Source organism: Rhinolophus hipposideros, assembly GCF_964194185.1.
Source record: "Rhinolophus hipposideros genome assembly, chromosome: X".
NCBI classification, from domain to species: Eukaryota; Metazoa; Chordata; class Mammalia; order Chiroptera; family Rhinolophidae; genus Rhinolophus; species Rhinolophus hipposideros.
The window spans coordinates 90,616,856-90,761,034 of record NC_138046.1 but is presented as its reverse complement, the minus strand read 5'-3'; the positions used below and the strand labels follow the sequence as shown (position 1 = coordinate 90,761,034).

The following is a 144,179-nucleotide window of genomic DNA, read 5'->3' as shown; positions in this document are numbered from 1 at the left end:
AAAAGACGCATTCGAGCTGATGGTCCGGCTAGGTCTTATTTTCGGGGAAACACTATAGCTCCAGGCAGATCAATGTTTAATCCTCTCTGGTACGTTTGGTCAGTCCTGTCCTGAGGCCAAGGCTTGCAAGAGATGCAAAAATAAAGATGTGGTACCTCTTCTGAAGGAGCTTCCCTTCTACTCAGAGAAGACAAATTATAAACAACTAATTATAATGTACATGAGACTTGTGAATGCGAAGTTGGTCTTACTGTTATGATAACTCAGGGAAAAAAATGACCTAATTTAAGTCCATCCTTAAAGATGAATATATTACAGTGAGCTAAAAAATGATAAGGATTGGAAGTAGATTGAATGTTACGAGGTATAAAAACAATAATGGGAAATGGAATGACTCATTCATTAAAGGGTAAGTAGTCCAATGTGGCTGGAACACAAACTATGCAAATTATACTTATAAGTCTAAGTGGTGGGAAGCTGGCAGAGCATTTTGAATGACTTTAAGGAATTTGATATTTATTCTGAGATCACTGAAGACATTAGAAGTTTTTGAGCAGGCAACCAACTTGGATATGTGTTTCAGAGACAGTGATTGGAGAGGATGGAGATAGGATGCTGTTGCACTGGTCTTAAGTAAGAGTTGTTATCTTAAGGCCTAGACCAGAAACTGGCAGTGGGAATATTAAAGAAGGAGAGGAATTCAAAAATATTTATAGAAGGTAAAATTCACAAGACGACTCCTTAAATGGCAGGAGTGAGAGGCTGAAGAATGCTCACAAGTTTTCTAGCTTAGATCATGAGGTTCAATGTTGTTGCCCGTTGATAGTAAGTGAAAACATGGTGAGCTCTGAGATTTTGATTGACATAACTGTTCAAAGAAGACATGAAGTCATGAGAATTTTCTGTCATTGAATAAATTCAAGGATATGCCAAAGCCATGGACATTAATGAACCATTCCAAACCTTGAAATGCTCTAATTCTGACATTAGCTTTTATTTGAAATGATTGCATCCATCGGCCATTTTAATGTACAACCTGGCTAAAGTCATTGGGAGATCAGATAGATTCTAATTAGGTGTGTTATACCTCAGGAAAACGAATGTATAAGCTTTCCAGTATTTGAAAATGACTCCTATCCTTCAGTGTTACTCCTTATCCTACCTGAACTTTAGCCACTCATCAGTCTTTCTGTATAATATACAGGTATTATTTTTAAAACTATGCTATACTCATGAGTACACATTTTGTTTGTACTCATACTCATTAACATGAGGGTTATAGCTGTACACTTTCTCACTGTCACTTACCTGTCAATTTCCTCATCTGTAAAATAATCAGAGTATATTCATTCAACAAGTATTTTGAGGTTTGACTAAGTACTGTGATATGCCCTGGAGGTGCAAAGATGAGTAAAACATAATCTTCATCTTTGAGGAACTGAGTCTGTAGGGGAAGACAAATATCTATACAGTGTCCTGTTAGTACTGTCATAGAGAAGTAAAAGGAAATTAATAATCACTCTCATCTGATTATATACTAATGTTTTGGATTTAAAACAAAAATAGGCTGACTTTATCAGACTTTTAAATTAGGTTTTTGCCAGTGATTATAATGAGTATGTCATTCACTTAGGTCACTCCCCTAAATATTCATTACCACCCACGTCTTTGTGTTTGGTGCAAAATAAACCTGGTCTATTAAAGATTCTCAAACACAGCTATGCTTGTCTTGGTGCCTACTCTTAACCAGAGATAATTGTCCACAATTCCATGTCAAGTAGAATTATGTAATTATACTAAAACAGTACAATAAATAAATACCACTGTTGCTTTTTCTCTTGTATAAAATAGGTGGAGGTTTTTGATCTGCTTTTTGTCACTAATGAGAGCATCTCTCGAAAGACCTATATAGTGCATTGCCAAGATTGTGCACGAAAAACAAGCAGAAACCTGGAAAATTTTGTGGTGCTAGAACAGTACAAGATGGAGGACCTGATGCAAGTTTATGACCAATTTACATTAGTAAGTGAAATCAACATGTGAGTACATAGTTAGTTGGCTAGGAAAGCAGCACTGTTTGTTCTGTCACCTGATAAGTAGGAGGTAATGAAATATTTAAATGTTCCTTTGACTCATTAGGTATTGCATAAGGAAACATTCGTATCATTCCCCCCCTTCTACTTCCAAGTATTTATTCCTATGAAGTTGGCATATTTCATTTTCACTTTTCTTCCTGGGTGAAACCAGCCTAAAATAATGTCATAATAATTACGTTTTAATGTTCTTGTGCTTTTTGAACACTATCATATTCTTTATGTCATTTGATCTCAGTTGATAAAGTGTTTGTATACAACAGGTTATTAGTATCCACAAAATAAATCAGTAAGTGTGCTTTTAAAGATACTTCTACTTTTAGAGCTAATTGTATTTATTTAAAATTTTGTTCTTGCCAGAAGTATTAACTTCATGGGAATATTTGATGGAGCTTAACTTCCTAATATGTTATATACAACCTTATGCAATTCAAGTATACTTATAAATTGCACATTGCACACAGTGTTTTAATTTTAAACAGCAGATGCTTAGGGGAAAGCGTTTTACTCTAGCACATCACTAGTTTTATGAATAGAAGCACAGACATAATTTATGAATTGTTGATTTCCTCCACTATGTTTATCTTACATATGTTGTCAGAAACTGAATTTTTAAAATTTAGCTCCCAATATTTTCACTTGAATGGTCTTCATGATTCCTTGAAGAAGAAGAAAATTACTTGTAATATATTAAACAAAGTATCTTATCTATTTGAGATAGGTTTTGAAGCCAGTCACTAATGAAATTATAATTGATTTGTTATTTTCCACAATTGATTTGTTATTTTTTAAGCTAGTTTCAAGTGTACAAAACAATGTAATAGTTAGACATTTATACCCCTCACAAAGTGATAACCCCTCCCCCCAATCTACTACCTTTCTGACATCGTATATATCTGTTACAGTTCCACTGACTCTATTCCCTATGCTCCACATCCTGTGACCATATACATATATATATGTATATATATTAAATTATAGTTGACATTCAGTATTGTTCAGCTTCAGGTATACAGTGCAGTGGTCAGGCACCTACACTGTCCATGAAGTGGTCTCCCTAATGAGACAAGTGTCCATCAGATACCCTACAATATCTTTACAACATTATTGATTACATTCCCCAAAGTGTCTTTTGTATACCCGTGGCAATTTTGTGGTTACCAATTGTGTTTTCTAATCCCCTCACCTTCTCCCTCATGCCCACCCACAAGCCTTTTTTTAAAAGCAATCTAAAAAAATGGTCAACCTAATAACGTTCTTGACTTTTACAATTCTTGAGCTTTCGACTGCTTGATAAAGTACAGAAAAATGCTGGTGCATTGGGTGAGGTAATGGTCTCAAACTCTTAGGAAAATTGGACAGGTGTGAGGCAGTAAGAGAGATTGTACTTGGACATTATATAGCAGGCTGTTGACCTTTTCTTGAGAATTGTTATTTTCCCTATCTTCATAAGCAGACTGTCTTTAGCCTTGAGCTAGGGAACACTATTAACAATTTGTATACCAAAGTAACGTACCATACTTTTATTTTCAGGCTCCTCCATTACCATCCTCATCTTGATATTGTTCCGTGGACATTAAATGAGACCTTTTCTGCTATTCAGGAAGTAACCCAGTTCTGCACCACTGTTTTTTGTAGCTATCTCGTAAGGCTGCTGGCTGAAAACTGTGTCTATGCAACCTTTCAAGTGCGGAGTGTCAACCAACTGGACAGAGGAGAGCACTGCTCCTACTCCAGGACTCTCAAAGCTGATCAGCTGTGCTTCAGAAAAAAAAAATAATAATTTCCATGTTTTGTATATATCTGACAAAACTGGCAACATCATACAGACTACTGACTTGAAAACAACCTCTTTTATATTTCTCTATTTCTGGGCTGATGAATTGGTTTTCATCTATCTTTTTCCCCCTTCAGAGTTTTCCTTGGAAAAAAATACTAGCCTAGCTGGTTATTTCTTTGTAAGGTGTAGTTAGCAATTTTAAGGCTTTCTTTGGTCAACTTTTTTTTAATGTGAAAAGTTAGATAAGGAACTTTTTTACTGCTTTTATGTTTTTCTGTCTTGTTTTGAAACCATGACGGTTATTACACTTTTGGTTCCTAAATAAAATGTTTAAAAAATTAACAGCCAAGTCACAAAGATAATGGATTGCACATAGACTAAGGAATAAACTTCAGATTTGTGATTTTTGTTTCTAATCTTGATGTAAATTTACACTATTTATAAATACATATTTATTGCTTGAAAATATTTGTGAATGGAATGCTGTTATTTTTTCCAGATTTACCTGCCATTGAAATTTTAAGGAGTTCTGTAATTTCAAGCACTACTCCTATTACATTTTCTATGTGTAAATAAAACTGCTTAGCATTGTACAGAAACTTTTATTAAAATTGTTTAATGTTTAAAGAGTTTTCTATTGTTTGGGTTTTAAAAAGACTTTATGTACAGTGCCCAGTTTTTGTTCATTTTTCAAATCTGATTATATATATTTTATATATACTTATGTATGTATATATAATATATATAGAAATCTGGATATATGTATAAAGATTTAGAACTTAAATTTTTCTCGTTTTAAGTTTCACATCTATGGTAGATTTTTGAGGTGTTTACTGTAAAGTATTGCTTACAAAAAAAGTATGATTATTTTTAAAGAAATATATATGGTATGTATCTTCAAGACCTAAAATGTCAGACTGGTTTATTGTTAAGTTGCAATTACTGCAATGACAGACCAATAAACAATTGCTGCCAAATGTAGTATAATAGTAGAAAACAAATAGTGATTGAACTTAAGATTTTAAAGGGAATGTTATATGAGCTTGACAAATCATTTACATCACTTAGTAGTGTTTTATATGGCAAAAAGATTCAGATTAAGGACTATTTTAGAATACAAATAAATTAAGAGAGTTTTTTTTTTTTGATGTTAGGAAGGTTACTGAAATTTGAAATTTCATGCTTTCCTGCTTGCATGACATGATGTGGGAGGGGACTAGTCTATAAATACCCTATCACTAGTAAAATACAGAAAACTATATTAACATTAACAAGTCACTTCTAATTAATAGCGTTTGATTTTATAATAATGGTACCCTGTGTTTGGTACATATTCTCATTTTATTACGCTCTTCTAAGATTTTTCCAGGAAGCTTTAGTGAAGAAGCATATAGAGACTGCTATAAAGGAAGTTATATGTATGACTAAAGAATTTATAATCCTCTCTGGTGAATTGCTGTGATGATTGCGTTAATCAAGTACTTTTCCTGTAGTTTTGGAGTATGTTGTCCTCCTAGAAACAGTTTGAAGGCTTGAAAGCAAAAGCATGGAGATATTTTATTCAATTAGTTAATAATTTGGTAAATATTACTTCTAGCAGCAATCGTCTCTTATTTATAATTTCAGAAGGAAATAATTACAAATCTCTTAGTTATGGAGCAGGAGTGCTTGTCTAAGTGCTGCTTAGGATGTTTAACCATTAATATTTTTAAATGAACTCAAGACATTTTTGCAAATAAAAATTGCAAGCCAACTCTCCAGAAACAAAGATGATAACATAGAATGCTAAAGCTATGCTTAAATTTTTTTTAACCATTTCTAGTTTATCTTACTGACACAATGTCTTATTTTCTGTAGTTTTAAGATAATTTATTACCAAGATTAATATAAGTTGTGTGACATTTAGGAGTAATTTAGCAGTGTTTCATCAATACATATTTGGAAATTATATGTCTGGAATAATACTTGTTTAGCTTAGTTTTTTAATGGATAGAGAGGATAGGAGATAGAAATCAAACACCTGAACATTACTCTGAAGTATAACTAAATGAACAAAATCTTATGTAAACTTTTTCATCAATTTAACATCCTTTATAATTTACATTTTTCAGGTTTCAGAAGAAATAAAATAATTTTTTTTCTTTTTACTGCTTATGTAGGAAAATTTCATTAAAGCAAACACAATCCAGGCCCCTTAATAATGAAACAGGTTTCATCATAACATACACATTGTTTAGGGAAAAAAACTAATTACACAATGTGTAAAAACATATGTGTTGATCCAGAAAGTAAGAACTAAGTCACTTTTTTCTTACTGTCACCAGAAATCTTATACTATGAGTACAGTAGTTCAACTTGCTTACCTTATTTAAGTTAAAAATAAATGAAATTGGCTTCTACATTTTAAAATAAAATTTAAGTCACTTTTCGAAAGTAGTAAATTGACAGGCCTTTCAAAATCCTAGTAATTGGTGAACTGAAATTTAAGATCACATAATATGAATTTAACTTAGATGAAGTGTCTGCTTTTCAGGACCTAGTTATTAAATCTTTAAATTATCACCGTGTGTTTTCATTTAGTCAGTATATTTAGCTTCTAACCAAATCTGAATAAGATGTGATTCCTGCCCCCTACCCTTCATACACACATCTAATATGAGAGGTTCATGTAATACATCAGGCAAAACCTAGAAGAGGTAACAGTAAGAGTGAGTAGTACTGGGCTTGCGTTTCAGCAGGGTTTACATCAGTCAGCACACGTTCCAGAGCAGGAGGATTTGGGAACTTTGACCTAATGGTTTGGAGGAGTGTTAAAAGACAACTGAGAGGAGAGGTAGGAAGACCCTGATGTTGGAAAGCCTCCTGCCATGAGAGAGATTTACACTTTACCCTGTAGTTAATATGGAACCATGCAGGGGATTTAAGCAGCAGAACAGCACTGAATTTGCAGTAATCTTCCTGCCTACTTTAACACACTCAATCTCTCCTGTACATTGCTGCCAGAGGGTATTTCCAAAGCACAGAAATTGAAGGGAGAGATGACTTGGGCTTGAACTTTGGATTTTGTTAGGATGGAAATGGCACAAATTTAGAAGAAATAATGTAAACTCCCCAGAACCTATTAGATGTCTTCAGGTGGGTGGGGGTGCTTCTAACCAGAATAGGAAATACAGAAGGGTGGTTTTGGAAGCAGAAGGTAATGAATTCCTTGTAGGACATCTAAGTAGTTAGGAGAGGCCTGGACTGGAGCCATGTATTTGGCTGTCCATTGAGTTGGTGCTTAGAACCAGAGGAGATAAGATCATACAGGAACTGTGGTGAGATGAGGTAGACCAAATACCACTAAGGAATGTCAGCATAATAAGGAGAGGAAATCGCAAAGGAGAAGAAAGCTAAAACCAGCCAGCATTGTTAGACAAATTAGAGCTTTTGAAAAATAACCACACCATGCTGCAAAAATGAGTAATAAAGGGATTTCTTTGGGTTGGCGCAAGATGGTGACATTGCCAGGGCACCTTCAAGTGGAACAGCATGATTGCCATGGATGGGAAAAGGTATTGAATTTTGAGAGGGAGGGAGGAAGGGAGAGTGGTCTTTCAGGAACCCTGGGTATAAAATTATGTTGGTCTTTGGTGAATAACAAACATCACCACTTTCAAACATTTTGTGTCATTGTGGTATGCTTTATACACAGTAATAGTTCCGTGTATGTCCCTAAAAAGACCCATGTGGTGTTTCGTTTTTGCAAGGAAAAGATACTTTTTAGTTGAACGGAAATGAGGATGGTATTTTTCAGTGTAGCCCAAAGATACATACCACTTACTGAGTTCTTGTGTAAAGCACAGTGCTAAGTACATAACATTCCCTTCAGTCCTCACAGTGACCCTTTGGGTTAGGTACTGTTTTATCCTCATCTTAGGGATAAGCAAATTGAGGCAAAGAGAGATCACATAACTTGTCCGAGATTTGTGGTTATTAAAGTGTTGAAGCCGAGATTCTAAATGGTAATCCGACTTCAGAGCAATGCTATTCTACCTTCCCTCTGCAGAGAAATAGGAATTGTTGAGTGCTTTACTTTGTAGTCATGTTTGAGGAAAAAAAAAAGTCTCATTTTAAGTCTTTAACAAGAGAAAGATCTCTTTAAATATGAGAAGCTATAATCAGGCTGACCATAACTTTTATAGTCCAAACCAGAACCCCTTTGAAATTGAAAGGGGACACTATTAGTAATTGGTCAGGACAACAGCCATAAAAATGGGGCTCTCCTAGGCAAGCCTGGATGTATGGCATAGTGTTTAAGCTGGTCTTCAGAAGAAGCATTTTAGGAGTAGTATTTACTTCCAACATCATACCGCTATATTTTTGCACTCTTAGAATGAAAAGGAAGAATGGATTTAGGTTGTATTAGAACCCACAATTACGGTAGAAAGAGATGGTGAAATATCAGGGTGAAGATGGAAGCGATGAATTAGAAAGTGGAAATGATAGAGGAAAGGGAAATTCCTGTTAAGTCAGTGATGTCTGCTGAATTGTTCCTATCCTAAAATCAATGTCATTTCAAGAAACTGACAAGAAAATGAGTAAATAAAATATTCTTATTGTAAAGATTAATAATAAGCATTTTTCTAAACTCTTGGTTTGACTTCCATTTACCAATCTAGTTTAAGGTGGGAATTTGATTTAGCATATTCAAAATATGACTTACATGTACCACACTGAAAAAAATGTAGAATCACAGTTTTCTCAGGGTTTTAAAACCAGTGCCATGTAGTTTATTTCCAAGTGATTAAACATCTTAATATGAGCAACAGAAAGATAACTGATGAAGATAAGGACTGTCCTAAGGTATTTAAATTATAACCATGTAAGTGTAAGTGTAGAATCAGTTCAAGCAGATGAAAGGTATGATTAGCAAAGCAATACTGAGCCACGCCTACTTCCAAAATGCTCATACACATCTATTAAATTTAGTAGGGATAAAACAGGAGAAAGCAAACACTGATATTGTACACTTATATAGTTAATTGTAGCTAAGCATTAACTTTAGCTTTCCACTTTGTAGTAGAATAATACATTTGGCAGAGTGGAACTAGATGAAAATGTTATCTTCAGAAAACTTGATATATGTGATTTAAATGTCATCTTTCATTAAATGTATTCATATGCAAATATTGAGCTGTCTGCATATGGACAGGATTCTGTCTACAAAATGGAAATCAGTACCCAAATCTATGATCAAGATTTTCTGGGTTTAGGTACTGAAAACACTGGGGGGAAAGAGTAGCAGCAAATTCAAAAGTATATGAGGTACTGATATATCAAACATTTCAATAAAGAAAAACTAGAAGGTACCAAAGATTTAAAAATATAACTGCTGTATACAAAGCCTAGATAGTTTTAAAATATTCATCAGTCTACAAGTTATGCTGTCATAAATCATTCAAAATTAGATAGGGCTCATAGTCATGTCCCGTGACCAAATATTTATATATGTAATTATAGTTGGAATTCAATATTATTCGACATCACCTTCAGGAGTAGAGCGCAGTGATGAGCAATACACACAATCTATGCAGTGACCCCCTGCACCGTAAGTCCAGTACCCATCTGGCACCCTACGTAATGTATACAACACTTGATTATATATTCCATACTGTATTTCACATCCCCATGACTTTTGTAACTACCAATTTGTACTTTCTAACCCCTTCACCTTCTCCCCCATTCCCCACTTTCCCTCCCATCTAGCAACCATCAGTTTTTTCACTATAACTATCTATTTCGTTCGTTCAGTTATTCTGTTGTTTAGATTCACATACAGGTGAGATCATATGGTATTTGTCTTTCTCTAACTTATTTCACTTAGCATAATATCTTCTAGGCCCATCCATGTTGTTGCAAATTGTAAAATTTCATTCTTTTTAAGGGCAGAGTAATAACTCCATGGTATAAATGTATCACAATTTCTTTATCCAGTCATCTATTGAAGGGCATTTTGGTTGTTCCCACAGCTTGCCTATTGTGAACAGTGCTGCAATAAACATAGGGGTGCATATATTTTTTTCCAATTAGTGTTTTGGATTTCTTTGGATAAATACCCAGGAGTGGAATTGCTGGGTCATAAGGTAGCTCTATTATTATTTTTTCGAGGAACCTCCATACTGTTTTCCATAGCGGCTGCACCAATTTGCAATCCCACCAACAGTGCATGAGGCTTCCCTGTACTCCACATCCTCGCCAACACTTGTTTGTTGATTTATTGATGATAGCCACTCTGACAGGAATGAAGTGGTATCTCATTGTGGTTTTTATTTGCATTTCTCTGATGATGAGAGATGTTGAAATCTTTTCATATGTCTATTGGCCATCTGTATGTCCACTTTAGAGAAATGTCTCTTCATGTCCTCTACCCTTTTTTGATTGGATTATTTGTACTTTTGGTGTTGAGTTGTATGAGTTCTTTATAAATTTTGAATATGAACCCCTTATCAGAGGTATCATTGGCAAATATCTTCTCCCATTCAGTAAGATGTCTTTGTTTTCTTGATGGTTTCCTTTGCTGTGAAAAAACATTTTAGTTTGATGTAGTCCCATTTGTTTATTTTTTCTTTTGCTTCCCCTGCCCGAGGGGATATATCAGTAAAAATATTACCAAAGGTAATGTCTGTGAGTTCACTTCTTGTATTTTCTTCTAGGAGTTTTATGGTTTTGGGTCTTACATTTAAGTCTTTAATTCATTTTGAGTTTATTCTTGTATATGGCATAAGAAGGTAGTCCAGTTTCTTTTTCTTCTATGTATCTGTCCAGTTTTCCCAACACCATTTATTGAATAGACTGTCTTTACCCCAATGTAAATTCTTGCTTCCTTTGTCATAGATTAAATGACCATATAAGCATGAATTTATTTCTGAGCTGTATATTCTGTTCCATTGATCAATGTGTTTCCTTTTATGCCAATAGCATGCTATTTTGATTACTATATAACTTTGTAGTATAATTTGATATCAAGTGCATGATATCTCCTGCTTGGAGATATGGATATTTGGGGTCTTTTATGGTTCTGTTGCTATGGATATTTGGGGTTTTTTATGGTTCTATGAAAGTTTTAGGATTATTTATTCTAGTTCTGTGAAAAATTTCATTGGTATTTTGATAGGGATTGCATTGAATCTATATATTGTCTTGGGTAGTGTAGACATTTTATTTGTTAATTCTTCCTATCCATGAGGATGGTATATGCTTCCATTTATTTGTATCTTTAATTTTTCTCTTCAGTGTCTTATAATTTTCTGAGAACAGATCTTTTACCTCCTTGGTTAAATTTATTCCTAAGTATTATTTTTTTGATGCAATTGTAAATGAGATTGTTAATGTCTCTTTCAAATAGTTTGTTATTGGTGTATAAAAATGCAGCTGATTTCTGAATATTCATTTTTATATCCTGCTGCTTTAGTAAATTCATTCATCAGTTGTAATAGTTTCTTAGTGGAATCTTTGGGGTTCTCTCTATATAGTATGATGTCCTCTATAATGGACAGATAATGACAATTTTACTTCCTCTCCAATTTGGATGCCTTTTATTTCTTTCTCTTGTCTGATTGCTGTGGCTAGAACTTCCAGCACTATGTTGAATAGAAGTGGAGAAAGTGGGCAACCTTGTCTTGTTCCTGATCTTAGGGGAAATGGTTTTAGCTTTTCCCCATTGAGTATGATGTTAGATGTTGGTTTGTCATATATGGCCTTTATTATGTAAAGATATGATCCCTCTATTCCCACTTTCTTAAGGGTTTTTATCATAAATGGTTGCTGTATTTTATCAAATGCTTTTTCTGCATCTATTGATATGATCATGTGATTTTTATTTTTCATTTTGTTAATGTGGTGTATCACATTAATTGATTTGCGGATGTTGAACCACCCCTGCATACCAGGGATGAATCCCACTTGATCATGGTGTATGATCTTTTTAATGTATTGCTGAATTCTGTTCCCTAATATTTTGTTGAGAATTTTTGCATCTATGTTCATTAGAGATACCGGCCTGTAGTTTTCTTTTTTTGTGGTGTCTTTGTCTGCTTTTGGGATCAGGGTGATAGTGGCTTCGTAAAAAGTGTTTGGGAGTCTTCCTTCCTTCTGGATTTTTTGGAAGAGCTTGAGGAGAATAGGTGATAATTCTTTTTTGAACGTTTTGAAAAATTCACCTGTAAAGCCATCTGGTCCAGGGCTTTTGTTTGTTGGGAGATTATTGATTACTGATTCAATTTCCCTGGTGGTAATCAGACTGTTCAGGCTTTCTGTTTCTTCTTGAGTTAGCCTTGGGGGGTTGTGCGCCTCTAGAAAATTGTCCATTTCTTCCAGATTGTCAAATTTGTTGGCATATAGTTGCTCATAGTAATTTCTTAAAATTGTTTGTATTTCTGTGGTGTCTGTTGTCACTTCTCTTCTTTCATTTCTGATTTTATTAATTTGGGTCCTCTCTCTCCTTTTTTTAATGAGTCTGGCTAAAGGTTTGTCAATTTTGTTTATCTTTTCTAAGAACCAACTCTTGGATTCATTGATCTTTTGTATTGTTTTTCTGGTTACTATTTCATTTATTTCTGCTCTGATCCTTATTATCTCCTTCCTTGTGCTCCCTTTGGGCTTATTTTTCTGTTCTTTTTCCAAATCCCTTAAGTGTGAAGATAAACTGTCAATTAGTGATGTTTCTTGTTTCTTTAGGTAGGCCTGCAGTGCTATGAACTTCCCTCTTAGGACTGCTTTCGCAGCATCCCATAGATTTTGGGTCGTCGTGTTTTCATTTGTCTCGAGATATCTTTTGATTTCTTCTTTGATCTGCTGCTTGACCCATTCATTATTTAGTAACATGTTATTCAGCTTCCATGAATTGGTGTGTCTTCCTGGTTTTTTTTCCCCTGTAGTTCATTTCTAATTTCATAGCACTGTGGTCAGAGAAGACATTTGGTATGATTTCAATTGTCTTAAATTTATTAAGGCTTGTTTTGTGTCCTAACATATGATCTATCTTAGAAAATGTTCCATGTGCACTTGAGAAGAACGTGTATTCTGCAGCATTGGGGTGAAATGCTCTGAAAATATCAATTGAATCCAACCGCTCCAAAGTATCATTTAAGGCTGATGTTTCCATATTGATTTTCTGTCTGGAGGACCTGTCCCTTGTTGTCAGAGGTGTGTTGAAGTCCCTTACTATGATAGTGTTACTGTTGATCTCTGTCTTTATGTCCATCAGTACCTTTTGTATATATTTAGGTGTGCCTATGTTAGGTGCATAGATGTTTACTAGGGTTATGGCCTCTTGTCGGATTGATCCCTTTATTATATATAATGCCCATCTTTGTCTTTTAATACATTCTTCATTTTAAAGTCTATTTTGTCAGATATAAGTATTGCAACTCCACCTTTTTTCACGCTTCCATTTGCATGAAATATCTTACTCCAACCTTTCACTTTCAGCCTGTGTGTGTCTTTTGATCTGAGATGAGTCTCTTGTATACAGCGTATACAAGGGTCTTGCTTCCTTATCCACTCAGCCACCCTATGTCTCTTGATTGGAGCATTTAATCCGTTTACATTTAAAGTGATTATTGATAGGTACATAGTTATTGCCATTTTAAAATTTGTAGTAAATTGTTTTCATCTTTCTTCTATTTACAGAAGTCCTTTTAGTATTTCTTGCAATGCTGGCTTGGTTGTAATAAATTCTTTCAGTTTGTTCTTTTCTGGGAAGCTCTTTATCTCTCCATCAACTTTAAATGATAGCCTTGCTGGATAAAGCAATCTAGGTTGTAGGCCTTTGTGTTCCATCACTTTGAGGATCTCCTGCCACTCCCTCCTGGCCTTCAATGTTTCCGTAGAAAAGTCATTTGATAGTCTTATGGGAGTTCCCCTGTATGTAACCCTCTGTGTTTCTCTTGCTACTTTTAAGATTCTCTCTTTGTCTTTAAGCTTTGCCATTTTAACTATAATGTGTCTTGGTATGGGCCTGTTTGTGTTTATCCTAGTTGGAACTCTCTGCACTTCCTGGGCTTGTATGTTGGTGCCCTTCATCAGGTTAGGGAAGTTTTCAGACATTATTACCTCAAATATGATCTCAATCCCTTGCTTCCTTTCTTTGCCTTCTGGTATTCTTATGATGTGCATGTTGTTGCGCTTGATATTATCCCAGAGGTCTCTTAACCCATCTTCATTGTTTTTTATTCTTTTTTGTTTCTGTTGTTCAGTTTGTGTGATCTCTGCTAACTTGTCTTCTAAGTCGCTGATTCGATCTTCTGCTTCATCTAACCTGCTGGTCATTCCTTCAAGTGAGTTCTTAATTTCGGTAATTGTCTTCTTTAGTTCTAGCTGGTTGTTCGTTAAGATTTCTACATCCTTTTTTAGTTCTAACTGGTTGTTCTTTATGATTTCTATATCCTTCTTTATGTCTTCTCTAAGCTCCTTAAACATTCTTATCACCAGTGTTCTGAACTCTGTCTCTGACAGGTTGGTTACCTCTGCTTCATTTGGTTCCAGTTGTGGAGGTTTCTTCTGTTCTTTTATTTGGGACATGTTTCTTTGTCTCCCCATTCTGACTGACTCTCTGTGTTTGCTTTGATGTATTAGGAAGATCTCCTAGAGCTCTTAGTTCTTGCTGGGTTATCTTATGTCGTATGTGCCCTTTATATTTGACTTGGACTACTTCGTTCTTCTCCTCTGCATGTGCTCCACAGGTGGTCCGTGTGTTTAGTATATTGTCCTGTTCAAGAAGAACTTTAATTGCTTTTTGCTTGTGAGTAGGTGGGTTTAACTCCTAGGCTGACTAGTTGTGAGTCTTGGCTCTGCCCACCGCAGGGTGTTCTGCTGGGTGAGGGTTGGCCACTTAAATGAGGTTTGGCCTCTATGAGCTCTTGTGCCTTCAGAGAATTCCCTCTGGGTGTGTGACTTGTAGGTCAAACCCGGTAGTACTCTGGTTTGGTCTAGAGTTGGCTTCTGAATATGTTGAATCTTGTGCCTCTTAAGCTGGGCCCTGTTAGGGAAGTTTCAGCACAAATCAAATTACCAAGTACAACGAGAACAACAACAACAACAACAAAGAAAACAAATCAAGTACATTCACATGTAAAATACAACCGACAATCCCCACTCAACATAGGCAAAGATATCAAAGAAATAAAGACAGAACAAAGCAAATCAAAACAAGCAAAAAAAAAAAAAAAAAAACAAGCAAAGCAAAACAGGAAGCAGCACCCGTTTTGGCTTAAGCCCACCAAGTAATCTCCAGGTTGTCCTCCGCTGTGCCAAAGAGTTCCCTGCCTATTGCGCAGGCAACGCTGGTCACCTGGTGCCCAGAGTGAATTTGGGAGTGTAGATTTAAATGCGAGGGGCGGAGGGGTCTGGATGACAGTTTTCAGAGAGACCACGCAGTTTCTGTCCTTTCCTGCACAAATGCACGCTGAGAGTAGCTCCACCAGCCCTGTGCCCAGTACTCCTGAGTCTTAGGGCCCTCCTTCCGTGGGTGTGTTGGAGGGGGCAGGCGGGAGATTTCTAAGCTGCTGAAAGCCGGGAGCTGCGTCTGCCGCTTACTGCTGAGCTCAGGGAGTGCTTCCGCAGTTGCCCTAGCCCCGCCCCAGGCCACAGCCAGAAAGGGTCGGGGCTGGGGATGGAGGGATCTTCTCTCTCCCAGGCCAGCTGTGTCACACTCCTCCCGCAGGCCCAAAAAGGTTGTGGCTGGGGGTGTGGGAGTCTCCTCTCTCCTCCTCCAGCGAAAATTTCCTCCTCCCAGCCTATTCCGAAGTTCAGAGATGGCTGCCAATCTTCCCAGCGCCTGAGCACAGATGCCCCTATGTAATCTGACACTACTCCTCAGTTCAGGGGTCAGTTTAAGTCTCTGGAGGGCGGGGGGAGGATTCGAAAAGCGCGGTGAGGGGCCCAGGTGTGGCGTCTGATTTCTTTGTCTGCCCTAGGGCCCACGAGCTGCCCGCCCCGGCGGGAGTGATCAGCTGTGGGACGCAGGGAAAGAGCCCACCTCCTGGCCCCTGCGCTCTCCGCTGCACCCTGGGCTCCCGTGGGACTCTAGAGCCCCGGGTGCTGCCTGCCACTGCTGCTGTGGGCACGCTGCAGGGCCGTGGCTCTACCGTGGGGGGTGGGGAGAGCGCGGAGCGTTTCCTCTTGCCCTCCTCGCTCCTCCCCTGCTTGCCCAACTAGCGCACCGCAAAGCAAACCTTCCACGAGTCTCCGCTCCGTCCTGAGATTCGCGCAGCGGTCGCCGACCGGCCTGGGCTCTTCCACGAGTCTGCGCTCTGTCCTGGGTGCCACGGAGGCGGTGGGGGGGGAGCGTGCTTCCACTTCGCTGTCCTGCCTCCTCCCCTGCTCGCAATCAGCGCTCACCTTCAGGTAATTCCTCCACGAGTCTCCCCGCTGTTCTGCGTGATGAGCAAAGGACTCCTCGGTGTTCTATATCTCCCTGTGTCTTTAGAGCTGCGGTTTACCGCCGCTGCCGCAGCCGCCGCCAGCCTGATTCCACCAGGAGACCGCGCGTTTCCACTCCGCTCCTTTACTTCTTCCCCTGCTCGCCCAATTTGCGCACCTTCAAGTAATCCTTCCACGAGTCTCTTAGGAGTCTCTTAGCTGTTCTGCGTGATGAGTAAAGAGTTGTTTGGTGGGTTATATGTCCCGTTTCTAATAAGATCCGGAGGAGAACTCAGAAAATGTGCCCCGCTGCCGCCATTCCTATGACGTCACTCCTATTCCTATTTTATTAAGTGTTTTAATTATAAATGGATGTTGTATCTTTTCAAATGCTTTTTCTGCATCAATTGATATAATCATATGATTTTTCTCCTTTATTTTGTTTATGTGATGTATCACATTGATGGTTTTGCGAATGTTGAATCATCCTTGTGCCCCGGGAATGATCCCCAGTTGGTCGTGATGAATAATCTTTTTAATGCATTGTTGTATTTGATTTGCTAGAATTTTGTTTAGGATTTTTGCATCTGTATTCATCAGAGATATTGTTCTGTAGTTTTCTTTTTTTTGTGTTGTCCTTACCAGGTTTTGCTATCAGGGTAATGTTGGCCTCATAAAATGAGTTAGGGAGTACTGTCTCTTTTTCAATTTTTTTGGAACAGTTTCAGCAGGATTTGTATTAGATCCTGTTTGAAGGTTTGGTAGAATTCAGTAGTGAAGCCATTTGGTCCCAGACTTTTGCTTTTGGGAACGTTTTGGATGACTGATTCAATTTCGTTACTGGTGATTGGTCTGTTTAGATTTTATAGTTTCAGTGTTCAGCCTTGGAAGGCTATATGTTTCTGAGATCTTGTCTATTTCTTCTAGGTTATTGAATTTGGTGGCATATGGTCCTTCATAGTATTCTTGAATGATGCTTTGTATTTCTGTGGTGTCTGTGATAACTTCCCCTTTTTTATTTCTGATTTTGTTAATTAGTGTCTTCTCTCTCCTTAGTGAGTCTAGCCAAGGGTTTGTCAATTTTGTTAATCTTTTCAAAGAACCAGCTCTTTGTCACATTAATTTTTTCTATTGTCTTTTTGTTCTATTTCTTTTAGTTCTGTTCTGATTTTTGTTATTTCCTTTCTTCTGCTGACCTTGGGTTTCACTAGTTCTTTTTTTTCTAGTTCTTTAAGGTGTAACATGAGGTTATTAATTTGGGGTTTTTCTTGTTTCTTGAGATAGGTCTGTAATGATATAAATTTCCCTCTTAGAACTGCTTTTGCTGCATCCCCAAAATTTTGGTAGGATGTATTTTCATTGTCATTTGTTTCCATGTGTCTTTTGATCTCTCCTCTATTTTCTTCTTTGACCTAGTCTTTCTTTAAAAGTATATTGATTAGTCTCCATGTATTTCTGTTCTTTCCTGCTTTCTTTTCGCAGTTGATATCCAATTTCAAAGCCTTGTGATCAGAGAATATGCTTGGTATGATTTCAATCTTCTTAAATTTGCTGAGACTGATTTTATGTCCCAATATATGGTCTATCCTTGAGAATGTTCCATGTACACTCGAAAAGAATGTATAGTCTGATGTTTTAGGATGAAGAACTCTGTATATGTCAATTATGTCTATTTCATCTAATGTGTAATTTAAGGCTGCTATTTCGTTATTTATTTACTGTTTGGATGATGTATCGATGGCTGTCAATGATGTATTTAAGTCCCCTAGTATAATTGTGTTTTGGTCAGTTTCTCTCTTTAGTTCTGTTAGTAGTTGCTTGGTATATTTTGGTGCTCCCTGATTGGGGGCATAAATATTGATGACTGTTATGTCTTCTTGTTATATAGTCCCCTTTACCATTATGAAATGTCCATCATTGTCTCTTGTTACCTTTTTCATCCTGAAATCTTTTTCAACTGATATCATTATGGCTACACCTGATTTTCTCTGGGTACCATTTGCTTGGAGTGTCAATGTCCACCCTTTCACTTTGGGTCCATGCCTGTCCTTGTGGTTGTGATGTGTCTCTTGGAGAAAGCATATGGTTGGGTTTAGTTTTTTGATCCAGTCTGCTGCTCTCTGCTTTTTTATTGGTGAGTTCAGTCCATTTACATTTAGGGTGATTATTGATATGTGAGGATTTCCTGTCATTCTATCTTTAGTTTTCTGGTAAGGCTGTGTCTCTATTGTTTCTTTGCCTTTTTGTTGTTGTCTATTATTTCTGTGTGGTGGTATTCTATGATGTTTCCCTCTGTTTCTTCTTTTATTATAGTATATATTTCAGTTCTGGATGATTTTTGAGTGGTTACCCTTAAGTTTATGTAAAAGAAAGTTTGATATTTAGAGTATTCCATTTTCTTCAGCATGCTTACTTTCTCCATTCCCATATTCCTGTTCAGGCCTTTACTCTCCCCCTTTTTATGTTGCCCCAAATTGTCCCTGTTGATGGCGGTCGAATAGCCTCCTTTAGTATTTCTTGTAGTGCAGGGCGTGTATTAGAAAATTCCCTCAGCTTCTGTATGTCTGGAAATGTCTTTATTCCTCCTTCATATCTAAAGGATATCTTTGCTGGATATATTATTCTTGGCTCATAATTTCTCTCTTTCAGTAGTTTGAATATTTGGTTCCACTCCCTCCTGACTTGTTGAGTTTCTGCTGAAAAATCTGATTATAATCTAATGGGCTTTCCTTTGGAGGTTACCGTCTTCTTTTCCCTGGCTGCCTTGAGGATTCTTTCTTTCTTGTTGATTTTAGACAGCTCCAATACAATGTGCCTTGGAGAAGGTCTTTTGCGGTTGAGGTAATTAGGTGTTCTATTTGCTTTTATATTCGAGTATCCAGTACTGTCCACAAGTTTGGGAAGTTCTCATCGACAATTTGTTTGAATATATTCTCTGATCCCTTCTCTCTTTTTTCTGCTTCTGGTATGTCCATTATTCTTATATTGCTCTTTCTGATGGAGTCAGAAGTTCTTGTAGAGTTCTTTCATTTCTTTTAAGTCTCAAGTCTCTTTCTTCTTCCGTCTGTGTAATTTCCAGGTTTCTATCTTCGATATTACTGATTCTTTCCTCCATCTGGTCAACTCTACTACCTAAGCTGGTTGTTTCATTCTTAATTTCTTCTATTGAGTTCTTAATCTCCAGAAATTCCGTTTGGTTCCTTTTTAAAATTTCAATATCTTTTGTAAAATGCTCATGTTGTTCTTTGATTGTGTTTCTGAGTCCATTAAATTGCCTTTCTGTGTTTTCTTGCATCTCGTTGAGTTTTTTCAGAACTGCAATCTTGAATTCTCTGTCATTTAAGCCACATATTTCCATATCTTTAAGTTCCTTTTCTGGAGAGTTTTCACTTTCTTTCTGAGCTGTCTTGTTGCCTTGGTTATTCATGGCAATTACTGATTTATTTTTTCTCTTCCTAGACATCTACAGGAGTGGCTTCTGCAACAGGTTGATAGGAAGAGGTCTTTTTTTTGTTTTCCAATACTTGTTGGTAGAATGTTTTATTTTCGCTCTGACTGCAGTCTTTTTTTCTTTCTCTCACACAGTAGTGCTATGTTTTCTCTGCACTATTCCAGCTTCTCACACAATGGGGGGGTTCCCTGGGAAACCGGCTTCTCCTCTGTTAACAGTTCACCTGGGTCATAGTGCGCCACGTTCCTGTGGGGATGCAGAGAGCTTTCGAAGTTCCAAAGACCTTTCTGCACCAGATTCAGAGCCCATATGTTTCAGAAGTTCTGTTTACTCCTGCAAGGATCCGCCCAGATAGGTGGGACAGGGGCAGCGTGAGTTGTGAGAGGTGGCCCAGAGCAATGGCGGTGACCACCACCACAGCCAGTCCTGCTTTCATAGGTCCCTCCCATTTACCGGAACTAGTTGGGCTGCAAATCTGTGTCTGCGGTCCACAGTTCTCAGAATAGCGAATATTCTGTTCTTTTGATCTGATACTGCTACTGTTCTGCTTCTAGCACGGGGCAGGTGGGGGCAGGGCGAGCTCTAGGAGGGTAGGGAGAGGGTGGCTAGTCTCAGTGCCTAAGGCTTCCGTTCTCTGCTCGGCAGTGAGGGCTTAAACCACCGTTTTCAGCCTTCTTCCCTCAGTCTTTTCTCCAAGGTCTCTGCTGTGAGCGTTGGGTTCAACCGTGTTATATGCTGCCACCTCATCCCTGTTGGGTCATAAGCGTAGCCCTAGCAGTCCTAGTTCTTCCCTCTCCCTCATCTGCGGTAGTTTCGAGAAGCAGCGAGCTGGGAGCACTGAGCTAGGTCTGCATCCTGTGCCGGCGGGACTTCGTCTCCGCACTTCTACCTTCCCTCCTCCCCAGCTCGTGCGATTCTCCCACCTTTAGGTGAATTCAGTAGTGGGCCTTTTCGTATTGCCTGTCTGCTATGCGGGGAGTCCTTTGTGGAGTTATTGTTGTTCGATTAGTTGTAAATTCCAGGGGATATTTACAGAGGTTCATCTCATGCCGCTATTTTGATGATGTCTCCTCATTTTTTTTAATTAAAGTTTATTGGGGTGACAATTTTTAGTAAAGTTACATAGATTTCAGGTGTACAATTCTGTATTACATCATCTATAAATCACATTGTGTGCTCACCATCCAGAGTCATATCTCTTTCCATCACCATATATTGATCCCCCTTACCCTCATCTATTACATCTCACCCCCCTTACCCTTTGGTAATCACTAAACTATTGTCTGTGTCTATGAGTTTTTGTTTCTCATTTGTTTGTCTTGTTCTTTTGTTGTTTTTGGTTTATATACCACATATCCTTGAAATCATAGGGTTCTCTGCTTTTCCTGTCTGACTTATTTCACTTAAAAAGTGTTTGGGAGTCTTCCCTCCTTCTGGATTTTTTGGAAGAAATTGAGGACAATAGGTGATAATTCTTTTTTGAAAATTTTGAAACACTCACCTGTAAAACCATCTGGTCCAGGGGTTTTGTTTGTTGGGAGATTGTTGATTACTGATTCAATTTCCCTTATGGTAATCAGTCTATTTAGGTTTTCTGTTTCTTCTTGAATTAGCCTTAGAAGGTTGTACACCTCTAGAAAATTGTCCATTTCTTCCAGATTGTCAAATTTGTTGGCATATTGTTGCTCATAGTAATTTCTTAAAATTTTTTGTATTTCTGTGGTTTGTTTTGTCACTTTTCCTCTCTCATTTATGATTTTGTTAATTTGGGTCCTCTCTCTCCTTTTTCAAATGAGTCTGGCTAAAGGTTTGTCAATTTTCTTTATCTTCTCTAAGAACCAACTGTTAGATTCATTGATCCTTTGTATTGTTTTTCTGGTTTCTATTTCATTTATTTCTGCTCTGATCGTTATTATCTCCTTCCTTGTGCTCCCTTTGGGCTTATTTTGCTGTTCTTTTTCCAGATCCCTTAAGTGTGAAGATAAACTGTTGATTAGTGATGTTTCTTGTGTCTTTAAGTAGGCCTGCAATGGTATGAATTTCCCTCTTAGGACTGCTTTCGTGGCATTCCATAGATTTTTGGGTCGTCATGTTTTCATTTTCATTTGTCTCGAGATGTGTTTTGATTTCTTCCTTGATCTCCTGCTTGACCCATTCATTATTTAGTAATAAGTTATTCAGCCTCCATGAATTGGTGTGTCTTCCTGTTTTTTTTCCTGTAGTTCATTTCTAATTTCATAGCACTGTGATCAGAGGAGACAATTGGTATGATTTCAATTTTTTAAAATTTATCAAGACGTGTTTTGTGGCCTAACATATGATCTATCTTGGAAAATGTTCCATGTGCGCTTTAGAAAAATGTGTATTGTGCAGCATTGGCGTGAAATGCTCTGAAAATATCGATTAAATCCAAGTGGTCCAATGTATCATTTAAGGCTGTTGTTTCCATATTGATTTTCTGTCTGGAAGACCTGTCCCTTGTTGTCAGAGGTGTGTTGAAGTCCCCTACTATGATAGTGTTACTGTTGATCTCTGTCTTTATGTCAGTCAGTACCTGTTTTATATATTTAGGCGCTCCTATGTTAGGTGGATAGATGTTTACTAGGGTTATGTCCTCTTGTCGGATCGATCCCTTATTATTATATAATGCCCATCTTTATCTTTTAATATGTTTTTCATTTTAAAGTGTATTTTGTCAGATATAAATATTGCAACTCTAGTTTTTTTCTCATTTCCATTTGCATGAAATGTCTTACTCCAACTCTTCACTTTCAGCCTTTGTGTGTCTTTTGATGTGAGTTGAGTCTCTTGTATACAGCATATACAAGACTCTTGCTTTCTTATCCACTCAGCCACCTATGTCTCTTGATTAGAGCATTTAATCCGTTTACATTTAAAGTGATTATTGATAGGTACATAGTTATTGCCATATTTAAATTTGTAGTAGATTGTTTTCATCTTTCTTCTATTTACAGAAGTCCTTTTAGTATTTCTTGCAATGCTGGCTTGGTGGTTATAAATTCCTTTAGTTTATTCTTTTCTGGGAAGCTCTTTATCTCTCCATCAACTTTAAATGATAGCCTTGCTGGATAAAGCAATGTAGGTTGTAGGTCTTTGTTTTCCATCACTTTGAGTATCTCCTGCCATTCCCTCCTGGCCTTCAATGTTTCTGTAGAAAAGTCATTTGATAGTCTTATGGGAGTTCCGGTGTATGTAACCCTCTGTCTTTCTCTTGCTGCTTTTAGGATTCTCTCTTTGTCTTTAAGCTTTGCCATTTTACTATAATGTGTCTTGGGGTGGACCTGTTTGTGTTTATCCTGGTTGGAACTCTCTGCACTTCCTGGGCTTGTATGTTGGTTTCCTTCATCAGGTTAGGGAAGTTTTCGGACATTCTTACTTCAAATATGTTCTCAATCCCTTGCTTCCTCTCTTCACCTTCTGGTATTCCTATGATGCGCATGTTGTTGCCCTTGATGTTATCCCAGAGGTCTCTTAACCCATCTTCATTGTTTTTTATTCTTTTTTCTTTCGGTTGTTCTGTTTGTGTGATCTCTGCTAACTTGTCTTTAAATCGCTGATTTGATCCTTTGCTTCATTTAACCTGCTGGTAATTTTTTCAAGTGAGTTCTTAATTTCGGTAATTGTGTTCTTTAGTTCTAACTGGTTGTTCGTTATGATTTCTACATCCTTCTTTATGTCTTCTCCTAGCTCCTTAAACATTCTTATCACCAGTGTTCTGAACTCTGTCTCTGATAGGTTGGTTACCTCTGCTTCATTTGGTTCCAGTTTTGGAGGTTTCTTCTGTTCTTTTATTTGGGACATTTTTCTTTGTTTCCCCATTCTAGCTGACTCTCTGTGTTTGCTTTGATGTTTTAGATCCCCTAGATCCCCTAGAGTTGTTAGTTCTTGCTGGATTATCTTATGTATATGTGTCCTTTATATTTGACTTGTACTACTTCATTCTTCTCCGCTGCGTGTGCTCCAAAGGTGACTCTTGTGTTGTGTATATTGTCCTGTTAAAGAAGATCTTTAATTGCTTTTCACTTGTGAGTAGGTGGGGTTGACTCCTAGGCTGACTAGTTGTGAAACTTGGCTCTGCCCACCGCAGGGTGTTCTGCTGCGTTAGGGTTGACTGCTTAAATGTGGTTTGGCCTGTGTGGGCTCTTGTGCCTGTAGAGAATTCCCTCTGGATGTGTCACTTGTAGGTCAAACCCGGTAGTACTCTGATTTGGTCTGGAGTTGGCCTCTGTATATGTTGAATCTTGTGCCTGTTAATTGGGCCCTGGTAGGGCATTTTCAGAACAAAGCAAATCACTAAGCACAACAATAACAAGAACAAAGGAAAAAATCAAATACATTCGAATGAAAAACACCCAATAACCCCAGTCAACACAGGCAAAGATATGAAAAATATAAAGACAAAACAAAACAAAGCAAAATGAAAAACAGCGCCAGTCTTGGCTTAAGCCCACCAAGTAATCTCCAGGTTGTCTTCTGCTTTACCAGAGGTTTCCCTGCCTATTTTGCAGGTAGAACCGGTCACCTGGTGCCCAGGGTGACTTTGGGACTGTAGATTTAAATGCGTGGGGCTGGGGGGACTGGATGATAGTTTTTACAAAGTCAGTACAGTTTCTGCCCTTGCCTGCACATATGCACACTAAGAGTAGCACACCATCCCTGTGTCCAGTACTCCTGCGTCATAGGGCATTTCTTTCGTGTGTGTGTGTGTGTGTGTGTGTGTGTGTGTGTGTGTGTGTGTGTGAGGGGGCGGGCGGGAGATTTCTGAGCTGCTGAAAGCTGGGAGCTGCATCTGCCGCTTACTGCTGATCTCTGGGAGTGCCTCCGCAGTTGCAGTTGCCCCGCCCTAGGCAGGCCAGAAAAGATGGGGGCTGAGGATGGAGGAGTCTTCTCTCTCCCAGCCCAGCCACATCACACTCTTCCCGCAGGCCAGAAAAGGTGGTGGCTGGGGGTGGAGGAGTCTCTTCTCTCCTAGCCCATCCAAAATCACACTGTTCCCAGCCTCTTCCCTGGGTCAGAGCTGCCTGTCAGTCTTCCCAGAACCTGAGCACTATGGCCCCTCTGTAATCTGACACTACTCCTCAGTTCAGGGGCCAGTTTAAGTCTCTGGAAGGGTGGGGTTAAGATTGGAGGAGCAGGGGGAGGGGCCCAGGTATGAAGTCTGTGTTCTTTGTCTGCCCTAGGGCCCACCAAGTTGCCCCCCTGGCGGGAGCGATCAGCTGTGGGATGCAGAGAAAGAGCCCACCTCCAGGCTTTTGTATTCTCTGTTCTGCCCTGGGGACCCCTGTGTCTTTACAGCTGCGGTTTACCGCCGCTGCCGCAGCTGCCGCCGGCCGGATTCCACCACAAGACCGCGCGTTTCCACTCTGCACCCTTCCTTCTTCCCCTGCTCGCCCAATTTTCGCACCTTCAAGTAATCCTTCTACGAGTCTCTTAGGAGTCTCTTAGCTGTTCTGCGTGATGAGCAAAGAGTTGTTTGATGGGTTATATGTCCCATTTGTAATAAGATCCGGAGGAGAACTCAGAAAGTATGCCACGCTGCCGCCATTCCTATGACGTCACCCTCCCCTTTTTTATGTTGCCACAAATTGTCCCTGTTGATGGTGGTTGAATAGCCTCCTTTAGTATTTCTTGTAGTGCAGGTCGTGTACTAGAAAATTTCCTCAGCTTCTGTATGTCTGGAAAAGTCTTTATTCCGCCTTCATATCTAAAGGATATCTTTGCTGGATATATTATTCGTGGCTCATAATTTCTCTCTTTCAATAGTTTGAATATTTGGTTCCACTCCCTCCTGGCTTGTAGAGTTTCTGCTGAAAAATCTGATGATAACCTAATGGGCTTTCCTCTGTAGGTTACCATCTTCTTTTCCCTGGCTGCCTTGAGGATTCTTTCTTTGTTGTTGATTTTAGACAGCTTCAGTACAATGTGCCTTGGAGAAGTCCTGTTGGGACTGAGGTATTTAGGTGTTCTATTTGTTTCTTTGGTTTGAGGATCCAGTTCTTTCCACAAGTTTGGGAAGTTCTCATTGACAATTTGTTTGACTATATTCTTTGTTCCCTTCTCTCTTTCTTCTCCTTCTTGTATGCCCATTATTCTTATATTGTTCTTTCTGATGGAATCAGAAAGTTCTTGTAGAGTTCTTTCATTTGTTTTAAATCTCAAGACTCTTTCTTCTTCCATCGTGTCATTTCCAGGTTTCTATTTTTGATGTCACTGATTTTTCCTCCATCTGGTCAACTCTACTACCTAAGCTGTCTATTTCATTCTTCATTTCTTCTATTGAGTTCTTAATCTCCAGAAATTCTATTTGGTCCCTTTTTAAAATTTCAGTCTCTTTCGTAAAATGCTCATGTTGTTCTTTGACTGTGTTTCTGAGTTCATTAAATTGCCTTTCTGTGCTGTGTTTCATCTTGTTGAGTTTTTTCAGAACTGCAATCTTGAATTCTCTGTCATTTAAGTCATATATTTCCATATCTTTAAGTTCTTTTTCTGGAGAGTTTTCACTTTCTTTCTGAGCTGTCTTGTTGCCTTGGTTATTCATGGCAATTACCGATTTATTATTTCTCTTCCTAGACATCTACAGGAGTGGCTTCTGCAACAGGTTGATAGGAAAAGGTCTTTTTTTTGTTTTCCAGTACTTGTTGGTAAAATGTTTTATTTTCTCTCTGACTGCAGCCTTTTTCCCCTCTCACAGTGCTATGTATTTTCTGCACTATTTCAGCTTCTCACTCAATGGGGGGATTCCCTGGGAGACGGGCTTCTCCTCTGTTAATAGTTCACCTGGGTCACAGGGAACAGTGTCTGTGTGGGTATGTGGTGAGCTTTTGATGTTCCAAAGCTCTTCCTGCAACAGATTCAGAGCCCGTATGTTTCATTAGTTCTGTTTACTACTGCAGGGTTCTTCCCAGATAGGTAAGGCCAGGGACCGGGTGAGTTGTGAGAGGTGGCCTAGAGCAATGGCGGTGACCACCACCACAGCCAGTCCTGCTTCCACAGCTCCCTCTCCTTAGCCAGAACTAGTTGGGGTGTGAATGTGTGTCTGAGGTCCACAGTTCTCAGAACAGCAAATATTCTGTTCTTTTGATCTGACACTGCTATTGTTCTGCTTCTAGCACCGGGCAGGTGGGGCCGGGGCAAGCTCTGGGAGGGCAGGGAGGAGGCAGGTAGTCTCAGTGCCTAAGGCTTCCATTCTCTGCTCAGCAGTGAGGGCTGAAACCACCGTTTTCGGCCTTCTTCCCTCAGTCTTTTCTCCGAGGTCTCTGCCATGAGCGTTTTGTTCAGCTGTGATATATGCTGTCCCCTCAGCCCTGTGGGCCATAAGCGGAGCCCTAGCAGTCCGAGTTCTTCCCTCTGCCGCAGCTGCGGTAGCTCTGGGTTACAGCTAGCTCCGAGCACTGGGCTAGGTCTGCGTCCTGCGCCTGTGCAGCGGCTCTACCTCTGCACTTCTTCCTTCCCTCTTCCCCCACTCACGCTATTCACCCACCTTCAGGTCAGTTTAGTAGTGGGCCTCTTCGTCTTGCCTGTCTGCTGTGCAGGGAGTCGTTTGTGGAGTTGTCGTTGTTCCATTTGTTGTAAATTGCAGGGGAGATTTACAGAGGCTCACCTCACACCGCCATTTTGATGAAGTTGCCCTATTTTTTTTTTTTTTTTTTTTTTGCTTCTTCAGAATTTTACTTTATTTATTTTTTTTTTAATTAATTAATTTATTTATTAGTTTCAGGTGTACAAAACAAGGTAATACTTAGACGTTCATCATTTATATCCCTCATACTGTGAACCCCCCTCCCCCCATCCACTATCCCTCCGACCTCACACTGAACCATCACATTATATATATAAAATTATAGTTAGCATTCATTAATGTTTGGCTTCTGATGTACAATGCCATGATCAGGTATCCACAGTATCCCTGAGGTGGTCTCCCAAATAGGACGCATGTCCATCGGATACCCAACAAAATCTTTACAACATTATAGAATACCTTCCCCAAATTAATTTTCAAAAGAAAAACCCTGAGGCCATCTTGTGGTTACCAGCTGCTTCCAAATCCCTTCACCTTTCCCCTTATCCCCAACCCCCTCCCACACACCCATCTAACCACTCTCGGTTTTTTCTCTGCGTCCCCAAAACTGACTCTGATTAGTTCATTCACATAGTCTTTTCTTTAGATTCCATATATAAGTGAGATCATATGGTACTTGTCTTTCTCTTTCTGACTTATTTCACTTAACATAATGTTCTCTAGATCCATCCATGTTGCTGCAAATGATAAGATTTCTTTCTTCTTTATGGCTGCGTAATACTCCATTGTATAAATGTACCACAGCTTCTTAATCCAGTCATCTACCGATGGGCATTTTGGTTGTTTCCATATCTTGGCTATTGTGTAAAGTGCTGCAATAAACATAGGAGTGCATACAGATTTTTGAATTGGAGTTTTGGATTTCTCCGGGTAGATGCCTAGGAGTGGAATTACTGGATCATAGGGTAGTTCCATTTTCAGATTCCTGAGATACCTCCATACTGTTTTCCATAGTGGCTGCACTAATCTGCAGTCCCACCAACAGTGCACTAGCGTTCCCTTTTCTCCACATCCGCGCCAGCATTTGTTGTTTGTTGATTTATTGATAATAGCCATTTTGACTGGAGTGAGGTGGTATCTCATTGTGGTTTTTATTTGCATTTCTCTGATGGTTAGTGAGGTTGAGCATTTCTTCATATGTCTTCTTGCCTTCTGTATGTCCTTTTTAGAGAAATGTCTCCCCAAGTCCTCTGCCCATTTTTTAATTGGGTTGTTTGTTTTTTTGGAGTTGAGTTGAGTAAGTTTTTTATAGATTTGTGATATTAATCCCTTATCAGATATATCATTGGCAAATATCTTTTCCCATAGAGTAGGATCCCTTTTTGTTTTATTGATGGTTTCCTTTGCTGTGAAAAAACTTTTTAGTTTGATGTAATCCCACATGTTTATTTTTTCTCTTACTTCGCTCGCGCGAGGGGATATATCAGTGAAAATCTTACTCCGGGTAATGTCCATGAAGTTTCTTCCTATATTTTCTTCTAGATATTTTATGGTTTCAGATCTTACATTTAAGTCTTTAAGCCATTTTGAATTTGTTTTTGTATATGGTGTAAGGAGGTGGTCCAGCTTCATTTTCTTGCATGTGTCCGTCCAGGTTTCCCAACACCACTTATTGAACAGACTATCTTTACCCCATCGTACATTCTTGCTTCCATTGTCGTAGATTAGATGGGCATATAGGCCTGGATTTACGTCTGGACTCTCTATTCTGTTCCATTGATCTATGTATCTATTTTTATGCCAGTACCATGTTGTTTTGATTACTGTAGCCTTGTAGTATAGTTTGAAATCAGGTATCGTTATACCTCCCACTTTGTTCTTATTTCTCAAGATTGCTGAGGCTATCCGGGGTCTTTTATGGTCCCATATAAATTTTAGGATTATATGTTCTATTTCTGTGAAAAACGTCGTTGGTAGTTTGATAGGAATTGCGTTGAATATGTATATTGCCTTAGGCAGTATGGACATTTTAACTATATTAATTCTTCCTATCCATGAACATGGAATGTGTTTCCATCTATTTATGTCTTCTTTCATTTCTTTCTTCAGTGTTGTATAATTTTCTGAGTACAGATCCTTTACATCTTTGGTTAGATTTATTCCCAGATATTTTATAGTCTTTGGAGCAATTGTAAATGGAATTGTTTTTTTAATTTCTCCTTCTGCTATTTTATCATTGGTATATACAAATGCAACTGATTTCCGAATATTAATTTTATATCCTGCTACTTTACTAAATTCATCTATCAGTTCTAATAGTTTCTTGGTGGAGTCTTTAGGGTTCTCTATATATAGTATCATATCATCTGCATATAATGATAATTTTACTTCCTCCTTACCAATTTAGATGCCTTTTATTTCTTTCTCTTGTCTGATTGCTGTGGCTAGAACTTCCAGCACTATGTTGAATAGAAGTGGAGAAAGTGGGCAACCTTGTCTTGTTCCTGATCTTAGGGGGAATGGTTTTAGCTTTTCCCCATTGAGTATGATGTTAGCTGTGGGTTTGTCATATATGGCCTTTATTATGTTAAGATATGATCCCTCTATTCCCACTTTCTTAAGGGTTTTTATCATAAAATGTTGCTGTATTTTATCAAATGCTTTTTCTGCATCTATTGATATAATCATGTGATTTTTATTTTTCATTTTGTTAATGTGGTGTATCACATTAATTGATTTGCGGATGTTGAACCACCCCTGCATACCAGGGATGAATCCCACTTGATCATGGTGTATGATCTTTTTAATGTATTGCTGAATTCTGTTTGCTAATAATTTGTTGAGAATTTTTGCATCTATGTTCATTAGAGATATCGGCCTGTAGTTTTCTTTCTTTGTGGTGTCTTTGTCTGCTTTTGGGATCAGGGTGATAGTGGCTTCGTAAAAAGTGTTTGGGAGTCTTCCTTCCTTCTGGATTTTTTGGAAGAGCTTGAGGAGAATAGGTGATAATTCTTTTTTGAACGTTTTGAAAAATTCACCTGTAAAGCCATCTGGTCCAGGGCTTTTGTTTGTTGGGAGATTATTGATTACTGATTCAATTTCCCTGGTGGTAATCAGACTGTTCAGGCTTTCTGTTTCTTCTTGAGTTAGCTTTGGAAGGTTGTGCGCCTCTAGAAAATTGTCCATTTCTTCAAGGTTGTCAAATTTGTTGGCATATAGTTGCTCATAGTAATTTCTTACAATTTTTTGTATTTCTGTGGTGTCTGTTGTCACTTCTCCTCTTTCATTTCTGATTTTATTAATTTGGGTCCTCTCTCTCCTTTTTTTAATGAGTCTGGCTAAAGGTTTGTCAATTTTGTTTATCTTCTCTAAGAACCAACTCTTGGATTCATTGATCTTTTGTATTGTTTTTCTGGTTTCTATTTCATTTATTTCTGCTCTGATCCTTATTATCTCCTTCCTTGTGCTCCCTTTGGGTTTATTTTGCTGTTCTTTTTCCAGATCCCTTAAGTGTGAAGATAAACTGTCAATTAGTGATGTTTCTTGTTTCTTTAGGTAGGCCTGCAGTGCTATGAACTTCCCTCTTAGGACTGCTTTCGCAGCATCCCATAGATTTTGGGTCGTCGTGTTCTCATTCTCATTTGTCTCAAGATATCTTTTGATTTCTTCTTTGATCTGCTGCTTGACCCATTCATTATTTAGCAACATGTTATTCAGCCTCCATGAATTGGTGTATCTTCCTGGTTTTTTTCCCCTGTAGTTCATTTCTAATTTCATAGCACTGTGGTCAGAGAAGACAATTGGTATGATTTCAATTTTCTTAAATTTATCAAGGCTTGTCTTGTGTCCTAACATATGATCTATTTTAGAAAATGTTCCATGAGCACTTGAGAAGAACGTGTATTCTGCAGCATTGGGGTGAAATGCTCTGAAAATATCAATTAAATCCAACTGCTCCAAAGTATCATTTAAGGCTGTTGTTTCCATATTGATTTTCTGTCTGGAGGACCTGTCCCTTGTTGTCAGAGGTGTGTTGAAGTCCCCTACTATGATAGTGTTGCTGTTGATCTCTGTCTTTATGTCCATCAGTACCTGTTTTATATATTTAGGTGCTCCTATGTTAGGTGCATAGATGTTTACTAGGGTTATGTCCTCTTGTCGGATAGATCCCTTTATTATTATATAGTGCCCATCTTTGTCTTTTAATATTTTTTTCATTTTAAAGTCTATTTTGTCAGATATGAGTATTGCAACTCCAGCTTTTTTTTTGCTTCCATTTGCATGAAATATGTTACTCCAACCCTTCACTTTCAGCCTGTGTGTGTCTTTTGATCTGAAATGAGTCTCTTGTATACAGCATATACAAGGGTCTTGTTTCCTTATCCACTCAGCCACCCTATGTCTCTTGATTGGAGCGTTTAATCCATTTACATTTAAAGTGATTATTGATAGGTACATAGTTATTGCCATTTTTAGATTTGTAGTAAATTGTTTTCATCTTTCTTCTATTTACAGAAGTCCTTTTAGTATTTCTTGCAATGCTGGCTTGGTTGTCATAAATTCTTTCAGTTTGTTCTTTTCTGGGAAGCTCTTTATCTCTCCATCAACTTTAAATGATAGCCTTGCTGGATAAAGCAATCTAGGTTGTAGGCCTTTGTGTTCCATCACTTTGAGTATCTCCTGCCACTCCCTCCTTGCCTTCAATGTTTCTGTAGAAAAGTCATTTGATAGTCTTATGGGAGTTCCCTTGTATGTAACCTTCTGCCTTTCTCTTGCTGCTTTCAAGATTCTCTCTTTGTCTTTAAGCTTTGCCATTTTAACTATAATGTGTCTTGGTGTGGGCCTGTTTGGGTTTATCCTGGTTGGAACTCTCTGCACTTCCTGGGCTTGTATGTTGGTTTCCTTCATCAGGTTAGGGAAGTTTTCGGACATTATTACCTCAAATATGTTCTCAATCCCTTGCTTCTTCTCTTCGCCTTCTGGTATTCCTATGATGCGCATGTTGTTGCGCTTGATGTTATCCCAGAGGTCTCTTAACCCATCTTCATTGTTTTTTATTCTTTTTTCTTTCTGTTGTTCAGTTTGTGTGATCTCTGCTAACTTGTCTTCTAAGTCGCTGATTCGATCCTCTGCTTCATCTAACCTGCTGGTCATTCCTTCAAGTGAGTTCTTAATTTCGGTAATTGTGTTTTTTAGTTCTAGCTGGTTGTTCGTTAAGATTTCTACATCCTTTTTTAGCTCTAACTGGTTGTTCTTTATGATTTCTATATCCTTCTTTATGTCTTCTCTAAGCTCCTTAAACATTCTTATCACCCGTGTTCTGAACTCTGTCTCTGACATGTTGGTTACCTCTGCTTCATTTGGTTCCAGTTGTGGAGGTTTCTTCTGTTCTTTTATTTGGGACATGTTTCTTTGTCTCCCCATTCTGACTGACTCTCTGTGTTTGCTTTGATATATTAGGAAGATCCCCTAGAGCTCTTAGTTCTTGCTGGGTTATCTTATGTAGTAAGTGTCTTTTATATTTGACTTGGACTACTTCGTTCTTCTCTGCATGTGCTCCACAGGTGGCTCGTGTGTTTAGTATATCGTCCTGTTCAAGAAGAACTTTGATTGCTTTTTGCTTGTGAGTAGGTGGGCTTAACTCCTAGGCCGTCTAGTTGTGAAACTTGGCTCTGCTCACCACAGGGTGTTCTGCTGGGTGAGGGTTGGCCACTTAAATGAGGTTTGGCCTCTATGGGCTCTTGTGCCTTCAGAGAATTCCCTCTGGGTGTGTGACTTGTAGGTCAAACTCGGTAGTACTCTGGTTTGGTCCAGAGTTGGCTTCTGGAAAATGTTGAATCTTGCGCCTCTTAAGCTGGGCCCTGGTAGGGAAGTTTCAGCACAAATCAAGTTACCAAGTACAACAACAACAACAACAACAAAGAAAACAAATCAAGTACATTCACATGTAAAATACAACCAACAATCCCCCCTCAACATAGGCAAAGATATCAAAGCAATAATGACAGAACAAAGCAAATCACTACAAGCAGAAAAAAAAAAAAAAAAAAAGTACCAAGCAAAGCAAAACAGAAAGCAGCACCAGTCTTGGCTTAAGCCCACCAGGTAATCTCCAGGTTGTCCTCTGCTGTGCCAAAGAGTTCCCTGCCTATTGCGCAGGCAGCGCTGGTCACCTGGTGCCCAGAGTGAATTTGGGAGTGTAGATTTAAATGCGAGGGGCTGAGGGGTCTGGATGACAGTTTTCAGAGAGACCATGCAGTTTCTGTCCTTTCCTGCACAAATGCACGCTGAGAGTAGCTCCACCAGCCCTGTGGTCAGTATTCCTGAGTCTTAGGGCCCTCCTTCCATGGGTGACTTGTAGGTCAAACCCGGTAGTACTCTGGTTTGGTCCAGAGTTGGCTTCTGGATATGTTGAATCTTGTGCCTCTTAATCTGGGCCCTGGTAGGGCAGTTTCAGCACAAATAAAGTTACCAAGTACAACAACAACAACAACAACAACAAGGAAAACAAATCAAGTACATTCACATGTAAAATACAACCGACAATCCCCACTCAACATAGGCAAAGATATCAAAGAAATAAAGACAGAACAAAGCAAATCACAACAAGCAAAGAAAAGAAAAAAAAAAGAAGAGAAAGAAAGAAAAAAAAGAAAAAGAAAAGAAAGGAAAAAAGAGAAAAACAAAGCAAAACAACACAAAACAAACCAAAAACAAAAGCAAAAAAACAAAAAAGCAAAACCAAACAAACAAACAAACAAAATCACCAAGCAAAGCAAAACAGAAAGCAGCACCAGTCTTGGCTTAAGCCCACCAGGTAATCTCCGGGTTGTCCTCCGCTGTGCCAAAGAGTTCCCTGCCTAGTGCACAGGCAGCGCTAGTCACCTGGTGCCCAGAGTGAATTTGGGAGTGTAGATTTAAATGCGAGGGGCTGAGGGATCTGGATGACAGTTTTCAGAGAGACCATGCAGCTTCTGTTCTTTCCTGCACAAATGCACACTGAGAGTAGCTCCACCAGCCCTGTGCCCAGTACTCCTGAGTCTTAGGGCCCTCCTTCCGTGGGTGACTTGTAGGTCAAACCCGGTAGTACTCTGGTTTGGTCCAGAGTTGGCTTCTGGATATGTTGAATCTTGTGCCTCTTAAGCTGGGCCCTGGTAGGGCAGTTTCAGCACAAATAAAGTTAGCAAGTACAACAACAACAACAACAACAAAGAAAACAAATCAAGTACATTCACAAATAAAATACAACCGACAATCCCCACTCAACATAGGCAAAGATATCAAAGAAATAAAGACAGAACAAAGCAAATCACAACAAGCAGAAAAAAGAAAAAAAAAAGAAGAGAAAGAAAGAAAAAAAAATAAAATAAAATAAAAAAATAAAAAATAAAAAATAAAAAAAAAATAAAGACCACCAAGCAAAGCAAAACAGAAAGCAGCACCAGTCTTGGCTTAAGCCCACCAGGTGATCTCCAGGTTGTCCTCCGCTGTGCCAAAGAGTTTCCTGCCTAGTGCGCAGGCATCGCTAGTCACCTGGTGCCCAGAGTGAATTTGGGAGTGTAGATTTAAATGCGAGGGGCTGAGGGGTCTGGATGACAGTTTTCAGAGAGACCATGCAGTTTCTGTCCTTTCCTGCACAAATGCACGCTGAGAGTAGCTCCACCAGCCCTGTGCCCAGTACTCCTGAGTCTTAGGGCCCTCCTTCCAAGGATGAGTGGGAGGGGGCGGGCGGGAGATCTCTAAACTGCTGAAAGCCGGGAGCTGCGACTGCCGCTTACTGCTGAACTCAGGGATTGCTTCCGCGTTTGCCCTTGCCCCGCCGCAGGCCAGCCAGAAAGGGTGGGGCCTGGGGATGGAGGGGTCTCCTCCCTCCCAGGCCAGCCACTCACACTCCTCCCGCAGGCCTGAAAAGGTGGTGGCTGGGGGTGTGGGAGTCTCCTCTCTCCTCGTCCAGCGAAAATCCCCTCCTCCCAGCCTCTTCCGAAGGTCAGAGCCGGCTGCCAATCTTCCCAGCGCCTGAGCGCAGACGCCCCTCTGTAATCTGACACTGTTTCTCAGTTAGGGGTAGTTTAAGTCTCTGGAAGGGCGGGGGGAGGATTCGAAAAGCGCGGTGAGGGGCCCAGGTGTGGCGTCTCAGTTCTTTGTCTGCCCTAGGGCCCACGAGCTGCCCGCCCCGGCGGGAGCGATCAACTGTGGGACGCAGGGAAAGAGCTCACCTCCTGGACCCTACGCTCTCCGCCACACCCTGGGCTCCCGTGGGACTCTAGAGCCCCGGGTGCTGCCCTCCACTTTATCTGTGGGCACGCTCCTCCCCCCCCGCTCGCCCACCTAGTGCACCTCAAAGCAAACCTTCCACGAGCCTCCGTCCGACCTGGGAGCCGCGCAGCGCAGCCGTTGCTGCACGGCCTGTGCTCCACTTCCAGGAGTCTGCGCTCCGTAGTCCCAGCGCCGCCGGCCTCGGCTCCGCGTGGGTGGGGGTGGGGGGGCGCGCTTCCACTTCGCTGTCCCGCCTCCTCCCCTGCTTGTAATCCGCGCACACCTTCAGGCAAATTCCTCCAGGAGTCTCCCCGCTGTTCTGCGTGTTCTATATCTCCCTGTGTCTTTAGAGCTGCAGATTACCGCCGCAGCCGCCGCCGCCGGCTTGATTCCACCGCGCGACCACGCGTTTCCTCTCCGCTCCCTTCTCTCTTCCCCTGCTCGCCCAATTTGCGCAGCTTCAAGTAATCCTTACACGAGTCTCTTAGGAGTCTCTTAGCTGTTCTGCGTGATGAGCGAAGAGTTGTTTGATGGGTTATATGTCCCGTTTGTAATAAAATCCGGAGGAGAACTCAGAAAATGTGCCCCGCTGCCGCCATACCTATGACGTCACCCCCTGCCCTATTTTTAATATTTTGAGGAACCTCCAAAATGTTTTCTCTAGTGGCTGAACCAATTTGCAATCCCAGCAACAATGCATGAGAGCTCCCTTTTATCTACATCCTCACCAACACTTGTTTGTTGATTACTGATGATGACCATTCTGATAGGTGTGAGGTGAAACCTCACTGATTTTAATTTTCATTTCTCTGATGATTAGTGATGTTTAGCATGTTTCATATGTCTATTGGCCATGTGTATGTCCCATTTGGAGTTATCTCTATTCAGGTCCTCTGCCCATTTTTTAATTGGATTGTTTGTTATTTTGGTGTTGTTTTGTATGAAGTTTTTTTAAAAATATAAATTTTGGATATTAACCCCTTATGACATGTATCATTGGCAAATTTCTTCTCTCATTTGGTTTTGTTGATGGTTTCCTTTGCTGTGCAAAAACTTCTTAGTTTGATGTAGTCCCATTTGTTTATTTTTTCTTTTGTTTCCCTTGCTGAAGAAATGTCAGAAAAAAATATTACTGTCAGAGAGTATACTGCCTACGTTTTCTTCTAGTTTTATGGTTTTGGGCCTTACATTTAATTCTTTAATCCATTTTGAATTTTTTCTTGTATATGGTATAAGAAAGTGGTCTAGTTTCATTTTAAGTGTGTATCTGTCTAGTTTTCCCAACACCATTTATCGAATAGACTATCTTTGTTCCACTGTATCTTCTTGCTTCCTTACTCATAGATTAATTGAACAAATAGATATGGATTTACTTCTGGGCTCTGTATTCTGTTCCATTGATCTATGTGTCTGTTTTTATGGCAATACCATGCTGTTTTGATTACTATGGCCTTGTAGTATGATTTGATGTCAGGTAGCATGATACCTCTAACTTTGTTCTGCTTTCTCAAGATTGCTCTGGTTATTTGGCGTCTTTTGTGGATCCATATAAATTTTAAGATTATTTGTTCTAGTTCTCTGAAAAATGCCATTGGTATTTTGATACAGATTGTATTGAACCTATAGATTGCTTTGGGTAGTATGGACATTTTAATGATGTTAATTCTTTCTATCCATGAGCTCAGTAAACGCTTCCATTTATTTGTATCTATTTCAGTTTCTTTCTTCAGTGTTTTCTGACTACAGGTCTTTTACCTCCTTAGTTAAATTTATTCGTAGGTATTTTTTTTTATGCAATTGTAAATGGGAAAATTCCTGCTCTTTAAATATATCTGCATTTTTTCATAATAAAAGAAATACACCTGGATGATTTCTATTTTCTTCTAGATCCATGTTAATATTTAAAATTTTTCTATAACAAACACATATTTAATTTTATATCAAAATATTTTTACAAGTTCCCAAAGAATCTTTGTTCAAGTACGGAAAAGTAGAAAAGATTTTTAAAAGAACCCAATGCCCCGTTATCTAAATGTAACCACTGTTAATATTTTGGTGTCTTTACTTCTGGTCTTATTTCCGTATAAAACTTTTATTAAAAAAGGAAATATATTGTGGACAATAAGAGAGGCTTCTCACTGTTGGAGAAAGAAGTTACAAGTAAGGAAAGAGGGAAGACAAAGTTGAACCCTGTAGTGTTAGTCTAGAATTGGAGGTTATCACTCTGCACTTGGGATTTTATGTAGATGATTGATAGATAGATAGTGATGATAGATAGATGATGATAGATACAGAAATAGAAACAGATGTGAGTGTATAGAAACATATTTCCTAGCTCTGTCTCTGAGAGTGCCTACAAGCAGTGACACCTCAGTATGTCATGCCCAGGTCTTGGTTTCTCCAATAAAAGAAACCATAACTCTTTGGGAAAATGGCTGATTTCAAGACTAGCAAAGAGAGAGTACTAGAGGAGCCTGGAATAATCTTGCATTGCCAGAAAAGAAGCAACTTCTCAAAAAAATTTTGGGAGCATGTCAAAAGGACATCGCAGCCAACTTGAAGGTATTCCCAATAGCCAAATGTGGGAAAATTTGAACTACCAAATAAATAATGATAGTAATGGGTTACAACCCATAGAATAAAATAAATTCTTATGAGACCCTTACTGACATAAGTCAATAACCACATAAATAAATAAATGGGGGAAGCAAGAGTTCTTTTCTACAGTAGAATTCCAATTAATAAATGTAAACCAAAGGGAGTGGAAAATAACCACTTGGCAAACATGACAGTAATAATTGTTGCAGGCAAGAAACATCAATAGGGGCTAAAACTAATAGATGAAAGTATGAGAAATGAGATGGTTGCATAGTCTCAAATTATCTTGCCACAACATAATTACTAATATAATTATGAAGGGAAAATAGTAGCATTACCTGTGTGACAAGAGGGTCCCAACTAGGAGAAACATGTGGGAACTTATTTGGATTCAAAGGAAGATGCAGGTCTCCCATTTGAGGCTTATTCTAGGGTGATGCTTAATGACTAGAAGTACCACTGCAACATTTTCATGGTTACTGCTTTTTTTCTCCTTCTCTCGTATTCAGTCTGCCCAAGTGAATATGTCTCTTCTAGAACCAGGACAGCTCCTACCATACTGGAAGGCAGTAGAGGCCTGGGGATCACTTGCTCACTTCTGATTCCACATCCTTTCTACACACAAACCACCGTGCCTAGTGTAGACAGGGCATATAGCCCGAGTAACAATCCCCCTTCACACCGCCATACCCCCTGCCATTTAGCTGAATCCACCTCTCTGCTTCATGCCCCTCCCTGGAGCTTCTCCCTGAAAAATCATTCTTTAGGGGTAATTGTACCAACAGTGAGTTAATATTCCCCTTGTCAAAATAAGATATTTTTATATTTTATTTTTTTAATGATCCTACCCAAGGCAGGCAAAAATTCAGGAAAAGAGGCAAGTCATGGAAACTTGGTGAGAATATAATCTTATTGAAAAGCAATTTGGCAAAGTTCATCAAGAGCCTCAAAAAAAAATTGTTCACTCTACCCAATAATTTCACTTCTGGGATGCTATCCAAAGGAAGTAATCAAGAATGCAGAGAGATTTATTCACAGACTGACTGCTAAAAATTACAGATTGAATATTTGTAACCCCTACTAAAATGAGAGTCAGTGGAATTTTCAATAGGCATAAACTACCACACGGGGATATGAGAGAGGAGAAAAGTAGAAAAAAAATTTAGAGCACTGGAAAGCAAATGACAGCGGGACCAAAAGAACTGAATCCTAAGCTGGCAGCAAAGGATACTGAGAACCATCCCAATTTATACCACAAAATCTCTCAAAAGTTTAAGGAATTCGTGGCAATAAGTCCCTAAGGAGGTGAGAGGGAAGAAATGGCTAAAATAAAGGTTAAGTTTTTTTTATTTATTGGGGAATAGTGTGTTTTTCCAGACCCATCAGCTCCATGTCAAGTCGTTGTTTTTCAATCTATTGTGGGGGGTGCAGCTCAGCTCCAAATCAAGTCATTGTTTTCAGTCTAGTTGTGGAGGGCACAGCTCAGATCCAGGTCAAGTTGTCTTCACTCTAGTTGTGGAGGGTGCAGCTCACTGGCCCATTTGGGAATTGAACCTACAACCTTGGTGTTATGAGCACTTCGCTCTAGCCACTGAGCAAACCGGCCGCCCCAAGGATGAGTCTTAAAGGTTCATTTTAAAAAGCAATTGGATCCCAGATGCCCCCTTCGCTCTTCACAGACAAGTAATGGCCATGTGATGGCTGTCCAAGAGTCAACAAAACATCAGAGGTTTTTTACATGGAGAGTCAAAGGGTCTTCAGAAAGAGCACAGAAATTAGGACAGCTGGTCACACCAAAAACTGGGGGATCAAGGGCAAGTATGCATAGTGCTTGCCACTCTCTGCCTTCTTCTGCACTGGCAGCCTGGCATTCCCCCCACCCCCAACCCCAGGAGGAAAACTGACAAGTGAGCCTCCAGGAAAGACCAAAGATCCCAACAGAAGACTTATATATCAGAAATTTTAATTACACCATCATTTAAAATAGCAGAGTGTTGCGTATAATTTAAATTCCCAAGAGTGGAGAAATGTCTAAGTAATTTTGTTTGCACCCACACAACCATAAATGCAACTAAATTAAAATACTACTTACAGAGAAATTGTAATGCATGAGAAAATGACTATTGACCCAATGCTGAGTCACAAAATGTTCTACATGTGTTGAGCTTTTCCTATTTTATGTTTTGTTTTTGTTTTTTGAGGTTTTTTTTTCTATTTGGGTGACAATTGTTGGTAAAATTAAATAGATTTCAGGTGTATAATTCTGTATTACATCATCTATAAATCCCATTGTATGTTCACCACCCAGAGTCAGTTCTCCTTCCATCACCATACCTTTGATGCCCCTTACCCTCATATCCCACCCCCCACACCCCTTACCCTCTGGTAACCACTAAACTATTGTCTGTGTCTAAGAGTTTTTGTTTCTCATTTGTTTGTCTTGTTCTTTTGTTGTTTTTGGTTTATATAACACATATCAGTGAAATCACATGGTTCTTTGCTTTTTCTGTCTGACTTATTTCACTTAGCATTATACTCTCAAGATTCATCCATGTTGTCACAAATGGTCCTCTTTCATCCTTTCTTACCACCGAATAGTATTCCATTGTGTACATATAGCACAACTTCTTTATCCATTCATCTATCGAAGGACATTTTGGTTGTTTCCATGTCTTGGCCACCGTAAACAAAGCTGCAATGAACATTGGAGCACCCGTGTCTTTATGGATAAATGTTTTCACATTTTTTGGGTAGATACCCAGGAGAGGGATTGCTGGGTCATATGGTAATTCTATTAGTAATTTTTTGAGGAACTGCCACACTGCCTTCCATAATGGCTGCACCAGTCGGCATTCCCACCAACAGTGGATGAGGGTTCCTTTTCCTCCACAGCCTTTCCAACACTTGTTACTATTTGTCTTGTTGATGATAGCCATTCTGACTGGGGTGAGGTGATATCTCATTGTGGTTTTTATTTGCATTTCTCTCTCTGATGATTAGTGATGTTGAGCATTTTTTCGTATGTCTATTTGCCATTTGTATGTCCTCTTTGGAGAAATGTCTCCTGAGGTCCTCTGCCCATTTTTCAATTGACTTGTTTGTTTTTCTGTTGTTGAGTTTCATGAGTTCCTTGTATATTTTGGATATTAGCCCGTTATCGGAGGCACTGCAAAAATCTTCTTCCATTCAGTAGGTTGCCTCCTTATTTTGTCAATGGTTTCTTTTGCTGTGCAGAAGCTTTGAGGTTTCATATAGTCCCATTTGTTTATTTTAGCTTTTACTTCCATTGCCTTTGGAGTCAAATTCATAAAATGCTCTTTGAACCCAAGGTCCATAAGTTTAGTACCTATGTTTTCTTCTATGCAGTTTATTATGTCAGGTCTTATGCTTAAGTCTTTGACCCATTTTGAATTAATTTTGGTACATGGTCACAGATAGAAATCCAGCTTCATTTTTTTTGCACGTGGCTATCCAATTCTCCCAGCACCATTTATTGAAAAGGCTGTCTTTCCTCCATTGTATGTTTTTAGCTTCTTTGTCAAAAATTATTTGTCCATATTTATGTGGTTTTATTTCTGGGTTCTCAATTCTATTCCATTGGTCTATGTGTCTGTTTTTCTGCCAATACCATGCTGTTTTGATTATTGTTGCCCTGTAGTATAAGCTAAAGTCAGGGAGTGCAATACCTCCAGTATTGTTCTTTTTTCTTAAGATTGCTTTGGCTATTTGGGGTCTTTTGTGGTTCCAAACAAATCTGATGATTTTTTGTTCTATTTCTTTAAAAAATGCCATTGGGATTTTGATGGGGATTGCATTAAATCTGTATATTGCTTTGGGTAATATGCCCATTTTAACTATGTTGATTCTTCCAATCCATGAGCACAGAACATCTTTCCATTTTTTTGTGTCTTATTCAATTTCTTTCAAAAATGTCTTATAGTTTTCAGCATATAGGTCTTTCACATCCTTGGTTAAGTTTATTCCTAGGTATTTTATTCTTTTTGCTGCAATTGCAAAAGGAATTGTTTTTTTATTTGTTTTTCTGAGATTTCATTGTTAGTATATAGGAATGCAATGGACTTTTGTACGTTGATTTTGTAGCCAGCAACTTTACTGTGTTTGTTGATTGTTTCTAATAGGTTTTTGGGGGAGTCTAGGGTTTTCTATATATAGCATCATGTCATCTGCAAAGAGTGATAATTTAACTTCTTCATTCCCAATTTGGATGCCTTTTATTTCTTTCTCTTGCTTGATTGCTCTGGCAAGGATTTCCAACACTATTTTGAAAAGCACAGGTGATAGGGGACAGCCCTGTCGTGTTCCTGAACGTAGAGCAAAGAGCTTCAGTTTTTCACCATTAATTATGAGATTAGCTGAGGGCTTGTCATATATGGCCTTTATTACGTTACGGTGTTTTCCTTGCAATTTTATTAAGTGTTTTAATCATAAGTGGATGTTGTATCTTGTCAAATGCGTTTTCTGCGTCAATTGATATAATCATATGATTTTGTCCTTTATTTTGATTATATGATGTATAACATGGATGGATTTGCAGATGTTGAACCGTCCTTGTGCCCCGGGGATAAATCCCACTTGGTCGTGATGAATAATCTTTTTAATGCATTGTTGTATTCGATTTACTATAATTTTGTTTAGGATTTTTGCATCGGTATTCATCAGAGATATTGGTCTGTAGTTATGTTTTTTTGTGTTGTCCTTACCAGGTTTTGGTATCAGGGTAATGTTGGCCTCATAAAATGAATTAGGGAGTACTGTCTCTTCTTCAATTTTTTGGAAGAGTTTGATCAGGATTGGTATTAGATCCTCTTTGAAGGTTTGGTAGAATTCACTAGTGAAGCCATCTGGTCCCAGACTTTTGCTTTTGGGAAGGTTTTGGATGACTGATTCAATTTCGTTACTGGTGATCAGTCTGTTTAGATTTTCCAGTTCTTCATGGTTCAGCCTTGGAAGGCTATATGTTTCTAAGAACTTCTCCATTTCTTCTAGGCTATTTAATTTGGTGTCATATGGTCCTTCATAGTATTCTTGCATGATCCTTTGTATTTCTGTGGTGTCCGTGATAACTTCCCCTTTTTCATTTCTGATTTTGTTAATTAGTGTCTTCTCTCTTTTTATCTTAGTGAGTCTAGCCAAGGGTTTGTCAATTTTGTTAATCTTTACAAAGAACCAGCTGTTGTCACATTAATTTTTTCTATTGTCTTTTTGTTCTCTATTTCATTTAGTTCTGCTCTGATTTTTGTTATTTGCTTTCTCTGCTGACATTGGGTTTCACTTGTTCTTCTTTTTCTAGTTCTTTAAGGTGTAACATGAGGTTATTTATTTGGGATTTTTCTTGTTTCTTGAGATAGGCCTGTAATGATATAAATTTCCCTCTTAAAATGCTTTTACTGCATCCTCAAAATATTGGTAGGATGTATTTTCATTGTCATTTGTTTCTGTGTATCTTTTGATCTCTCCTCTAATTTCTTCTTTAACTCGGTCACTCTTTAAAAGTATGTTGTTTAATCTCCATGTTTTTGTGTTTTTTTCTTGCATTCTTTTTGCAGTTGATATCCAATTTCAAAGTCTTGTGATCAGAGAATATGCTTTATATGATTTCAATTTTCTTAAATTTGCTGAGGCTGATTGTATGTCCCAATATATGGTCTATCCTTGAGAATGTTCCATGTACACTAGAAAAGAACGTATAGTCTGATGTTTTAGGATGAAGTGCTCTATATATGTAAATTATTGTCCATTTCATCTAATGTGTCATTTATGGCTGCTATTTCGTTATTTATTTTCTGTTTGGATGATCTACCCATAGCTGTCAATTCATATATAGGTCCCAGAGTATAATTGTGTTTTGGTCCATTTCTCCCTTTAATTCTGTTAGTAATTGCTTGGTATATTTCGGTGCTCCCTGATTGGGGGCATAAATATTGATGACTTTTATGACTTCTTGTTGTGTAGTCCCCTTTACCATTATGAAATGTCCATCTTTGTCTCTTGTTATTTTTTTCACCCTGAAGTCTGCTTCATCTGATATCATTATGGCTACACATGATTTTCTCTGGGTACCATTTTGCTGCAGTGTCAATTTCCATCCTTTCCCTTTGAGTCTATGCTTGGCCTTGTAGCTGAGATGTGTCTCTTGGAGACAGCATATGGTTGGGTTTAGTTTTTTTTTTTTAAATTTATTAGTTTCAGGTGTACATGACAAAGTAATACTTAGATGTTCATCATTTATAAACCTCACACTGTGAACATCCCTCCCCCCATCCACTATCCCTCCGACCTCGCACCAAGCCATCACATTATATATATAAATTATAGTTGGCATTCATTATTGTTTAGCTTCTGGTGTACAGTGCCATGATCAGGCATCCACAGTATCTCTGAGGTGGTGTCCCAAATAGGACACATGTCCATCGGATACCCAACAGAATCTTTACAACATTATTGAATATGTTCCCCACATTAATTTTCAAAAACCCTGAGGCCATCTTGTGGTTACCAGCTGCTTCCTAATCCTATCTCCTTTCCCCTTATCCCCCCTCCTCCCATCTAACAACTCACAGTTTTTTCCTTTTGTCCCCAAAATTGTTTCTGATTAGTTCATTCACTTATTCTTTTCTTTAGATTCCGCATATAAGTGAGATCATATGGTACTTACGCTTCTCTTTCTGACTTATTTCAATTAACATAATGTTCTCTAGATCCATCTATGTTGTTGTAAATGATAAGATTTCTTTCTTCTTTATGGCTGCGTAATACTCCATTGTATAAATGTACCACAGCTTCTTAATCCAGTCATCTACGGATGGGCATTTCGGTTGTTTCCATATCTTGGCTATTATGTAAAGTGCTGCAATAAACATAGGAGTGCATACTGATTTTTGAATTGGAGTTTTGGATTTCTCTGGGTAGATGCCTAGGAGTGGAATTACTGTATCATAGGGTAGTTCCATTTTCAGATTCCTGAGATACCTCCATACTGTTTTCCATAGTGGCTGTACTAATATGCAATCCCACCAACAGTGCACTAGCGTTCCCTTTTCTCCACATCCGCTCCAGTATTTGTTGTTTGTTGATTTATTGATGATAGCCATTTTAACTGGGGTGAGGTGGTATCTCATTGTGGTTTTTATTTGCATTTCTCTGATGATTAGTGAGGTTGAGCATTTCTTCATATATCTTCTTGCCTTCTGTACGTCCTTTTTAGAAAAATGTCTCCTCAAGTCCTCTGCCCATTTTTAATTGGGTTGTTTGTTTTTTTGGAGTTGAGTTGAGTAAGTTTTTTATAGATTTGTGATATTAATCCCTTGTCAGATATATCATTGGCAAATATCTTTTCCCATTCAGTAGGATCCGTTTTTGTTTTATTGATGGTTTCCTTTGCTGTGAAAAAACTTTTTAGTTTCATGTAATCCCACATGTTTATTTTTTCTCTTACTTCCCTCACGGGAGGGGATATATCAGTAAAAATCTTACTCCGGGTAATGTCCATGAGGTTTCTTCCTATATTTTCTTCCAGATATTTTATGGTTTCAGATCTTACATTTAAGTCTTTAAGCCATTTTGAATTTCTTTTTGTATATGGTGTAAGGAGGTGGTCCAGTTTCATTTTCTTGCATGTGTTTGTCCAGGTTTCCCAACACCACTTATTGAACAGAGTGTTGCTGTTAATATCTGTCTTCATGTCCATCAGAACCTGTTTTATACATTTAGGTGCTCCTATGTTTGCTGCATAGACGTTTACTACGGTTATGTCCTCTTGTCGGATTGATCCCTTTATTATTATATAGTGCCCATCTTTGTCTTTTAATATGTTCTTCATTTTAAAGTTTATTTTGTCAGTTATAAGTATTGCAACTCCAGCTTTTTTCTCGCTTCCATTTGCATGAAATATCTTACTCCAACCCTTCACTTTCAGCCTGTGTGTGTCTTTTGATCTGAAATGAGTCTCTTGTATACAGCATATACAAGGGTCTGCTTCCTTATCCACTCAGCCACCCTATGTCTCTTGATTGGAGCATTTAATCCGTTTACATTTAAAGTGATTATTGATAGGTACATAGTTATTGCCATTTTAAAATTTGTAGTAAATTGTTTTCATCTTTCTTCTATTTATAGAAGTCCTTTTAGTATTTCTTGCAATGCTGGCTTGGTTGTAATAAATTCTTTCAGTTTGTTCTTTTCTGGGAAGCTCTTTATCTCTCCATCAACTTTAAATGATAGCCTTGCTGGATAAAGCAATCTAGGTTGTAGGCCTTTGTGTTCCATCACTTTGAGTATCTCCTGCCACTCCCTCCTGGCCTTCAATGTTTCTGTAGAAAAGTCATTTGATAGTCTTATGGGAGTTCCCTTGTATGTAACTCTCTGTGTTTCTCTTGCTACTTTTAAGATTCTCTCTTTGTCTTTAAGCTTTGCCATTTTAACTATAATGTGTCTTGGTATGGGCCTGTTTGTGTTTATCCTAGTTGGAACTCTCTGCACTTCCTGGGCTTGTATGTTGGTGTCCTTCATCAGGTTAGGGAAGTTTTCAGACATTATTACCTCAAATATGATCTCAATCCCTTGCTTCCTCTCTTCGCCTTCTGGTATTCTTATGATGTGCATGTTGTTGCGCTTGATATTATCCCAGAGGTCTCTTAACCCATCTTCATGGTTTTTTATTCTTTTTTCTTTCTGTTGTTCAGTTTGTGTGATCTCTGCTAACTTGTCTTCTAAGTCGCTGATTCGATCTTCTGCTTCATCTAACCTGCTGGTCATTCCTTCAAGTGAGTTCTTAATTTCGGTAATTGTCTTCTTTAGTTCTAGCTGGTTGTTCGTTAAGATTTCTACATCCTTTTTTAGTTCTAACTGGTTGTTCTTTATGATTTCTATATCCTTCTTTATGTCTTCTCTAAGCTCCTTAAACATTCTTATCACCAGTGTTCTGAACTGTGTCTCTGACAGGTTGGTTACCTCTGCTTCATTTGGTTCCAGTTGTGGAGGTTTCTTCTGTTCTTTTATTTGGGACATGTTTCTTTGTCTCCCCATTCTGACTGACTCTCTGTGTTTGCTTTGATGTGTTAGGAAGATCCCCTAGAGCTCTTAGTTCTTGCTGGGTTATCTTATGTAGTATGTGTCCTTTATATTTGACTAGGACCTCTTCGTTCTTCTCCTCTGCATGTGCTCCACAGGTGGTTCGTGTGTTTAGTATATTGTCCTGTTCAAGAAGAACTTTAATTGTTTTTTGCTTGTGAGTAGGTGGGTTTAACTCTTAGGCTGTCGAGTTGTGAGTCTTGTCTCTGCCCACCGCAGGGTGTTCTGCTGGGTGAGGGTTGGCCACTTAAATGAGGTTTGGCCTCTATGAGCTCTTGTGCCTTCAGAGAATTCCCTCTGGGTGTGTGACTTGTAGGTCAAACCCGGTAGTACTCTGGTTTGGTCTAGAGTTGGCTTCTGAATATGTTGAATCTTGTGCCTCTTAAGCTGGGCCCTGTTAGGGAAGTTTCAGCACAAATCAAATTACCAAGTACAACGAGAACAACAACAACAACAAAGAAAACAAATCAAGTACATTCACATGTAAAATACAACCGACAATCCCCACTCAACATAGGCAAAGATATCAAAGAAATAAAGACAGAACAAAGCAAATCAAAACAAGCAAAAAAAAAAACAAAAAAAAAAACCAAGCAAAGCAAAACAGGAAGCAGCACCCGTTTTGGCTTAAGCCCACCAAGTAATCTCCAGGTTGTCCTCCGCTGTGCCAAAGAGTTCCCTGCCTATTGCGCAGGCAGCGCTGGTCACCTGTTGCCCAGAGTGAATTTGGGAGTATAGATTTCAATGCGAGGGGCTGAGGGGTCTGGATGACAGTTTTCATTGAGACCGTGCAGTTTCTTCCCTTTCCTGCTCAAATGCACGCTGAGAGTAGCTCCACCAGCCCTGTGCCCAGTACTCCTGAGTCTTAGGGCCCTCCTTCCGTGGGTGTGTGGGAGGGGGCGGGCGGGAGATTTCTAAGCTGCTGAAAGCCGGGAGCTGCGTCTGCCGCTTACTGCTGAGCTTGGGAGTGCTTCCGCATTTGCCCTTGCCCCGCCCCAGGCCACAGCCAGAAAGGGTCGGGGCTGGGGATGGAGGGGTCTTCTCTCTCCCAGGCCAGCTGTGTCACACTCCTCCCGCAGGCCCGAAAAGGTGGTGGTTGGGGGTGTGGGAGTCTCCTCTCTGCTCCTCCAGCGAAAATTTCCTCCTCCCAGCCTATTCCGAAGTTCAGAGATGGCTGCCAATCTTCCCAGCGCCTGAGCACAGACGCCCCTCTGTAATCTGACACTACTCCTCAGTTCAGGGGTCAGTTTAAGTCTCTGGAAGGGTGGGGGTAGGATTCGAAAAGCAGCGTGAGGGGCCCAGGTGTGGCGTCTGAGTTCTTTGTCTGCCCTAGAGCTCATGAGCTGCCCGCCCCAGGGGAGTGATCAGTTGTGGGATGCAGGGAAAGAGCCCACCTCCTGGACCCTGCTCTCTCCGCTGCACCCTGGGCTCCCGTGGGACTCTAGAGCCCCGGGTGCTGCCTGCCACTGCTGCTGTGGGCACGCTGCAGGGCGGCGGCTCTACTGTGTGGGGTGGGGAGAGCGCGGTGCATTTGGTCCCGCCCCCCTCGCTCCTCCCTCGCTCACCCAATTGGCGCTCCCCTAAGCAAACCTTCCACGAGCCTCTCAGCTGTACTCCTGGCTTCTGTCTTCTCCGCTTGGCCCTGGGACCCACTGTGGACGGCGCCATGCCTGGGCTCTGTGGTGAGGGTTGCGGCGCGTTTCCAATTCTTGCCCCTCTCTCCTCCCCGGCTCCCCCAACTAGCGCACCCCAGAGCTAACCCTCCGCGCGTCTCCGCTCCGTCCTGGGAGCCTTGCCGTGGTAGCCGTAGGCCTGGGCTCAGCGGTGGGGGAGGGTGCGCTTCCACTTTGCTGTCCTGCCTCCTCCCCTGCTCGCAGTCAGCGCTCACCTTTAGGTAATTCCTCCACGAGTCTGCCCGCTGTTCTGTGTGATGAGCAAAGAACTCCTCCATGGGCTATATGTCCTGATTGTCAGAAAATCCCGAGGAGAATTCCAAAAGAGCGCCATGCTGCCGCCATTCCTATGACGTCATCCTGGGTTTAGTTTTTTGATCCAATCTGCTACTCTGTACCTTTTTATTGGTGACTTCAGTCCATTTTCATTTAGGGTGATTTTGATATGTGAGGATTTCCTGTCATTCTGTCTTTAGTTTTCTGGTAAGTCTGTGTCTCCATTGCTTTTTTTGCCTTTTTGTTGTTGTCTATTATTTCTGTGTGGTGGTATTCTATGATGTTTCCCTCTGTTTCTTCTTTTATTAAAGTATATATTTCAGTTCTGGATTTTCTTTGAGTGGTTACCTTTAAGTTTATGTAAAAGAAAGTTTGATATTTAGAGTATTCCATTTTCTTCATCACGCTTACTTTCTCCATTGCCATATTGTGGTTCAGGCGTTTACTCTCCCCCTTTTTATCTTTTGGTTGCCACCATTTGTCTCTGTTGATGGTGATCGAATAGCCTCCTTTAGCATTTCTTGTAGTGCAGGTGGTGTATTAGAAAATTTTCTCAGCTTCTGTATGTCTGGAGAGGTCATTATTCGTCCTTCATATCTAAAGGATATCTTTGCTGGATATGTTATTCTTGGCTCATAGGTGTTTTTTTTTAAATAACAGTTTTATATGGAAATATGACCGGAAGTAAAGATACCAAAATATTAACTGTGGCTACATTTACTTTTATTTATTTATTTTTTAATTTATTAGTTTCAGGTGTACAAGACAAGGTAATACTTAGACGTTCATCATTTATATCCCTCACACTGTGAACCCTCCTTCCCCCATCCACTATCCCTCCGACCTTGCACCGAGCCATCACATTATATATATAAAATTATAGTTGGCATTCATTATTGTTTAGCTTCTGGTGTACAGTGCCATGATCAGGCATTAACTGTGGCTACATTTAGATAATGGGGCTTTGGGTTGTTTTAAAAATCTTTTCTACTTTTCCGTACTTGAACAAAGATTCTTTGGGAACTTGTAAAAATATTTTAATAATAAAATTAATTATATGTTTGTTATAGAAATATTTATAATATTAACGTGGATCTAGAAGAAAATAGAAATCATCCAGGTGTATTTCTTTTATTATGAAAAAATGCAGATATATTTAAAGAGCAGGAATTTTCCCATTTACAATTGCATAAAAAAAAATACCTACGAATAAATTTAACTAAGGAGGTAAAAGACCTGTAGTCAGAAAACACTGAAGAAAGAAACTGAAATAGATACAAATAAATGGAAGCGTTTACTGAGCTCATGGATAGAAAGAATTAACATCGTTAAAATGTCCATACTACCCAAAGCAATCTATAGGTTCAATACAATCTGTATCAAAATACCAATGGCATTTTTCAGAGAACTAGAACAAATAATCTTAAAATTTATATGGATCCACAAAAGACGCCAAATAACCAGAGCAATCTTGAGAAAGCAGAACAAAGTTAGAGGTATCATGCTACCTGACATCAAATCATACTACAAGGCCATAGTAATCAAAACAGCATGGTATTGCCATAAAAACAGACACATAGATCAATGGAACAGAATACAGAGCCCAGAAGTAAATCCATATCTATTTGTTCAACTAATCTATGACTAAGGAAGCAAGAAGATACAGTGGAGCAAAGACAGTCTATTCAATAAATGGTGTTGGGAAACGGACAGATACATGCAAAAAAAAAGAAACTAGACCACTTTCTTACACCATATACAAGAAAAAATTCAAAATGGATTAAAGACTTAAATGTAAGACCAAAACCATAAAACTAGAAGAAAACATAGGCAATAAACTCTCTGACAGTAATATTTTTTTTCTGATCTATTTTCTTGATCAAGGGTGGAGGGACAAGCTGGGAAGGCAAGTGTAGAGGCTGCCCAACTGCCATTCATTGTCAGCCCAGAGTCTGGATAGTGGGAGGGAAGAAAATGGTCCACGTCAGATTGTCTAACAGCCTATGGAATCCTGGTGGTTCCTCTGGGATGGAGTGCTGGTTTGGGGCAGGGATCAGGGTCCCTCCCAAGAAGCTGCATCATTCAACCTTGGCTGTGTGAGGAGCCCTTTCTGCCAGGAGACCCTTTGCTCTTTCCCTACATTTGCCTTCAAATACAGAATGTCCATATGTGTCAGGCTCTTGAAAGACACTGTATTATTTAAACAGGACAATAACCCTGAGAGGGTGAAGCTTTTTCTCCCCATTTTATGGATGAGGAAAGTGAGGTTCAGACAGGTTAAACAACTTGCCCAAGGTTAAACAGTAGCCAGTAGAGTCATGACTTGAAACCAGGTCTGTCTGATTCCAGGGCTCTAGATCTTTCCCAAAAAAATCCCACAAATCCAACAAAGTATTTATCTTAACTCTAGAGGAAATGTTCAGGCTCATTGAATTACTTAGAGGTAGAAGTCAGATGCTATAGGGAAGGACCTGGAAAGCAAGAAAACTAAAAATTGTCACTTTGAGCAAATCATTTGAACCAACTTCCTCATTTGAAAAGTTAAGAGTTTTCCCACAGGGCTGTTGTTATGCCCACCTAGTAGCTGCAGTTAGTGAGGTCTGTTCTCATAGGTCAGTTCCTTTGCCATGGTGGTTGTTAAATATTTTATATATCACCTACTCTTCTTGATTATAGAATTTAAGTTAGACACCAGTAAACCCCAAGAACGCTCTATGCAGAGGTTAAGGAGAATTAGTATTCTCAAGCACCCAGGGCCAGCTTTGTGGGCATGCAACCTATGCAGCCCCAGAGGGCCTGTGCTCAGTTTTGTGCTCTGCTGTCCCAGTCTTGCAGTTCTTAATAACAGGAGGCCCCACATGTTCATTTTGCACCGGGCCCCACAAATTATTAATCAGTCCTTGTGGGCCAGAAGGAAGTCACTGTCAAAACTCAGAATAATAATACGTCCAATCAGATTCCAGATGACTGATAATATGTCATGATGATTTTGTTCTGGTTGAAGTCTCTTGAGTGTTGATTCACCTGTCTTCTGGTTGTTGAGGGGAAAGCTGTTCTCAAGGAAGTAGCTGTGTTGTGTATATGACCAGCATGGTGTCTTAACCCATTGGGACTACTAGAACAAAATACAGCTAGCTGAGTGGTTTATAAGCAACATACATTTATTTCTAACAGTTCTGGAGTCTGGGAAGTCCAAGACCAAAGCACTGGCAGATTCAGTCTGGTAAGGGCCCACTTCCTGGTTCATCACCTGTACCTTCTCAATGTGTCCTCAAATGGAAAAAAGGGCCAAGGAGCTCTCTGGGACCTCTTTTTTGAGGGCACTAATCCCATTTTGAGGGCTCCACCCTCATGACCTAATCACCTCTCGAAAGCCTCTCCTCCTAATACCTTCGCCTTAAGGGTTAGGATTTCAATATATGAATTTTGGGAAGACACAGACATTCAGTTTTACAGCACATGGTGTCTGAAAAACAGCAAGCAAAAAGGGCTAAAGAATGCAGTCATCCTCAGCAAGAACATTTTCCAAGCACCTGCTCTGTGCCCAGTTCTGTTCGGGTTGCTATGGGAACACAGAAGCCCTATGCTGCCACCATTCTCAAAGATCCCCTAGCATGATGGGAAGGTAGGACAGATCTCTCTGTAATACCCCTTGGGATTAGCTTCAAACGGGGCACAGACCTATGTTTCAGGGTACAGAGATGGAATTCAGAAAGGGCTCGCTGGAGCTTGCACTGTCAGGAAAAGCTTGTGTTCAAAGTAGAACCTCAGAAAGGTCTTAAATGATTCACAGTACTTAGTAAGTGGAGGAACAGAACCATACAAGCCTCAGACTTGGGTATAGATGCTAACATATTCCTTCATGTTGGATATGGCTTTTGAATCCAACAGACTGGAGTTAAGGAGTACTGCAGGTTGGGTTCTTTGGAAGCGGACACTAAGATGGAGTTTGGGGTACATGTGGCATCTTGTGCTGCTATAACAAATTACTACAAAGTGTGTGGCTAGAAATAATAGGCATTTATCCTCTCAGAGTTCTGAAGGTCAGATGTCTAAGATCCGTTTCACTAGGCTGACAAGAAGGTGTTGGGAAGGGTGGTCAATCCTCACCGTCCAGACCAGGCCAGAAGGCAACTGCCTGAGACTCTTCCAGAAGCTTGTGCCTGTCATCCTCACTGTCATGGCTGCCCCATGGATAGTGCCTGGAGCAGTCAAAATGCAAATCCCACAGGCAACCTAGTGCACCATAAAATAAGACATTTTTGGCCCAGCTTTAAACGTGAGTGAAGGTACCAGGATTGGATAGACCAGCGTGAGAGTCAGAGGCTGAAGCAGGAGGCAACAGGAATGTAGATTGGTAGCAACAGTTCTGGAACTATCCCAGCAAGTTACTCTTCCTCCCTGGGCCTCAGTTTCCCCATTTGTTGTGTAAAGCCTGTTAAGCCAGGCATTGTGACCTAATGGTGGTGATTCAGAGTTAGAAAAGAGAAGCCAACTGAGAGATCCCTGGGGGTAGAGGGTTGGCAGAGAGGTTAGGCAAAGGTCCGAAGAGCCCCCACTAATGTTTGAGGGACCGGGGCAAGAATGTACATGAAGGCCCACATATGATGTGGCTCAATATTTTAAAGGTATAAAGCAAACTAACAACCTGTTAGATAAAATATGTTCTGTTGGCTGACCTTGAAAATAATTTTTTATAATGACCTGTAAGGCCACATTTGAATGAAAATTCTTGTACTCCTTAGAGTCCTGCATTGGAGGCCACTGTGTGGAGAGAGCTGGCCTGGTCCTGGCAATGGCTGCAATGAGACCTCCTGCTCCAGGATGAGGAACCGGCTAAGTGTCCCTCGCTGAGCTTTGAAATCTGTCTTTGCAGCTGGGCCAAGGCCACACTTCCCACTAGATGTTCCCTGCAGCAGGAGTACAAGGGTGCCCATTCTTGGGAGACTTGGGACTCATCTGATGGCTGGCTGTGGCTCGAGGACACTCTGACAGCCTTGCTGAAGTTTCCTTCCATTGTGCAGAGTGCAGTTTAGGATACTCCCACCTGACCTTCTCTCCCTCCCTCAGCCTCAGACTTGCAGCCCAGCCTGCTAGGTCTCTCAGCCTTCTCTGGCTCCCTTCTTCTTTTCTTCCACACAGGCATCTTTCTTAATACAATCCTTGTCCATTTCATCCTGTCTTGTCATGTATTTCTCAGTGGACCTGGATGAACACATTAACCCCCAGCCTTGCCCCACTTCTTGTTCCTGGCTCGTTACCACACCTGAGGTGCTTTACTCACACACGTATGGGGCCCTAGGCACCCAGAGCATGGTCCTGTCCATGTGTGCTCTTGGCCTGAAGACTTCTTACCCTGGAGCTTTGTGAGGAGTGTGGCAGAAGGGCTAGTACAGGGGCACAAGAAGCAGGAAGGAGTCCTTTTGTCCGAGTCTAATGTGCTACTGGCCAGGGGCCTCAGCTTCCCATGGCCTTCCCTTCATGCCAACCCCTTAACCTCCATGGCTCTGTCTCATTCGCCCTACCTGTGCACACTTTTGGAACACAGTTTATAACCACCTGGGCTGTGGGTGGGAAGCATATGTCCCTGGCCCTTCATATCTCTGTCTTATTCACTAACTTGAGAGTCTGGTAGAGAACAGAGGAAATGAGACTCAGAGGTTAAGTGAGTGTCCACCCCTGGGCTCTTCAATGACATCCCAGCCAGAGGGAGCAACCACACCGTGTTGCACAACTGCCCTCTGATCATTGGAATGTTTCTCAGTCCTTCGGAAATGAATGTGCATTTCTCCTAATGTCTAAAATGGAGCTGCTTCTTTCAACCTTGCAACAACCCAACTGGGGACTGGAGAGCCAAGGATGTTGTCCCCAGCAGCCAGCCAGTCTCCAGCCCCTCAGAACTTATCATTATACTTGCAGTCTGGGTAGCGGTAGGCAAACCTGGGGTCACAGGTTCTCAGGAGTCTCAAGATGTCCTTTAGCTGGCTGGCAGCCCCAAGGACTTCAGGGTCTGGGCGGGCACCCTCCCCACACTGAACGAGGAGGGCATCTATCTGCTCCTGCACTGGGGAAGGGAACTTCCCTTGGAGAAGTTGAGGCAGCACCTGCCGACACACCAGCACCAGGCTCTGTTTCTCAGGGATGGTGTCACAGGTGGGCAGCTCAGTCTGGCAGCCAGCAACCAAGCAGCTAAAGATGTCTTTATTCTCTCCTGCCACGGTGGCTGTTTGGGTACCTAGAAGGGAAATAGGAAATGTTATACACTTGACAACTTGTTCTCCTTGGGGGAGGCACCACTAATTAGAATTGCTAGGCAAAGTGGTTTGGTCTCCTAGCATCTCCTGTCACCAGGAGATTTAGGGCTCAGGTACTCCATGAACCCTGCTGAGAACAACATGGGAGGAAATCTCTCTGCTACAATAAGTTGAGGCATGGGCATGGAAATCACATTTATCCCTAGCAGAAATTGGGCTTATAAATGTAGGGTTCGCCTCCGTATTGTGATTCTCCCATTTTTATTACTGAATTAGGGAACTCAGGAAATTACTAGGACCAGTTTCATTTGGCCTTTTTAAATACAAAGTCAGGAGAAAGAACAGGTAATCTAGATTATGCAGTCAATGGGTTGTAGTGGGATTGACATTCAGTGGAGTACATATTCCGAATATTCTGGAATCAGCCCCATTTCTTCCAATAAAGGCAAAGCAGGAAATGAGTAATTTGGTTTAATTTGTCTATCTTTGTAGGCCTTCTCATATAAAAAATCCTCTGTCCTATTATTGGGCTCAGAACATTTGGTCACCGTTAAAGATTGGGATGTTCAGAGGGCTCCAGAACCCTGGATGAGTCTGTGCATACAGTGAGAAATATGATTCACTCATATATCTCATGTGGTGCCATGCTTTTAAATTTAAACTTTATAAAAAGCAAAGGTGCCAAAATGGATTGCAAAATGTACGAGTGAATCAGCCAGATAGTTAAGTTTCAGATAAAGACTGAAAGCATCTGATGAGCAAGGCACTGAGGGGGAGATGAATCCAGGGGTGGTGTGTGTGAGGAGGAGCAGGGCAAGTCCTTGGACCACACAGACCGAGTTGGACAATAACAGTGCCTTTGGAGCCATGCCACCATGCAAAATGCCCTCAATGGACAAGGTCAGTGCCAGTTCCCCTTTGGAGATGGAGTTGGAGCAGAGACTCTAAAGTGGGAGAGGGACTTTGACATGAACTTGGGCTGTTCTCACTGTGACACCTGGAGACTGGAAAGGCCCAGTGGTGTTACTCCCCGTCACCTCTCCAAGCTCCTTTCACCCTGATTTCCCCTTTGACAGATGCTCAGCTGGGCCCATGCTGGGTACCTTCCTGCTTGTCGATGACGCCCAGGGCACTGGCATCCCGGATGAACAGATGCCCGTTGTTAAAGATGCCAAACATAGCAGCATCCACATGGGTGAAGTAGAGGAAGTAGTTCAAATCGTTGCTCCTCAGAGACTCCAGGACCCCAAGGAGCTGGTAGGCCAGGTCTGCCGCCTGGTCCGGGGGTGCATCATAGGATTCCTGCAGTGGGATGGTGCTGGTACTGACCAGGAATCGGCCACAGGAGCCCAGGTACTTGGGCAGCGGCCATCCCTCAGCGCCAGGGAAAATCTGCCATGCCAGGAAGAGGAGGCATTGGAGGATTAGAGAGAAAATAACTCACAGAGACAGCTCTCTCTCTCTCTCTCTCTCTCTCTCTCTCTCTCTCTCTCTCTCGTTCTCTCGCCTCTCAGTGCAAGCACACAGAAAGATCAGCCTTAAACAGGTACCTTCCATCTCAAAACATATCAGCAAAGTGTCCCTCAACCTTTTCTATACCTCTTGGAACAAGGCAATGTCCCCATCCCTGTCCCTCTCCCCCTCCCGCCCACCCTTTTTTTTAAATGAAGAGATTTAGAAAAGGAAGCTCTTATTTCCATGCAGTGGATTGCATTGCAACAGAGAGTGTCCCCAAGAGAGGTAGGAGAATGTTAAAGCACTTGCCAGGATTTTAGATGGGATTCAAATTCAGGGGACTATGTTTATTTTAAGAGTCTGTAGTTGAAAAAATATGACTACTATTTGATATTTAACAGATATCACTGCTTAGGAAGAGGCCATGGGGAGAAAAAGAGGGTCAACTTAATGCTGATTTAGAGAAAAATATTTTTAATCCTGAAGGCTCCCCTTGGGTGACACCAGTTTTGGGAAACATTGTACTGGCCCAGAGTCTCTGTCCTCTCTCCTCTCTCCTGTCTTGTTGACGATTGTATCCCTAGGCTCTAGTGCACCTTCATTTATTTAACCATTCCCCTATTGCTGGACATTTAGGTTACTTCCAGTTTGTTTTTTTTCTCCTTTCCAACCATAGCTGCAGGACACATCTCCCAGGGGTCATTCTTTGGCTATTTCCCTACCACTCAGGCTTGCTCAAATCTTACTGATCTTTGAGGCACAGGTCAGAGTTGACCTCCTTCACAGAACCCTTCTGTGCTGCCACAGGCAGTGAAGGTGGCTGTTGTCCCCCTACTGGCTCTCACACCTCTTTCCTCTACAGCAACCACAGCACTTTGCCCCTACAGAATCCAAGCATATTTACTGAATGCCACAAAGGTACTAACATGGGCTGGTAACCCCAAGGGGAGCAGTAAAGGGGGAGAGAGCTCAACCCAGGGCATCCCCCCTTGGAATCTAACGTGAATGTCCTCCCTGGAGGGGCTTTCTAGGGTCTCTGTGTACCTGTAGGAGGATGGGATGCGTGTTGACAGCCAGTGTGTAGAGCAGACGCAGCTTGTCGCGGTCTGTGAAGTGGTCCATGAAGATGCTACCAGCGTCCGCCACCTCGGCGTAGCGCCGGACTACGCGGTCCAGGAGTCGCTGTGAGGGGCAGCGCAGGAGGGGGCTAGGCAGGCCCTGCGGGCGGTGGTGAGAGAGACCCCTAAGGGTGCTGAACGTTTGTGGGGGTCCTGCAGTACAGGGCGCTGGAAGGCCCTGCTGATGGGGTCATCTTGGGGTTGGAGGGCCAAGTGGGTCCTGGGGGTGCAGGAAGCAGACTGAAAGCTACCGGGGGAGGGGTGAGAGAGGGAGAGAGGGAGAAGACCCTCAGGGTAGAGGAGAGGGCAGCGCACTTCTGGGGGCCGGGTGGAAGGGAGCCAAGCAGGCTACCCAGAAGGGAGAAGGGATAGGAGTTGTAGGAGAGGGGAGGAGAGACCTCAGGAGCTGAGGAGAAGGGTGGGGAAGGGAGGCTCCTGAAGCCAAGAAGGGCCTGAGAAATTCTGGGGGCAGGGGAGGAGGGCACTGAGCATGCTTGGCACCCCCAGCAGGCAGTCAGAGCCTTGGAGTGCCTGTCTGCATACCCATCATCGTTGTGACCCCACCCTGCCCTTACACACAGAGCTGATTTCAGGCTGAGTTAATCAGCTTGGCCCCTTGCGATTGGCCTTTTCAATTCCTTCCACCATTTCACTCAGATGTCACCACAGTTATGATACTACATGTGATCATTTTTATGTATGCTGCTTTGTTTTTCTTGGGATAAAACTGGGAGATACACACCTAGGTTTACTTTCCATGACCTAGCTCTCTCCTATACCTTTCTCCTCAAGCTGAACAAAAACAATGAACCTACTAATAAAAGAAAAGAAACATAGTTAAGAACAGGACCCTGGGGCCCAGTCTGCCAGAATTCAACCTGGGCTCCACAGGTACCAGCTAGCTGTGTGACCTTGGACAAGTTACTTAGTCTCTCTGTACCTCAAGTTCCAGTCTAAAGTGAGAATGCCAGTAATAGCACCCTAAGAGCTCATGAGGATTAAATAAATTAATAGATGAAAAATACTAGAACAGTATCTGGTGAGCAGTAAGCATTCAACAAATGTTATGTGCTCTTTTTTTTTTTTATTGGGGAAGGGGAACAGGACTTTATTGGGGAAGAGTGGGTACTTTCAGGACTTTTTCCAAGTCAAGTTGTTGTTCTTTCAATCTTAGTTGTGGAGGGCGCAGCTCAGCTCCAGGTCCAGTTGCCGTTTTTTAGTTGCAGGGGGCACAGCCCACCATCCCTTGCAGGAGTCGAGGAATTGAACCAGCAATCTTGTGGTTGAGAGCCCACTGGCCCATGTAGGAATCCAACCGGCAGCCTTCGGCGTTAGGGGCACGGAGCTCCAACTGCCTCAGCCATCCGGCTGGACCTATCTGCTCTTACTAAATTAAAAAGTTGAAACTCCTAGCACAGAAAATAGTGGTGATAGCCAATGATATTAAGTTGGTGCAAAAGTAATTGCGTTTTTTACAATTATTTTTAACCTTTTAAACTGCAATTACATTTGCACCAACCTAATAGCAATGAGAGCAAGACTCAGACTTAATGAGTGAGAACAGGAGACTGCCTAGGGGAGGCTCTGGCTGAGTGAGCTGTTGCAGTAGGTGGCTAAGGGCAGTCTCCAGAGCCCTGGGTACCCCAGCACGGAGCAGGGAAAGCAGCCTGGAGTCCTCAATCTCCCCAGTGGGAACTCATGAGGGTGGAAAGACTTCTGGGAGGCTTGAGGTCAGAGCTTGGAGTTTGGAGACAGCCTGGACAGGCCAAAATTGTAGGATGTCCAACCATCCTGGTTTGCCTGGGGTTGAGGGTTTTCTGGGACATGGTCCTTTCAGTGCTAAAAGTGGGAAACCGAGATGCATGGTCATACTACCACAGGGTCACAGCTGGACCACGGCCTTGGACAGAGTATGCTTCTGTTTCAGGATGAGGACCAGAACATATTGACGGGGGCCAGCATAGATACTTGTCAAACTACCAGGTCCCCAGCACTGGATGAGCTCCTGTACTCCCCTGGGAGGGAAGGGGTCTGATCAGGATTCTGAAGTGACTGGGCATGCTGGGATGTGACTGAGGTTGCCTGACAGTGTGTAGATGATGCTTTCCACTTACCAGAGGAGTGGGAGCACAAGAGCTTAGCTCAGGGAGAGAAAATTAAGGAACATTCCATTTTTATGCTTCTGTGAGTGTCCAATTCATATATGCTCCATCCTTTGGGAATTTTATAGATGAGAGGAGACCCAGGCAGTGGGCTGGGTATTTCATGTGCTCATGTAATCCTCCTGGGCACCCCACAAGGTGGGTCCTGTTATGAGCCTCATTTTGTAACTGAGGAATTGGAAGTTTTCAGAGTGTTGGTAAAGGCTGAAGGGTTGGATTCTGGATTTGAACCTGTTATGGCCTGCATGTTTGGGTCTCTCCCAAAATTCATATGTTGAAACCCTAGTCCGCAATGTGATAGTATTTGGAGATGGGACCTTTGGGAGATAACTAGGTCATGAGGGTAGAGCCCTCATGATGGGACCAGTGCCCTTATAGGAAGAGACATCACCTAGTTATCTCCCAAAGAGATAACTTTGTCTCTGCTCTCCACCACATGAAGATACTATGAGAAGAGAGCCATCTGCAAACCAGGAATAGAGCCTTCACCAGGAACCAAATTGGCTGGCATTTTGATCTTGGACTTCCCAGCCTCCAGAACTGTGAAAAATAAATTTGTGTTTAAGCCACCCAGTCTGTGGTATTCTGTTATAGCAGCCTGAGACAGAACCCAATCTGTTGGATTCTAATATTCATGCTTTTCCCCCTGTAATAGGTCCTGCCCTGCCCCCAGTGCCATAAGCTACATAGATGGAAACCATAGAAGATGATTTGAAGCTATGAGAAGCTCTCTTTGCTTCTGATTGTCTTTCCTACACAGCCTACACAGAAGAAATTCCATTTTATAGGTAATCATTGGCAGTGAGGGAGGTAAGTAATTTCTTCTTTTCTTTTCCAAGAACCAACTCTTAAATGAAAACACGTCTGGGAGAGGTAGGACACGAAATGGCCATAGCAACAACCATAATAATTAGTAGTAATTATTGCTTACTATACAACAGGAACTGTTCTAAGCCTCTCACAGGTAGTATATTCTTTCATTTACTTCTCACAAGAACCTAAAGAGTTAGATACTATTATTGCTCCCAATTTATAGATGGCAAAACTGAGGGTTAGAGAAATTAAGTGAGTTGCTTCAGGTCACATATACCTAACATTTCTTTTTTTCTTTCTTTTTTCCCCTAACATTTCTACTAGGACAGTACACCAGCTGAGAAGTAGCTGGAGACAGGCAGGGTCTGCATCCTTACCTTTACTGGGGATGAAACCCTGAAGTTAGCTGAGATCAGGGCACTCATTCATTCATTCATTCATTCATTCATTCATTCATCTACCAATGTTTGCAGAGAATCTACCAAGGACCACACCATATTCTGGTCACTGCGGATATGAAGGGGTACTAAATAGGCCCTGCTTTTCCAGGGCCTGTTGGGTAAGGGAAACCATCAAGTGCCCTGCAGTTACAATGTGGTACAGGGAGAAATGTGACTGGGGTGAAGTCAGGGAGCTATAGGAGACATGGGCACAGGGCCACATTATAACTCTTGTAAGTCTCAGTATTTTTGCCTTCATGGGCCGTTTCCTCTATAAAAACATATTTAAAATTATATTTTGCAACTGCAGTGGTATAAAGACACATTTATTATATTTTATATTCAAACATTTTCTTGGACCTAAAAGTTTAGTTTTTTTCCTCTGCTTTTAAAAGAAATCAAAACATTTTCATGGACGTCTCAAAGGCTTCTTGGAAGACAGTGAAATATAGGCTAAGACCAGAAGCATGGGTAGAGTGAACCTGCAAAGATGGTGGGAGGGAATTTTATGCAAAGGGAACAGTACATGCAAACACTTTGAGATGAGAGAGAGTATGCTGGAAATGACAAGTAGGTTAGTACTCCTTGAAACAGTATCGCTAGACAGAGTGGACAGAGAAGAAGCCCAGATAGGAGGAACATTGGAGTCATTTTAAGGAACTTTTATCAGGGGAGTGATATGTTTAGATATACATTTGAGGAAATGATTCTAGGTGCAGTGTGGAGAATAAATTCAGAGGAGCGTAGCCAATACTGCTAGTTACTGATCTTTGGATTTTAGTGAGGCATATGGATGCCCAGAATTAAAGATTCCATTCTCAGCTTGCTTTGCAGCTAGGTGTGGTAATGTGACTAGGTACTGGTCAATAGAGGTATAAGTAGAAATTTCTGGGAAGGGTCCTTAAAGGGAAAGGGTGTCTCCTTTTTCTCTCCTTCTTCTTTCCTAGCTGGAAGTGATGGCTGGTGCTTAGGCAACCATCTTGGACCAGGGAATGTTAAGGGCTGTGGAGAAGCCAAATGAAAGTACCCTGGATTCCTGACAATAATGGATGCACTATGTCAGCCCCGGACAGCTATGTATCAGTTTCTTTTATGTAAAATAGAAGAATATTTTGATCTTGTTTAAGCCACTCAGGATGGTGGAAAGACTTCTGGGAAGCTCGAGGTCAGAGCTTGGAGTTTGGAGACAGCCTAGACAGGCCAAAATTGTAGGATGTCCAACCATCCTGGTTTGCCTGGGACTGAAGGTTTTCTGGGACATGGTCCTTTCAGTGCTAAAAGTGGGAAACCGAGATGCTTGGTCAGAATACCACAGGGTCACTTGAATTTTTTGTCACATGCAACTGAACCCAATCCTAAGTGTCACAGGAGGAAAAGTGGAGGCAGGAAGGTCAGTCAGTCTGATGCAATGATCCAGGTGTGAGATGAGAGAATGAAAAAGTTTGAAGATATTTTTGATAGTAGAATCTACAAGTCTTGTAAATTGGTTGAATGAGGTCAGGGGACAAGAAAAAAGGAGGCATCAGAGATAGTGTCCACCCACCATGAGGGTGGACATTAGCGGTATCATTTTCTGAGGTGGTTTTAAAACATGTTCACACTCTTTGATACCCCTCCAATCAAGGGGTGGAGTCTAATTCCCCTCCTCTGGAATATGGATTGGCTTTGGTGATTTCTTTCTAGTGACGGGAATGCTTACAACTGCAGTGCTGCATGCCTTCTGAGCCTTGGCCATAACAGATGATACCACTTCTGCTTGGCTCTCTCTTGTACCCAGGCACCATGCTGTAAGGTAGCCCAGGCCACATAGAGAGAAACCAAGACCCCCAGCTCTCACCTCAGCTGAGTGCCTAGCTGACAGTCAGTTCCAACTTGCCAGCCACGTGACTGAGCCATCTTGAAAATGGTTCCTCCAGTGCCCTGTTGAACTACCCTAGCTGATGCCTCTTGGACCTTGGTGAGCCTTTCCTACCAAGCCCTGCCCAAATTGAATATTCATAAGCAACATCAATAACTGTGGTTGTTTTAGGCCACTAAGTTCTGAAGTGGTTTGTTATACAGCAATAAAGAACTAATATATTTGCTGAGAAGGTTCTGGGCCACCTCTAGAACTATAGCCGGAAAAGCCTTTAAAACCATCTTGTACCCCAGCCTCCCTTTATGGTGGAGGCAGCTTCTTCCCAAGGTCCCACTCACAGAGTGGGACTTCATCTACTTCTGACTGGTGTGTGCTGTCCAAGTGCAAGCCCACAATTATTATACTGGTTGTTAGCAAACAGGATTGAGAAACCAAACATTTCCAATAAAATAATGATTCATTTAAAAACCAAATACACCATTCTGGGGGACTGCCTACTGCTTTGGAGTATCTAAATCACTACTCCCTTCTGCATACATGGGCAACAGGGCTAACTCACCACCTTCCAAAGTAAGGCAAAAGGAAAACCAAACCCTGGTCTTCCATTGCCCCTCCCCCTCCCATGCCCATTTTCCTCACCCTGGCATTTCAGACAGGAAGTCTGATGCTATCTCTTAGGGAACCAGCTAGCCAGTCAAGGTCTTCATGGCCTGGTGTTAGTGACTGGGCTTTTGCTTTGCTGCATTGTCACTTAATGGGGGCCTTCTGTGAAGAGTGGTACTGATAGTGATTGTCATACTTCACCACTGCTCCTAACAGTCTGTAAAACAGTTAATAAAGTTTAGTGGGTATGTCACTGTGATAGTCAGTTTTATGTGTCAACTTGGCTAGGCTATGGTTCCCAGCTTTTCAATCAAACACTAATCTAGGTATTGCTGTGAAGATATTTTGTAGATATGGTTAGCATCTCCAGTCAGTTAACTTTAAGTAAAGGAGATTATCCTTGATAATGTGGATAATGTGGGCGTGACTCAATCAGTTGAAAAACCTTAAGAGCAAAACTAAGGCTTCCTTGAGGAGGAAGGAATTCTACCTGTGGATTGTAGTTGTCAGCTCCTGCTCAAGGGTCTCTGGCCTGCTGGATTTTGGACTTGCCAGCCTCCACAATCATGTAAGCCAACCCTGAAATAAACCTGTTTCATATACATAAAATTATATATTATTTTTATATAAAAATATTTTACATTATATTAAATTAATATACTACTAAAATATGAATTAATAATTAATGATTTATATTTATATATTATAATTGTGTGTTGTATAATCTCTACACATACACACACATGCAGATTATACACTGGCTAAGGGAAAAGCACTTGTCTATTGTGGAAACGACAGGAACTGAGACAGAAATCTAGATTTGCTTTCACTTTTGAAGCTTCTAGTGAAATCTGAGTACATAAGACTTAATTTCCTTAATGAGTTGTTTGACCTTTAGTTGGCTTTTATCCACATTCTTGTGTGTGTATTTGCTGAAAACACACCACCAGTAATCAACAGTGTCCTCATTTAAAGGGTTCTTCCCAGAATGGAAACATAAGAGTTAAATTGTCTAGACAAATAATTTTGTGACCCCGATGGAGGTACTTAGGAAGTAAAAGAGCTATGCTTGTTGTTTCTTTCTAGAAGCTAGAGATAAGAGAGTTCATCTACCTGTTGAGCAGGAAGGGGGTTGCCCTCCGAGCAGACCACAACTTAAAAGTTAGGTGGATCATCAGTAACCTTGCCAGAATTTCCCTAGCTTCCTTCTCAGGTCCCATCCCATGGGTGAGATCTGCCCAGCCTGAGGGTCCCATCAGATGTGGAAGATGCCAACAGGTAGACCACATCTCGGTGGACTAAGAGACAGCCCCATTTAGGGGGCCACACAGTGTTCTAGAAAGAGTCTTGGCTTTGGAGTTGACTGCCTGCCATTGGAAAATGTTGTGTACATGTTGCCTATTCCCGGGGTCCTGTGTGTTGGTAAATTCTGGAGGGTGGCATAGGAGCTGTGTGTGGGGGCCTGATGCATAAGCGTCTGTAGTGACTACTATTTGAAAACATGGTAGGCATGACACAATTGGGGAAAGGAAGTTCACACTTTCTGGAAGTTCTGAGTGTTAGGCCCTAAGGCAAACCTTTTCACAGATATTATCTCCGCATGCATAGGGATTTAAGCCTTTAATTCTCTCTTGTCCTGGTGACTCTTTTGGAAATTTAAAATAATTGATTACAAAAAGCCTTCAAAATTTGTAGAAAACACAGTGACATTAATTTTCACAGCCCATGCTAGCAAATGCAAATGGTAGACTGCATTGTCAGGTGATCTAGCAAAATTCTCCCATTTTGAAGATGAGAATACTAAGATAAGGACCAGGAAAGGGAAGTGGCTTGTTAAAGATCATGCTGCTTATTGGTGCCCAAACCTGCTTTCATGCCCAAGTCTCAGTAAGGCATTAAAAATAATTTAATGGGGAAAGAGAGGGGGGAAAAAGAAATCGGTGATTGCAGAATAAATGTGTCCCAAATTTGACCAACAATTGGACTTCAGAGTGCTGTAAAAGTACAAATCCCTAGCCTCTTCTAGAAATTCTGAATAAGTAGGTCCAGTGAGGGCCTAGGACTCTGCTTTCTTGACAGGTGTCCTGCATCATTCTTATTATCAGGCAAGTCTAGGAAACACTAGTGGAGAGAATGGGAGATGAAGAGGTGAGATGTGATTCAGCATTCCTATCTCAGGAGCTTTGGAAGAATTCCCTGGCACACGTCTTACTTTATTTTGGACACAAACACAAATAATTGTGCATTTTTTTTAACTTATTGTGTTCCAGGAGCTCAGCTAAACTTTAGGGTTGGAACAACAAAGGATATGCTGTGATCAGTTTACATGGGTATCACCAATGTACTGTGGTAGTAAAAAGGAGAGCAGGATCTACTCTGCATAACCAGGGTTTCTTAACCTGTGTTCCTCAGCCCCTCAAAGTGTCTGGATAGAATCCAGGGAGTACCTGAACTCTGATGGAAAAAAGATGTTTATTTTCACCAATCTTCAACTGAAATTTTAGCAATTCCTTCAGTTATGAATGTAGGGAACTGTCTCAGTTATTGAATGCTGGAGAACAAATTGCTGCAAGCAGTGCCTTAACACAACAATAATTTATTCTCACTGTCTATGGGTTGGCTGGGCAGTTCTACTGGCATCCCCCAGTGGCTGAATTCAGCTGGTGGCTATACTATAAGTTGGTCTTACTTCCATGTTTGTCTCGAGATATCTTTTGATTTCTTCTTTGATCTGCTGCTTGACTTTTTTTTTCTTCTAATATTTAGTAACATGTTATTCAGCTTCCATGAATTGGTGTGTCTTCCTGGTTTTTTTTCCCTTACTTCCATGTTTGGGGGCTTCATACCCCTCAATGTGCCTAGCTTGGGCTTCCTCACATGGTTACTGGATTCCAAGAAGGAAAGTGCCAATGCACAAACTTAACTACTTGTGTCACATTTGCTGATGTCAAAACAACTCACATGGCCAAGGCCAGAGTCAGTATGGTGGAGGACTACACAAGAGCATCGTTATGAGGAGATGTGGTTCACTGGGAGCCATTCATTTAATAAGCAGCAACAAATCACAGCACTATCAGCAGTACCTGTCACTAATAGAAGTCATGTGACCAGTACAAGTCACAGACATTTTCATATCACATTATAATTGTTGCAGATTTCAAAATGTCATTTATGCTCATCACGACTTCAAAATTACAGTAGGTATAGGACTCACTGTTAGATCTTTTTGTTTAATGAACTAATAAAGAAGTACATATTACTGTATCATATTTGGGGTTTTAAAATATTTTTATAACTATTCCATAATTTGTATTTTATGCAATTAGAAGCATTATTTTGAAAAGTGACCTATAAGGCTCAAGAGACCGCCAAAGAGGGTGCACGGCACGAAAAGGGCACGGAACCTCCGGGGCCTCAGGAGAGGCTTCAAAGAGGAGACATTTAAATTTCGTTTTGAAAGACAAGTCAGAGTTCCTGAGGTAGATGAGCTGGGGAACATCAGCACTGGTACTCCATTAGGGGAAGTGCCAGTAATTCAGTTCTGCTGTGTTAGGGGAAAGAGAGTGAGCTGAAGGGATTCTAAGTAGAGAAGATCACAAGAAACCCTGGAGAAAATCAAAATATAAGGAGTAGGCAGAGGAAGAGGGAAGGCCAGAGATGTTTGAGAAGCAACTTTTGAGAAGTAGAGGTAAAAGCACGAAAGAGCGATGTGTAGAAAATCAAGGGAGGAAAGTTTCAAGGACAGGCTATGTTAGGATGCTTTCAGCTGGAACAATCCAGCAGCTTAAATAGTAAGGAGAAGTCTCTTACATAGTCCAGAGGAAGGGTGGACTCCTGTGGGTCAGCAATGCCATCGAGGACTCAGTCTCTTTTTCGCTTTCAACAGTAAGATTTCAACAGTAAGATTGATTCCCCTATGGTTGCAAGATGACTGCCTGTAACACATGCTTTCCCATTCACTAAAGCAAGAGAAAGCAATCGTGTACTCTTGATGGCAGAATGTGAACATCTGGTGAACTTCTCTGTCATTTCACAGACAGCTAGCCTCTTTCCCAGAAAGTTTTGGTTGCTAAAAGCCCAAAGTATTACCTTTTAAAAGGGGCTATGCTACTCTAATAAGGGTGCTCCAGACGCCCAGACAACCTTCAAAACCCAACCGAATGAATCTCTCAGTAGGGTTGGAGGAGAGATGTGTAACTGACCCTCCGATACCATCACAGAGCCTGCTTTGCCTTCTTTGAAGGTTTGAAGTTCTCTTCCAGAGAGCCAGGAGAGCTCAAGCTGGAGGAGGAATTGGTAGCAGCAAGTTGCAGCTGCAAAGGCATTGGCTGTACAAGGGATACTGACTCAGGTTGGCTATTAACCTCATGCTGCATCTCAGGGTGACATGAACAAAAGGAAAGCTGAACTCCTAGATGCTTCCATTTTTATATTTCCTATGTTGGGTCAGGGATGAATGAAGGCACTAGGATTGTGTCTTTGGTCATTTTAGCCAGGAAAAGGTGCCAGAAGTTATGCTGCTGAATAGTCCACTTTCACATGGTGGAAGGACTAGAGAAGTTGTTCAAATTCTGTACTACTGCCTGTCCTGCTAGCTCTTTGGGAATTGAGCACAGAGCCAGTTTACAAGCCTCACAGAATGTGCATGCTAAAGGCTTGACATGGTGAGAGACACATGTTTCGCACTCAGTAAATAGTCCACATTATCATCACCATCATTGTCACCAGCATGAACACCAGCATCATCACTACCATATTATAGACACGCCTCCAAACCAACCATGGAACTAGCCATGCCCTACATTTCCTTCTGGTTGAAGCTTGAAGAGGGCATCTTTGATGGGATGTGGGTGTCTGGTGTGAAAGGCTCTGCCTAATGGAGTGTTGGTAAAGAGTTAAACCAATTACTCTGGCTCTCTTTTGGGATTTAGACTTGGGATACATCTGAGAAAGAGAGGACAGGGCAGAGCTATAGAAAGAAGCAGAGATGCCATGAGTCAGGGTGATTGGAAGCCCATGAGAAGGCCAAAGCAGTAGATGCATGATTGCTGGACGCCAGAGCTGCTTCAGGTCCTGGAAGTTTCTAGGCCCGGTTCTGGGTCAGGGATGACTTTACCACAAACTCCATTTCCATAGAGTGGGTTCACTTATTCTTTGCTCCTTGCCTCCAAGAAGGCCAAGCAGCCCACCAATCCAGAGAAAGGAGATTTATTGTGACCCAAGGGAAGGGCAATGGGTTAGGATTGGAATGTTGGCCAACTGTGGCTCAGCTTCCACCTCTGCAAGAGGGGAAGATGGAATGGCTGGAGGACTGAGGAAGACAATGTGTGTAAAGTACTCAATGTCCCAGCCCCTGTGTAGCCATATTATCCTCAAGCTCATTTCCCATATTAATCTTCCCACATGGTTCTGGATGATTTTGGCTGCTTTCCAAAAGCAAATGTTACTCAAAACACAAAGATTTACCACCACTGAACATATTTAAATACTTGCTTTGGTGGAAATAAACATGTAGAAGAAAGAACACTAACTGCTATTTAGAAAGAAAATCGAAGACAAGAAGTTTTTAAGATCAGAAGTCAGCAATTTGAAGTCATAATACTAGCTGAAAGCATAGTCTGGTTAGGACTTTGACCTCTCTTTCCAAGGACATATTCAACTGACCAACAGAGAGCTTCATATTGAAATGGGATTTAGCTTTTACTTCTCAGATAGATTCTGTTCTTTTTTCTAAGGTTTTAAAAAACATAAAAATAAGGCAAATCAAAATTATTCTATGTTTGCAAATTATGGCACACATGCCAAAGACAGTAGATGTGCTAACTCCAGTCACTTTACCCTTTCCAAGGATAACCACCATCTTCCTCATCAACGATCAGGCCCCAAATGGTGCCCATGGTATCTATATAGAGAGGTTAGCCAGTTTACTTTTTTCCATACACTGAGAGGAAAGAGGTTTTCAAAGTTGGCCATCCTGCGCATGTTCATTGTGAGACATTCAAACAATATGGAATTGTACAGTGCAAAAATGAAATGGTAGCCCCAGAGGCTACCATTGTTATGTGTGAGGTTACACAGAGGTAGTGATAACACACACACACACACACACACACATACACACACACACCAACTCTCAAAAGTCGATTTTTCCAGTAAGAAGGCTGCCCTTGCCAGCTTGATTTGAAAGCCTGAGGGAAATCTCAAACAAATGAGTTTTTACTTTTAGTGAATTTCCTGTTATAAAGCTCTCCAAGCACCAAGGGAGAAGAAAAGTTCTAGTGCTAATAAACCTGTGAATTAACTTTCTGGTTACATACTCAACCACCTTTTATGTAATTTAGTCATTAAATATGCTTGTGAAACAGTTTAGGTTAGTTATGTATCATAGCTAATGTGTTATAATTAAAACAGTGACAATTCAGTAACAGTCAATTGTTGTGGATAATTAAACTGAAAGTTACTGAACATTTCTTCAAGCTGCATTGTATTACAAACAATGAAAACCTGTGCCTGGTTAATGTTATTTTATTTTTTTAATTAAAGTTTATTGCGGAGACAATTGTTAGTAAAGTTACATAGATTTCAGGTGTACAATTCTATATTACATCATATATAGATCACATTTTGTGTTCACCACCCAGAGTCAGTTCTCCTTCCCTCAACATATATTTGATCCCCTTACCCTCATCTACCACTCCCCTCCCCCCTTACCCTCTGGTAACCACTAAACTATTGTCTGTGTCTATGAGTTTTTGCTTCTCATTTGTTTGTCTTGTTCTTTAGTTGTTTTTGGTTTATATACCACATATCAGTGAAATCATAGGGTTCTCTGCTTCTTCTGTCTGACTTATTTCACTTAGCATTATACTCTCAAGATCCATCCCTGTTGTGACAAATGTTCCCATATCATCTTTTCTTACCGCCGAAAAGTATTCCATTGTGTATATATACCACAACTTCTTTATCCATTCATCCATCGAAGGACATTTTGGTTGTTTCCATATCTTGGCCACAGTAAACAAAGCTGCAATGAACATTGGAGCACACGTGTCTTTATGGATAAATGTTTTCAGACTTTTTGGGTAGATACCCAGGAGAGGGATTGCTGGGTCATATGGTAATTCTATTCGTAATTTTTTGAGGAACCTTCACAGTGCCTTCCATAGTGGCTGCACCAGTCTGCATTCCCACCAACATTGGATGAGGGTTCCTTTTTCTCCACAGCCTCTCCAACACTTGTTACTATTTGTCTTGTTGATGGTAGCCATTCTGACTGGGGTGAGGTGGTATCTCATTGTGGTTTTTATTTGCATTTGTCTGATGATTAGTGATGCTGAGCATTTTTTCATGTCTATTTGCCATTTTTATGTCCTCTTTGGAGAAATATCTCTTCAGGTCTTCTGGCCATTTTTCAATTGGGTTGTTTGTTTTTTTGTTGTTGAGTTTCATGAGCTCCTTGTATATTTTGGACATTAGCCCCTTATCAGAGGCACTGTTTGCAAAAATCTTCTCCCATTCAGTTGGTTGCCTCATTATTTTGTCGATGGTTTCTTTTGCTGTGCAGAAGCTTTTAAGTTTGATATAGTCCCATTCATTTATTTTAGCTTTTACTTTCCTTGCCTTTGGAGTCAAATTCATAAAATGTTCTTTGAACCCAAGGGCCGTATGTTTAGGACCTATGTTTTCTTCTATGCAGTTTATTGTTTCAGGTCTTATGCTTAAGTCTGATCTATTTTGAATTAATTTTGGTACATGGTGACAGGTGGCAGTCCAGTTTCATTCTTTTGCAAATGGCTTTCTATTCTGCCAGCACTATTTAATGAAGAAGCTGTCTATTCTCCATTGCATGTTTGATGCTTCTTTTTTTTTTAATTTTTTAAAAAATTTATTAGTTTCAGGTGTATAAGACAAGGTAATACTTAGACGTTCATCATTTATATCCCTCACACTGTGAACCCCCCTCCCCCTATCCTCTATCCGTCCGACCTCACACTGAGCCATCACATTATATATATAAAATTATAGTTGGCATTCATTAATGTTTAGCTTCTGGTGTACAATGCCATGATCAGGCATCCACAGTATCCCTGAGGTGGTCTCCCAAATAGGACGCATGTCCATCGGATACCCAACAAAATCTTTACAGCATTATTGAATAAGTTCCCCAAATTAATTTTCAGAAAACCCTGAGGCCATCTTGTGGTTACCAGCTGCTTCCTAATCCCTTCACCTTTCCCCTTATCCCCAACGCCCCCCCACCCCCGCCCATCTAACAACTCTCGGTTTTTTCTTTGTGTCCTCAAAACTGTCTCTGATTAGTTCATTCACATATTCTTTTCTTTAGATTCCGCATATAAGTGAGATCATATTGTACTCGTCTTTCTCTTTCTGACTTATTTCACTTAACATAATGTTCTCTAGATCCATCCATGTTGTTGCAAATGATAAGATTTCTTTCTTCTTTATGGCTGTGTAATACTCCATTGCATAAATGTACCACAACTTCTTAATCCAGTCATCTACTGATGGGCATTTCGGTTGTTTCCATATCTTGGCTATTGTGTAAAGTGCTGCAATAAACATAGGAGTGCATACAGATTTTTGAATTGGAGTTTTGGATTTCTCTGGGTAGATGCCTAGGAGTGGAATTACTGGATCATAGGGTAGTTCCATTTTGTTTGATGCTTCTTTGTCAAAAATTGTCTGTCCATATTTATGTGGTTTTATTTCTGGGTTCTCAATTCTATTCCATTGGTCTATGTGTCTGTTTCTCTGCCAATGACATGTTTTTTGATTATTGATGCTCTGTATTACAAGCTAAAGTCAGGGAGTGTGACACCTCTAGCATTGTTCTTTTTTCTTAAGATTGCTTTGGCTATTCGGGGTCTTTTGTGGTTCCAAACAAATGTGATGATTTTTTTGTCCTATTTCTTTAAAAAATGCCATTGGGATTTTGCTGGGGATTGCATTAAATCTGTATATTGCTTTGGGTAATAAGCCATTTTAACTATGTTGATTCTTACAATCCATCAGCAAAGAATGTCTTTCCATTGCTTTGTGTCTTCAATTTCTTTTAAAAATGTCTTGTAGTTTTAATTGTATAGGTCTCTCACATCCTTGGTTAAGTTTATTCCTAGGTATTTTATTCTTTTTGCTGCAATTGAAAAAGGAATTTTTTTTTTTTGTTTCTTATTCTGTGATTTCGTTGTTAGTATATAGGAATGCAATAGACTTTTGTAAGTTGATTTTGTACTAATTGACTGTATTTGTTGATTGTTTCTAATAGCTTTTTGGTGGAGTCTTTAAGGTTTTCTACATATAGCAACATGTCATCTGAAAGAGTGACAATTTAACTTCTTCATTCCCAATTTGGATGCCTCTCATTTGTTTCTCTTGCCTGATTGCTCGGACAAGGACTTCCAGCACTATGATAAAAAGCAGAGGTGATAGGGGACAGCCCTGTTGTGTTCCTGAACTTAGAGCCAAAGGCTTCAGTTTTTCACCGTAATTATGAGATTAGCTGATTGTTTGTCATATGTGGCGTTTATTATGTTAAGGTATTTTCCTTCTATACCTATTTTATTAAGTGTTTTAATCATAAATGGATATTGTATCTGTCAAATGCTTTTTCTGCATCAATTGATATAATCATATGATTTTTGTCCTTTATTTTGTTTATGTCATGTATCACATTGATGGATTTGCGGATGTTAAACCATACTTGTGCCCCTAGGATGAACCCAACTTGGTCGGGATGAATAACCTTTTCAGTGCATTGTTGCATTCGATTTGCTAGAATTTTGTTTAGGAGTTTTGCATCTGTATTCATCATAGTTATTGGTCTGTAGTTCTCTTTTTTGTGTTATCCTTACCAGGTTTTGGTATCATGGTAATGTTGGCCTCATAAAATGAGTTAGGGAGTACTGTCTCTTCTTCAATTTTTTTGAAGTTTAAACAGGATTGGTATTCAGGATTGGTTGAACAGGAAGGTTTCCTAGAATTCACTAGTGAAGCCATCTGGTTCCGGAATTTTGCTTTTGGAAGGTTTTGGATGATTGGTTCAGTTTTGTTAGTGGTGATCTGGTCGTTCAGATTTTCCAATTCTTCATGGTTCAGCCTTGGAAGGCTATATGTTTCTAACAACTTGTCCATGTCTTCTAGATTATTGAATTTGGCGGCATATAGTCCTTTATAATATTCTTGCATGATCCTTTGTATTTCTGTGGTGTCCGTGATAACTTCCCCTTTTTCATTTCTGATTTTGTTGATTAGTGTCTTCTCTCTTTTTACCTTAGTGAATCTAGCCAACGGTTTGTCAATTTTCTTAATCTTTTCAAAGAACCAGCTCTTTGTCACATTAATTTTTTCTATTGTCTTTTTGTTCTCTATTTCATTTAGTTGTGCTCTGATTTCTGTTATTTGCTTTCTTCTGCTGACCTTGGGTTTCACTTGTTCTTTTTTTTCTAGTTCTTTAAGGTGTAACATGAGGTTATTTATTTGGGATTTTTCTTGTTTCTTGAGATAGGCCTCTAATGATATAAATTTCCCTCTTAAAACTGCTTTCACTGCATCCCCAAAATTTTGGTAGGATGTATTTTCATTGTCATTTGTTTCTATGTATCTTTTGATTTCTCCTCTAATTTGTTTTTTGACCCGGTCATTCTTTAAAAGTATGTTGTTTAATCTCCATGTTTTTGTGTTTTTTTCCTCCTTTCATTTTGCAGTTGATATCCAATTTCAAAGCCTTGTGATCAGAGAATATGCTTGGTATGATTTCAATCTTAAAATTGCTGAGGTTACTTTTATGTCCCAATATATGGTCTATCCTTGAGAATGTTCCATTTATACTAGAAAAAAATGTATAGTCCAATGGTTTAGGATGAAGTGCTCTGTAAATGACAACTATGTCTATTTCATCTAATGTGTCATTTAGGGCTGCTATTTCATTATTTATTTTGTGTTTGGATGATCTATCCATAGCTGTCAATTCATATATAGGTCCCAGAATATAATTGTGTTTTGGTCAATTTCTCCCTTTAGTTCTGTTAGTAGTTGCTTGGTATATTTTGGTGCTCCCCGATTGGGGGCATAAATATTGATGACTGTTATGTCTTCTTGTTGTATAGTTCCCTTTACCATTATGAAATGTCCATCTTTGTCTCTTGTTACCTTTTTCACCCTGAAATCCATTTCATCTGATATCACTATACTACACCTGATTTTCTCTGGATACCATTTGTCTGGAGTGTCAATTTCCACCCATTCCCTTTGAGTCTATGCTTGGCCTCGTAGCTGAGATGCATCTCTTTGTGACAGCATATGGTTGGGTTTAGCTCTTTCAGCCAATCTACTACTCTGTGCCTTTTTATTGGTGAATTTAGTTCAGTTACATTTAGGGTTATTATTGACATGTTAGGATTTCCTATCATTCTATGTTTAGTTTTTTGGTAAGTCTGTGTCTCCATTGTTTTTTTGCCTTTTTGTTGTTGTCTATTATTTCTGTGTGGTGGTATAGTATGACGTTTCCCTCTGTTTCTTCTTTTATTACAGTATATATTTCAGTTCCGGATTTTTTTTGAGTGGTTACCCTTAAGTTTATGTAATAGAAATTTTGATATTTAGAGTATTCCATTTTCTTCAGGAAGCCTACTTTCTCCATTCCCATATTCCGGTTCAGGCCTTTACTCTCACCCTTTTTATGTTTTGGTTGCCACAAATTGTCCCTGTTGATGGTGGTCGAATAGCCTCCTTTAGTATTTCTTGTAGTGTAGGTCATGTACTAGAAAATTCCCTCAGCTTCTGTATGTCTAGAGAGGTCTTTATTTTTCCTTCATATCTAAAGGATATCTGTACTGGGTATATTATTCTTGGCTCATAATTTCTCTCTTTCAATAGTTTGAATATTTGGTTCCACTCCCTCCTGGCTTGTAGAGTTTCTGCTGAGAAATCTGATGATAATCTAATGAGCTTTCCTTTGTAGGTTACCGTCTTCTTTTCCCTGGCTGCCTTGAGGATTCTTTCTTGGTTGTTGATTTTAGACAGCTTAAATACAATGTGCCTTGGAGACCGTGTTTGGGATTGAGGTAATTAGGTGTTCTATTTGCTTCTTGGATTTGAGGATCCAGTTCTGTCCACAAGTTTGGGAAGTTCTCATCAACAATTTGTTTGAATATATTCTCTGTTCCCTTCTCTTTTTCTTCTCCTTCTGGTATGCTCATTATTCTTATATTGCTCTTTCTGTTGGAGTCAGGAAGTTCTTGTAGAGTTCTTTCATTTCTTTTAAGTCTCAAGTCTCTTTCTTCTTCCATCTGTGTCATTTCCAGTTTTCTGTCTTCAATGTCACTGATTCTTTCCTCCATCTGGTCAACTCTACTACCTAGCTGGTTATTATTCTTAATTTCTTCTATTTAGTTTTTAATCTCCAGAAATTCTATTTGGTTCTTTTTCAAAATTTCAATCTCTTTGAGAAAATGTTCATGTTGTTCTTTGATTGTGTCTGAGTTCATTAAACTGCCTTTTTGTGTTGTCTTGCATCTCATTGAGTTTTTTCAGAACTGCATTCTTGAATTATCTGTCATTTAAGTGACATATTTCTATATCTTTAAGTTCATTTTCTGGAGACTTTACTTTCTTTATGAGCTGTCTTGTTGCCTTGGTTATTCAGGGCAATTACCGATTTATTATTTCTCTTCCTAGACATCTACAGGAGTGGCTTCTGTACCAGGTTGATAGGAAGAGGTCTTTCTTTTGTTTTCCAGCATGTGTTTGTAGAATGTTGTATTTTCTCTCTGACTGTGGCCTTTTTTTTCTCTCTCACACGGTAGTTTTATGTTTTCTCTAAACTGTTCCAGCTTCTCACACAATGTGGGGATTCCCTGAAAGGTGGGCTTCTACTCTGTTAACAGTTCGCCTGGGTCATAGGGCGCCACGTCCCTGTGGGGGTGAGGAGATCTTTTGAAGTTCCAAGCTCTTTCTGCACCAGATTCAGAGCCCATATGTTTCAGCAGTTCTGTTTACTCCTGCAGGGATCTGCCCAGATAGGTGGGGCCAGGCGTGGGGTGAGTTGTGAGAGGTGGCCCAGAGTAATGGCGGCAACCACCACCACAGCCGGTCCCACTTCCACAGCTCCCTCCCCTTTGCCGGAACTAGTTGGGCTGCAAATCTGTGTTTGTGGTCCACAGTTCTCAGAACAGCAAATATTATGTTGTTTTGATCTCACACTGCTACTGTTCCGCTTCTAGCACCGGGCAGGTGGGGGCAGGGCGAGCTCTGGTAGGGTAGGGAGGTGGTGGCTGGTCTCAGTGCCCAAGGCTTCCATTCTCTTCTCGTCAGTGAGGGCTTAAACCACCGTTTTCAGCCTTCTTCCCTCAGCCTTTTCTCCAAGGTCTCTGCCGTGAGCATTGGGTTCAGCCATGTTGTATGCTGCCCACTCAGTCCTGTGGGCCATAAGCGGAGCCCTAGCAGTCCGAGTTCTTCCCTCTCCCGCATCTGTGGTAGTTCCAGGATGCACCGAGCTCGGAGTACTGAGCTAGGTCTGCGTCCTGCACCTGCACGGCTCCCTCTCTGCATTTCTCCCTTCCCTCATCCCCCACTTGCGTGATTCTCCCACCTTTAGGTGAATTCAGTAGTGGGCCTCTTCGTCTTGCCTGTCTGCTGTGCAGGGAGTCCTTTGTGGAGTTATTGTTGTTTGATTAGTTGTAAATTAAAAGGGAACTTTACAGAGGCTCACCTCACGCCGCCATTTTGATTGCAAAAAGCCACATTTTTTTTAAGTTAAAGTAAGTATACTTGGCTAACAATATTGTATTAGTTTCAGGTGTACAATATAGTGATTCTACATTTATATACCTTATGATGTAATCACCAGGATAGATCTAGTAACCATTTATCACTGTGCAAAGTTATTACAATATTATCAACTATATTCCCTGTGCTGTACACCACATCCTTGTGGCTTATTTATTTTATAACTGGAATTTTGTACCTCTTATTCTCCTTCATTATTTCACCTGTCCCGCTATTCCCCTTCCACCCGCCAGCCGGCAACCAACAGTTTGTTCTCTATATTTATGAGGCTGTTTCTGTTGTTTGTTCATTCCCTACTTCCTGGAGAGTAGGTCATTCTGGGATTTCTAGTTCTGGCTACTACAGAGTAACTGACATCAGGCTTACCATTCTGCTGTTAATAGTTCCAAAAACGTGGATAAAATTTCTAAAACAACTATTTGTAGGCATTAGACCATGGCCCACATAGGGCAATGATCCCTGGGAAGAAGGATGCATGTGAAGTGCACCCCACATTCACACTATCTTTTTCCCTGAGGGTATTTTCCAAGATGCAGTGTGGGGTCTTGCTGGGTAGAGGAAACAGCGGTCAGGGTTTGGGGCTGCCAGAGCAGCCAAGATTCGGGAGGCAGTGTCCTATAAAGGAGAAAGCCACAGAGAAAGAGACTGCAAAATAAATGTTAAAGTTCCTCTCAGGTCTTTGGCCAACTCCTAAGCTGCACTGGAGCAGGATGGGACTCCAGAGGCCCTGCAGAGAAGCACATTAAGAGGCTGTACTGCTAAGCAGAGATTTCTGAGGCCACACAGTACTGGCAAGATGGAGGTGGGAGTTTGGGTTAGACATCATGATGAGCACCCTGGGCTTTCAATTGAACCTCAGAAATTCCACATTCCAGTAGTAAGAATCATTTCCTACCAACAAGGACCACATCCTAGGAGTAAGGGAAAAATTGAAAGTAACCTGCACTCACAAAGTCTATAATCTAGTCTCAACACAATTAAGACAACGGTTCTCACCAGGAGCAATTTGACTCCCTAGGGGATATTTGACATCTGGAGACAGTTTAAGTTGTAACACTGGGAGTGTGATGCTACTGGTGTCTAGTGGGTAGGGGCCAGAGATGCTGCTAAACATCTTACAACGCACAGGATAGACCCCACCCCCATATTCCCAATAAAGAATGAGCCAGCCCCAAATGTCAATAGTTCTGAGATGAAAAACCCTGGATTTAGGTGATCTGTCGGCAATTTAATTGGCTGCTAGAACAAAACTCAGCAATCTTTAGAGGAAGATAACGTAATTCAGAACCTCCACAATGTATTATCCTTAAAATTTACCATACACACACAATAAAAATTTACCAGAAAATGTGAAGAAGCAAGGAAAACTAATTAACAATAAAGAAAAAAGCAAACAACCAAACACAAGCAGAACCAGAGATAATCCAGATATTAGAGTTAGCAAACAAGGGATTCGAAATAACTATGGTTGAGATTTTAAGACAGTAGAGTAAAAGACAGACAAAATTAATGAAAAGAGGGAGAATTTCCACAGAGATTAGGAATCTATAAAAAAAATCAAATAGCATTCTAGAAATTCAAAATGCAATACCTGAAATTAAGAATTGACTGGATTCAATAGCAAACTGGGAACAGAACATAACATTAGTGAACTATATATGAGAAAGAAAACATTAAAGTTTCTAGAAGTAAGCAGTTGTTCCTTTTCTAGTCCTTTAAGGTGTAACGTGAGGTTATTTATTTGGGACGTTTCTTCTTTCTTGAGATAGGCCTGTAATGATATAAATTTCCCTCTTAAAACTGCTTTCGCTGCATCCCCAAAATTTTGGTAGGAAGTATTTTTATTCTCATTTGTTTCTATGTGTCTTTTGATCTCTCCTCTTATTTCTTCTTGACGCAGGTGTTCTTTTAAAAGTATGTTGTTTAATATCCACATATCTGTGGTTTTTCCTGCTTTCTTTTTGCATTTGATATCCAATTTCAAAGCCTTGTGATCAGAGAATATGCTTGGTTTGATTTCAATCTTCTTAAATTTGCTGAGGCTAGTTTTATGTCCCAATAAATGGTCTACCCTTGAGACTTTTCCATGCACACTAGAAAAGAACATATAGTCTGATGTTTTAAGAAGAAGTGCACTATATATGTCAATTATGTCCATTTAATCTGATGCATCATTTAGGGTTGATAGCTCTTTATTTATTTTCTGTTTGGATGATCTATCCATAGCTGTCAATGATGTATTTAGGTGTCTACTGTAATTGTGTTTTGGTGAATTTCTCCCTTTAGTTCTATTAGTAGTTGCTTGGTATATTTCAGTGCTCCCTGATTGGGGGCATAAATATTGATGACTGTTATGTCTTCTTGTTGTATAGTCCCCTTTACCATTATGAAATGTCCATATTTGTCTCTTGTTATCTTTTTCACCCTGAAGTCTGTTTCATCTGATATCAGTATAGCTGCACCTGATTTTCTCTGAATACCATTTGCTTGGAGTGTCAATTTCCACCCTTTCACTTTGAGTCTACTCTTGTCCTTATAGCTGAGATGCGTTTCTTGGAGGCAGCATATGGTTGGGTTTAATTTTTTGATCCAATCTGCTACTCTGTGCCTTTTTATTGGTAAGTTCAGTCCATTTATATTTAAGGTGATTATTGATATATGAGTATTTCCTACTGTTCTATCTTTCTTTGGTTTTGTGGTAGGACTGTGTGTCTATTGTTTCTTTGCCTTTTGTTGCTGTCTATTATTTCAGTGTGGTGGTATTCTATGATTTTTCCCTCTGTTTCTTCTTTTTTTATGTTATATATTTCAGTTCTGGAGTTTTTTTGAATGGCTACCATTAAGTTTATTTAAAAGAAAGTATCATATTTAGAGTATTCCATATTCTTCAGCTTGCTTACTTTCTCCATTCCCTTGTGCCGGTTCAGACCTTTACTCTCTCCCATTTCATGTTTTTGTTGTCACAAGTTATCCCTGTTTAATCTGAGTTGATTTCCATGCTGCAGTACCAAGTTGTCTTTTTCCTCTTTTTTAAGTGTTGTCTTTTTATTTGTTCTCTATCCTGTATGTTATATTTTAGAGTATAGTGTCCTATTTGGTGTAGGGTTACCATTTCCTGCTTCTGTCTGTTCGTAATACTACTCATGTTTTTGCATTATTTGTTTTTTAGTTTCAGGTTGAATAGTCTCCTTCAGTATTTCTTGTAGTGCAGGTCGTGTGTTAGAAAATTCCCTCAGCTTCTGTATGTCTGGAAAGGTCTTTATTCCTCCTTCATATCTAAAGGATATCTTTGCTGGATATATTATTCTTGGCTCATAATTTCTCTTTCAATAGTTTGAATATTTGAGTCCACTCCCTCTTGGCTTGTAGATTTTCTACTGAAAAATCTGATAATAATCTAATGGGCTTTCCTTTGTAGATTACCATCTCCTTTTCCCTGGCTGCCTTAAGGATACTTTGTCGTTGATTTTTGACAGCTTCAATACAATGTGTCTTGTAGAAGGCCTGTTGGTATTAAGGTACTTAGGCGTTCTATTTGCTTCTTGGATTTGAGGATCCAGTTCTTTCCATTAGCTTGAGAGGTTCTCATCGACTATTTGTTTGAATATACTCTCTGTTCCCTTCTCCCCTTCTTCTCCTTCTGGTATGCCCATTATTCTTATATTGCTCTTTCTGATGGAGTCAGTAACTTCTTGTAGAGTTCTTCCATTTTTTTGAACTCTCACGTCTCTTCTTCAATGTATGTCATTTCCAGATTTCTATCTTCCATGTCACTGATTCTTTCCTCCATCTGGTCAGCTGTTTTACCTAAGCTGGCTATTTCATCCTTCATTTCTTTTATTGAGTTCTTAATCTCCAGAAATTCTATTTGGTTTCATTTTAAAATTTCAATCTTTTTTGTAAGATGTTCATTTTGTTCTTTGATTGTGTTTCTGAGTTCATGAAACTGCCTGTCTGTGTTTTCTTGCACCTTGTTGAGTTTTTTCAGTAATGCAACCTTGAATTCTCTGTCATTTAAGTCACATATTTCCATATCTTTAAGTTCCTTTTCTGGAGACTTTTTGCTTTCTTTCTGATCTGCCTTGTTACCTTGGTTATTCATGGTGATTAATGAATTATTATTTCTCTTCCTAGGCATCTACAGGTGTGAGATCTGCAACAGATTGATAGGAAGAGGTCTTTCTTTTGCTTACCAGGAAGTGTTCGTAGAATGCTTTATTTTCTCTCTGACTGCAGCCTTTTATTCTCTCTCATGCTGTAGTGTTATGTTTTCTCTGCACTGTTCTGGCTTCTCCCACAATGGGGTATTCCTTGGAAGGTGGGGTACTCCTCTTTGAGCAGGTTGCCTGGGTCTGAGTGTACCACCTCCATGGTGGGATGTGGAGAGCTTCTGAAGTTCCTAAGCTCTGCTTGCACAAGATTCAGGGTCTGTGTGATTCAGTGACTCCGTTTACTCCTGCAGGGATCTGCATGTAGGTGGTGACAGGGGTGGGGTGGGTTGTGAGAGTTGGCTCTGAGCAATGGTTGTGACCACCAGCAGAACCAATCCTGCACCCAAGGCTCTCTCCCCTTTGCCAGAACTAGTTGGGCTGTGAGTCAGTGGCTGCAGGTTGCAGTTCTCAGAACTGCAAATATTCTGTTCTTTTGATGTGGCACTGTTGCCGTTCCACTTCTAGCACTGGGCAGGTGGGGATAGGGTGAGCTCTAAGAGGATAGGGAGGGGTTGGCTATATGTCCTGCCTATGCCTTTTGTTCTCTGCTTGGCAGTGAGGGCTTAAATCACAGTTCTCACCCTTGTTCCCTCAGTCTTTGCTTTGAGGTCTCTTCCATGAGCTTTGGGTTCAGCCGTGTTATATGCTGACCCCTCTGGCCGGACTGTGGGCTATAAGGAGAGCTCTAGAATTCTTCCCTCTCACAATACTGTGCTAGCACCAGAATGCAGGGAGCTAGGAGTTCTGGTGTGTGTCCCTCCTGCAGGTGGCACAGGCTGTGTCTCCACTCTTCCCTCTTCTTTCCTCCCCTGCTCGCTCAATTTGCCCACCTTTAGATGATTTCAATTGTGTATCTCTTAGGCTTGCCTGTCTGATGCACAGGGAGTCGTTTGTGGAATTATGGCTGTTCAATTTGTTGTAAATTCCAGGGGAGATTTCAAGAGGTTCACCTCACCGCCACTATTTCTATGACATTTATTCTTCATTTTTGAAAATTGAGGTAAAATTCACATAACACAAAATGTACCATTTTAACTATTTTAACGTGTACAATTCAGTGGTTTTTAGTACACTCACAGGGTTGTTCAACTATTACCATGCTCTAACTCCAGAATTTTTTCATCACCCCAAAGAAAAACCCTGTACCCATTTAGCAGTCACTCCTAATTCTCTCTTCCCATCAGCCCCTGGCAACCACTGATTTGATTTTTGTCTGTATGGATTTGCCTATTCTGGATATTTCTTAAAAATTGAATCATACAATATTTGTCCTTTTGTGTCTGGCATAATGTTTCCAAGGTTCATCCATGTTGTAGTATGTGTCCATACTTTATTCCTTTCTATGGCTGGATAATATTCCATTGTGTGGCTATAACATATTTTGTTTATCCATTCATTGGTTGATGGACATTTGGGTTCCTTCTGCCTTTGGGCTATTGTGAACAGTGCTGTTATGAATATTCACATACAAGTGTTTGTTTGCACACATGTTTTCAACTCTTGGGTGGATAGGTGAGTTCCCTCCCCACCAATTTTGTTGATGATGGGTCGATTTGAAACCATCTGATAGGTGAGTTTTTCTAAGAAGGAAAGAGCATGTAGTTTAGGTGCTGCTTGGCTGACGCCTGGGAGGGAAAGGGTGCAGAGCACCTTGGTCATGCTGTAGAATTTTAAGGGCAAAGGACCTCTGGAACGGAGGACAGGAAAGGGAGAATGCCAAAATGGGATGGCGATGATCTTGAGCTCGTTGGATGGAAAAAGAATGGGATTTGTCCAGAATTTGTAAAATGGCTGCTGATATTTTCCTCTTTTTATAAGGAAAGGAAAAAATCTCTGGTGGGAATGAATAGATGGGCTAGGAGAGGCCCAAATAAAAGTGAAAATGGTTATGGCTTTGGCTATGTCTTAACAAGCTCTTTGCTCTTCCTGGGTGTCTCCTCCTTCTTGTTCTGCCACAGCTTTTAGTGGCAGAATCAGGACTAAACCACAGTTTCCAGGCCCCAGGGATCTTTTGCCTATACCATAATGTCAATAATCGTCAAGGTAGGTAATACTAGATGTACCTGGAAGGTTGCTTTGGACTTGCTGGGCCCCTGGGATAATCTCCACTGTATTGTTATTATGGAAGTGTCTAGAAGGTGAGGGAAAGAGCGAGTTTTCCTTAGTTCAAAGCCTAAAGTCTGTGGTATCTCAAGTGTATCTTGTTCACCAGGAAATTCTGTCCCTTGCTATGGTTTCCAGGTCCCAGGTAGAGGTAGTCTGGAGCTAGCACCTTGAGAAATTTTGTCTTTCAGCATTGGACCCAGCAACAATGGGGGCAAGAAGAGGTGATGGGATTTTCAAGGGGTTCTGAAACAGTTCCGTGTGTATCTAGGTTTGCTCTTCCTGGGCACTTCTATTTGTTCCTGGGGACATATTTGAGGCAAAGTGGAGAAGGTCCCTACCCATGCCTCAGTACTAGTTGTAGCCAGCCTGTGGATGGCAGATAGTGGGTATGCAGGCCAGTGCATGGAAGGTCTGTCTACCGGTGCAGAAAAAGATGTGCATGGGGATTACACCTAGGGTGTGAACCTTGGTATGGACTTGGGTGTTTGTCCTCTGTCCTTTGCTTCTGCCCAATGTTGAGAAGCCTCCACGGGGTTCTTCTCACCTAAGCTTCCGCTTCCTGTCTCCCACACCAACTCCAAGACCCTTGTGTTGGATCATGACACCAGCCCCCCCGGGAACAGCCTGGCTTCCTCTGGCTCATTCTGTCTCCACTCTGTGCCAGTGAGATTCACAGAGTACAGAGTGAAAAAGGACTACATTGTAAAGCTCAATATCAGATAATGGCCATGTTATGAACAATTCTATTACTCCTGATTTCAAAGCAGTTTCCAAGCAACCTAAGAGCAAAGCCAGATGGTCTTGTCACACAAATGAGATATCCAGCGATTGGTGGTCCCTCTTTGTTCTGTGTCCCTCATCTCAAAGAGGCTAAGGGAAGGTCTGAGGGCTCAGAAGGCACCCAGGCAGATTTAGGTGCCCATGTGAAGGAGTTAGTGGCACCTCAAGGATTGCGAGCAGCCTCCTCTGAAGGTGCCGGTTCAAGTCTTCCAGCCTCAGCATGGCAGGATGGTTGGGGTGAACCTCTTCTTTATCATCTCTATTGAAGGTGAATTGCTCTTCAGTCCTCTGAGGTGGTACTATCTGCCCAAAGTGTCCCAGTGGGATGTTTCAGAGGTACACACCTGTGCTGGTCTGGTTGAAGAATGGTGATACTGAATATGATAGTACAGGAGGGGACCAATGCAAGTATGATGGCACCAGCAATGCCCTGAAGTTTTGAGGACTGTCTATTCCTGGGAGTGGGTGAGAAGTCTTGGGTGGGAAGAGGGAGCTGCATTATCAGAGTCGACTTCTGCAATGACTGAGATTTGGTGGGAGATCAATGAGGAAGCTGATTTTCAAAGTGGGCTCCCTGGATTGAGAAATAGGATGTGTATGGGAGCTTCCAAGAGAGGGTGCTGCCTGGGGGTTGACAAAGATGCCCTGAGAAGGTTTTAGGTGAGCTAAGCCCTCTCAGCGGGAGGGTTAGTGAGGGTCATCCTGTCAGATCTTCAGGCCAGAAGTGGCAGCTAGAAACTGTTTCCCAAATAGTCACTGACAGTCACATCAGAGAGCATGGAGGATGACAGTGGGAAAGGTCCCCGTATTGTCAAGGACCTGACTCTCTCAGTACTACCTACTTGTCCCAAACTACCTATTTTGTGCTCACTGGCTCACTTGCTACCTAGTGCCGGCCCCTCCCAGGCCAGGCCTCTGCTACTTGTTGCTGGCAGCCTTTGGGGTCCCTGAGGCTGCCGTGAGAAGGTGCTGGGTTCCAGGGATCAGGGCATTGGCTTCTATTTAAATTGAAGAATAATTTATTTATTCCAAAACATTCTAAGTGCTGCAACTCAGAACACTTTTGTTCTTTTCTTGTCACAAGCCACTGTGTTTCATGACATTGTTTTGTCCCACTTTAGACATACCAAACTCCTTTTCCCCCATCTAAGATGTGAATAGATGTCTGTACATATCTTGCCCCCTTTTCTCCAGCCCCATGACCAGCACACTTACCTGCACCAGATCTGGCGTGAGGCGCTTGGCCTGCAGCCATTTCTGGAACCTTCCTGTTTTCCTCAGGACACGCTCGATGCTGCAGGTCCTTGAGGCTGCTGCAGAGGCACAGATTCTGCTGTCTGAGACCTCATTTTGGTGTTTGCTGACCAGCCTCAAGATCTCCACAGGGCGCCAAGTTTTGGAATCATCTGAGTAATTTGCAGGGTAAGAAGGCAAGTAGTCCAGAGGCAGTTCGAGGTGAGAGGCCAGCCAGTTGTCAAACCTGGAAGAAGAGCCCTTTTAGGATCTTTCTGGGAGCTGGAGGGATGAAGTAGGGGACAAGTAGGGACCAGCAGAGCCCGAGGGACATTGAGACAGGGGATAACATCTGCTTGTATGATCCATTCATCCATTCTCCTTAGACTTGGGTACTCCATATTCTTTCTGTGAGAGGACTATTATTGTTTCCTCAAACTTCTGAAAGTGTATGTATGATGTCAGAAAAGGTGAAGGAGGTGCATGATATATACAAACTTTATCTTCTTTATATAACTGGTACAGAAGGGCTAGCCATGGCTCTCTGAATTTCTACTCCATGTAAAGACAGTAGCTTTACACATGCTGGTACCTTTGATTCTTCTAATACCCCATATCTATTTTACAGATGTGGCAACTGAGGCTTATAGTGCTTGAGTACCTTCCTCAAGGTCAGACAATATGTTGCCAAACAGGAGCGCAAACCCAGGCCCTCTGCCAACAAAACCCATGATCTTTCCTCTACCCTGCATGGGTTCAAGAAACAACCCACCCTCTGACCAACAACGGGTCTTGGAACCATATTTCTTTTTTCTTTCTTTTAAATTTATAGGAGTGACAATTGTTAGTGAAATTATATAGATTTCAGGTGTACAATTCTGTATTACTTCATCTATAAATCACATTGTGTGTTCACCACCCAGAGTCAGATCTCCTTCCATCACCATATATTTGATCCCCCTTATCCTCATCTCCCACCTCCCACCCCCCTTACCCTCTGGTAATCACTAAACAATTGTCTGTGTCTACAAGTTTTTGTTTCTCATTTCTTTGTCTTGTTCTTTTGTTGTTTTTGGTTTATATACCACATATCAGTGAAATCATATGGTTCTCTGCTATTTCTCTCTGACTTATTTTGCTTAGCATTATACTCTCAAGATCCATCCATGTTGTCACAAATGTTCCTATACCATCTTTTCTTACCGCCGAATAGTATTCCATTGTGTATATATACCACAATTTCTTTATCCATTCATCTATTGAAGGACATTTTGGTTGTTTCCATGTCTTGGCCATCGTAAACAAAGCTACAATGAACATTGGAGCACACGTGTCTTTATGGATAAATGTTTTTAGATTTTTTTGGTAGATTTCCAGGAGAGGGATTGCTGGGTCATATGGTAATTCTATTTATAATTTTTTGAGGAACCTCCACACTGCCTTCCATAGTGGCTGCACCAGTCTGCATTCCCACCAACAGTGTATGAGGGTTCCTTTTTCTCCAGAGCCTCTCCAACACTTGTTACTATTTGTCTTGTTGATGATAGCCATTCTGACTGGGGTGAGGTGATAGCTCATTGTGGTTCTTATTTACATTTCTCTCATGATTAGTGATGTTGAGCATTTTTTCATATGCCTATTTGCCATTTGTATGTCCTCCTTGGAGAAATGTCTCTTCAGGTGCTCTGCTTATTTTTCAATTGGGTTATTTGTTTTTTTGTTATTGAGTTTCATGAGTTCCTTGTGTATTTCGGGTATTAGTCCCTTATTGGAGGAACTGTTTGCAAAAACTTTCTCCCATTCAGTTGGTTACCTCTTTATTTTGTCGATGGTTTCTTTTGCTGTGCAGAAGCTTTTAAGTTTGATATAGTCCCATTCATTTATTTTAATTTTTAATTCCATTGCCTTTGGAGTCAAATTCATAAAATGTTGTTTGAACCCAAGGCCCATAAGTTTAGTACCTATATTTTCTTCTATGCAGTTTATTGTGTCAGGTCTTATGCTTAAGTCTTTGGTACATTTTGAATTAATTTTGGCACATGGTGACAGATAGCAGTCCAGTTTCATTCTTTTGCACATGGCTATCCAATTCTCCCAGCACCATTTATTGAAGAGGCTCTTTCCTCCATTGTATGTTTTTAGCTTCTTTGTCAAAAATTGTCTGTCCATATTTATGTGGTTTTATTTCTGGGTTCTCAATTCTATCCCATTGGTCTGTGTGTCTGTTTTTCTGCCAATACCATGCTGTTTTGATTATTGTACCCCTGTAGTACAGCTAAAGTCAGGGAGTGTGATACCTCCAGTATTGTTCTTTTTTCTTAAGATTGCTTTGGCTATTCGGGGTCTTTTGCGGTTCCAAACAAATCTGATAACCTTTTGTTGTACATCTTTAAAAAATGCCATGGGGATTTTGATGGGGATTGCATTAAATCTGTATATTGCTTTGGGTAATATGGCCATTTTAACTATGTTGATTCTTCCAATCCATGAGCACGGAATGTCTTTCCATTTTTTTGTGTCTTCTTCAATTTCTTTCAAAAATGTCTTATACTTCTCAGCATATAGGTCCTTCACATCCTTGGTTAAGTTTATTCCTAGGTATTTTATTCTTTTTGCTGCAATTGCAAAATGAATTATTTTTCATATTTCCTTTCCTGATATTTCATTGTTAGTATATAGGAATGCAATGGACTATTGTATGTTGATTTTGTAGCCAGCAACTTTACTGTATTCATTGATTGTTTCTAATAACTCTTTGGTGGAGTCTTTAGAGTTTTCTATATATAGCATCATGTCGTCTGAAAGAGTGATAATTTAACTTCTTCATTCCCAATTTGGATGTCTTTTATTTCTTTCTCTTGCCTCATTGCTCTGGCAAGGACTTCCAACACTATGTTGAAAAGCAGAGGTGATAGGGGATAGCCCTGTCGTTTTCCTGAATGTAGAGCAAAAGACTTCAGTTTTTCACCATAAATTATGAGATTAGCTGAGTGTTTGTCATATGTGGCATTTATTATGTTAAGGTATTTACCTTCTATACCTATTTTATTAAGTGTTTTAATCATAAATATATGTTGTATCTTGTCAAATGCTTTTTCTGCATCAATTGATATAATCATATGATTTTTGTCCTTTATTTTGTTTATGTGATGTATCACATTGATGGATTTGTGGCTGTTGAACCATCTTTGTGCTCCTGGGATGAACCCCACTGGGTGGTGATGAATAATCTTTTTAATGCACTGTTATATTCAATTTGCTAGAATTTTGTTTAGGATTTTTGTATCTGTATTCATCAGAGATACTGGTCTTTAGTTTTCTTTTTTTGTGTTGTCCTTACCAAGTTATGGTATCAGGGTAATGATGGCCTCATAAAATGAGTTAGGGAGTCTCTTCTTCAATTTTTTGGAAAAGTTTGAGTAGGATTGGTATTAGATCCTGTTTGAAGGTTTGGTAGAGTTAACTAGTGAAGCCATCGGGTCCCGTACTTTTGCTTTTGGGAAGGTTTTGGATGACTGATTCAATTTCGTTACTGGTGATCGGTCTGTTTAGATTTTCCAGTTCTTCATGGTTCAGCCTTTGAAGGCTATACGTTTCTAAGAACGTGTCCATTTCTTCTGGGTTATTGAATTTGATGGCATATAGTCCTTCATAGTATTCTTGGATGATCCTTTGTAGTTCTGTGATGTCCGCAATAACTTCCTGTTTTCATTTCTAATTTTGTTAATTAGTGTCTTCTCTCTTCTTATCTTATTGAGTCTAGCCGAGGTTTTGTCAATTTTGTTCATCTGTTCAGAAAACCAGCTCTTTGTCACATTAATTTTTTCTATTGTCTTTTCGTTCTCTATTTCATTTAGCTCTGCTTTGATTTTCATTATTTCCTTTCTTCTGCTGTCCTTTGGGTCCTTTGTCTTTTTCTTCTTTCTCTAGTTCTTTAAGGTGTAACATGAGGTTATTTATTTGGGATTTTTCGTGTTTCTTGATATAGGCCTGTAATGTTATAAATTTCCTGCTTAAGACTGCTTTCCCTGCATCCCAAAAATTTTGGTAGGATGTATTTTCATTGTCATTTGTTTCTATGTATCTTTTTACCTCTCCTCTAATTTCTTCTTTGACCCAGTCATTCTTTAAAAGTATGTCGTTTAATCTCCATGTATTTGTGTTTTTCCTGCTTTCTTTTTGCAGTTGATATCCAATTTCAAAGCCTTGTGATCAGAGAATATGCTTGGTATGATTTCAATCTTCTTAAATTTGCTGAGGCTGATTTTATGTCCCAATATATGGTCTATCCTTGAGAATGTTCCATGTACACCAGAAAAGAACGTACAGTCTGATGTCTTAGGATGAAGTGCTCTATATATGCAAATTATGTCCATTTCATCTAATGTGTCATTTAGGGCTGCCATTTCGTTATTTATTTTCTGTTTGGATGATCTATCCATAGTTGTCAATGATGTATGTAAGTCCCCTAGTATAATTGTGTTTTGGTCAATTTCTCCCTTTAGTTCTGTTAGTAGTTGCTTGGTATATTTCGGTGCTCCCTGATTGGGGGCATAAATATTGATGACTGTTATGTCTTCTTGTTGTATAGTCCTCTTTACCATTATGAAATGTCCATCTTTGGCTCTTGTTTCTTTTTCACCCTGAAGTCTGTTTCATCTGATATCATTATGGCTACACTTGATTTTCTCTGGGTACCATTTGCTTGGAGTGTCAATTTCCACCCTTTCACTTTGAGTCTATGCTTGTCCTTGTAGCTGAGATGTGTCTCTTGGCGACAGCATATGGTTGGGTTTAGTTATTTGATCTAACTGCTACTCTGTGCCTTTTTATTGGTGAGTTCAGTCCATTTACATTTAGGGTGATTATTGATATGTGAGGATTTCCTGTCATTCTATCTTTAGTTTTCTGGTAAGGCTGTGTCTCCATTGTTTCTTTGCCATTTTGTTGTTGTCTATTATTTCTGTGTGGTGGTATGCTATGATGTTTTCCTGTTTCTTCTTTTATTACAGTATATATTTCAGTTCTGAATTTTTTTAAGTGGTTACCCTTAAGATTATGTAAAAGAAAGTTTCATGTTTAGAGTATTCCATTTTCTTTACCACGCTTACTTTCTCCATTCCCATATTCTGGTTCAGGCCTTTACTCTCCCCCTTTTTATGTTTCGGTTGCCACAAATTGTCCGTGTTGATGGTGGTCGAATAGCCTCCTTTAATATTTCTTGTAGTGCAGGTCATGTACTAGTAAATTCCGTCAGCTTCTGGATGTCTGTAAAGGTCTTTATTCCTCTTTCATATCTAAAAGATATCTTTGCTGGATATATTATTCTTGGCTCATAATTTCTCTCTTTGAATAGTTTGAATATTTGGTTCCACTCCCTCCTGGCTTGTAGAGTTTCTGCTGAGAAATCTCATTATCATCTAATGGGCTTTCCTTTGTAGGTTACCATCTTCTTATCCCTGGCTGCCTTGAGGATTTTTTGTTATCGATTTCAGACAGCTTCAGCACAATGTGCCTTGGAGAAGGCCTGTAGGGATTGAGGTACCTAGGTATTCTATTTGCTTCTTGGATTTGAGGATCCAGTTCTGTCTACAAGTTTGGGAATTTCTCATCAACAATTTTGTTTGAATATATTTTCTGTTTTCTTCTCTCTTTCTTCTCCTTCTGGTATGCCCATTATTCTTATAGTGATCTTCTGATGGAGTCAGAAAGTTCTTGTAGAGTTCTTTCATTTCTTTTGAGTGTGAAGTCTCTTTCTTCTTCCATCTGTGTCATTTCTAGGTTTCTATCTTTGATGTCACTGATTCTTTCTTCCATCTGGTCAATTCTACTACCTAAGCTTGCTATTTCATTCTTAATTTCTTCCATTGAGTTCTTAATCTCCAGAAATTCTATTTGGTTCTTTTTCAACATTTCAATCTCTTTTGTAAAATGCTCATGGTGTTCTTTGATTGTGTTTCTGAGTTCATTAAACTGCCTTTCTGTGTTTTCTTGCATCTCGTTCAGTTTTTTCAGAATTGCGATCTTGAATTCTCTGTCATTTAAGTCACATATTTCCATATCTTTAAGTTCCTTTTCTGGAGATTTTTCACTTTCTTTCTTAGCCGTGTTGTTGCCTTGGTTATTCATGGCAATTACTGATTTAGTGTTTCTCTTCCTAGACATCTACAGGAGTGGCATCTGCAACAGGTTGATAGGAAGAGGTCTTTTTTTGTTTTACAGTACTTGTTGCTAGAATGTTTTATTTTCTCTCCAACTCCAGCCTTTTTTTCTCTCTCTCACATGGTAGTGCTATGTTTTCTCTGCACTATTCCAGCTTCTCACACAATGGGGGGATTCCCTGGGAGACGGGCTTCTCCTCTGTTAATAGTTCACCTGGGTTACAGGGTGCTGTGTTCTTGTGGGTATGCGGAGAGCTTTTGATGTTCCAAAGCTCTTCCTGCACCAGATTCAGAACTTGTATGTTTCAGCAGTTCTGTTTACTCCTGCAGGGATCCGCCCAGATAGGTTGGGCCAGGGGCAGAGTGAGTTTTGAGAGGTGGCCCAGAGCAATGGCAGTGACCACGACCACAGACGGTCCCACTTTCACAGCTCCCTCCCCCCTGCCAGAACTAATTGGGCTGCGACTCTGTGGCTGCGGTCCACAGTTCTCAGAACAGCAAATATGTTGTTTTGGTCCGACACTGCTACTCTTCCGCTTCTAGCCCTGGGCAGGTGAGTTTGGTGTGAGCTCTGGGAGGGTAGGGAGTAGTAGGCTTGTCTCAATGCCTAAGGCTTCCATTCTCTTCTCGACAGTGAGGGCTTAAACCACCGTTCTCAGCCTTCTTCCCTCAGTCCTTTCTCTGAGGTCTCTGCTTTGAGTGTTGGGTTCAGCCGTGTTATATGCCAACCCCTCAGCCCTGTGGGCCATAAGTGGAGCCCCAGCAGACTGAGTTCTTCCCTCTCCCACATCTGCAGTATCTCTGGAATGCAGCGAGCTCGGAATACTGAGCTAGGTCTGCATCCTGCGCCCACGCGACTCTGTCACAGCACTCCTCCCTTCCCACCTCCCCCGCTCGAGCGATTCTCCCACCTTTAGGTGAATTCAGTAGTGGGTTTTTCGTCTTTCCTGTCTGCTGTGCAGTGAGTCCTTTGTGGAGTTATTGTTGTTTGATTAGTTGTGAATTCCAGGGTAGCTTTACAGAGGTTCACCTCATGCCACCAATTTGATGATGTCTCCGGAAGAGGATTGTGGGCTTACACCACTGTCTCTCCATATCAAATCCCATGCAGCGCCATCAATTTTGCTTTCAGTTCAAATATTTGTCATCAGTAGCAACCAAATCACAGAGAACAGTGGTTGTTAAACAGTCACCAAGTTCAAACCTATTGGGATCCAGGAGGTATTTAATTCCACACAATGGCCTGGTCAATTTTAATCTTCATCAAGGAAGAGGTGCTGGCCTGTTACCATCTGCTGATTTCCTAAGCCCCACCTTGACATCTTTCTCCAGTCATTTCTCCAGTTGTGTGCAGATGTCTCCATTAGGGAAGAATGCTAAATCTTCTTCTGATTTATCCATGAAAAATTACTAACGTAATATTTACATTCATTATTAGCAATTGAGGGTCACACTGTGAATGAAAATTAGGTTTATAAGATATGTTGTACATTTAATTTAAATACAAGTATTTAAATTCTTATTTTTAAGCATTATTGGGCAACCTCATGATAATGAGTTTTGGAACAATTAGCATTTTGATTAGCCCCAAACCCTAGATTATTTTGTTTCCTCACTTATATGGCACAGCTCTACCCTAAGAGACTACAAGCTTTTCAAAGAAGGTGCTGTAGAAGATAAACACCTTCTGCAATGCAGAGCCATTCAAAATGCAATGGTAGTAGGCACAAAAAACTCTATTTAAGAATATTGCTACAAATCTAGTTAAAAAGACAAAACATCATGAACTTGCAATGAGTCAGTTTTACTGGAATTTTCAGGACAACCATGGGAAATGATCTTCTGTTCTTGGAAGATAAGGAAGGGTCTAGAACCTTGAGGCAGACATGTCTGCTGGTTTCATGCAGCTCTTCCTGCTTATGGGGGTTCAACCCTTCCCCCTGCCAAGGGCCTGTGACTAAGATTGTACAAATAGGTGGCTCTCTTAGGTAATGATAATAACAAAGCTTATTTATAAAACACTTATAGTGTACCAGTCATTAAAAAAATGCTTTATGTGTATTAATTCAGTTAAACCTTTCAACAAACCTGTGTGATCAGTACTATTATTAACCATATAGATGAGGAAACTGAAGCAAAGAGAAGTTAAGTAATTTTCCCAAAGTCACAAAACTAGGAATTGGAAGAATTGGCATTCATGGTTTCAGAGCTTGCAATATTAACCACTTTTCCATTGCTTAGTCCTCTATCATCCATTTTATGAATTAGATCTTGGGAACAGATTGGTGACATTTTAGAGGTTATAGGTAGTAGAGTCCTTAAAGGTTATTTTGTCCCTGTTTTCTTCCCAATCATATTTTGAGGATGCAAAAATTGAATACAACTTGTCTGAAGAGTCACAGACAATTAGTGGTAAAGGGGGACAAACCTCCTCAGGGCTCCTTGCCTCCCAGTTGGTGGGAGTGGTGTGTGGATGAACTTCCTGCTCTGTGGGATAAGCTCATTGTCCTTTTTTTCTGTCCCCACTTCCTAAGGAGGCTCTGCTGAGAAGAGAGCACTGATTTGGTAGGTGACCTGTAATGGATGCATGGATGCAAGGTATCCCCATAAGGACAAATAAACAGGTTTACAAGCCACATTTCTCCTCCATTCAAATGGTAATAAATTTATGGCACTGAATGGGAAAAATGCATATTCTTACAATTTTGATTACCTACTTTCTTGAATAAAAGAATGTTGTGAGGAACTTGGAAGGTCCCAGATGCCTGAATAGGTAAATGCTATGCCTGCTGCCTCCCAGGATCACATCAAAATTACAACTAAATTATAGAATAATCAACTTTGAGAATCATCTGAAGACTAACTGAACAGAACTCCTATAACTAAAGATATAAAGAGGAGGCAACATCAAGACTGGTAGGAGGGGCAGTGACGTGAAACAGGCTGACCCCAAATCCACAGATAGTGGGTGAGCACCAGAAGGGACACCTTGGAGGCAGAGGGTCCCCTGAAGAGTGAGACATCCCAGTCCCAAACTGGGCTCCCCAGCCCAGGGGTCCTGTGTTGGAAAGAGAAGTCCCCACAGCATCAGGCAGCGAAAATCAGTGAGAACTCCATCCATCCATCCCAGTGAGATGGAAGGCAGCTGGAAACCTAGACATTCTCTTAAAAGGCTTTCACACAGACTCACTCACTAGCAAGTACTCAGCCTGGGCTCCAGAGGAAGGGCAGCTGTTTGAGAGGCACCAGACACATACAGGGAAAGACTGAGTTTTGTGGCTTCAGATTGAGGGCTAGAGGGACAGCCACCATTATCCCTGTTGAACCCGCCTCATGTATAGTCTACGGGAAGTCACCATCTTTCCTGTGTTGAACCCTCTTCCAAAGAGCCAAATCTGAGACCACGTTGGTCTGGTAAAATTCAAGTGTGCACCACCTTGGTAACTCCCTGCATTCTTACACTGCCCAGCTATTGTGGCATTGCCAGAGACACTCGTAGCTCCTGGGCCACTAGCCACACCCCACAAGCTGTGGAAGGCTTTTACAGTTGTAGACACCATGGCTTGGAGAACTTCTGGTGGCATAAGGCCAGCCACAGCTTTCACTGCAGCTCTGTTGGGTGGCTTTGGGCATCTGTAGGCCCAAGGTGAGTGGTAGCTGGCCACAGTGTTCTCTGGGTGTTTTGCTGGGTGGCCACAGGCTCAGCAGTGGAGCAAGGACTGACTCTACATTCACTTGTAAAAAACACCAGCCACACCCTATGACTCCCTGGGACCCTGCCCTGCCCAACTTGGGTGGCATCACCAGGGGCACTGTTTACACTGAGTCAACTAGCCTGGCCAATGCACATAAAGATGTTCTTTCAGGGGTGGCCAGGTGGCTCATGTGGTTGGAGTGCTGTGCTTCTAATACCGAGGTCGCCAGTTTGATTCCCACATGGGTCAGTGAGTTGCGCCCTCTACAGCTAAATTAAGAATAACTGCTTGATCTGGAGCTGGGCTGCCATGAGTGGCCGTGTGCTGCTGTGAGCAGCTGGTGGCTGGCAGCCAGCATGAATGTCTGGTAGCCAGTGTGAGTGGCTGGCAGCCAGCGAGGGATGCCGTGAGCTGCCATGAGCTGCTGTGAATGCCAGCTGGTGGCCAGCAACCAACTGGCTCAGCTGGGTAGAGCACAATGATCATAATACCCATACCAACATGGGCCAGTGAATTGCGTCCTCCACAACTAGACTGAAAAACAATGGCTTGACTTGGATTTGGGAGGAGGGGAGGGGAAAAGGGGGAAAGGAAAAAAAGAGGTTCTTTCAGCAACTGAGCCTTATGGGCAGCCGGCAGGTGGCAAAAGACCTACAGGTGACCTGCGGTTTTTGCTAAGTTGCCTCAGGCCCAAAAGTTGTGGGAGCTGGCCTTGGTGCATAGCGAGGCCACCCCAATATGCCTCCAGGTCTGGCACAGGCATCATCCAACTGCATATAGCTTTGTAGTTCCTATTAGGTAGCCCTGGATGGGTCACAGGCAAGGCTGAAATTGGCCTGCATGGGAGCCCCCCAAGAGACACAAGAAACACATCCAAAGGCCAGTTTCAGGCTACACCAGACCACTACCCAATTAGCCCCACAAGTGCACACCCAAAGGGTGTTCTCAACAGGCATAAGAGTCTCCTGGGACAAACACCCCTCTGAAGGGTCAGCTTCCACACAGCAACTGATACGCTGTGGACATGGCCAGTCCTCATAGCCAGTCAGGCTGAGAATCAATCCCACCCGCTGATGTGCCAAAAAAATCAAGGCTCAATTACATCAGGAGAATACACACAACACACACAAGGAACACTTCTGGAACACACCCGCAGGTGATCAGGGAGACTGTGCCAATGGATCACACAGGACACATACTACATAAGGCCACCCAACAAAGACTGAGAAACATAGGAGATATAACTAATATATAGAAGCAAAAACATAGAGGAAGCCCGAATGAGAAAACAAAAAAACATCTCCCAAGTAAAAGAACAGGAGTAAACTCCAGAAAAATAATTAAATGAAATGGAGACAAACAACCTACCAGAGACTTTAAAACACTGGTTATAAGAATACTTAAGGAACTTAGTGAGAACTTCAACAAAGAGATAGTAAGCATAAAGAAGGACATAAAAACCATACAAAAAACCAGTCATAAATAAAGAATACAATAACTAAAACGAAGAATACACTAGACAAAATCAACAGCAAATTAAATGAAACAGGATTGAATCAGCGATTTAGGAGACAAGCTAGCAGAATACACCCAATCAGAAAACCAAAAAGAAAAAAGAATGAAAAATAAACAAAGATAGTCTAAGGGACTTCAGGGACAACATCAAGCATAACAACATTCACATCATAAAAGTAACAGAAGAAGAGAGGGAGCAAGTGTTTGAGAACCTGTTTGAAAAAATAATGATGGAAAATTTCCCTAACCTGGCAAAGAAAATAGACATACAAGTCCAGGAAGTGCAGAGAGTCCCAAACAAGATGAACCCAACAGGCCAACACCAAGACTCATTATAATTAAAATGACAAAGACAAAGAGAGAATACTAAAAACAGCAAAAGAAAGACAACTAGTTACTTACAAGGGAGCTCCCATAAAACTATCAGCTGATTTTTCTACAGAAACTTTGCAGGCCAGAAGAGAGTGACAGGAAAAATTCAAAGTGAGGAAAAGCCAGGGCCTACAACTAAAACTACTCCATGCAGCAAAACTATCATTTAAAATTGAAAGAGAGATAAAGAGCTTCCCAGACAAGACAAAGCTAAAGGAATTCATCACCACCAAGCCAGTATTACAAGAAATGTGAAAGGGACTTCTTTAAGAAGAAGAATGGGGGAGCAAACAAACAAACAAGAGATCAAAAATATGAATAATAAAATGGCAATAACTATGACCTATTAATAATCACTTTAAATGTAAATAGATTAAATGCTCCAATCAAAAGACATAGGGTAGCTGAATATATAAGAAAACAAGATTCATACATATGCTGACTACAAGAGACCCACCAGAGATCAAAAGACACAGGTAGACTGAAAGTAAAAGGATGGAAAAAGATATTTCACAGAAATGTAAACAAAAGAAAAGCTGAAGTAGCACTATTTATATCAGATGAAATAGACTTTAAAATGAAGACTATAATAAGAGACAAAGAAGGATATTACATAATGATAAAATGATCAATCCAAAAAGAGCATATAACCCTAGTAAACATCTATTACCCAACATAGGAGCACCTCAATATATAAAACAAATATTGACCAATAGAAAGACAGAGATCAACAGTAACACAATCATAGTAGGGGACTTTAGTACCCCATTGACATCAAAAATACATCTTCCAGACAGAAAATCAAAAAGGAAACAGCAGACTTAAATGACACATTAGACCAGATGGATTTAATTCACATTTTTAGAGCCTCTCACCCCAACACAGCACACATTCTTTTCAAGTGCACATGATACATTTTCCAAGATAGACCACATGTTAGGCGACAAAACAAATCTCAGTAAATTTAAAAAGATTGAAATTATATCAAGCATCTTCTGTGACCACAGTGGTGTGAAACTAGAAATCAATTACAAGAAAAGAAAAACAAACTGAAAAACACACAAACACATGGAGGCTAAATAACACCTTTCTGAACAATAAATGAGTTAACAATAAGATCAAGGTTAAAATCAAAAGATACTTTGAGACAAAAGAAAATGAAAACACAAAGACCCCCAAATCTATGGGACACAGCAAATGTATTCCTAAGAGGGAAATTCATAGCAATGGAGTCCTACCTATAGAAACAAGAAAAATCTCAAATAAACAACCTAACTTTACTCCTAAAGAAGCTGGGTAAAGAACAGCAAAAAAAGGTCAATGTGAGTAGAAAAGAAGGAAAAATAAAAATCAGAGTGGGAATAAATAACACAGAGTCTAAAAAAGTATGATACAAAATATCAATGAAACCAAGAGCTGATTCTTTGAAAAAATAAACAAAATTGACAAACCTATAACCAGACTCATAAACAAAAAAGAGAGAGAATCCAAATAAATAAAATCAGAAATGAAAGAGGAGAAATGACAACCTACATCACAAAAATACAAAAAAAGTTTAAGAAAATACTATGAGAAATTATATGGCAACAAATGGAACAATCTGCCAAGGCTGAAGCAAAAAGAAACAGAAAATCTGAACTGACCAATTATTGCTAATGATATCAGATTACTAATCAATAAGCTTCCAACAAACAAAAGTCCTGGGCCAGATGGTTTCACAGGTGAATTTTACCAAACACCCAAAAGAGATAATCTATTCTTCTCAAATGATTCCAAATAATTCAAGAGGAAGGAAGGCTCCAAGCTCATTTTACAAGGCCACCATCACCCTGATTCCAAAACCAGACATAGACTACAAAAAAGAAAACTATAGGCTGATATCCCTGATGAACATAGATACAACAATCCTCAACAAAATATTAGCAAACTGAATTCAACAATACTTTAAAAAGATCATGCACCACAATCAACTGGGATTCATTCCTGGTATGCAAAGTTGGTTCAATACCTGCAAATCAATTAATGTGATGCACCACATAAAAAAATGAAAAATAGAAACTGTACGATCGTATCAATAGATGCAGAAAAAAAAATGTGGCAAAATCCAGCATCCATTTATGATAAAAACTCTCAGCAAAGTGGGACTAGAGTAGACATATCACAACATAATAAAGGCTATATATGACAAATCTACAGCTGACATAATGCTCAATGAGGAAAAGGTCAAACCATTCTCCTTAAGATGAGGAAAAAGACAAGGATGTCCACTTCCACCACTTTTATTCAACACAATACTGGAAGTCCTAGCCACAGCAATCAGACTAGGAAAGGAAATAAAAAGCATCCAAATTGGAAAGGAAGAAGTAAAACTGCCATTACTTGCAGAAGACATGGTGCTATATATAGAGAACCCCAATGATTGCACCAAAAAAGAAACTATTAGAACTAATAAATGAAGTTAGTAATGTACCAATATACAAAATTAACATTCAGAAATCAGTTGTATTTTTATATACCAATAAGGAACTATCAGAAAGAGTAAAGAGACTCATCTCAGATCAAAAGACACACACAGACTGAAAGTTAAGGGATGGAATAAGACATTTCACCCAAATGGAAATGAGAAAAAAGCTGGGGTAACAATACTTATTTTGGACAAAATAGACTTTAAAACGAAGACTACAATAAAAGACAAAGAAGGGCACTACATAGTAATAAAGGGATTGATCCAACAAGAGGACATAACTCTAGTGAATATCTGTGTGCCCTTGTACACCTGAAATCTATGTAACTTTACTAACAATTGTCACCCCAATAAACTTTAATTAAAAAAAAATCTATGCACCTAACATAGGAGCACCTAAATACATAAAACAGATTATGACCGACATAAAGTCAGAGATCAACAGTAGCACTATCATAGTAGAGGACTTCAATACCCCATTGTCATCAATGGACAGATCCTCCAGACAGAAAATCAACGTGGAAACAGTGGCCTTAAATGACACATTAGATCAGTTGGATTTAATCGATATTTTTAGAGTATTTCACCTCAATGTAGCAGAATATACATTCTTCTCAAGTGCACATGGAACATTTTCCAAGATAGACCACATGGTAGACCACAAAACAAGTCTCAATAAATTTAAGAAGATTGATATCATATCAAGGGTCTTCTCTGAACACAGTGCTATAAAACTAGAAATCAATTATAAGAAGAAATCTGGAAAACACACAAAATTGGCAGATGAATAACATGTTACTAAATAGTGAGTGGGTCAACAACAAGATCAAAGAAGAAATCAAAGATACCTCGAGACAAACGAAAATGAAAACACAACAATTCAAAATCTATGGGACGCAACAAAAGAAGTCCTCAGAGGGAAATTCATAGCAATATAGGCATATCTAAAGAAACAAGAAAAATCTCAAATCAACAGTCTATCTTTACACCGAAGGGAACTGTAAAAAGAAGAGCAAAACAAGCCCAAAGGGAGTACAAGGAAAGAAATAATAAAGATCAGAGCAGAAGTAAATGAAATAGAGACCCAAAAAACAATACAGAAGATCAATGAAACCAAGAGCTAGTTCTTTTTAAAACATAAACAAAATCGACAAACGTTTAGCCAGACTCACCAAGTAAAAGAGAGAGGACCCAAATTAATAAAATCAGAAATCAAAGAGGAAAAGTGACAACAGACTCCACAAATACAAAAAAATTTTAAGAAAATACTATGAGCAACTATATGCCAACAAATTAGGCAATCTGGAAGTAATGGATAAATTTCTAGAAGCATACAATCTTCCAAGACTGAATCAAGAGGAAACAGAAATTCTGAACAGACCATAGGAAATTGAATCAGAGGTGACATCATAGGAATGGCGGCAGCAAGGTGGTCTTTTCGAGTTCTCCTCCAGAACTTACCACAAATTGAACATCTATAACCCATCGAAGGACTCTGCTAATCACACAGAACAACTAAGAAATTTTTATGAGGATTACTTGCAGGTGGGCAAACTAGGTGAGCAGGAGAAGAGGGAAGGGAGCGGAGTGGAGACGCGGCCCGCATCTGCGGCTGCGGAGACACAGGGGGTCCCAGGACAGAACAGAGACCACAAAAGTCAGGAGGTGGGCTCTTTCCCTGTGTCCCACAGCTGATCTCTCCTGCATTTGAAGCAGTAACCTCAGCTGAGACCTCCAGCTGGGCCTTAGGCCAGACAAAGGATGGAAACACCATAACTAGACCCCTCCCCGCACTCTCCCAATCCTACCCCAGCCCTTCCAGAGACTCAAGCTGGCCCCTGAACTGAGGAGTAGTGTCAGATTACAGAGGAGCTGTAGCGCTCAGGATCTGGGAAGCCCTGGTTTGCAGCTCTGACCCAGGGAAGAGGCTGGGAAGAGTGTGACACTGCTGGGCTGGGAGAGAGAAGACTCCTCCATCCCCAGCCCCCGCCTTTTCTGGCCTGCCTAGGGCAGGGCAATTACAACTGCAGACACACCCAGGGGTCAGCAGCAGGTGGAAGATGCAGCTCTGGGATTTCAGCAGCTCAGAAATCTCACATGCTACACACACAAACACACACACACACACACACACACACACACACGGAAGACGTGCCCTAAGACTCAGGACACCTAGGCACAAGGCTGGCTGTGTTACTCTCAGTGCGCATATGTACAGGCAAGAGCAGAAACTGGATAACTTTGTAAAAACTCCCATCCAGACCCCATAGCCCACTAATGTAGAACTGCAGACCCAGGGTCACTCTGGGCACCAGGTGGCCAGCTCTGCCTGCACAAGATGCAGAGGACTCTTTGGTACAGCAGAAGACAACCTGGAGGTTACTTGGTGGGCTTAAGCCAAGACTGGCACTGCTATTTTTTGTTTTTGTTTTGTTTTTGTATTTTTGATATTTTTGCCTGTGTTGAGTGTGGGTTATAGGTTGTTTTTACGTGTGTGTATTTGTTTTTTTTCTTTGTTGTTGTTGTTCTTGTGCTTGGTGATTTCTTTGTTCTGAAATTGCCCTACACCAGGACCCAGCTCAAGAGGCACAAGATTCAACACACACAGTGGCCAACTCCAGACCAAACCAGAGTATTACCAGGGTTGACATACAAGTGACACATGCATAGGGAATTCTCTACAGGCACAAGAGCCTATAGGGGCCAAGCCTCATTTAAGCAGTCAACCCTCACGCAGCAGAACATCCACTGTGGGCAAAGCCAAGTCTCACAACTAGTCAGCCTAGGAGTCAATCCCACATACTGACAAGACAAAAGCAATTAAAGATCAACTTTAACAGGACAACGTAAAAACCACAAGGGTCACCGTTGGAGCACACACATAGAAGAATAGGGAACAGGTGCAAGTCAATTATAAAGGACACATACTACATAAGATGACCCAGCAAAGACCAAGAACCCTAGGGGATCTACCTAATACACTGAAGCGAACACAGATGTCAGCCAGGATGGGGAAACAAAGAAACATGTCCCAAATAAAAGATCAGAAGAAACTTCCAGAACTGGAACCAAATGAAACAGAGGTAACCAACCTATCAGAGACAGAGTTCAGAAAACTGATGATAAGAATGTTTAATGAGCTTAGTGATGACATAAAGAAGGATAGAGAAATCATAATGAACAAACGAGTTAGAACTAAAGAATGCAATAACTGGAATAAGGAGCACACTTGAAGGAATTAACAGCAGGTTAGATGAGGCAGAGGAGCAAATCAGCGACTTAGAAGACAAGTTAACACAGATCACCCAAACGGAACAACAAAAAGACAAAAGAATGAAAAACAATGAAAATGGTTTAAGAGAGTTCTGGGATAACATCAAGAGCAACAACATTCACATCATAGGAATACCAAAGGGTGAAGAGAGGGAGCAAGGGATCGAGAACATATTTGAAGTAATAAACACCAAAAACTTCCCAACGTGGTGAAGGAAACCGACATACAAGCCCAAGAAGTGCAGAGAGTTCCAACCAGGATAAACCCAAACAGGTGCACACCAAGACACATTATAGTTAAAATGGCAAATGTTAAAGACAAAGACAGAATCCTAAAAGCAAGAAAAGAAAGACAGCAGGTTACATAAAAGGGAACTCCTATAAGACTATCAAATGACTGTTCTAAAGAAACGTTGCAGACCAGGAGGGAATGGCAGGAGGTACTCAAAGTGATGAAAAAACAAAGGCCTGCAGCATAGATTGCTTTATCTCTCAAGGTTATTATTTCAAATTGAAGAAGCAATAAATAGCTTCCAAGAAAAGAATAAGATAAAGGAATTTATTACCACTGAGACAACATTGCAGGAAACATTAAAAGGGCTTCTGTAAACAAAAGAAAGACAAAAACAATCTAACTACAAATTTAAAAATGGCAATAACTGTGTACCTATCAATAATCACTTTAAATGTAAATGGATTAAATGCTTCAATCAAAAGACATAAGGTGGCTGAGTAGATAAGAAAACAAAACCCCTGTTTATGCTGTGTACAAGAGACTCAACTCAGAACAAAAGACACACACAGGCTGAAAGTGAAGGGTTGGAGTAAGATATTTCATGCAAATGGAAATGAGAAAAAAGCTGGAGTTGCAATACTTATATCTGACATAATAGACTTTAAATGAGGAACCTACTAAAAGACAAAGATGGGCAAATTTGCCTTGTTCCTGATCTTAGGGGGAATGGTTTTAGCTTTTCCCCATTGAGTATGATGTTAGCTGTGGGTTTGTCCTATATGGCCTTTATTATGTTCAGATATGATTCCTCTATTCCCACTTTCTTAAGGGTTTTTATCATAAATGGTTGCTGGATTTTATCAAATGCTTTTTCTGCATGTATTGATATGATCATGTGATTTTTATTTTTCATTTTGTTAATGTGGTGTATCACATTAATTGATTTGCGGATGTTGAACCACCCTTTCATACCAGGAATGAATCCCACTTGATCATGGTGTATGATCTTTTTAATGTATTGCTGAATTCTATTCGCTAATATTTTGTTGAGGATTTTTGCATCTATGTTAATTAGAGATATCGGCCTGTAGTTTTCTTTTTTTGTGGTATCTTTGTCTGATTTTGGGATCTGCGTGATTCTGGCTTCATAAAAAGTGTTTGGGAGTCTTCCCTCCTTCTGGATTTTTTGGAAGAGCTTGAGGAGAATAGGTGATAATTCTTTTTTGAACGTTTTGAAAAATTCACCTGTAAAGCCATCGGTTCCAGGGCTTTTGTTTGTTGGGAGATTGTTGATTACTGATTCAATTTCCCTGGTGGTAATCAGTCTATTCATGTTCTCTGTTTCTTCTTGAGTTAGCCTTGGAAGGATGTACGACTCTAGAAAACTGTCCATTTCTTCGAGATTGTGAAATTTGTTGGCATATAGTTGCTCATAGTACTTTCTTAAAACTTTTTGTATTACTGCGGTGTCTGTTGTCACTTTTCCTCTTTCTTTTCTGATTTTATTAATTTGGGTCCTCTGTCTCCTTTTTTTAATGAGTCTGGCTAAAGGTTTGTCAATTTGGTTTATCTTCTTTCAGAACCAACTCTTGGATTCATTGATCTTTTGTATTGTTTTTCTGGTTTCTATTTCATTTATTTCTGCTCTGATCCTTATTATCTCCTTCCTTGTGCTCCCTTTGGGCTTATTTTGCTGTTCTTTTTCCAGATCCCTTAAGTGTGAAGATAAACTGTCAATTAGTGATGTTTCTTGTTTCTTTAGGTAAGCCTGCAGTGCTATCAATTTTCCTTTTAGGACTGCTTTCAGGGCATCCCATAGATTTCGGGTCGTAGTGTTTTCATTCTCATTTGTCTCGAGATATCTTTTCATATCTTCCTTGATCTCCTGCTTGACCCACTCATTATTTAGTAATAAGTTATTCAGCCTCCATGAATTGTAGTGTGTTCCAGTTTTTTTCCTGTAGTTCATTTCTAATTTCATAGCACTGTGGTCAGAGAAGACAATTGGTATGATTTCAATTTTCTTAAATTTATCAAGACTTCTTTTGTGGCCTAACATATGATCTATCTTGGAAAATGTTCCATGTGAGCTTGAGAAGAACGTGTATTGTGCAGCATTGGGGTGAAATGCTCTGAAAATATCGATTAAATCCAAGTGGTCCAATGTGTCATTTAAGGCTGTTGTTTACATATTGATTTTCTGTCTGGAGGACCTGTCCCTTGTTGTCAGAGGTGTGTTGAAGTCCCCTACTATGAGAGTGTTACTGTTGATCTCTGTCTTTATGTCAGTCAGTACCTGTTTTATATATTTAGGTGCTTCTATGTTAGGTTCATAGATGTTTACTAGGGTTATGTCCTCTTGTCAGATCGATCACTTCAGTATTATATAGTGCCCATCTTTGTCTTTCAATATGTTCTTCATTTTTAGGTCTATTTTGTCAGATATAAGTATTGCAACTCCAGCTTTTTTCTCGCTTCCATTTGCATGAAACATCTTACTCCAATCCTTCACTTTCAGCCTGTGTGTGTCTTTTGATCTGAGGTGAGTCTCTTGTGTACAGCGTATACAAGGGTCTTTTTCCTTATCCACTCAGCGACCCTATGTCTTTTGATTGGAGCATTCAATCCATTTATATTTAAAGTGATTATTGATAGGTACATAGTTATTGCCATTTTTAAAATTTGTAGTTAGATTGTTTTCATCTTTCTTCTATTTACAGAAGTCCTTTTAGTATTTCTTGCAATGCTGGCTTGGTGCTAATAAATTCCTTCAGTTTATTCTTTTCTGGAAGCTCTTATTCTCTCCATCAACTTTAAATGATCGCCTTGCTGGATAAAGCAATCTAGGTTGTAGGCCTTTGTGATCCATCACTTTGAGTATCTCCTGCCACTCCCTCCTGGCCTTCAATGTTTCTGTAGAAAAGTCATTTGATAGTCTTATGGGAGTTTGGTGTATGTAACCCTCTGTCTTTCTCTAGCTGCTTTTAGGATTCTCTCTTTGTCTTTAAGCTTTGCCATTTTAACTATAATGTGTCTTGGTGTGGGCCTGTTTGTGTTTATCCTAGTTGGAACTCTCTGCACTTCCTGGGTTTGTACGTTGGTTTCCTTCATCAGGTTAGGGAATTTTTCGGACATTATTACTTCAAATATATTCTCAATCTTTTGCTTCCTCTCTTCACCTTCTGGTATTCCTATGATGTGCATGTTGTTTCACTTGATGTTATCCCAGAGGTCTCTTAAACCATCTTCATGGTTTTTTATTCTTTTTCTTTCTGTTGTTCAGTTTGGGTGATCTCTGCTGTCTTGTCTTCTAAGTCGCTGATTCGATCCTCTGCTTCATCTAACCTGCTGGTAACTCCTTCAAGTGAGTTCTTAACTTCTGTAATTGTGTTCTTTAGGTCTAACTGGTTGTTCGTTATGATTTCTACCTCCTTCATTAGTTCTAACTGGTTGTTCATTATGATTTCTACATCCTTCTTTATGTCTTCTCTAGCTCCCTAAACATTCTTATCACCAGTGTTCTGAACTCTGTCTCTGAAAGGTTGGTTACCTCTGCTTCATTTGGTTCCAGTTGCGGAAGTTTCTTCTTTTCTTTTATTTGGGACATGTTTCTTTGTCTCCCCATTCTGACTGACTTTCTTTGTTTGCTTTGATGTATTAGGTAGGTACCCTAGAGTTCTTAGTTCTTGCTGGGTTATCTTATGTAGTATGTGTCTTTTATATTTGACTTGCACTACTTTGTTCTTCTCCTCTGCATGTGCTCCAAAGGTGATTCTTGTGTTGTGTATATTGTCCTTTTCAAGAAGAACTTTAATTGCTTTTTGCTTGTGAGTAGGTGGGTTTAACTCCTAGGCTGACTAGTTGTGAGACTTGGCTCTGCCCATCACAGGGTGTTCTGCTGGGTGAGGGTTGACCACTTGAATGAGGTTGGTCTTTATGGGCTCTTGTGGCTGCAGAGAATTCCCCTGGGTGTGTGACTTGTAGGTCAAAGCCGGTAGTACTCTGGTTTGGTCTGGAGTTGGCTTATGGATATGTTAAATCTTGTGCCTCTTAAGCCGGGCCCTGGTAGGGCAGTTTCAGAACAAAGCAATTCACCAAGCACAACAAAAACAACACAACAAAGAAAAAAAATCAAGTACATTCACACGTGAAAATGACCGACAACCCCCACTCAACACAGGCAAATATATCAAAGAAATAAAGACAAAACAAAGCAAAACAAAGCAAACAAACAAACAAAAAACAAAACAAAACAAAAAGCAACAAAAAAACAAAAGAAAACAAAACAAAAAGGCAAAGAAATAGAAAGAAGAATAAAAAGAGGAACAACAACAACAACAACAAAAAAGAAACAAAGCAAAGCAAAACAAGAAGCAGCACCAGTCTTGGCTTAAGCCCACCAAGTAATCTCCAGGTTGTCCTCCACTGTGCCAAAGATTCCCCTGCCTATTGTGCAGGCAGCGCCGGTCACCTGGTGCCCAGAGTGAATTTGGGATTGTAGATTAAAATGTGAGGGGCTGAGGGTTCTGGATGACAGTTTTTAAAGAATCAGTGCTGTTTCTGCCCTTGCCTGCACATAAGCACGCTGAGAGTAGCACCACCAGCCCTGTGTCCAGTACTCCTGAGACTTAGGACACTTCCTCCGTGTGTGGGGGGGGGTGCAGGCAGGAGATTTTTGAGCTGCTGAAAGCCAGAAGCTGCCTCTATCGCTTCTCCCAGCCAATCTCAGGGAGTGCCTCCGCCCCGCCCCAGGCCAGCGAGAAAGTGTGGGGGCTGGGGATGGAGTGGTCTTCTCTCTCCCAGGCCAGCTGTGTCACACTCCTCCCGCAGGCCCGAAAAGATGGTAGCTGGGGGTGGAGGAGTCTCCTCTCTCTTCGTCTAGTGAAAATACCACTCCTCCCAGGCTCTTTTGTGGGTCAGAGCTGGCTGCCAATTTTCCCAGAGCCTGAGCACTGAGGCTCCTCTGTAATCTGACACTACTCCTCAGATCACGGGTCAGTTTAAGTCTCTGGAAGGGCGGGGGTAGGATTGGAAGATGGGGGGAGGGGCCCAGGTGTTGAATCTGTGTTCGTTGTATGCCCTAGGGCCCACAAGCTGCCCACCCCGGCAGGCGAGATCATCCTCGGGACGCAGGGAAAGAGCCCACCTCCTGGCTTTTGTGTTCTCTGTTTAGCCCTGGGCTTCCGCGAAGCAGCGCGCTGCAGGGTTGCAGCTCTACCGTGGGGAGGGGGGTGCGCAGCGTGTTTTTTCTCATCCTCTCTCCTCCACATGCTCGCCCATTTAGTGAACCCCTAAGGAAACCTTCCACGAGTCTCTTAGCTCTTCTCCTGGCTTCTGTGCTCTCCGTTCCGCCCTAGACTCCCGTGTGTCGTTGGAGTTGCTGGTGGCGACTTTACTGGGGGAGTGCCTGTCTCCACTTCGTGCCCCTCTCTCCTCTCCCGCTTGCCCAACTAGCGTACCCCTAAGCAAACCTTCCACGAGTCTCTTAGCTGTTCTCCTGGCTCTTGTGTTCTCCGTTCCTCCTTGGGACCCGCTGTCCCTGGGGCTTTGGGCGCCACCAGGCCGAGTCTCCGCTGTGGGGGTGGGGCGCGTTACCACTTCACTGTGCTGCCTTTTCCACTGCTCGCAATTAGCACGCACCTTCAAGTAATTATTCCATGAGACTCCCAGCTGTTCTGTGTAATGAGCAAAGAACTCCTCGATGGGTTATACATCCCATTTGCAACAAGATCCAGAGGAGAACTCAAAAAGTGCACCCTGCTGCCGCCATTCCTATGACGTCATCCCATGGAGATTAAACAACATACTTTTAAAGGAGCACTAGGTCAAAGAAGATATTAGAGAAGAGTTCAAAAGATACATTGAAACAAATGACAATGAAAATACATCCTATCGAAATTTTTGGGATGCAGCGAAAGCAGTTTTAAGAGGGAAACTTATATAATGACAGGCCTAGCTCAAAAACAAGGAAAATCCCAAATAAATAACCTCATGTTACACCTTAAAGAACTAGAAAAAGAAGAACAAGTGAAACCCAAGGTCAGCAGAAGAAAAGAAATAACAAAAATCAGAGCAGAACTAAATGAAATAGAGAACAAAAAGACAATAGAAAAAATTAATGTGACAAAGAGCTGGTTCTTTGAAATGATTAACAAAATTGACAAACCCTTTGCTAGACTCCCTAAGACAAAAAGAGAGAAGACACTAATTAACAAAATCAGAAATGAGAAAGGGGAAGTTATCACGGACACAACAGAAATACAAATGATCATCCAAGAATACTATGAAGGACTATATGCCACCAAATTCAATAACCTAGAAGAAATGGACAAGTTCTTAGAAACATAGCCTTCCAAGGCTGAAGAATGAAGAACTGGAAAATCTAAACAGACTGATCACCAGTAACAAAATTGAATCATTCATCCAAAACCTTCCCAAAAGCAAAAGTCCGGGACCAGATTGCTTCACTAGTGAATTCTACCGAACCTTCAAAGAGGATCTCATACCAATCCTTCTGAAACTCTTCCAAAAAACTGAAGAAGAGACAGTACTCTCTAACTCATTTTATGAGGCCAACATTACCCTGATACCAAAACGTGGTGAGGACAACACAAAAAAAGAAAACTACAGACCAATATCTCTGATGAATACTGATGCAAAAATCCTAAACAAATACTAGCAAGTCGAATAGATCAATGCATTAAAAAGATTATTCATCACGACCAGGTGGGGTACATCCCTGGGGTACAAGGATGGTTCAACATCCGCAAATCCATCAATGTGATACATCACATAAACAAAATAAAGGACAAAAATCATATGATTATATCAATTGATGCAGGAAAAGCATTTGACAAGATACAACATCCATTTGTGATTAAAACACTTAATAAAATAGGTATAGAAGGAAAATACCTTAACATAATAAAGGCCATATATGACAAGCCCTCAGCTAATCTCATGATTAATGGTAAAAAAATGAGCCCTTTCCTCTAATTCAGGAATACGACAGGGCTGTCCCGTATCACCTCTCCTTTTCAACATAGTGGTCGAAGTCCTTGCCACAGCCATCAGGCAAGAGAAAAACATAAAAGACATCCAAATTGGGAATGAAGAAGTTAAATTATTACTCTTTGCAGATGACATGATACTATATATAGAAAACCCTAAGACTCCACCAAAAAGCTATTAGAAACAATCAACGAATACAGTAAAGTTGCTGGCTACAAAATCAACGTACAAAAGTCCATTGCATTCCTATATACTAACAATGAATTCTCGGAAAAAGAAATACAAAAAACAGTTCCCCTTGCAATTGTAGCAAAAAGAATAAAATACCTAGGAACAAACTTAACCAAGGATGTGAAGGACCTATATGCTGAAAAGTATAAGACATTTTTGAACGAAATGGAAGTAGACACTAAAAAATGGAAAGACATTCCGTGCTCATGGATTGGAAGAATCAACATAGTTAAAATGGCCATATTACCCAAAGCAATATACAGATTTAATGCAATCCCCATCAAAATCCCAATGGCATTTTTTAAAGAAATAGAACCAAAAATCATCAGATTTGTTTGGAACGACAAAGGACCCCGAATAGCCAAAGCAATCTTAAGAAAAAAGAACAATACTGGAGGTATCACACTCCCTGACTTTAGCTGTACTACAGGGCTACAATAATCAAAACAGCATGGTATTGGTAGAAAAACAGACACATAGACCAATGGAATAGAATTGAGAACCCAGAAAAAAACCCACATAAATATTGACAGATAATTTTTGACAAAGAAGCTAAAAACATACAATGGACGAAAGACAGCCTCGTCAATAAATGGTGCTGGCAGAATTGGACAGCCACGTGAAAAGAATGAAACTGGACTGCTATCTGTCAACATGTACCCAAATTAATTCAAAATGGATCAAAGACTTAAACATAAAACCTGACACAATAAACTGCATAGAAGAAAACACAGGTACTAAACTTATGGATCTTGGGTTCAAAGAGCATTTTATGAATTTGACTCCAAATGCAATGGAAGTAAAAGCTAAAATAAAGGAATGGGACTCTATGAAACTTAAATGCTTCTGCACAGCAAAAGAAACCATCGACAAAATAAAGAGGCAACCGACTGAATGGGAGAAGATTTTTGCAAACAGTGCCTTGGATAAGGGTCTAATATCCAAAATATACAAGGAACTCATGAAACTCAACAACAACAAAAAGAAACAACTCAATTGAAAAATGGGCAGAGGACCTGAGGAAACATTTCTCCATAGAGGACATAGAAATGGCAAATAGACATATGAAAAAATGCTCCACATTACTAATCATCAGAGAAATGGAAATGAAAACCACAATGAGATATCACCTCACCCCAGTCAGAATGGCTATCATCAACAAGACAAATAGTAACAAGTGTTGGAGAGGCTTTGGAGAAAATGGAACCCTCATTCACTGTTGGTGCGAATGCAGACTTGTGCAGTTGTTATGGAAGGCAGTGTGGAGGTTCCCAAAAAATTACGAATAGAATTACCATATGACCCAGTAATCCGTTTCCTGGGTATCTACCCAAAAATTCTGAAAACATTTATCTATAATGACATGTATGTTCCAATGTTCATTGCAGCATTGTTTACGGTGGCCAAGACATGGAAACAAAATGCCCTTGGATAGATGAATGGATAAAGAAGTTGTGATATATACACAATGGAATAATGTTCTGCTGTAAGAAAAGATGATCTAGGAACATTTGTGACAACATGGATGGACCTTGAGAGTATGATCTAAGCCAAATAAGTCAGACAGAAAAAGCAGAGAACTCTATAATTTCACTGATATGTGGTATGTAAACCAAAAACAACAAAAGAACAAGACAAGTGAGAAACAAAAACTCATAGACACAGAGAATAGTTTAGTGGTTAGCAGAGGGTAAGGGGTTGGGGGGTGGACTATGAGGGTAGGGGGATCAAATATATGGTGATGGAAGGAGAACTGACTCTGGGTGGTGAACACACAATGGGATTTATAGATGATGTAATACAGAATTGTACACCTGAAATCTATGTAATTTTACTACAATTGTCACCCCAATAAATTTAAAGAAAAAGATCAGGAACAAGACAACGTTGTGCACTTTCTCCACTTCTACATAGCGCTGGAAGTTCTATCCATAGGAATAGGACAAGAAAAAGAAATAAAAGGCATCCAAATTGGTAAGGAGGAAGTAAAATTGTCATTATGTGCAGATGACGTGATGCTATATATAGAGACCCTTAAAATCTTCACCAAAAAACTGTTAGAACGAATAAATGAATTTAGTAAAGTATCAGGATACATAATTCATATTGAGAAATCAGTTGCATTGGTATACACAAATAAGAAAATATCAGAAGGAGAAATTAAGAAACAATCCCATTTACAATTGCTTCAAAGATTATAAAATACCTAGGGATAAATTTAACCAAAGAAGTAAAAGAGCTGTACTCAGAAAATTATAAGACACTGAAGAAAGAAATTAAAGAGGATACAAATAGGTGGAAACACATACCATGCTCATGGATAAGAAGAATTAATATTGTTAAAATGTCTATACTGCCTAAGGCAATATACAGATTCAACGCAATTCTTATGAAGCTACCATGGACATTTTTCACAGAAATAGAACATAATCCTAAAATTTATATGGAAGCATAAAAAACCCTGTATAGCCTCGGCAATCTTGAGAAATAAGAACAGAGGGGGAGGTATAGCAATACCTGACATCAAATTATCCAACAAGGCTACAGTAATCAAAACAGCATGGTACTGGCATAAGAAGAGACACATAGATCAATAGAACAGAATACAGAGCCCAGAAAGAAATCCATTCTTATTTGGTCATTAATCTATGACAGTGGAAGCAGGAATTTACATTGGGTTAAAGACAGTCAATTTAATAAACGGAGTTGAGAAACCTGGACTGACACATGTCAAAAAATGAAACAAGACCACCTCCTTATGCCATATATGAGAACCAATTCAAAATGGATTAAAAACTGAAATGTAAGACCGAAACCATAAAACTTGTAGAAGAAAATATAGGGAGTAAATTTGCAGACATTACCCTGAATAATATTTTTACTGATATATACCTTCGGGCAACGGAAGTAAGAGAAAAAAACAAACATATGGGATTACATCAAACTAAAAAGGTTTTTCACAGCAAAGGAAACTATCACTAAAACATAAAGGCATCCTACTGAATGGGAGAAGATATTTGTTAATGGTACATCTGATACGGGGTAAATTTCCGAAATTTATAAAACACTCATTCAACTCTACAACAAAAAACCAAACAAACAACCCAATTAAAACACAGGCAGAGGACATGAAGAGACATTTTTCTAAAGAGGACATACAGATGGCCAACATGCATATTGAAAAATGCTCAACATACTAATCATTAGAGAAATGCAAATAAAAACCACAATGAGATACCACCTCACTGGTCACAATGGCTATCATCAATAAATCAAGAAACAACAAGTGCTGGCGAGGTTTTGGAGAAAAGGGAACCATTTTGCACTGTTGTTGGGTTTGCAGATTGGTGAAGCCACTATGGAAATCAGTATGTAGGTGTCTCAAAAAACTGGAAATGGAACTACCTTATGACCCAGCAATTCCATTCTTAGGTATCTATCCAGAAAAATCCAAGACGTAATTCAAAAAAATATATGCACCCCTATGTTTATTGCAGCAATATTTACAATAGCCAAGACATGAAGACAATCAAAATGCCCATTGGTAGACAGCTGGATTAGGAAACTGTGGTACATTTATACAATGGAGTATTACTCGGTCATAAAGAAGAACGAAATCTTACCATTCTCAACGATATGGATGGACCTAGAGAACATCATGCTAAGTGACATAAGTCAGACAGAGAAAGACAAATACCATATGATCTCACTTATATGTGGAATATAGAGAACTGAATAAATGAACAAAGTAAACAGAAATAGTCTCAGAGATATAGAGGAAACACTGATGGTTGTTAGATGGGAGGCGAGTGGGAATGAGGGAGAAGTGGAGGTGATTAGAAAGCACAAATTGGTAACTACAATATTGCCACAGGGATATAAAAGATAGTTTGGGGGATGTAATCAATAATGTAAAGATTTTGTAGGGTTTCAGATGGGCACATATCTTTTTAGGGAGACCACTTCATGGACAGTGTAGATGCATTACCACTGTGCTGTATACCTGAAGCTGAAAAATATTGTATGTCAGTTATAATTTGATATATGTATAGTCATGGAGGTATGGAATACAGCGTAGGGAGTAGAGACAATGAAATTGTAATACATATATATGATGTCAGAGGGGCAAGAGATTGGGAGAGGGGGGTTATCACTTTGTGAGGGGTGAAATGTCTAACTATTACATTGTTTTGTACACTTGAAACTAGTAAAATTTTTTTTGAAGAAATAGAAATAAAAGAAAGAGTAAGTAAGAAAACAATCCCATTTACAATTGCATCAATAAAATAACATAAACAATAAAATAAAACATCTAGAAACAAATTTAACCAAAGTAGTAAGAGATCTGTACTCAGAAAATTATAGCACATTGAAGAAAGAAATTAAAGAAGATACAAATAATTGGAAGCATATACCATGCTCCTGGATAGGAAAAATTAATATATTATTTATTAAAATGTCCATACTACACAAAGGAATCTATAGATTCAATGAAATTTCTATCAAAATACCAATGGCATTTTTCACAGAACTACAACAATAAATCCTAAAATTTATACAAAACTCTAAAAGACCTTGAATAGCAATGGCAATCTTGAGAAAGAAGAACAAAGCTGAAGGTATCACACTACCTAATATCGAACTGTGCTACAAGACCAGTAATGAAAACAGCATGGTATTGCCATAAAAACAGATACATAGATCAATGGAACAGAAAAGAGAGCTTAGAAATAAATCCATGCCAATATGGTCATTTAGTCTATGACAAAGAATATACATTGCAAGAATATACATTGGGGTAAAGACAATCTACACAATAAATGGTAATGGAAAAACTGGACAGATACATGCAAAAAAATTAAACTGGACAACCTTCTTACTCCATAGACAAAAATAAACTCAAAATAGATTAAAGACTTAAATATCAGACCGCAAACCATAAAACTTCTAGAAGAATACATAGGTAGTAAAGTCTTCGACATCACCCTTAGCAATGTTTTACTGATACATCTCCTTAAGCACAGGAAACTAAAGAAAAAATAGACAAATGATACTATATGTAACTAAAATTTTTTGCACAGCAAAGGAAACCATCAACAAAACAAAAAGACTTCCTCCTAAATGGAACAAGATATTCGCCAATGATATATCTGATAAAGGTTTAATATCCAAAATATATAAAAACAAAAACTAAAGAAAACACACAACTCGACACCAAAAACCCATCCAAACAATCCAATTAAAAAATGGGGAGAGTGCTATATGGGACAACATGGATGGATCTTGAGATTATTACGCTAAGTGAATTAATTCACACAGAAAACGTCAAGAACAATATGATTTCACTGATATGTGGTATGTAAAACTGGAAACAAAAAAGGAACAAGACAAACAAACAAAGAAACAAAAAATCATAGACATGGGGGGAGGAGGGTGATAGATGAGGGTAAAAGGGATCAAATATATGGTGATGGAAGGAGAACTGACTCTGGGTGGTGAACACACAATGTGATACATAGATGATGTATTACAGAATTGTACACCTGAAATCTATGTAAGTTTACTAACAATTGTCACCCCAATAAACTTTAATTAAAAAATAATTGGGCAGAGGATCTGAATAGACATTTCTCCAAACAGGACATACAGATGTCCAATAGGCATATGAAAAGATGCTCAATATCACTAATCATCACAGATATGCTAATGAAAACCACAATGAGATATCACCTCACACTTGTCAGAATGGCCATCATCAATAAATCAATAACAAAACAAGTTTTGGTGAGGATGTGGAGAAAAGGGAACACTTGTGCACTGTTGGTGGGATTGCAAATTGGTGCAGCTACTATGGAAAAACAGTAGTGAGGTTCCTCAAAAAATTAAAAATAGAACTACCTTATGATTCAGCAATTCCACTCCTGGGTATGTATTCCAGTAAATCGAAAACACTAATTTGCTAAAATATATGCACCCCTATGTTTACTGCAGTGCTATTCACAATAATCAATGTATGGAAACAACTGAAATGTGCATCAGTGAGGAGCGGATAAAGAAGAGGTGGTACATATAGACAATGGAATATTACTCTGCCATAAAAAAGAATGAACTCTTACCATTTGCAAAAACATGGATGGACCTATAGGGTATTATGCTAACTGAAATGTCAGACTGAGAAATTTAAGTAGCATATGATCTCACTTATATGTAGAATCTAAAGAACAAAATAAACAAAACAAACACAGACTCATAGATACAGAGAACACACTGATGGTTACTAGATGAGTGGGGTGTTATGGGTTTGGGTGCTAAAGGTGAAGGGATTAAGATGTACATATTGGTAGTTACAAAATAGTCATAGGGATGTAAAATACAGTATGGAGAATATACTCAATAATATTGTAAAAACTATGTAGTGTCAGATGGGTACTAGACTTATCGGGAGGATCATTTCATAAATTGCATATATGTCTAACCACTATGCTATACACCTCAAACTAATATAAAATAATGCTGGAATTTCAGCCAAGATGGCAGAGTAGGTAAACTTTGTGCTTACCTTCTGCATGACCACATCAACATTACAACTGAACTACAAAACAACCATCATTGAGCATCACCTGAAATCTTGCTGAACAGAAGCCCTATAACTAAGATCACACAGAAGAAGCCAACTCAAGATTGGTAGGAGGGGCAGAGACATGGAATGGGCTGGAATATGACCACTAAAAATCGGGAGGGATGCCCTGGCTGTAGAGGTCCTCCCCGAAGGAGCAAGTGGTCCCAGAGCCATACCAGTCTTTCCAGCCCATGGGTCCAATGCCAGAGAGAGAAGTCCTCATAATTTCTGGTTGTGAAAATCAGTTGAAATTGTGGCTAAGTGAGATGAAGGGTGGCTGGAGTCCCAGGCGCTCCTCTTAAATGGACCTTTCATGGACTTACTAACTGACAGAATCATTGGCTCTGCTCTGAGTTACAGCACTGGGGCAGCAGCTGGAGAGGCAACAGGGACATACAGGGGTAGGGAAGCTGAGTTTCCTGGCTGCAGGGTGAGGATGAGGTGAAGCTTTCTCCCAGAAGGAGGAGCTGATGAAAGCCATTGTTTCTTTGTTGAGCCCACTCCCTTCATGGCATGCAGATGCAGGCAGCTGCCATATTTGAGTCTCCATCAACCTGGCCCCACCTCGAGGATTCTGAGACCCTGCTTCACCCAACTTTCAGGCACACCCAAGCTGCTCCCACGGGCTTTTTTTGTACAAACTGCCTGCCTTGGCTCATGCTAGAGACTTTCTTAAGATCCCTCAAAGGTTCATGAAACCCAGACAAGCAGCATCTGGCTTGAGTATGTCCCGTATCTCTGGCTGAGTAGCTCTAAGCCCAGCACTAGCAGCAACCAGCCTTGGTTTGAGGCTTGGCCTCTCAAGGCATTTCCAAGCACGGCATGGGTGGAGGCTATCTGATTATTGTTTTGTGTCTCCTGCTTAGTGTCCCCAGGCAGGAAATGGGCTGTGGCTGAACTTGGCCTGCTGAGCTCCCCTCCCCGGTGGCCCTGGGGCTGGTGCAACCAGTGGCCAGGTTTGAAGTGATCTGGTGCATCACCCAGCCACCTCCAAGGGCAACACACCCAAGGGGTGGATTGGGCAGGCAGCACATCCCTGCTGAGGCAGATCCTGCTCTGTAGGGTCAGCCCCTGTACCACAACTCCTCCACTGTAATAAAGGCCAGTCCTCACAACTAGTGAGCCTGAGAGTCAGTCCCTCCTATTGATGTGCAAAGAGCAACCAAGTCTCAACTACAACAAGAGGTCACACACAACCTACACAAAAGATATACCTGGAGTGTGCAGCTCAGATAACTAGGAAGACTGTGCCACTGAGCCCCACAGCGCACCTACCACATGAGGCTGCTCTACCAAGACCAGGAGACATAGCAGCCATACCCTATCTAATACATAGAAACAAACACAAGGAGGGAGCCGAAATGGGGAGACAAAGAAACATGTCCCAAATAAAAGAACAGAATAAAGGTCAAGAAGAAGAATGATACAAAATGGAGACAAGCAATCTACCAGATGCAGAGTTCCAAACACTGGTTATAAGGATGCTCAATGATCCCAGGGAGAACTTCAACAAAGAGATAGGAAACATAAAAATGGAGATCGAAAACACAAAAGGAACCAGTTAGAAATGAAGAATACAATAACTGAAATGAAAAATAAATTAGAGGGAATCAACAGTGGATTAGATGAAGCAGAGGATTGACTCAGCGATTTAGAAGATAAGCATAAAGCACCCAATCAGAACAGCAAAAAGAAAAAAGAAATAAAATGAGTAGAGTTTATGGGGCCTATGGGACAACATCAAGTGTACCAACATTTGCATTATAGAAGTATCAGAATGAGAAGAGAGAGAGCAAGAAATTGAAGACCTATTGGAAAAAATAAGTATGGAAAATTTTCCTAACCTGAAGAAGGAAATAGATATAAAAGCCCATGAAACACAGACAGCCCCAAACAAGATGAACCCAAAGAGGCCAGCACCAAGACACATCATAATTAAAATGCCAGTTTAAAGACAAAAAGAGAATCTTAAAAGCAGCAAGAGAAAAGCAGTTATCTGCAAGGGAGCTTGCATAAGACTGTTAGCTGATTTCTTAACCAAAACTTTGCAAGCCAGAAGGGATTGGTAGGAAATATTCAAAGTGATGGAAAGCAAGGACCTACAACAAGATTACCCAGCATAATTATCATTTAGAATCAAAGAACATATAAAGAACTTCCCAGACAAGAAAAACATGAATGAGTTCATCACCACCAAACTAATATTGCAAGGAATGTTAGAGAGACTTCTTTAAGATGGAAAAAAATTAAAAATATGAATAATAAACGGCAATAACTACATACCTAGCAACAATTACTTTCAATATAAATGGATTAAATGCTCCAATCAAAAGATAGTGGGGCTGCGTTATGGAAGGCAGTGTGGAGGTTCCTCAAGAAATTACAAATGGAATTACCATATGACCCAGCAATCGCTCTCCTAGGTATCTACCCCAAAAATATAAAAGCATTTCTCTATAGAGACACGTGTACGCCAATGTTCATTGCAGCTTTGTTTACGGTGGCCAAGACATGGAAACAACCAAAATGTCCTTCGATAGATGAATGGATAAAGAAGTTGTGGTACATATACACAATGGAATACTATTCGGCGTTAAGGAAAGATGATATAGGAACATTTGTGACAACATGGATGGATCTCGAGAGAATAATGCTAAGTGAAACAAGTCAGACAGAAAAAGCAGAGAACCCTATGATTTCACTGATATGTGGTATATAAACCAAAAAGAACAAGACAAACAAATGAGAAACAAAAACTCATAGACACAGACAATAATTTAGTGGTTACCAGAGGGTGAGGGGGTGGGGGGTGGGTGATGAGGGTAAAGGGGATCAAATATATGGTGATGAAAGGAGAACTGACTCTGGGTGGTGAACACGCAATGGGATTTATAGACGATGTAATACAGAATTGTACACCTGAAATCTATGTAAATTTACTAACAATTGTCACCCCAATAAAATTAATTAATAAAAAAAAAAAAAAAAAAAGAAAATGATGGGTCCAATACCCTGGTATACTTTGATACTCTTTTGGCAAATATTGTTTAGTCAAAATTGCTGTGCTTCATTGAAATGTCCCATGGTTCATTGATTCCAAATACCAAGCAATTACACTGAAAGGGAAGCCTCTGTTTTTGAATAAATAAGAGAAGCTGCACAAAAAAAAAAAAAAAAAAAAAAAAGATAGTGGGGCTGAATGGATAAGAAAACAAAACCTTACACATGCTGCCTACAAGAAACTCACTTCAGATTGAAAGACACACACAAACTGAAAGTAAAGGGATGAAAAAATATATTTCATGAAGTGGAAAAAAAAATCAAAAAGCTGAGGTACCAATACTTATACTAAACAAAATAGATTTTAAAACGAAGACTATAACAAGAGACAAAGAAGGACCTAGTAATCCCACTTCTGGGTATTTATTCTGAACAAACCCCAAATGCTATTTCGAGGAGATGAGCTCATCCATATGTTCGTTGCAGCATTATTTACAATAGCCAAGATATGAAGGCAACCTGGATGTCCCTGAATGGATGAATAGATAAAGAAGAGGTGTTTATATGTATACAATGGAATATTACTCAGCCATGAAAAAGAATGAAATCTTGCCATCTATGACAACATGATGGACCTAGAGGTTATTGTGCTGAGTGTAGTAAGTCAGACATCGAAAGACAAATATATGATTTCACTTAAGTGGAATCTAAAGAACAAAATAAACAAACAAATGAAACAGAAACAAACTCATAGATACAGAGAATATTTTGATGGTTGCCAGATGGAAGGGGGCTCTGAGGTGAGTGAAAAAGGGGAAAAGGTTAAGAAGTACAAATTGGTTGTTACACAGTAGTCATGGGGATGTAGGGTATAGCGTAAGGAATATAGTCAATAATATTGTAATAACTATGCATGGTGGCAGATGGCTGCTAGATATGTCAAGGTGATAGATGGCCGGGGGATTGCGGGCAGGGCGAAAAAGGCGAAGGAATTAAAAAACACAAACTGGTATTTATAAAATATTCGTTGGGATGTAAAGTAAAGTGTAGGGAATATAATCAATAATATGGTAATAACTATGTATAGTGCCAGGTGGGTACTGTTGAACAGCTATGATGTACACCTGAAACTAATATACTATTGTATATTAGCTATATTTTAATAAAAATCTTTAAAATACTAAAATAACATTGAATGTCAAGTATAATTTTAAAAAATAGTCACAGACATATAAAGTATAGCATAGGGAATATAGTCAATAATATTGTAATAACTTTCTACAGTGTCAGATGAGTAACAGACTTACTGGTGTTTTCACTTTGTGAGGTATATAAATGTCTAACCACTATGTTGTTTTGTACACTTAAAACTAATAAAAAAAGGAAGCAAAAAGGAATCTCTGTGAGAAAATGGGCCCTGCTTGTTATTCACTGAACTATGTTCATTTTTTTTAAATTAAATTTATTGGGGTGACAATTGTTAGTAAATTTACATAGATTTCAGGTGTACAATTCTGTATTACATCATCTATAAATCCCATTGTGTGTTAACCACTCAGAGTCAGTTCTCCTTCCATCACCATATATTTGATCCCCCTTACCTTTTATTCTTATGGACTTTTTATTTCATTCTAGTATATGTTAATACCCTGTAATTTGGAAAACCACAAAACAAAAGCAGCATTCTAATTTTCCTTCTGAATTGAGATCATGGGCATGCTTGAAGTGAGGCTGGCCAAGTCCTTATTGTGTTTATATATGAAGAAGCCGAATCATAGTATCCAGAGCTGGAAGGAAGCATAAAGCTTGTGTGGTCCAATCTTTCTAAGCTCCTCAATATGGAGGGTAGGGTTTGGGTACTGGGGAAGACTGACAGCATTGCATGAAAATAAAATGCCCGCTTCTCTTATGTACTTCTCATGCTTGCATTCATTCAAACCCTTAAGTCTGTAGATATGCTTTTTTAAGTATTTCTTGCCTTTCGTCCCTCTTCTCCACCTTTCAGCTTCTCACAGAACCCTTAAAACATCTAGTATCTTCCCAAAGTTCTCAGTACATAGTTTGTGCTTCTTAGACCAGTTTATAATGCTCTTTCTAGGCCAATCTCCTGCTGCTTCCCTTATAAGCTTGCTTTCATCTCATCAAACTACTGACCATCCTTAGGTAAACCACATCATTTTGGGCCTCTGAGCCTCCTCCACTCACCTTGTCGTTTGCTGATCCCTTTGTCTAGACACTTCTTACCTTTTTCTTGCCTGGATAATTCCTAACCAACTCTTTAAAACCCAGACATGTATCATCTCTTGTGATTCTCAGTCACTCGCCCCCCAGTTGAGATAAGTTCCCTCCCACGTGCTCTCCTGACATCCTGTATTGGACATTTTGTATAGTTCTCACACTCTGCTTCAACCATTGGTTTATGTCTCTGTCTTCCCAATAGAATGTAAACTCCTTCAGGGCCAGAATTGGGCGGCCTTCAACATTATAACTCAGTGCCTAATAGAGTTCTCTGTACCAAGTTAGTACCCAATACACTTTAGTTGGGTAGATGAATGGGTATTTGGAAGTATAAATGAATAAGTGAGTAGAGGGATACGAGATGTGATCAAACAATATGGTGAATGTTTAAACTTAAAAATTTTATTATAGTAAAAGACACATTGCCATTAATTCCCCTCAAAATAGTCCCCTTCGCTTTGATAACACTTATCCCATCATTCTTGCCACTTCCCTGAAGCAGTTCTGGAAGTTCTCTTTCGTTAGTGTCTTTAGTTGCACTGTCTTGGCTGCCTCGATGCCCTGAATTGATTCAAAAGATTTTCCTTTCATGGTCATTTTGACTTCGGGGAAGAGCCAGTAGTTGCACAGTGTCAGACCCAGTGAATAAGGTGGATGAGGACACACTGTAATGTTTTTATTTGACAGAATTTGCCATACCAGAAGTGATGTGTGACATGGAAAGTTGTCATGATGGATGATGAAGTAAAGACACTCACGAAAGAGGACTTCCAGTACTGCTTCAAAAAGTGGCAAGAATGATGGGATAAGTGTGTTTGAAGCCAGGGGGAGTATTTTGAGGGAGATTAATGGCAATGCATCTTTTACTGTAATAATTTTTTAAATTTAAACATTCACCATATCTTTTGATCATGCCTCATACATGGAGGTCTGGATGGATGGGATGCACAGAGTGAAGATCAGGTGGAAGAATGCATGAAGGGATGCCTGGATGAGTGGGTGGATGGATGGATGGGTGCATACATGGATGATTGAATATGTAAATGGTTCTTTTTGCCATAAGCTCTGGGGCCCTGCAGCTCCCAAGAACTTGAATTGATTTGAGGAAGTGAGTAAGAGTAATAATTATTATCATCTTCTGAGGCAAAGGAGACAGACAAGAGCAAGGGAGAAGGGAAGGCAAAATCAAGCCTAATGATTATTTTAGTGAGTACTCTACCACTCAGAAGTATTTAGACAGTCTTCAAGACTTTCGGAGTGAGGGGTGATGATGTAAAGCCAACTGGGTACAATAAGAAAGGTGAGGTAAGGCACCCATCCTAGTAAGAGTCCAAGAATTCCTAGGAGTGATTCTGATCAGAAATACTACCACTAAGTACCTCTCCCCTATTCCTTCCCATCTGTTGCCTGCACATATACAAATACTGATCAACCAGATCCTGGTAGATCTTGCCAGTTGGTGTGATCACTTAGAATTTCACATATAGGTACATTTTCAGTAGGAAGAATATGTCAATGAGGTTTACTCATTTTTCTAGCTTCCCTTAATTTTTCAGTTTAGGATTTGAAAGTCAACATGGAATGCATGGGAAAACTAGTACTGAAAACATTCAAATGTTCAAAGGTCAATGCTTGAGTATGGAAAGCATCAGATTAATTATTAAAATTCTTGCCATCAAATATGGAGGCGTGAAGTGAGCCTCTGTAAAATTCCCCTGCAATTTAAGACAAATGGAACAACCATAACTCCACAAAGGACTCCCTGCACAGCAGACAGGCAAGACGAAAAGGTGCACTACTGAATTCACCTAACGGTGGGTGAATTGCGTGAGCGGGACAGGAAGGAAGGGAGAAGTGTGAAGACGGAGCCCAGCGGGTGCAGGACGCAGAACTAGCTCGGAGCTCTGAGCTCGCTGCATCCTGGAACTACCAAAGATGTGGGAGAGGGAAGAACTCGGACTGCTAGGGCTCCGTTTATGGCCCACAGGGGTGAGGGGACAGCATATAACACGGCTCAACCCAACGCTCATGGCAGAGACCTCAGAGCAAAGACTAAGGGAAGAAGGCAGAAAATGGGGGTTTAAGCCCTCACTGCCACAGAGAACAGAAGCCTAAGGCACTGAGACTAGCTGCCCCCTCCCCACCCTCCCAGAGCTCGCCCCACACCCACCTGCCCAGTGCCAGAAGCAGAACCGTAGCAGTGTCAGATCAAAAGAACAGAATATTTGCTGTTCTGAGACCTGTGGACTGCAGACACAGATTCACAGCCCAACTAGTTTCAGCAAAGGAGAGGAAGCTGTGGAAGTAGGACCGGCTGTGGTGGTGGTCGCCGCCATTGCTCTGGGCCACCTCTCCCAACTCACCCCACCCTGGCCCCACCTATTTGGACGGATCCCTGCAGGAGTAAACAGAACTGCTGAAATATACAGGCTCTGAATCTGGTGCAGGAAGAGCTTTGGAACTTCAAAAGCTCTTTGCTTACCCACACATACAGTGCGCCCTGTGATCCAGGTGAACTATTTACAGAGGGGAAGCCTATCTCACTAGAAATCCCCCCCATTGGGTGAGAAGCTGGAGTAGAGCAGAGAAAACATAGTACTACCATGTGAGAGAGAAAAAAAGCTTGCAGTTGGAGAGAAAATAAAACATTCTACCAACAAGTACTGGAAAACAAAAGAAAGACCTCTTCCTATCAACCTGTTGCAGAAGCAACCCCTGTAGATGTCTAGAAAGAGAAATAATAAATCAGTAATTGCCATGAATAACCAAGGCAACAAGACAGCTCAGAGAGAAAGTGAAAAGTCTCCAGAAAAGAAACTTAAAGATATGGAAATATGTGACTTAAATGACAGAGAATTCAAGATTGCAGTTGTGAAAAAACTCAATGAGATGGAAGAAAACACAGAAAAACAGTTTAATGAACTCAGAAACACAATCAAAGAACAACTTGAGCATTTTATGAAGAAGATTGAAATTTAAAAAAAGAACCAAATGGAATTTCTGGAGATTAAGAACTCAATAGAAGAAATTAAGAATGAAATAGCCAGCTTAGGTAGTAGAGTTGACCAGATGGAGGAAAGAATCAGTGACATTGAAGACAGAAACCTGGAAATGACACAGATGGAAGAAGAAAGAGACTTGAGACTTAAAAGAAATGAAAGAACATTAAAGAAATTTCTGACTCCATCAGAAAGAAAAATGTAACAATGATGGGCATACCAGAAAGAGAAGAAAGAGAGAAGAAACCAGAAAATGTATTCAAACAAATTGTTGATGAGGACTTCCCAAACTAGTGGACAGAACTGGATCCTCAAATCCAAGAAGCAAATGGAACACCTAATTACCTAAATCCCAACAGGCCTTCTCTAAGACACATTGTATTGAAGCTGTCTAAAATCAAAGACAAAAAGAGAATCCTCAAAGCAGCCAGGGAAAAGAAGACAGTAGCCTACAAAGGAAAGCCCATTAGATTATCATCAGATTTTTCAGCAGAAACTCTACAAGCCAGGAGGGAGTGGAACCAAGTATTCAAACTATTGAAAGAGAGAAATTATGAGCCAAGAATAATATACACAGCAAAGATATCCTTTAGATATGAAGGAGGAATAAAGACCTTTCCAGACATACGGAAGCTGAGGGAATTTTCTAATACATGACCTGCACTACAAGAAACATTAAAGGAGGCTATTCGACCACCATCAACAGGGACAATTTGTGGCAACCGAAACATAAAAACGGTGAGAATAAAGGCCTGCACTGGAATATGGGAATGGAGAAAGTAAGCCTGCTGAAGAAAATGGAATACTCTAAATATCAAACTTTCTTTTACATAAACTTAAGGGTAACCACTCAAAAAAATCCAGAACTGAAATATATACTGTAATAAAAGAAGAAACAGATGGAAACATCATAGAATACCACCACACAGATATAATAGACAACAACAAAAAGGCGAAGAAACAATGGAGACACAGCCTTACCAGAAAACTAAAGATAGAATGACAGGATATCCTCACCTATCAATAATCATCCTAAATGTAAATGGACTGAACTCACCAATAAAAAGGCAGAGTAGCACATTGGATTAAAAAAATATGAAGGACTATATGCCACCAAATTCAATAACCTAGAAGAAATGGACAAGTTCTTAGAAACATATAGCCTTCCTAGGATAAACCATGAAAAAATGGAAAATCTAAACAGACTGATCACCAGTAACGAAATTGAATCAGTCATCCAAAACCTTCCCAAAAGCAAAAATCCGGGACCAGATGGCTTCACTAGTGAATTCTAACAAACCTCAAAGAGGATCTCATACCAATCCTGCTGAAACTCTTCCAAAAAATTGAAGAAGAGACAGTACTCCCTAACTGATTTTACGAGGCCAACATTACCCTGATACCAAAACCTGGTAAGGACAACAAAGAAAAGAAAAAATACAGACCAATATCTCTGATGAATGCAGGTGCAAATATCTTAAACAAAATTCTAGCAAATTAAATACAACCATGCATTAAAAAAATTATTCATCACGACCAAGTGGGGTTCATCCCTGGAGCACAAGGATGAATCAACATCCACAAATCCATCAATGAGATACATCACATAAACAAAATAAAGGAAAAAAAATCATATAATTGTATCAATTGATGCAGAAAAAGCATTTGACAAGATAGAACATCCATTTATGATGAAAACACTTAATAAAATAGGTATAGAAGGAAAATACCTTAACGTAATAAAGGCTACATATGACAAGCCCTCAGCTAATCTCATAATTAATGGTGAAAAAATGAAGCCCTTTGCTCTACGTTCAGGAACACGACAGGGCTATCCCTATCACCTCTGCTTTTCAACGTAGTGTTGGAAGTACTCGCCACAGCAATGAGACAAGAGAAAGAAATAAAAGGCATCCAATTTGGGATGGAAGAAGTTAAATTGTCACTCTTTGCAGATGACATGATGCTGTGTATAGAAAACCCTAAAGACTCCACCAAAACGCTGTTAGAAACAATCAACGAATACAGTAAAGTTGCTGGCTACAAAATCAAGTACCAAAGTCCATTGCATTCCTATACACTAACAATGAAATCTCAGAAAAAGAAACATAAAAAACAATTTGTGTTGCAATTGCAGCAAAAAGAATAAAATACCTATGAATAAACTTAACCAAGGATGTGAAAGCCCTATATGCTGAAAACTACAAGACATTTTTGAAAGAAATTGAAGACACAAAGAAATGGAAAGACATTACATGCTCATGGATTGGAAGAATCAACATAGTTAAAATGGCCATATTACCCAAAGAAATATACAGATCGAATGCAATCCCCATCAAAATTCCAATGGCATTTTTTAAAGAAATAGAACAAAAAGCATCATTTTTTTTGGAACCACAAAATAGCCCAAATAGCCAAAGCTATCTTAAGAAAAAAGAACAATATTGGAGGTTAGCAACAATCATACAACAGAGAAAAGACAGACTCTTTAATAAATGGTGCTGGGAGAATATGATAGCCACATGTAAAAGAATGAAACTGGACTGCTATCTGTCACCATGTACCAAAATTAATTCAAAATGGATCAGAGACTTAAGCATAAGACCTGAAACAATAAACTGCATACAAGAAAACATAGGTACTAAACTTATGGACTTTGGGTTCAAAGAGCATTTTATGAATTTGAGTCCAAAGGCAAGGGAAGTAAAAGCTAAAATAAATGAATGGGACTATATGAAACTTAAAAGCTTCTGCACAGCAAAAGAAACCATCAACAAAATAAAGAGGCAAGCAACTGAATCGGAGAAGATATTTGCAAACAGTGCCTCCGATAAATGGCTAATATCCAAGGTATACAAGGAATTCATGCAATTCAACAACCAAAAAACAAACCCAATTGAAAAATGGGCAGAGGACCTGAAGAGACATTTCTCCAAGGAGGACATACAAATGGCAAATAGACATACGAAAAAATGCTCAACATCACTAATCATCTGAGAAATGCAAATAAAAACCTCAATGAGATATCACCTCACTCCAGTTAGAATTGCTCTCATCAACAAGATCAATAGTGACAAGTGTTGGAGAGGCTGTGGAGAAAAAGGAACCCTCATACACTGTTGGTGGGAATGCAGACTGGTGCAGCTGCTATGGAAAGCAGTGGTGAGGTTTCTCATAAAATTATGAATAGAATTACCGTATGACGCAGCATTTCTTCTCCTGGGTATCTACCTAAAAAAATCTGAAAACATTTATCCATAAAGACACGTGTGCTCCAATGTTCATTGCAGCTTTATTTACAGTGGCTAAGATATGGAAACAACCAAAATCCCTTCGATAGATGAATGGATAAAGAAGTTGTGGTATATATACACAATGGAATACTATTCGGCAGTAAGAAAAGATGATATAGGAACATTTGTGACAACATGGGTGGATCTTGAGAGTATAATGCTAAGTGAAATAAGTCATACAGAAAAAGCAGAAAACCCTATGATTCCACTGATATGTGATATATAAACCAAAAACAACAAAAGAACAAGACAAACAAATGAGAAACAAAAACTCATAGGCACAGACAATAGTTTAGTGGTTACCAGAGGGTAAGGGGGTGGGGGAGGGAGATGAGGGTAAGGGGGGATCAAATATATGGTGATGGAAGGAGAACTGACTCTGGGTGGTGAACACACAATGGGATTTATAGATGATGTAATACAGTATTGTACACCTGAAATTATGTAATTTTACTAACAATTGTCACCCCAATATATTCAAAAATAGTGGTGAACTATTTGAAGATGAATAAGATGAACAAACACACCATTAGAAAGAAAGGGAAAAGATGTAAACTTGTAGACAATTTAGCAAAGAAATACAAATGGCCAATAAGCCTAAAAAAAGAGCTCAGCTCAGAAGAAATATGAAGTAAAAATAGTAGTGATATGAAATATTTGTTAGTGTGTCAGAAGTGAGATCTATAGGTAGAAGTCTCCGTTTGAATATATATATTTGAATATCCTAAAAATTTGCTATATTTTGTTGACTCAGAAATTCTACTTTTAGAAGTTTGTTATAGGAATTAATCACTGATATGTATGAAAGTCTAGACACGGGGATGTTTAACATAGCACTGTTTATAATACTGAAAAGTGAAGTAAAAACCTAGTTTTCTTACAATAGTAGATTAGTTAAATAAATTTTGGTTGATTGATGCAATTTAATATCACAAAGCCATTAAAAATCAAATTGTGGAGAAGAATAGCAATAATGTGGAAATGTATTCCTGATATATTGTTAAATAAAAGTTTATACATAATATGATCACATTTTGTTGAAAATTTTAAAATCCATTCTTAGGAAAAAGGCAGCAAGGATATACACCAAAATGTTAACAAATGGGTGATCTCTTGGTGAAGGAATTATATGTGATTCTTATTTTGTGCTTTCTTTAATCAATGTTTCCTGAAAATTCTAAAATAAACAGATATTTCTTTCAAAATAAAGAAAAAGTTATTTACAATGCAGAGAAAATGACTATAAACAAGTCCACATCCCCAAACTTACTCACTGTCTCTGCTTTTTCTGCACCGAGAAATGTGCATTCTCAATACTGAGAGCTCTAAACCCCAACCTGCCCCACCTGGTGGTTTCCTGCTTGGATCAGCACACTTCCCTTTCAGGCACACATGGAAAATACATTCTGGGGAGCTGAAATAATATCCTGAACTGAAATGGCACACAGACCTATTTGGGGAAATGCTTCCTGAATTTGGCCAATACCTGCCTATTGAGCAAAACTTTACTTCCACTTGGTGAAGAGTCAATTGTAAAATTCATGTACTCTTTTTTTTAAATTAAAGTTTATTGGGGTGACAATTGTTAGTAAAGTTACATAGATTTCAGGTGTACAATTCTATATTACATCATCTATAAATCCCATTGTGTGTTCACCACCCAGAGTCAGTTCTCCTTCCATCACCATATATTTGATCCCCTTTACCCTCATCTACAACCCCACTCCCCCTTACCCTCTGGTAACCACTAAACTATTGTCTGTGTCTAATTTCATGTACTCTTGTTTACTTATCTGGAGGAAGATGTGAACCTGGAGCTCCTCCTCAGTTGAATCCCTTAATTTCCTTCCTCCCAATCTTAAAATATGTCCATATTCTCACTGCCTCCTTTCTCCAAGGAACCAGCCCCACTTCACCTGTGTTCTTGGCCCTCTCCATCCCATTTTTTAGGTGGGAAATCTTGACTCCACTTTCAACATCTCCATCTTTACTTCCTTTCACATCGAGTTGGTCAGTAAACCGACTCTCTAGCTGAAACTGACTAGCATCCTTCCTGTCCTGCTTTGTTACCATGACCTTTCCTCTGGACTAGGAGAACTGGTCTGGCAGCCCCTGCCAGCATCACTGGCCCATCCTGCACACTTCTTTATGTAAGTGCTTTCCAAAATACAGGTGTAATCTTGCCCCTACCGCATTTAACTCCCTCACCATTGCCAGAAACAGAGCTTCCCTGATTTTGTGTGTGTGTGTGTGTGTGTGTGTGTGTGTGTGTGTGTGTGTTGGGGGGGCTTTCAACTTTTCAACATTCAAAATGCCTTTAAGTAAAGGTCTTATAGGGAGAGTTCACCTCAATTCCATACAATATCTACCACCTTGCAAAAGAAGTTCAATATTTTTTATTGATATTTTCTATTTGTTAGTTCTGTTTAGTAACTTAGTTGAATAATCAACTATGCCTGTGGTTAATACAGACTGGAACTAAATTATTGTAAATTAATGCCTTTTGTTTGGTCACCAAATGTTACATACCTGAGGTAGGTTCTTGGAGTTGGGGAGAGGAAAAAAGGCCTATTATAAAGGGTCTTTGGTATTGAAAAGGCTGGGAACCACTGGCCCACAGGTTAAAGTCCCAATTCTTGGGTACTGCATTCAAGGCTTCTTGCCCCATCTGACTCCTCCAAACCTCCTCCTTCTGCCACAGCTCAACATATGCCCCATCCTCCAATCACTAAGCACTTTTCACCTCTTCCCACATCTCTGGATCCTCCTCCCACTAAATTTCAGCTCATCCTTTAAGGCCTTGCTCAGAATGCCTTCCCCTGGAGAAGACTTTCCAAGTCCCCATTTGGAATCAATACCTCCTTCCTTGTGTTCCCAGAGGTCCTTTGCACTTCACTTCTGGCCTGTATCAGACCAGGCCTTATTCTCGTTATTTGTACCATGGATTTGTCTTTCTGAACCCCTGGAGGGCAGTGACGAGAGTTATAGTGATGTTACTATAGCAGCTGCTGGGTCTTGGCCATGGCAAAGGCTCATTGACTGTTTGTTGACAGGCTTGAATTCCAGAGTGTGATCCCATTCTTTGGTGAGAGCCATGTGCATAGCAATTTACTAAACTTGGGTTTTCCTCTGATCAAGGCAACATCAGAAAACTGGTTCAAAGACTTTAGAACAAACCAACCTGGCTTAAATCCCAGATCTGCCACATATTAGGTGGTGACCTTGGACAAGTCACTTAATCTTGCTACATCTCAGTCAGTTCACTATCTGAATAATGAGTGCAGAACACCAACTCCCAGGATGGTTGTGAGGAGTAAATAAAAATAGCTTCAAAATATCTGCCACATAGTAGGCTTTCATTAAATTTTATTTTCCTCCCCCTATGAGAAACAAATTTGGTTAATGCAGTACTCCCATGCTACTCCATTTACAGAAATCTTTAAGCTCCCACTTCAAAAAGACACTTTGGATTTAGCAGTTAGGGCTGAAATTTGGCTTCACACCTTACCCCCTCCACACTCCAACTTCAACCCATGACTACTATGATTAAATGACTTTGCTTTAGTTCCCACCCATAAATTACACCCTGACTCATTTTTACCAAACTCCTGGACATCTTTACATGAAGGGAACATAATTTTTCCCCTCAGAATTATCTGATTGAGATTCTGACCTTATTTCTTCTTTAAAGAACTTCTTGCAAATTGATGTCCCGATGCAGGCATTGCATTTATCAAGGCCGAGGAAAGTCCTTCCAAAATTGTAGCTGGTTCTGACTCGGGGCACCAGAGAAGGAGAAGGAGGAGCCGGAGAGGAGACAGAACAGCTGAGGGCTGAGACCCACAGCAACAGGGCCTGCCAGCCCGGACGGAAGGCAGCAGCCTCAGGCCCCAGCAGGGGCTCCATCAGGGCCAGGACTCCAGCTGCAGCCTTCAGTTGTCCACTCAGAGCTGTGTAAAGTCAGGTTTTGGCAAAAGAAAGGGGGCTGGCTTCAGGGCTTTGACCCCATCCCAGCCTCCCTGGTTTCTGTTTGAGGATGCTAAGGAGCTTGGAGCTAATGAGGCTGGGGAGGAGGTGAGGAAGTCTATGGAGGATGCTGATAACACCGTTTCCAGAGTTACTCTTCCTCTGCCTGCGGTGGTTGCCACAAGCTGGGAGGGGCTGACTGGCAGAATTTGGGAAGGACAATGGTCAGGGCTTCCCTGTGCAGTCCTTTTGACAAACACAGGATATCCTGGCTGGGCAGGAAAGGTCCATACAGGATGTATGTCCAACCTGGGTTCCACCTGGGAGTTTCAAAGGATCCTGAAGCCCTCTGCCCTCCACTGTGTTAATTCTGAATCTGTTTGTCTCTATGGATCACACACACACACACACACACACACACACACACACACCAATTTCCCCTGACTCTGCAGTGGATAATTTGGCCTGCCCCTTAACTGGGCATACCTCTTCCACTTTGACCATATTTTGCTGTGAATTAACCAGAGGTCAGTTTGCTGGCCGTTAAGTGGCACATTTAACACTGATTTGAACAGTGAAGGGTTTTTGCTGCTTAGGGAATAGAAAAACTCAAGTTAGTCCATGCTTCAGCAACTCTTGTTGATTTGAGAAGAAGAGAGTGGAAAGAACCTGGTGGCCTCTGGTGTGACTAAGGGAGCAACAGAAAGATCATTCTGTCTGCTCCCAACTGTGTCCAGCCCTCCTCCCCATGCCTGAAAGTCCCTCTTCCCTTTACCATACTGCCTCACTTCTCAGTGGCCAACCTGACTTGGTGGGATTTAACTGCCCCAGGATTGCTTTCTTCCTAACACCAAGACAAGGTCCACAGCATGGACTAGACAGGAGTGCTAATTTAGGAATAGAGAGAGCCTATGAGGACCAAATCAGGAAAGGCAAGTTTTGGCTGGGAGGGGGGAAAAGCAAAGTAAGAGGATCCAGTGATGGTCTCAGGAGAATTAGGGAGTTTTGCTAAGACTAGTGGAAATAGCAGGGTAATGGCAGTTCTCTGATGATTAAGCATGTGCTTAGGCAATTGTATATGCTCTGTCAAATGTCTGATGGTGTTTGGTTTTTATTGTTGAGTTGTGAGAATTCTTTGTATATTTTAGATACTAGTTCTTTGTTGGATATGTGGCTTGCAAATATTTTCTTCCATGTGATAACTAGTCTTTCATCTTCTTAAAAGGGTCTTTCACAAAGTAAAAGTTTTTTATTTTGATGAAGTTCAATTTGTTAATTTTTCCATTTATGGATCATGCTTTTAGTGCCAAGTGTAAGACTTTCTCCTGTGGTTTCTTATACTGTAAATGTTTTATAGTTTTATATTTTATATATTAGTCTATAATTCATTTTGAAATAAATTTTGTATAAGATGTAGTTAGGCCAAGGTTCATATTTTTGCTGATGGATGTCCAATTGCTCCAGCACTATTTGTTGAAAAGACTACCCTTCCATTGAATTGTTTTTGCACCTTTGTAAAAAATCAGTTGTTGGTACTTGTATGTGGCTATGTTGGGTTCTCTATTCTGTTTCATTAATTTATGTGTATATTCCTCTGTCAATAATACACAGTCTTGATTATTGTAGCTATAGAATAAGTCTTGAAATTGGGGAGTCTTATTCAAAATTACTTTAGCAATTCTAGTTCATTTGCTTCTCCATAAAAATGTTTACAATAACCTTGTCTATATCTACAAAATGTCTTGCTGGAATTTTGATACGAATTGAGTTAAATATGGGTATCAATTTGGTTAAATTTATTCTGAAGTATTTTATTTTTTGAAACTTTAATAATTTATTTTAGTTTTCAATTACAGTTGACATACAATATTATATTAGTTTCAGGTGTACAACATAGTGATTAGACATTTATATAACTTATGAGGTGATTGCCCCAATAAATCTAGCACCCATCTGACACCATACATAGTTATTACAATATTATTGACTATATTGCTTATGCCATATTTTACATTCCCATGACTATTTTGTAACTACTAATTTGTACTTAATCCTTTCATCTTTTTTCACCCATCCCCCCAACTCTGTCTTATCTGTAAATCCTGAAAATGTTCACTGTATCTATGAGTGTGTTTCTGCTTTGTTCGTTTGTTTTGTTCTTTAGATTCCACATATAAGTGAAATCATACAGCATTTGTCTTTCTCTGTCTGACTTAATCCATTCAACAAAATAATCTTCTAGATCCATCCATGCTGTTGCAGGTGGCAAGATTTTATTCTTGGCTGAGCACTATTCCATTGTAAATATGTACCATCTCTTCTTTATCTACTCGTCCATTGATGGACACCCAGGTTGCCTCAATATCTTGGCTATTGTGAATAATGCTGCAATGAACATATGGATGCACATGTCCCTTCAAAGTAGTGTTTTGAATTTCTTCAGATAAATACCCAGAAGTAGGATTACTGGGTTTTTCTTTGTCTCTTGTTATAGCCTTTGTTTTAAAGTCTATTTTGTGTGGAATAAGTATTGCTACCCCAGATTTTCATTTTTTATTTCCATTTTCATGAAATATCTTTTTCCATTCCTTTACTTTCAGTTTGTGTGTATCTTTCAATCTGAAGTGAGTCTCTTATAGGCAGCATATGTAAAGATCTTGTTTTCTTATTTATTCAGCCACCCTATCTTTTGATTGGAACATTTATCCACTTACATTTAAAATAATTGTTGATAGATATGTAGTTCTTGCCATTTAATTATCTATATTTTTATCTTTTCTTCTTCTTCCTCTTCTTCTCCTTCCCTGCTTCCTTCTTAAAGAAGTCCTTATAACATTTCTTGTAATACTGGTTTGGTGCTGATGAACTACTTTAGTTTTTTCTTCTCTGGGTAGCTCTTTATCTGTTTTTTGATTTTAAATGATAGCTTTGCTGGGTAGAGTAATCTTAGTTTTAGGTCCTTGTTTTTCATCACTTTGAATATTTTGTTCCAATCCTTTTTTGCCTACAAAGTTTCTGTTGAGAAATCAGTCTCATGGGAGCTCCCTTGTAGGTAGCTAACTGCTTTTCTCTTGATGTTTTTAAGATTCTTTGTCTTTAAACTGTAGTGTTTTCGTTATGCTGTGTCTTGCTTGGGCCTATTTGGGTTCATCTTGTTTGGGACTCTCTGTACTTCCCTGCCTTGTATGTTTATTTCTTTCTCAGGTTCGGGAAAGTTTCAATCATTATTTCTTCAAATAGATTTTCAAGTCCATGGTCTCCCTCTTTTCCTTCTGGTATCCCTATGATGTGAATGTTGGTATGGTCAATAATGTCTCAGGGGCCCATTAAACTGCCATCACTTTTAAATTCCATTTTCTTTTTTTCTTCATTTTTTAAAAAAAATTTATCAGGGTGACAATTGTTAGTAAATTTACATAGATTTCAGGTGTACAATTCTGTATTACATCATCTATAAATCCCATTGTGTGTTCACCACCCAGAGTCAGTTCTCCTTCCATCACCATATCTTTGGTTCCCCTTACCCTCATCACCCACCCCCCACCCCCTTACCCTCTGGTAACCACTAAACTATTGTCTGTGTCTATGAGTTTTTGTTTCTCATTTGTTTGTCTTGTTCTTTTGTTGTTTTTGGTATATATAACACATATCAGTGAAATCATATGGTTCTCTGCTTTTTCTGTATGACTTATTTCACTTAGCATTATACTCTCAAGATCCATCCATGTTGTCACAAATGTTCCTATATTATCTTTTCTTACTGCCGAATAGTATTCCATTGTGTATATAAACCACAACTTCTTTATCCATTGATCTATCGAAGGATTTTGGTTTCCATGTTTTGGCCACCGTAAACAAAGCTGCAATGAACATTGGAGCACACATGGCTTTATGTATAAATGTTTTCAGATTTTTTGGGTAGATACCCAGGAGAGGGATTGCTGGGACATATAGTAATTCTAATTGTAATTGTTTGAGGAACATCCACACTGCCTTCCATAGCGGCTGCACCAGTCTGCATTCCCACCAACAGTGTAGGAGGGTTCCTTTTTCTCCACAGCCTCTCCAACACTTGTTACTACTTGTCTAGTTGATGATAGCCATTCTGACTGGGGTGAGGTGATATCTCATTGTGGTTTTTATTTGCATTTCTCTGATGATTAGCGATGTTGAGCATTTTTTCATATGTCTATTTGTCATTTGTATGTCCTCTTTGGAGAAATGTCTCTTCAGGTTCTCTGCCCATTTTTCAATTGAGTTTTTGTTTTGTTGTTGTTGAGCTTCATGAGTTCCTTGGATATTTTGGATATTAGCCCCTTATCGGAGGCACTGTATGCAAAAATCTTCTCCCATTCAGTCGGTTGCCACTTTATTTTGTCGATGGTTTTTTTTGCTGTGCAGAAGCTTTTAAGTTTCATATAGCCCCAATCATTTATTTTACCTTTTACTTCCATTGCCTTTGGAGTCAAATTAATTAAATGCTCTTTGAACCCAAGGTCCATAAGTTTAGTACCTATGTTTTCTTTTATGCAGTTTATTGTGTCAGGTCTTATGCTTAAGTCTTTGATCCATTTTGAATTTGTTTTGGTACATGGTGACAGATAGCAGTCCAGGTTCATTCTTCTGCACGAGGCTATCCAATTCTACCAGCACCATTTATTGAAGAGGCTGTCTTTCCTCCATTGTATGTTTTTAGCTTCTTTGTCAAAACTTGTCTGTCCATATTTATGTGGTCTTATTTCTGGGTTCTCAATTCTATTCCGTTGGTCTATGTGTCTGTTTTTCTGCCAATACCATGCTGTTTTGATTATTGTAGCCCTGTAGTACAAGCTAAAGTCAGGGAGTGCGATACCTCCAGTATTGTTCTTTTTTCTTAAGATTGCTTTGGCTATTTGGGGTCTTTTGTGGTTCCAAACAAATCTGATGATTTTTGGTTCTATTTCTTTAAAAAGCGCCATTGGGATTTTGATGGGGATTGCATTAAATCTGTATATTACTTTGGGTAATATGGCCATTTTAACTATGTTGATTCTTCCAATCCATGAGCACGGAATATCTTTCCATTTCTGTGTGTCTTCTTCAATTTCTTTCAAAAATTCTTATAGTTTTCAGCATATAGGTCCGTGGTTAAGTTTGTTCCTAGGTAGTTTGTTCTTTTTGCTGCAATTGCAGAGGGAATTGTTTTTTGTATTTCTTTTTCTGAGATGTCATTGTTAGTATATAGAAATGCAATGGACTTTTGTACTTGATTTTGTAGCCAGCAACTTTACTGTATTCGTTGATTGTTTCTAACAGCTTTTTGATGGAGTCTTTAGGGTTTTCTATATATAGCATCATGTCATCTGCAAAGAGTGATATTTTAACTTCTTCAATCCCAATTTGGATACTTTTATTTCTTTCACTTGCCTGATTGCTCTTTTCAACACTATGTTGAAAAGCAGAAGTGATAGGGGACAGCCCTGTCGTGTTCCTGAACGTAGAGCAAAAGGCTTCAGTTTTTCACCATTAATTATGTGATTAGCTGAGGGCTTGTCATAGATGGCCTTTATTATTTTAAGGTATTTTCCTTCTATACCTATTTTATTAAGTGTTTTCATCATAAATGGATGTTGTATCTTGTCAAATACTTTTTCTGCATCAATTGATATAATCGTATGATTTTTTTCCTTTATTTTGTTTATGTGATGTATCACATTGATGGATTTGCGAATGTTGAACCATTCTTGTGCCCCGGGGATGAACCCCACTTGATCGTGATGAATAATCTTTTTAATGCATTGTTGTATTCGATTTGCTAGAATTTTATTTAGGATGTTTGCATCAGTATTCATCAGAGATATTGGTCTGTAGTTTTCTTTTTTTTTGTTGTCCTTCCCAGGTTTTGGCATCAGGGTAATGTTGGCCTCATAAAATGAGTTAGGGAGTACTGACTCTTCTTCAATTTTTTGGAAAAGTTTGAGCAGGATTGGTATGAGATCCTCTTTGAAGGTTTGGTAGAATTCACTAGTGAAGCCATCTGGTCCCTGACTTGCTTTTGGGAAAGCAAAAAGTTTTGGTTGAATGATTCAATTTGGTTACTGGTGATCGGTCCGTTTAAATTTTCCAGTTCTTCATCCTTCAGCCTTGGAAGGCTATATCTTTCTAAGAACTTGTCTATTTCTTATAGGTTGTTGAATTTGGTGGCATGTAGTTTTTCATAGTATTCTTGGATGATCCTTTGTATTTCTGTGGTGTCCGTGATAACTTTCCCTTTTTCATTTCTGATTTTGTTAATTAGTGTCTTCTCTCTTTTTATCTTAGTGAGTCTAGCCAAGAGTTTGCCAATTTTGTTAATCTTTTCAATCAACCATATCTTTGTCACATAAATCTTTTCCACTGTCTTTTGTTGTCTATTTCATTTAGTTCTGCTCTTATTGTTGTTATTTCCTTTCTTCTGCTGACCTTGGGTTTCACTTGTTCTTCTTTTCTAGTTCTTTAAGGTGTAACATGAGGTTATTTATTTGGGATTTCTCTTGTTTCTTGAGATAGGCCTGTAATGATATAAATTTCCCTCTTAAAACTGCTTTTGCTGCATAGCAACAATTTTGGTAGAATATACTTTCATTGTCATTTGTTTTCATGTATCTTTTGATCTCTCCGCTAATTTCTTCTGAGACCCAGTCGTCCTTTAAAAGTATGTTGTGAAATCTCTATGTATTTGTGTTTTTTTCCTGCTTTCTTTTTGCGGTTGATACCTAATTAGAAAGCCTTGTGATCAGAGAATATGCTTGATATGATTTCAATCTTCTTAAATTTGCTGAGGCTGCTTTTATGTCCCAATATATGGTCTATCCTTGAAAATGTTCCATGTACACTAGAAAAGAATGTATAGCCTGATGTTTTTGTATGCAGTGGTCTATATATGTCAATTATGTTCATTTCAACTAATGTGTCATTTAGGGCTGCTATTTCGTTATTTATCTTCTGTTTGGATGATCTATCCATAGCTGTCAATGATGTATTTAAGTGCCCTAGTATAATTGTGTTTTGGTGAATTTCTCCCTTTAGTTCTGTTAGTAGTTGCTTGGTATATTTCGGTGCTCCCTGATTGGGGGCATAAATATTGATGACTGTTATGTCTTCTTCTTGTATTGTCCCCTTTACCATTATGAAATGTCCATGTTTGTCTCTTGTTATCTTTTTCACCCTGAAGTCTGTTTCATCTGATATCATTATGGCCACACCTGATTTTCTCTGGATACCATTTGCTTGGAGTGTCAATTTCCACCCTTTCACTTTGAGTCTATATTTGTTCTTGTAGCTGAGAGGTGTCTGTTGGAGGCAGCATATGGTTGGGTTTAGTGTTTTGATCCAATTTGCTACTCTGTGGCTTTTTATTGGTGAGTTCAGTCCATTTACATTTAGGGTGATTATTGATATGTGAGGATTTCCTGTCATTCTCTTTCAATAGTTTGAATATTTGCTTCCATTCCATCCTGGATTTAGAGTTTCTGCTGAAAAATCTGATGATAATCTAATGGGCTTTTTTTTGTAGGTTACTGTCTTCTTTTCCCTGGCTGCCTTGACGATTCTTTCTTTGTTGTTGATTTTTGACTGCTTCAATGAAATGTGCCTTGGAAAAGGCCTGTTGGGTTGAGGTAATTAGGTATTCTATTCGCTTCTTGGTTTCGGGGATCCAGTTTTGTCCACAAGTTTGGGAAGTTCTCATCAACAATTTGTTTGAATATATTCTCTGTTCCCTTCTCTCTTTCTTCTCCTTCTGGTATGCCCGTTATTCTTATATTGTTCTTTCTGATGGAGTCAGAAAGTTCTTGTAGAGTTCTTTCAATTCTTTTATGCCTCAAGTCTCTTTCTTGTTCCATCTGTGTCATTTCCAGGTTTCTATCTTCGATGTCACTGATTCTTTTCTCCATCTGGTTAACTCTACTACCTAAGCTGGTTATTTCATTCTTAATTTCTTCTATTGAGTTCTTAATCTCCAGAAATTCCATATGGTTCTTTTTAAAAATTTCAATCACCTTCGTAAAATGCTCATGTTGTTCTTCGATTGTGTTTCAGAGTTCATTAAACTGCCCTTCTGTGTTTTCTTGTATGTGTTTGAGTTTTTTCAGAACTGCAATCTTGAATTATCTATCATTTAAGTCACATATTTCCATATCTTTACGTTCCTTTTCTGGAGACTTTTCACTTTCTTTCTGAGCTGTGTTGTTGCCTTGGTTATTCATGGCAATTACTGATTTATTATTTTTCTTCCTAGACATCTACAGAAGTGGCTTCTGCAACAGCTTGATAGGTAGAGGTCTTTCTTTTGTTTTGCAGTACTTGGTGGTAGAATGTTTTATTTTCTCTCCTACTGCAGCCTCTTTTTTTTTCTCTCTCACGTGGTAGCTATGTTTTCTCTGCACTATTCCTGCTTCTCACACAATGGGGAGAATTCCCTGGGAGATGAGCTTCTCCTCTGTTAATAGTTCACCTGGGTCACAGGGCGCAGTGTTTGTGGGGGTAAGTGGAGAGCTTTTGAAGTTCTAAAGCTCTTCCTGCAGCAGATTCAGAGCCAGTATCTCTCAGCAGTTCTGTTTACTCCTACAGTTACCATCCAGATAGGTGGGGCCAGTGTCAGAGTGAGTTGTGAGTGGTGGCCCAGAGCAATGGTGGGGACCACCACCACAGGTGGTTCCACTTCAACATTTCCCTCCCATTTCCCAGAACTAGTTGGTCTGTGAATCTTTGTCTGTGGTCCACAGTTCTCAGAACAGCAAATATTCTGTTCTTTTGTTGTGACACTGCTACTGTTTAGCTTCTTGCACCCGGGCAGGTGGGGGCGGGTGAGCTTGCGAATTGTAGGGAGGGGGCGGCTAGTCTCAGTGCGTAAGGTTTCTATTCTCTGCTCGGCACTGAGGGCTTATACCACCGTCTTCAGCCTTCTTCCCTCATTCTTTTCTCCGAGGTCTCTGCCGTGAGCGTTGGGTTCAGCTGTGTTATATGCTGCCCCCTCAGCCCTGTGAGCCATAAGCAGAGCCCTAGCAGTGGGAGTTCTTCCCTCTCTTGCAGCTGCGGTTGTTCTGGGATGCAGCAAGCTCAGAGCACTGAGCTAGGTCTGCGTCCTGTGCCCGAGCATTTCTGTCTTCACACTTCTCCCTCTCTCCTCCTCTGCTCGTGCAATTTGATCAACTTTAGGTGAATTCAGTAGTGGGCCTTTTCATATTGCCTGTCTGCTGTGCAGGGAGTCCTTTGTGGAGTTGTGCTTTTTCAATTTGTTTAAAATTTCAGGGGAGATTTCCCGAGGTTCACCTTATGCTGCCAGTTTGATGACAATATGTTACTTCTTTGATTAAGTTTATTCCCAGGTATTTTATAGTCTTTGAAGCAATTGTAAATGGGATTGTTTTCTTAATTTCTCCTGATATTTTATTATTGGTATATGCAAATGTAACTGATTTATGAATATGAATTTTGTATCCTACTCCTTTACTAAATTCATTTATCAGTTCTAATATTTTGTTTGTGAAGTCTTTAGGTTCTCTCTATATAGTATCATGTCATCTGCACATAATGACAATTTTACTTCCTCTTTACCGATTTGGATGCCTTTTATTTCTTTTTCTTGTCTGATTGCTGTGGCTAGAACTTCCAGCACTATGTTTAATAGAAGTGGAGAAAGTGGGCAACCTTGCCTTGTTTTTGTACTTAAGGGGAATGGTTTTAGCTTTTCCCCATTGCATATGATGTTAGCTGTGAGTTGATCATGTATGGCCTTTATTATGTTGACATATCGTTTCTCCATTCCTACTTTTTTAAGAGTTTTATCATGAATGGCTGCTAAATTTTGTGAAATGGTTTTTCTGCATCTATTGATATGATCATATGATTTTTATTTTTCATTTTGTTAATGTGGTGTATCACATTAATTCGTTTGCGGATGTTGTATCACCCCTGCATACCAGGGATGAATCCCACTTGATCATGGTGTATGATCTTTTTAATGTGTTGCTGAATTCTGTTTGCTAATATTTTGTTGAGGATTTTTGCATCTATGTTCATTATAGATATCAGCCTGCAGTTTTTTTTTTTTTTTTGTGGTGTCTTTGTCTGATTTTGGGCTCAGGGTGATTGTCGCTTCATAAAAAGTTTTGGGGAGACTTCCCTCCTTCTGGATTTTTTGGAATAGTTTGAGGAAAATAGATGATAATTCTTTTTTTGAATGTTTTGTAAAATTCACCTATAAAGCCATCTATTCCAGGGCTTTTGTTTGTTGGAAGCTTGTTGATTAGTGATTCAGTTTCCCTAATGGTAGTCAGTCTATTCAGGTTTTCCATTTTCTTGAGTTAGCCATGGAAGTTTGTATGCTTGTAGAAAATTGTCCATTTCTTCCAGATTTTCTAATTTGTTGGCATATAGTTTCTCATAGTAATTTTTAAAAAAATTTTGTATTTCTGTGGTGTCTTTTGTCACTTCTCCTCTTTCATTTCTGATTTTATTTATTTGGAGGATTCTCTCTCTCTCTCTCTCTCTCTCTCTCTCTCTCTCTCTTTCTTTGATGAGTCTGGCTAAGGGTTTGTCAATTTTGTTTATCTTCTGTAAAAACCAACTCTTGGATTCATTGATCTTTTGTATTGTGTTTTTGGTCTCTATTTCATTTATTTCCACTCTGATCTTTATTATCTCGCTCCTTGTACTCTCTTTGGGCTTATTTTGCTGTTCTTTCCCCACATCCCTTAAGTGTAAAGATAAACTATTGATTAGTGGTTTTCATTGTTTCTTTAGGTAGGCCTGCATTGCTATGAATTTCCCTCATAGGACTGCTTTCACTGCACCCCTTAGATTTAGTGTTGTCATGTTTTCATTTTCGTTTGTCTCAAGTTATATTTTGGTTTCTTCCTTGACCTCATGTTTGACCCATTCATTATCTAGCAACATGTTATTGAGCCTCCATGTATTTGTGTGTCTTCCAATTTTTCTCCTGTAGTTGATTTCTAATTTCATAGCACTATGGTCAGAGAAGAAAATTCGTATGATTTCAGTCTTCTTTAATTTATCAAGACTTGTTTCGTGTCCTAATATGTGGTCTATCTAGGAAAATGTTCTATGTGCACTTGAGAATAATGTGTA

The 144,179-nt window shown here is 39.9% G+C and overlaps 2 protein-coding genes across 10 annotated transcripts in view; one reads left to right on the top strand and one right to left on the bottom strand.

The window, feature by feature from the left end:
• Positions 1–4,504, top strand: part of KDM6A (lysine demethylase 6A) — a 213,356-nt gene extending 208,852 nt beyond the window's left edge. For 8 of the 9 annotated variants that reach the window (XM_081041951.1, XM_081041952.1, XM_081041954.1 and 5 more), the window contains 2 exons: positions 1,852–2,022; positions 3,627–4,504. In XM_081041951.1, the coding sequence (XP_080898077.1) occupies positions 1,852–2,022; positions 3,627–3,653 (198 nt within the window). In that variant the 3' untranslated portion in view covers positions 3,654–4,504. The remainder of the gene's footprint in view (positions 1–1,851; positions 2,023–3,626) is intronic. The other variant, XR_013992908.1, reaches the window with a different exon arrangement.
• A 45,770-nt stretch (positions 4,505–50,274) lies between these two features.
• Positions 50,275–133,060, bottom strand: DIPK2B (divergent protein kinase domain 2B). Its single transcript, XM_081042306.1, has 5 exons — positions 132,778–133,060; positions 85,981–86,245; positions 57,913–58,086; positions 56,517–56,805; positions 50,275–55,394 (listed from the first exon to the last, which is right to left on the bottom strand). Exons 1-5 carry the CDS (start codon positions 133,008–133,010, stop codon positions 55,054–55,056), a joined length of 1,302 nt encoding a protein of 433 aa, XP_080898432.1. The 5' UTR covers positions 133,011–133,060; the 3' UTR covers positions 50,275–55,053.
• Between the last annotated feature and the right edge of the window lie 11,119 nt (positions 133,061–144,179).

What these genes read in the sequence shown, in the direction of transcription:
- DIPK2B (XM_081042306.1), bottom strand. Translation starts at nt 133,010, where the DNA reads ATGGAGCCCCTGCTGGGGCCTGAGGCTGCTGCCTTCCGTCCGGGCTGG. An exon ending in CGCATCCCATCCTCCTACAG is followed by an intron (nt 56,806 to 57,912) that starts GTACACAGAGAC and finishes CTGGCATGGCAG; the next exon opens with ATTTTCCCTGGCGCTGAGGG. An exon ending in CGTCATCGACAAGCAGGAAG is followed by an intron (nt 55,395 to 56,516) that starts GTACCCAGCATG and finishes TTTCCCTTCTAG; the next exon opens with GTACCCAAACAGCCACCGTG.